This window comes from Leishmania infantum, chromosome 23 (assembly GCF_000002875.2).
Source record: "Leishmania infantum JPCM5 genome chromosome 23".
Taxonomy (NCBI): domain Eukaryota; phylum Euglenozoa; class Kinetoplastea; order Trypanosomatida; family Trypanosomatidae; genus Leishmania; species Leishmania infantum.
The window spans coordinates 100,001-222,500 of record NC_009407.2 but is presented as its reverse complement, the minus strand read 5'-3'; the positions used below and the strand labels follow the sequence as shown (position 1 = coordinate 222,500).

General features: G+C 60.4%; 35 protein-coding genes across 35 annotated transcripts in view; all 35 read right to left on the bottom strand.

Moving 5' to 3' along the window:
• LINJ_23_0640 (conserved hypothetical protein) overlaps positions 1-1,323 on the bottom strand; it is a gene marked incomplete at both ends in the record, with an annotated part of 1,377 nt that extends 54 nt beyond the window's left edge. Inside the window, one exon of the mRNA XM_001465702.1 lies at positions 1-1,323. This exon is cut by the window's left edge and continues 54 nt beyond it. Coding sequence (XP_001465739.1) covers positions 1-1,323 — 1,323 coding nt within the window.
• A 948-nt stretch (positions 1,324-2,271) lies between these two features.
• LINJ_23_0630 (oxidoreductase-like protein) lies at positions 2,272-3,567 on the bottom strand (the record flags this gene model as incomplete). The annotated part of the gene is made up of 1 exon (XM_003392465.1): positions 2,272-3,567. The coding sequence occupies one exon, from the start codon at positions 3,565-3,567 to the stop codon at positions 2,272-2,274; it is 1,296 nt and encodes a 431-aa protein (XP_003392513.1).
• A 1,589-nt stretch (positions 3,568-5,156) lies between these two features.
• On the bottom strand, positions 5,157-6,554 carry LINJ_23_0620 (oxidoreductase-like protein; the record flags this gene model as incomplete). The annotated part of the gene is made up of 1 exon (XM_001465701.1): positions 5,157-6,554. One exon carries the CDS (start codon positions 6,552-6,554, stop codon positions 5,157-5,159), a length of 1,398 nt encoding a protein of 465 aa, XP_001465738.1.
• A 2,043-nt stretch (positions 6,555-8,597) lies between these two features.
• LINJ_23_0610 (conserved hypothetical protein) lies at positions 8,598-11,246 on the bottom strand (the record flags this gene model as incomplete). Its single annotated transcript, XM_001465700.1, has 1 exon — positions 8,598-11,246. One exon carries the CDS (start codon positions 11,244-11,246, stop codon positions 8,598-8,600), a length of 2,649 nt encoding a protein of 882 aa, XP_001465737.1.
• Positions 11,247-14,286: 3,040 nt separating this feature from the next.
• On the bottom strand, positions 14,287-17,493 carry LINJ_23_0600 (putative 5'-3' exonuclease XRNC; the record flags this gene model as incomplete). Its single annotated transcript, XM_003392464.1, has 1 exon — positions 14,287-17,493. The coding sequence occupies one exon, from the start codon at positions 17,491-17,493 to the stop codon at positions 14,287-14,289; it is 3,207 nt and encodes a 1,068-aa protein (XP_003392512.1).
• A 902-nt stretch (positions 17,494-18,395) lies between these two features.
• Positions 18,396-19,319, bottom strand: LINJ_23_0590 (hypothetical protein; the record flags this gene model as incomplete). The annotated part of the gene is made up of 1 exon (XM_001465698.1): positions 18,396-19,319. One exon carries the CDS (start codon positions 19,317-19,319, stop codon positions 18,396-18,398), a length of 924 nt encoding a protein of 307 aa, XP_001465735.1.
• Positions 19,320-20,858: 1,539 nt separating this feature from the next.
• On the bottom strand, positions 20,859-22,976 carry LINJ_23_0580 (putative acetyl-CoA synthetase; the record flags this gene model as incomplete). Its single annotated transcript, XM_001465697.1, has 1 exon — positions 20,859-22,976. One exon carries the CDS (start codon positions 22,974-22,976, stop codon positions 20,859-20,861), a length of 2,118 nt encoding a protein of 705 aa, XP_001465734.1.
• Positions 22,977-24,708: 1,732 nt separating this feature from the next.
• Positions 24,709-25,566, bottom strand: LINJ_23_0570 (ribosomal RNA methyltransferase-like protein; the record flags this gene model as incomplete). Its single annotated transcript, XM_001465696.1, has 1 exon — positions 24,709-25,566. One exon carries the CDS (start codon positions 25,564-25,566, stop codon positions 24,709-24,711), a length of 858 nt encoding a protein of 285 aa, XP_001465733.1.
• A 1,659-nt stretch (positions 25,567-27,225) lies between these two features.
• On the bottom strand, positions 27,226-28,290 carry LINJ_23_0560 (conserved hypothetical protein; the record flags this gene model as incomplete). The annotated part of the gene is made up of 1 exon (XM_001465695.1): positions 27,226-28,290. The coding sequence occupies one exon, from the start codon at positions 28,288-28,290 to the stop codon at positions 27,226-27,228; it is 1,065 nt and encodes a 354-aa protein (XP_001465732.1).
• A 1,648-nt stretch (positions 28,291-29,938) lies between these two features.
• On the bottom strand, positions 29,939-30,235 carry LINJ_23_0550 (conserved hypothetical protein; the record flags this gene model as incomplete). Its single annotated transcript, XM_001465694.1, has 1 exon — positions 29,939-30,235. One exon carries the CDS (start codon positions 30,233-30,235, stop codon positions 29,939-29,941), a length of 297 nt encoding a protein of 98 aa, XP_001465731.1.
• Positions 30,236-30,919: 684 nt separating this feature from the next.
• LINJ_23_0540 (conserved hypothetical protein) lies at positions 30,920-31,774 on the bottom strand (the record flags this gene model as incomplete). Its single annotated transcript, XM_001465693.1, has 1 exon — positions 30,920-31,774. One exon carries the CDS (start codon positions 31,772-31,774, stop codon positions 30,920-30,922), a length of 855 nt encoding a protein of 284 aa, XP_001465730.1.
• Positions 31,775-32,763: 989 nt separating this feature from the next.
• LINJ_23_0530 (conserved hypothetical protein) lies at positions 32,764-33,780 on the bottom strand (the record flags this gene model as incomplete). Its single annotated transcript, XM_001465692.1, has 1 exon — positions 32,764-33,780. One exon carries the CDS (start codon positions 33,778-33,780, stop codon positions 32,764-32,766), a length of 1,017 nt encoding a protein of 338 aa, XP_001465729.1.
• Positions 33,781-36,620: 2,840 nt separating this feature from the next.
• Positions 36,621-40,874, bottom strand: LINJ_23_0520 (conserved hypothetical protein; the record flags this gene model as incomplete). The annotated part of the gene is made up of 1 exon (XM_001465691.1): positions 36,621-40,874. One exon carries the CDS (start codon positions 40,872-40,874, stop codon positions 36,621-36,623), a length of 4,254 nt encoding a protein of 1,417 aa, XP_001465728.1.
• Positions 40,875-41,822: 948 nt separating this feature from the next.
• LINJ_23_0510 (conserved hypothetical protein) lies at positions 41,823-42,872 on the bottom strand (the record flags this gene model as incomplete). Its single annotated transcript, XM_001465690.1, has 1 exon — positions 41,823-42,872. The coding sequence occupies one exon, from the start codon at positions 42,870-42,872 to the stop codon at positions 41,823-41,825; it is 1,050 nt and encodes a 349-aa protein (XP_001465727.1).
• Positions 42,873-43,564: 692 nt separating this feature from the next.
• On the bottom strand, positions 43,565-44,542 carry LINJ_23_0500 (putative trypanothione synthetase; the record flags this gene model as incomplete). The annotated part of the gene is made up of 1 exon (XM_001465689.1): positions 43,565-44,542. The coding sequence occupies one exon, from the start codon at positions 44,540-44,542 to the stop codon at positions 43,565-43,567; it is 978 nt and encodes a 325-aa protein (XP_001465726.1).
• Positions 44,543-48,971: 4,429 nt separating this feature from the next.
• LINJ_23_0490 (permease-like protein) lies at positions 48,972-52,286 on the bottom strand (the record flags this gene model as incomplete). Its single annotated transcript, XM_001465688.1, has 1 exon — positions 48,972-52,286. The coding sequence occupies one exon, from the start codon at positions 52,284-52,286 to the stop codon at positions 48,972-48,974; it is 3,315 nt and encodes a 1,104-aa protein (XP_001465725.1).
• A 2,934-nt stretch (positions 52,287-55,220) lies between these two features.
• Positions 55,221-56,174, bottom strand: LINJ_23_0480 (conserved hypothetical protein; the record flags this gene model as incomplete). Its single annotated transcript, XM_001465687.1, has 1 exon — positions 55,221-56,174. One exon carries the CDS (start codon positions 56,172-56,174, stop codon positions 55,221-55,223), a length of 954 nt encoding a protein of 317 aa, XP_001465724.1.
• A 2,264-nt stretch (positions 56,175-58,438) lies between these two features.
• LINJ_23_0470 (aldose 1-epimerase-like protein) lies at positions 58,439-59,665 on the bottom strand (the record flags this gene model as incomplete). Its single annotated transcript, XM_001465686.1, has 1 exon — positions 58,439-59,665. One exon carries the CDS (start codon positions 59,663-59,665, stop codon positions 58,439-58,441), a length of 1,227 nt encoding a protein of 408 aa, XP_001465723.1.
• A 1,621-nt stretch (positions 59,666-61,286) lies between these two features.
• Positions 61,287-61,751, bottom strand: LINJ_23_0460 (hypothetical protein, unknown function; the record flags this gene model as incomplete). Its single annotated transcript, XM_001465685.1, has 1 exon — positions 61,287-61,751. The coding sequence occupies one exon, from the start codon at positions 61,749-61,751 to the stop codon at positions 61,287-61,289; it is 465 nt and encodes a 154-aa protein (XP_001465722.1).
• Positions 61,752-62,143: 392 nt separating this feature from the next.
• LINJ_23_0450 (hypothetical protein, unknown function) lies at positions 62,144-66,463 on the bottom strand (the record flags this gene model as incomplete). Its single annotated transcript, XM_001465684.1, has 1 exon — positions 62,144-66,463. One exon carries the CDS (start codon positions 66,461-66,463, stop codon positions 62,144-62,146), a length of 4,320 nt encoding a protein of 1,439 aa, XP_001465721.1.
• A 1,832-nt stretch (positions 66,464-68,295) lies between these two features.
• On the bottom strand, positions 68,296-74,247 carry LINJ_23_0440 (conserved hypothetical protein; the record flags this gene model as incomplete). The annotated part of the gene is made up of 1 exon (XM_001465683.1): positions 68,296-74,247. The coding sequence occupies one exon, from the start codon at positions 74,245-74,247 to the stop codon at positions 68,296-68,298; it is 5,952 nt and encodes a 1,983-aa protein (XP_001465720.1).
• Positions 74,248-75,860: 1,613 nt separating this feature from the next.
• Positions 75,861-79,601, bottom strand: putative ABCG5 (ATP-binding cassette protein subfamily G, member 5; the record flags this gene model as incomplete). Its single annotated transcript, XM_001465682.1, has 1 exon — positions 75,861-79,601. The coding sequence occupies one exon, from the start codon at positions 79,599-79,601 to the stop codon at positions 75,861-75,863; it is 3,741 nt and encodes a 1,246-aa protein (XP_001465719.1).
• Positions 79,602-82,590: 2,989 nt separating this feature from the next.
• LINJ_23_0420 (putative cytochrome c oxidase subunit 10) lies at positions 82,591-82,947 on the bottom strand (the record flags this gene model as incomplete). Its single annotated transcript, XM_001465681.1, has 1 exon — positions 82,591-82,947. One exon carries the CDS (start codon positions 82,945-82,947, stop codon positions 82,591-82,593), a length of 357 nt encoding a protein of 118 aa, XP_001465718.1.
• A 3,409-nt stretch (positions 82,948-86,356) lies between these two features.
• LINJ_23_0410 (putative NADP-dependent alcohol dehydrogenase) lies at positions 86,357-87,415 on the bottom strand (the record flags this gene model as incomplete). The annotated part of the gene is made up of 1 exon (XM_001465680.1): positions 86,357-87,415. The coding sequence occupies one exon, from the start codon at positions 87,413-87,415 to the stop codon at positions 86,357-86,359; it is 1,059 nt and encodes a 352-aa protein (XP_001465717.1).
• A 3,146-nt stretch (positions 87,416-90,561) lies between these two features.
• LINJ_23_0400 (hypothetical protein) lies at positions 90,562-91,662 on the bottom strand (the record flags this gene model as incomplete). Its single annotated transcript, XM_003392463.1, has 1 exon — positions 90,562-91,662. One exon carries the CDS (start codon positions 91,660-91,662, stop codon positions 90,562-90,564), a length of 1,101 nt encoding a protein of 366 aa, XP_003392511.1.
• Positions 91,663-92,654: 992 nt separating this feature from the next.
• Positions 92,655-93,539, bottom strand: LINJ_23_0390 (conserved hypothetical protein; the record flags this gene model as incomplete). The annotated part of the gene is made up of 1 exon (XM_001465679.1): positions 92,655-93,539. One exon carries the CDS (start codon positions 93,537-93,539, stop codon positions 92,655-92,657), a length of 885 nt encoding a protein of 294 aa, XP_001465716.1.
• Positions 93,540-96,654: 3,115 nt separating this feature from the next.
• Positions 96,655-96,981, bottom strand: LINJ_23_0380 (putative (H+)-ATPase G subunit; the record flags this gene model as incomplete). Its single annotated transcript, XM_001465678.1, has 1 exon — positions 96,655-96,981. The coding sequence occupies one exon, from the start codon at positions 96,979-96,981 to the stop codon at positions 96,655-96,657; it is 327 nt and encodes a 108-aa protein (XP_001465715.1).
• An 809-nt stretch (positions 96,982-97,790) lies between these two features.
• On the bottom strand, positions 97,791-98,453 carry LINJ_23_0370 (conserved hypothetical protein; the record flags this gene model as incomplete). Its single annotated transcript, XM_001465677.1, has 1 exon — positions 97,791-98,453. One exon carries the CDS (start codon positions 98,451-98,453, stop codon positions 97,791-97,793), a length of 663 nt encoding a protein of 220 aa, XP_001465714.1.
• A 984-nt stretch (positions 98,454-99,437) lies between these two features.
• On the bottom strand, positions 99,438-100,259 carry LINJ_23_0360 (conserved hypothetical protein; the record flags this gene model as incomplete). The annotated part of the gene is made up of 1 exon (XM_001465676.1): positions 99,438-100,259. The coding sequence occupies one exon, from the start codon at positions 100,257-100,259 to the stop codon at positions 99,438-99,440; it is 822 nt and encodes a 273-aa protein (XP_001465713.1).
• Positions 100,260-101,694: 1,435 nt separating this feature from the next.
• Positions 101,695-105,417, bottom strand: LINJ_23_0350 (conserved hypothetical protein; the record flags this gene model as incomplete). The annotated part of the gene is made up of 1 exon (XM_001465675.1): positions 101,695-105,417. The coding sequence occupies one exon, from the start codon at positions 105,415-105,417 to the stop codon at positions 101,695-101,697; it is 3,723 nt and encodes a 1,240-aa protein (XP_001465712.1).
• A 1,617-nt stretch (positions 105,418-107,034) lies between these two features.
• Positions 107,035-108,273, bottom strand: LINJ_23_0340 (putative tryptophanyl-tRNA synthetase; the record flags this gene model as incomplete). Its single annotated transcript, XM_001465674.1, has 1 exon — positions 107,035-108,273. One exon carries the CDS (start codon positions 108,271-108,273, stop codon positions 107,035-107,037), a length of 1,239 nt encoding a protein of 412 aa, XP_001465711.1.
• Positions 108,274-109,254: 981 nt separating this feature from the next.
• Positions 109,255-110,250, bottom strand: LINJ_23_0330 (conserved hypothetical protein; the record flags this gene model as incomplete). The annotated part of the gene is made up of 1 exon (XM_001465673.1): positions 109,255-110,250. One exon carries the CDS (start codon positions 110,248-110,250, stop codon positions 109,255-109,257), a length of 996 nt encoding a protein of 331 aa, XP_001465710.1.
• A 968-nt stretch (positions 110,251-111,218) lies between these two features.
• On the bottom strand, positions 111,219-114,527 carry LINJ_23_0320 (conserved hypothetical protein; the record flags this gene model as incomplete). The annotated part of the gene is made up of 1 exon (XM_001465672.1): positions 111,219-114,527. One exon carries the CDS (start codon positions 114,525-114,527, stop codon positions 111,219-111,221), a length of 3,309 nt encoding a protein of 1,102 aa, XP_001465709.1.
• A 1,028-nt stretch (positions 114,528-115,555) lies between these two features.
• On the bottom strand, positions 115,556-116,422 carry PTR1 (pteridine reductase 1; the record flags this gene model as incomplete). Its single annotated transcript, XM_001465671.1, has 1 exon — positions 115,556-116,422. One exon carries the CDS (start codon positions 116,420-116,422, stop codon positions 115,556-115,558), a length of 867 nt encoding a protein of 288 aa, XP_001465708.1.
• Positions 116,423-121,495: 5,073 nt separating this feature from the next.
• Positions 121,496-122,500, bottom strand: part of LINJ_23_0300 (putative argininosuccinate synthase) — a gene marked incomplete at both ends in the record, with an annotated part of 1,257 nt that continues 252 nt past the window's right edge. Inside the window, one exon of the mRNA XM_001465670.1 lies at positions 121,496-122,500. This exon is cut by the window's right edge and continues 252 nt beyond it. Coding sequence (XP_001465707.1) covers positions 121,496-122,500 — 1,005 coding nt within the window.

The following is a 122,500-nucleotide window of genomic DNA, read 5'->3' as shown; positions in this document are numbered from 1 at the left end:
TGTGGCGGCGTTGTGCCTCTTCTGGAACTCCTCTTCTTGAGTGGCGGCTTCTTGGCACAGCCTCTGCAGATCCTCAAGCGTGACATATGTCTCACTACCATCGGAAGCTGTCTCTGAGAACGGAATAAACCGCAGCGAACGTTGAGCTGGCTCATCAATTGATATATCTTCCATTGCAGTTTCAGAGCTGCTCTGCACGTTGCTCGATTTCCCTGGCAGCGTTAGAGGCGCACATGCGCCGTTCGTGCAGTCCTGCAAAACACTCTCACTGCCGGGTAGAGTAGCCGAGGAAAGCTGTGGCTCTTCCGTCCGCTGTGCCTGGGAGCGTTGCTGACACCCTTCGCTCGCTGCAGAGCCCTCTGCACTTGTCCTGCTAGCGTCTTCTCTCGGACGCTTACGCTCCGACGATAGCGCTAGAGCTCGCGAGATGCTCGATCTGTCCTCTTCGTTGTAGCCCTGCCGCACACTGGGCTTGTCGGGGAAGGGAGTTGCAGCTGGGGCAGAATAGATCTTGTGTGCGAGGGAGGCGCTCTCTACACCATCACCTGCTATCGTCGGTGTCTCTATGTTCCGGCTTGCAGGCGGGGTCGGATGCTCTAGTTCGTACTCCTTCACGAGAATCTTGCCGCGGAAGGTGACGTAGCTGTTGCCGGCCTCGGCCCGCGCATCTCGCCGAGCGATGTAGTGCCGCCCACTGTGCAAGACGTCCGATGGAGAGTCAAAAGCTACTGCGCGCGGCTGAACGTTTCCGTGCGCGTCGCACTCGAGAACGCTGCTGATGTTGAACTCCTCGGCCAAATCGCGGAGCGTCACGCTCGATTGATGATACACAGGGACAAAGGTGCGGCTGCCTTCCTCGCGAAGAAACAGTGTCGTGCCAGTGGGTGGGACAGGTGTTTGCATAACGCTGCTATTGTTGCCATTGTCTGATGCAGCCGAGTCCATCACCAGCCGCATCGCAGATGCCGTGGGCGCGATCATCACACTTCCACACCGCAAAGGAAGGAGGTCGATTGTGTGGATGGTACGCCAACAGCAAAAAGCGGATGCCTTGACAGAGGCAATGCACAGGGACCGAGAGTGCGCCCTTAGTGCGCAGGGACGCTGCCTTGCACACACAAGAACAAGAAATATGCACAAGGGTAGAGGGAGAGAAAGAGATGAAGGAACGGAGGACCCATGCAGCACGACATCTATGTAGCTACTGTAGGTAAGACCGGGATGAGTGCTATCCACCACTAGCCGCGCATTGAGAAAGAAGCTGCTACTGGCAGTCATGCCTCTATTTTCAAGAAAGATGAGCGAGAGAGTCGAGATTACCATGCTGTTTGATTTTTCGTTTCGTTCGAAGCAGGTAAAAGGCAAATCAGCTCAGACCCTAAGAGGAAAATGCAAGACGCTTTTGCAGCGACGTCATCTGCTCCCTCTTGCAAGGAGTTCTACGTGCTCCGAGTGGATGTTGCGTGCCTCGCTTTGTCCGTTGTCAGCGGCTCCAATAACTTTTGGAACACCGTATGCTTCGTGAAAGTAGAAGATCACAGCGTCACTTTTGATCTGAGGAAGTGCTGGCGCACCAAGTGTGTGCGCAGTTAGACAACGTACTGGAGTACCGGAGGAAGTACCCAAACGTGTGCGCGAGGTCATCATTGAAGCTGTCGAAACGAAAGGAAGGCTGCAAAAAAAAAAAGAGCAAAGCAACGTAGAAGAAATTGTGGCTGAACTGCGAGTTTAGCATCCCCTAAAGCACCAAAATAATAATTGTCTCCATTCTACTCAGTGCACGTGGCAGGGTTGGGTAAAGTCGGATTCGTGAATCAGTGACTGCAGAGAGCATTGCGCACGACGATCCTACTCAGGGAAATACTGGTACAGCTCTTTTCCTTTTCATGTCTTTTTTTTTTTTCTGTAGCACTGAGGTTCTACAATACACGTGATGGGAATAACAGCTGAGAGAGAAAGCAATGAGACAAGGAAAGATTCATAAGGGGTAGTTCAGTAGGTGCTAAACCAAAGTACCGAAGAAGTAAAGAGCAGTAGGCTCGTATACGCTTTTCATGAGCGTTTTTCGTGAAATTCACTCGAGAGACACTTGAGAAACAAACATATACGATACCTTCAGTGCCGATGTGCGCGTGTACAGCGCCGAATATTTTCAACGAGGGGTGAGGAGTGCCCAGAAAGCACCGCTCTGCCTGCTGTAAAACACTGTCAAGCCACGCAGCATGACCACATTTCTCATATTGCCACACAAGGGCAACAGAGCTGATGCAGCTACGAGCGTGCGGACTCCATCAATTTGGCCGCGATGCAGTGCGTCATCCATGACTTGCGGGCCCACTCGCGCACGGCATCCTCTTCGGCAATCAGCCGGCCGCTTTCGTCCTTCTTGAGACAGTCGCGAACATCACGCCACATCTGCGTCTCCTGCATATGTCCTGTTTCCTCGGGAACCTGGACATTTGTCACGGTTTGCTCAACGGTGACGTCCGTACTTGGATCAGGTCCGGAAAACGTGGGCTTCACAATCTTAAAGCACGCCGCTCCGGCATCAGTGAGCGGGCTCGTCAGCTGCTCGGCAACAATGCGTCCTTTCGTCCCCGAAACAATAAAGCTTTGCTGGAGTGAGCTCAAGAAGCTGCAGTAGAAGTATGCGTAGATGCTTGTGTCCGGCTTGGCACCAGGGAAAGTGAGCTCTCCTTTGAAGGAGGTAACAGCACCGTTCGGCAGTTCCTCGAGAATACGACCGGCAACAGTGGTGGGCATGGTAAAGTCGACCATGTGTAGAAAGGAGCGGATGCCATACCAGCCAATGTCACCGAGCGCGCCGAGCGGCTCTAGATTTGGGTTGCAGCGGATATCACTCTGCAGCCTCTCCGGCGAGGCGCGAAAAGAAAAGATAAACGTCATGCGACGAATGTCGCCGATCTCGGGGAGGAGCTCGACCACTTTCTTAACGTACGGTCCGTGAGAGAACATCGTTCCATCCATGTATAGCAGGCCCTTCGCGCTGAGTGCTTCAATCCACGACTGCAGCTGCGCCGGCGTAGAAGCTGGGGGCTTCTCGCCAACAACGTGCTTATTGTTCTCAGCGCACTTCATCACCCACTCGTGCCTGGTGGTGACAGGAATGGACATGTACACAACGTCAACGTTAGAGCTACCGACAACCTCGTCGTAGGTGGCCGCTGCAGCCTTGCGTTCTTCGCTGATATGAAGGCTCTCGGTGCACTCATCAATGAATTTCTGCGCCACCTTCACGGATCGACTGCCTACGAGTGTGACCTGCATGTTTCCAGCCGCTTCGATGGCCGCCCACACCTTGTGCGCGATCGTTGAGGCTCCGAGGAACCCAACTCGGATGGTATCTGAGGACATGATTTCCGGACTGTGTTCGCATGTATGCTTGCATGGAGGAATTTTTTGGTGGTTTACTTGCTCGATGACCGGCACCGAGATGACAGACTCTGCCAGCAGAAGTAGAAAAGGGGACTTTTTTACAGTGCGTTCATCATGTGCCAGACAACATGAGCTCAAAACCACAAGACCCGGGCAGCCACACAGGCACATCCCGCGGTGCGAAGCAGCCCTAGACACAAGCGCCACAGCCAAGCGCCGACTCAGTCACGTGAGAGCACGGCCCATGCCTCAAACTCTGCCCACCCACCTTGCAGATAACCTCGCAGTGGCTGCCATCATGCAAGTCGCCACCTCCTGCGTCCTTAGGGGTGGCACTCAGCCTCCCCACCACACTGATAAGCCGTGTGAGCGACAGGGGTTGGAATACGTTCGAGTCACGCTGAACTTCTGCCTATCACAGGAATGACGCAAGCGTGTTCACTGCTGCAGGTCGCTCCCACGCAACGCCATCCAGGACCGGACCGCCTGCATCGGCAGCGATACATCACTCTGACCTCGCTATGCCATAGGTGCTTGAGCCTGCTGCCGTCAGGAGTTCCTCAGCATCGGCACAATAGGGGAGGGGAGGGCTGCCCGGCTTCCCCACACACTCACAACTGGACGCTGAAGCCGCGCCCTGCGGTGTCCCGTGCCTTCAGAGGGCAGAAAAGGGGAGACAAAAAAGATGCAGTGAATAATGTGGGCGACTTCGGAGAACCGGCAGGCGAAAGTCGCGATGAAAGGTGCTGACGGCACAACGGTGAACTGTGTGCTATGCTCGGGCTTCAGCTATTCAGGAGGTGGCTAGCATTTCTGCGCGTTAAAGATGAGCAAAAGCGGAGCTACGATCAAAAATAGGCTTCTCGGGTCTCGAGAAAACGATTGCCCGACGCCGTGTTGCTGGTGCCGCCTCGCTTCGAGTTGTTGGCTTCGTGGGGCTGTCTTCTGGGTTTTCCGTTGTCCGGTGCTGCGCCGTTGCTGGCTTTTCCTTTCGTGTTCGCCGCTGGCTGCCCGGTGGGCCCCTCCGTGGGGGGGGGGGCCTTCGCGGCCCCCGCCCTTCGCCCCGGGCAGCCGCCGGCAGGCCAGTGCGCGCGCCACACGCCTCCACACCCCACGGGGAGGCGGCCGCCTCCCTTACCACCGCCAAACCGGGCTCTTGCGCCCGGCCCGCCTAGGCAGGGGTTGGGTGTTGGTGGCGGCGCGCCTGCTCTCGGTGGGGGGTGGGGGCCGTGGAGCCCCCGCCACCCCTCCCAATGCCGAGCCACCCCTGGTGGTGACAGGGTCGCGTGCCCACGACACGGCGAGGTCAGTGGGAGTCATCGCTGCTGATGTCGGCGGTGAGGTCCCAGATGGCGGTGAGGTCCCAGATGGCGGTGAGGTCCCAGATGGCGGTGCGTGGGAGAGACCCGCGACAGCGAGCACACGCTTGTGCCATCCACGTTATGTGCAGAGTGCCAGCGCCACCCCTAAAGGTGCACAGGGTGGCGGCCGGCATGATGGAAGGAGCGGCTGTTAGGCGGGTGGTGGGTAGGGTTGGAGGCATGGGTCGTGCTCAACTGACCGGGTCAGCGCGTGGCTGTGGCGCTTGTGTCCAGGGCTGCTTCGCACCACGCGATGTGGTGGTGGGGGGGAGGGCGAGTGGGGCGTTGAACTGATGGTGCTCTATGGCAGAGAAATGGGCACACGGAGTATGAAAGAAAAATAACTTGAGGACAGCGGCGTCGCTGTGTGGAAGATGTGGACTGTTTCGCATGCGGCTCTTATGTGTCTGCAGATGAGGTGGTGACAGCCGGCGCGTGCTGCCCGGCAGCCTCTAGCGCGCGGTCCATTACCACTTGTGTCACATACGCGAAAGTCGACCACTTTTTTGCAAGATCGGGGTCGGCAATGAGCGGCTCGCCCTTGCCGAGGCGCATCAAGCTGTCGCCGACATCGCGCCACAGCTGCTCCATCTGCTGCGCACCGTCCGTCTCCGCCGGTGTGGTCGAGTACACGACATCGTTTATCTCCTCCAACCGCTCATAAACCTGAAACGCCTCGGTGGCGTCCGCTGCGCTACTTTGTTCTGGCGCTGCAGTTGCTGCCGCTGCCGCCACTTTGTGACGCTGCGTCAGAAAGCGCGGCCTATCCTCTGCGGTGGGGTTGATGGCCCCGAGCACAGTCACGGTGCCGTCGCGGCAGAAGATGTCGACCGTTTGGTCGTGGCAGTCGTGAAAGCCGCACCGAAAGGAGGCCGTCACTGTCGCCGCTGCTTCCGCTGCTGCGGCCGGCGCGACATCGCTTGATGTAGGTGCCGGGATGGTAAACTCCAGATCCCCTTCAAATCCTGTGATGGCGGCGGGCACCGGTCTTTTTGGCTGTCTCCGCTCTGACGCCGCCACTACCGTCACCGCTGGTGCGCCGGCTAGGCGCGCGCTGGTAGTCGTGCCAGTGGCAGCCCCGTTGCTGGCTTCCTCCTTATCCCACAGTCCATCGCACTCGGTCACACGGCCCCCTACACCTGTTGGCAACACAAAGTCGACAATATGCAGAATCCAGCGGATGCAGTACCACCCCAAGTCGCCGAGCGCGCCGTACGGCTCCAGCAGTGGCTGAAGGCGGATGTCGCTCACCATGAATGTCGGCGACGCCGGGAAGGACATGTGCGCATTGATGTGCACCGGCCCACCGAGTTGGGCGACTGCGCGGCACACATCTTGCAGCCGCTGGCTGTGGGAGAGCGCGGTCCCGTCCATGAAGAGAAGGCGGTTTGAGGCCATGTCACGCAGACACTCGACGAGCTCTGCGGCGGAGGTGGCGGCTGGCTTCTCGCTTACGACGTGCTTACCGTGCTCCGCACACACTCGAATCCACGCCGGCCGCTTTGACGTAGGCAGTGAGATGTACACGACATCCACGTTGTCTGCTCGCACAACATCCATGTAGGAGCCGATGCTTGGCGCCGCAAACGGCTGCTGCGCGCCGGCATCTGCCGCCTTCTTCGTTTTGTTGTAGACCTCTATGTCCTTTTTCAGGCGCTCAGCGAGCTCCTGCCCTTTGCTAGCATCTCGGCATCCAATGCAGGTCACGCGGTGGCCCGCGCGGTGGATGGCCAACCATGCTTTGTGCGCGACGGTAGACGCGCCGAGAAAACCAACTCGCAGCGGCTCCTTGCGCATCTGCTGCCTTCGCTGTCCTTTGCACGCACCGTGCTCCACAGTATGGTGTGCTTCAATGATCTTGTCGCCGCCGCTGACAATGATGCGCGGCGAGAGGCGATGCAAGTAGTATGATGTGGCAGCCTCTAACGGCACGTGCGAGGGCGAGAGTGTGCGCTGTTGGGGGAAGGGATGTGGTTGTTTGCGTGAGAAAGAGTGCAAGCAGACAATCCGATGTAAAGATGTGTACGCGAGTGTAAGAGCTGAAAACTGGAGCAATGATGACTGGGGCTGAGGATCCACTAGCCCACTTGGTGAAGCATTCTTCGGTGCATCATTGAGTCAAGCTAAAGCGTGCTGGCTGCTGCACACGATCGACTTCGGCGGCGACCACGCACAGGTGAGCCATCGCACCTTACAGAAGTAGTACCCCTTCTTTGCGCCTTGTTTCATGCACCATGCAGCACACACACACACACACACACACACAGCCGTGTCTCTCTCTCTGTACCATCCGGTCGGGAGCAACGTGCGCATTCCTCATAAGCAATCGAGTGGCTGGGAGACGACCAGTGGAAACGGTAAAGGAAACCACGCACTAAAAAGGAAAAGCCCAAGAACACAGCAAGAGACGTTTTCATACTCCGTGTGCCCATTTCTCTGCCATAGAGCACCATCAGTTCAACGCCCCACTCGCCCTCCCCCCCACCACATCGCGTGGTGCGAAGCAGCCCTGGACACAAGCGCCACAGCCACGCGCTGACCCGGTCAGTTGAGCACGACCCATGCCTCCAACCCTACCCACCACCCGCCTAACAGCCGCTCCTTCCATCATGCCGGCCGCCACCCTGTGCACCTTTAGGGGTGGCGCTGGCACTCTGCACATAACGTGGATGGCACAAGCGTGTGCTCGCTGTCGCGGGTCTCTCCCACGCACCGCCATCTGGGACCTCACCGCCGACATCAGCAGCGATGACTCCCACTGACCTCGCCGTGTCGTGGGCACGCGACCCTGTCACCACCAGGGGTGGCTCGGCATTGGGAGGGGTGGCGGGGGCTCCACGGCCCCCACCCCCCACCGAGAGCAGGCGCGCCGGGCCCTGACGCCACGCACGGAGAGGTGTCGCATGTCATCAGGGACCACAGAGAGAGGAAGGGAAGAGCTAAATGCCAGACACAGTCATGTGCTAGCCGCCGTGGTTCTCACTCAGACGCACGCGCTCACGCACTGCACCCCCCGACACGCCGATGAATATCGTTGCACGCGCTCTAACAAGAACGCGAATGACAAGAGGAACCAAACGAAGCGAACACAAACACGGAGGGAGAGGGAGAGTGTGAGGGAGACAGACGAACTTCAACGATTCGAACTCAAAGGAAGAGATGCAGCGCGATAGGAGAGAGAGAGAGGGTGGTGTGTGTGTGTGGGGGGGGGGCCACCGCCAGTGACGGTTTCGTTTCATTAGTGAGCTCCTGCACTATCCACTCCCGCGGACAGTCGCTATAATACGGAGCCCACACCAAGTCACTGACCCGCCCACCCATGCATATGCAAACACGCACGTACGCACGCACCGACTGACGGAGATATGTACACGGAGGCGGCGGCATCAAAGAGAAAAAAGCGAAAGCGGAGACGCCTCAGACAGAGCCACCGTCAAGCAAATACAAAATAAATAAAGTCAATGAAATGGGGCGCCATCGGCTGATAGGCGGGAGCAACTACAACGCTCGATACGAACACATGAACGGCGCAAGGGAAGAGCACACCGAGACTAACACGGACATCCTCCACCCGCTTCGGCCGCCACACCAACCAAAGTAAAGTGCTCGTCAACACGGAAAGAGAAAAGGGCACACCCGCACAAACACCCATCGATGCACACACGCACACACTCACACATACACGCACAGGCATAGAGAGAGAGGAAGGGGCGGCCTGCTGCTTTAGATACCGACACGCATATCTCAGCCTTCATCAATCACCATCGACGTACTCACACGCCCCTTCTTCTTCCCCCAACCGTACTCTCCAGGGAGGGAAGCGGGGCGCGCCCCGGCGCATTAGATGGTGAAGCGCGCTGTGAACGGAGTGTAGTGTCCTTCGTTGAAGACGTACACAATTACGAGCGCCATGATGGACGACCCACGGGGGAAGGACGGGTGAAGGGCGATGGTGCAACTCTGCCGGCTGCCGCCGCCCGGCACCCAGATGTGCTGCGGCCACCGTTGTGTCGGAATCGTCTTGGCGCTATTCGGGTCAGGGGAGAAGATGTCCTCCTGCTTCAGCTCCACACCGCCGATCATGATTTGATAGTCGGCGTTGTTGATGAAGGTCAGCTCCGTGCCACGCGTTGGGTTCTTGCCGTCAAGATAGATGTCGATAGGGCAGCCACGGGCCATGAGTGGAATGCCGTAGAAGCCAGTGTACGGGATCTCCTCCAGTGACGGTGGACGGCGCTCGAAGGGCGGCACTGGTGGCCCCTGCTGCTGCTGCTGCGGTTGCTGCTGGGGTGGGTAGCCTGACCGCTGCCCGGCGTCTTGCCCCTGGTAGGAAGCCGTCCCGGCAATCGTGGCACCGTAGCTTGGCTGCGGGGGCTGCTGTTGCTGAGCTGGGGGTGCGTTTTGCGGCTGTGGTTGCAGAAGCGGCGCCGCTGGCGTTTCAAGGCTGCTCTGAGTGACAGCTAGTGAGTTCGACGGTGGGGTTTGCATTGGCACTTCCAGTGAAGGCGGTGCAACATTCGCTGGTGCCGCCATCGGAGATGCAGTTGCGCTTGTCATGCCAGAGCTTCGGTGGGTCACACGGGTCTCGGGCACTGCTCCCTCTGCGCCCAGAGAGGACGCATTCGGCACCGGCGTGCCGGCGGGGAAGCCCTGGTTGGGCGAGACGTGCGCAGGCAACACATTCGGCTCGGCCACCTCCAACTGAGGCGCCGCAGCCGTGGGGTCGAGCTGAGCAGCTGGCGTGGGCGGTGCTGGCGGTGCGCTCACTGTCGGCGTTGTCAGAGAGTTTGGCGCAGGGTGGGCTTCCGCGGGGCCCGCTGCCGCAACCGGCGGCAGCGAAGCTTCTGGGGCACCGGATGTAGCAGGCAACGACTGCGACGGCTGTGGAGCAGGGGACGAGCTGGGTGCAGAACTGCCAGCTGATGGTGCCCAAACAGGCGTGACTTGCGCCGCCTTGGGAGGCTCGTACGCCGTGCATGAGAGGGACTGGGAAGGAAAAGCGGCCGGTTTTTCCGGCGCGGCAGCTGGCTGCGCCTGCATCGGAGTTGCGCCAAACAAGTCGTCCAGTATGTCTCCCGTCGCGTCGCCTCCAGCGAGTTGGCCGGTCGGTGGGGCCGCCGCCAATGACGTGGGGTTGCTGATCTGGGGCGGCAGGTTGCCTGGCGTGCGCTGGTTTTGCATCACAAACTCCAACTCCTTTGGCACAGTGTGCATAAACCCAGCCTCCACGCCGGCAAGGTAGGGCTCGTACTGCACGCGGTTCAGCGCCATCACCGTCTGCTTGAGTTGCTCCGTCATGCTCTCGGCATCGTAAAGCTTGGCGGCCAGCTTGTCCCAGCGGTCGCCGTTCTCGGCAATGTCGTAATCCTTCGTCTTCAGCGTTGCTGGAGCGGCTCCCTCACTCTTCAGTTCCACCAACATCGTCTGCAAGTGATCGATCTGGTCCAAGAGCCTCATCGCGTCCTCCGTGACGTCGCGGTGACTTTGCTGCGCTTCGAGGCTGCGCATCTCGAGTTGCTTCGCCGCCAGCTGCGCCTCGATTCCAGCAATGTATTCCTGCGAGATGGCCGGCTGCGGCTCCGGCTCTTCGGTCCTCTGCGCAATGCCAGCATCGTGCGCGGACTTGTCGTCGATGTCCTTCACCTTCTCCTTCCAGTAGTTAATCTCGTTCCGTAGCGCGGCGGACGCAGCAGAGCCGGCGACGACCTTGTCCTTCGCGGCGTACTGCGCATCGTACTCTAGCTTCTGGATCTCTCGCGTTAGCGTGCGGATCTGGTCCTCGAGGTCGGTGCGGCTGGGGAAGAGGACGGAGGTGCGCACGGCGATCTCATTCGCCAGGTCAAGGTCCATCTCCACCCCCTCCAGGTCGCTCGAGATGATTCCCTCACGTATGAGGGCCTGCAGCGTATGCTCCGGCAGGCGGGTGAGCCTGGTCGATCCAGCGCCGACGTCGCCGCCGCCACCGGACCCCAGTGAGACCGCCGTCGCACTGCGATGGGAAGCGGCACCCAGCGCATCGGCTGCCACTCCGGGTATGGACTCGTTTGTCTGCGCCGCACGCAACGGCGGGACCGGTGTGCCAACGGGGTGCATGCGAAAGATGATGTCGAGGCGCCCCGACTGGCCGGAAACGCGGAACGAGATACCCTTCTTCTCACACATGGACTCACCAGCAAGCACGCTGCACATGCCCGCCAGCGGGATCTCGAACCCCGTGAGCTTGGCCGCGTTCTTGCGGTTGGTGAAGTCGTAAATGCCAAAGTTCAGTATTCGCCGGTCTTTTGGTGAGTTGAAGGACAGCTCAAACGGCTTCGCGCTGCTGAGGCCGTCGGCGTCGGAGAAGATGACCTCGTTGCTGCTGTTGCACATCGACGGGTTCGTGGCGATCTCAAGCCCTTTGCGCGACATCACCACCACATACACGGAGCCCTGGCGGCAGAAGTATGCAGTGAGCTTCAATGGGCATATCGTGATGCTGTACAGAGGCATGGTGGCGACGATGGCGGCGGTGCCACACCGGCAGCAGCGAGCTGAGCGCAGAGATGAGCGGGCCCGATGCGTGTATAAGATGGAGGCAGGCAAAAGACAAGTATACCGCGGTGTCCGTGCGTGTGGACGTCTATTGGCGCAACCGCCCACCCACAAACGTACCCAAAGAACAGCTAGATGGGGTGCTCTGGTGGTGGTGGTGGTGGGGGGGAGGGGCAGGGTCACGAAGGATGACAACTGAAGCAATGCCACTCACTACCACGCTGAAGAAAAAAACAGTTCGGCCACCACACCGGCTGCGCAATGTAGGGAGTTACACACCGACACGCGCAGAGGAAACAAGCGATCAGGCAAACGACACAAGATGACAGACCAGGATAGCGTGAGCTCACGACAGCGGTAACCGCCACACACTAATGCCGAAACGAGGAAGATGGAGAAATGGGGGGAGGAGGGGAGGGCACGATGAAGCCTTAGGGACACGCCGCATTCTGATCACACGAAGCAATATATATATATATATAGAGGAGTTTGTACAGAAAGTGGTCAATGAGCACAGCAAGAGAAAGCGAGAGGGCGATGAGGGGCGGGGGGGGGGGCTAGGGTTGAGGTAGGAGAGAGGCATTTCTATATACGTGTGTGTATAGCGGGGAGCCGTGGACTTCCGTGGCGGAGGAGTCGATGTCTCCACCTCCCCTTCACAACCGCCAGTGCGCCTCTCGGTCTGGGAGAGGCAGATACAGCGCGTAGCACGTAGGGTGGGGGTGGGGGTGGGGAGAAGCGGCAAACCGCTGCCCCCGCCGTCCCCCTCACCACAGAGAGAGGGAGAACGGAGACAGCGACTATGTCCTCTGTCTCCCTTCCTCTTCTTGCGTCCTTTGCGGCTTATGCGTGGCAGTCCGAGTGGGTGAGAGTTCGACATAACACACACACACATATATATATGGGGAAGGGCGACCCAGGGCAGCGGGGAAGACTGTGAGGCAGAAAGACAGTCAGGCCCTCGCCCCATCTCTTGCCCCACCAGTTTCCCTCCCCCTCCTTCCACACACAACGGTAAGGAATAACACACAGGCACAGCCGCACACAAGCGCCGCCTTCTACGTGCGCTGTCCACTTCGCACAGGGCGTACACAAAGGGGCGCTTCGGTGTCGTGAACGTGAAGTGCTTCGAGTCCGCCATTCCCACGACACACGGCGCCTCGAATAGCCGTCGTACAGCAGCGCACGGCGCCGTCGTCTTGTACGGAAGTGTGGCGCCGAACTGGTAGTAAACGGAGAGCTCGCTAAGCGGCGGAAACCCTCCTGCGACACGGCGAGGGACTCAACCTGCCGCAGAGCCGTCTGCACGGCCTCGCCGCTTTGGCGCTATGATATGTTGTCCACGCCGTGAATGATCTAGCGCAGCCCCAACTCTCCACGCTGGTGGGGCATCCTTGGGAGAGATCAAGCTACTCACCTTGTACCGCAAGAGTCGTACGTTCGCCTGCGTGCAAATGCCCGTGGGTCCATTCTGCAGCAGCCACGCCTCCACCCCGCCGCGCGTCCGTATCCCCCTTCAGCGGAATGCTGCTCAGGCTTTCGATGAGGCACCACGCTTCTTGGAAAGGGGACGGACACCCGGCCGGGGCCGTGCCAGTGAGCACCGTGCCTAGCAAGCGGTAGGCTCAATTAGCGAAGGGCAAGCAACCACCGCTGGTGCTGGTGGCAGCGACGGGGGAGAGGCGAAGCGCCCCTTCGCCGCAGCGCAGCACCTTGTCGCGCCACAATTCCCCATGCGTACTCCACATCCAGTGAATCAGCGTCAGCGCCTCCTCCCTCCCTTCTCCACGAGGACGTTGCCGCTACCAGCGAGCACCCGCAGCACCACAGCCGGTGGATACAAGCGGACAGCCCAAAGCGCTGCATTGCCGGCGTCGACCGAGCTACAAGGAAGAAGGCGCAACGACATAAACACGCAAGCCGACGGAGGCAGGCACGACGCGAGAGCGGTCGGGGCAAACGGGGCGGAACGAAAGGGAGGCGGGGGAGCGGCAAAGAGCAGCGGATACAACGTTTCGTGTGCATCTGCGTCTTCTGTTTTTCCCCCAGCGCGACAACGAGAGAGAGAGAGAGAAAGAGTGAGTCGGGGAGGGCGGCCGCAGACGAGATGCGTAGGTGAACGTGATTAGAGATGACAAGGGGAGGCAAAGGGCAACAACGGAAACCGCCACACAACCGGCGCGGTGATGAGGCCCAGACGCAATCAAAGAGCGACGCACGCACGCGCGTACACCCACACACAGAAAGAAGAGATTAATGAGAAACGCGTGCGTACGTCTCTGTGCTTGTGCTTTCGTATGCCTTCACGGTGATGGCACATATCGCAGTTGAGACGCTCACGCACGTACAGGGAGAGGTAGGCAGGCAGGCAGGGGCGAGGAGGAGAGCAGAAACGGATGCCAAGTGGCATGGGAAGGGAGGAGGAGGGCAAGCGAGCAAACGTACGGGTAGGGGTGGGGGTGCAGGTGAGGCGAGTGCACGACTGTGCCTGCGCAGAGTGCCGACGGTGCGCCCGCCTTCGACAGTTTTTTGCTTTCATGCTTGAGTGGTGCGCCACCGTTGTTTCGGCTCCCATGCGAGTCGAACGAACGGTCCCATTGGCTCACCCAGCACACGCCCTGGCTGCCTCCTGTGTGACGCACAGCAACAGTTGCACCCTTTCTCCCCGTCATGCTCACGCGTACTTGCCTAGCAGAGGCAACAGTGGATGGTACGCTAGTGCGCGCACCCTTAATCGACTGAAGGCCTTTGATATACTTCAACTAATCCCCCTCTTCTCTCCTGTTTCTGTCGCTGCCCACCCCTCCCGCCACTGTCGCGCTCGTCCACTTGACTGCGTGTACGAGCGTGGCTGCTTTGCTGCTGCTGATTCCGCAGGGACCGGTACACTCACTTGCTGAATAGGATGAGGAAGCGGTAAGTAGAGAGCGAGCAAGCAAGAGTTGATTGTTCGCGTTCGCAATCCAAGGCACGCCTTCCGAGCATGGCGTTAGGTGCATCACTCGTCCTGCTGCGCGGCCTGCCGAGCAGCCTTCAAGGCAGTTAACCGTCGCCGCGCTTCCTCCTTGCGAAGTTTCAGAAGCGCTTCCGCATCGGCCACCTGCACTGTAGAGTCCACAGTGTCGACCGTCACCTGTTGAGGCGGCAGCCGCTCCTGCAGCTCTACCTCCTGCGGCATCTGGCCATCATCGCCGGCGCTCGGCGGTGCAGCGTGCGCAAGGTCGCCGTCTAGCTCCTCTTCACCAGACGCGTGTACGTTCTCGACGTCGCGGGCACGCTTGCGTTCCTGTCGCAGCGTCTGCATCTTGTCCAGCTGCTTCCACGGATCGGCCCGGTCGGCTTCCTCTTTTCTCGCTTCCGCGATCCGCTCGCGCATGCCCACCTCCGCCGGCTCCTCGTACCCCGACAGCAGGCGCGCCCCGTACGTTGTGTCCGTGATCATTGGGGCCACAGTCAGGCGGAACTGCAGCCGCACTTCCTGCCGTGGCCCACCGCTGCGACTGAGTACGGCGTCTTGCTCCACAAGCGGCACGTAGCTGCCCACGCAGAAGCGGTTCCCGTGCACCGTACCCAGCGCCTTGACCATCAGCGCGTCTTGCAGAGCGTCGCATGGGACCACCCAGAGTACGTAGTCGCCTGCTGGGTGCTGCAGCTTTACGGGCTGATGCTGCTGCTGCAGTGCCGGAGTTGCTTCAGTCGACGGGCTTGCAGGCGTCTCTTCGAGTGGCGTCGCAATCTCCGCCGTGGCCGGCGCCGGTGGCGGCGAGGCACGTGCGCTTGTGATGTTGATTGTTGCCAAGAGTGCTGCTGCGCCGCCATTGCTTGAGGTGCCGGAAGTCGGCCGACGACCCATGCTGAAAAAGGAGGCGGCCCTACTCTGCAGTCCCGCCGCCGAAGTGGACGACGTGGCGCCGGCCCTGAAGGTGATGCCAGCGGCAGCACTTATTGCTGCCTTCTTGCTCACCCGCAGCGCTGCCAACTCCGCCTCGACGGCAGGGCCGTTCCAATAGGCGGTAAAGGCGATGTCTCGCGCGGGAAACGGTGCCTCGGCGGTGCCGAGGTCGGCGTCGGAGGCGAAGAACTGGTACGCCGTGAAGCGCGTCCGCTCTTCCTCGCTAAGCGACCGCTTCTTCTCCTCGCACCAGGCACCGATGGACACTAGGTTCAGCTGCTCCACAGGCGCTTGCACAGCCGCCTCGACTTCCTTGTAGTGATGCCGAAAGACAGTGGGCAGCAGCGCCACACTGCGCGGAGGGATAAGGATCAGCAGCTGCACCATCACATCCGTCGGCTTGCCTCGCTCTGCAGCATCGACCACCGCCGTGCCAGCCTCCCCGGCCTGCAGCACTGACGTCGGAAGCCCGTCCATGGCGTCGTCATCGTCCTCCTCCTCGTTGGCGTTTCCGACCTCGCCATCGATGCTACTCGTGGCACGCCCAGCGGCGGCGTTCATCTCCAGTCGCCGTCGCGCAATCTCCCCGAGTGCGCTGTAGGTGAGCACACCGCAGTATGTGGCAAGCTTTGACAAGGGGGGTGCCCTGCCGTACGGGTAGTAGCAGCCCCAGTGCTCCACAATGCCGGCGCTGTACTGCAGTGCCCACTGCAGCATCGTCCAGTAGCAGTAGCACATGCGCTCATGCTGCTTCTCGCGCCGCTGCTGCCGCTCGATAAAGGCGGGGTCGCGCTCCTTCGCTTCTTTTTCGGCTGTGAAGCCCCAGTCCAGCGCGTCGGAGCCGCCGTTGTGCACCTGCAGACGACCTCCACTTCCACCTTTCTTTGCATTGCCTGGCAGCTCCGCCAGGCAACTGAGCAGGTAGCGTGCAGACGCATACTGGATGCGGTTTGTTGCCGGGTCCACCAAGGTGCGCCCACGCGGCACAAAGTCGGTCGCCAGCAGCGAGAGCAGCGCATCCAACGTGCCCTCCTGGATGCTTCCGCCGATGGTGGGCAGGAAGTCGTTGCCGAAGAGCAGCAACACGAAGACAACATCGTGCAGGGCGTGCTCAAAGGTGAGGGCGGCTTCCTCGGCGTCCACCGAGGGCACAGCGGCGCCCGCGAGGGCGGAAGCGGCGTCGCTGCTTGGTGACAAATGAAGGATGCCACGCAGCCGCTGCCGAAAGACGTGAATGCTAAAGAAGGTGGAGAGCCAGCTGTCTTTCGGGGGCGGTGGCTGCGCAGCGGCACCGGCGCCGTGGCGCGGAGAGGGGCGTGGTGCGCCATGATGCGCATGGCCGCTCCGTCCGTCGACCCGACGGGGCCCGTGCGACGAAGGACCACTGCCGCTATGTGGATGAGAGGAGAAACGCACGTGCTGGTGGTGGCTGCGGTGATGATGGTGATGCTGAGGCGGTGGCTGAGACTTCATGGGCAGCTTACCTCCCAGCGAGACTGGCGGCTCGTAGCGCAGGACATGGATGCGTGGCTCGTGCAGGATTAGGCTGGTTACGGTGACGTCCGTGTCGGAGCTGCAGATGACGTGCGACGTGTTCGGGCCGTAGCTCGGATCAGCGCGGATGCGGCGGATGAACTCGGCGATCTTGTTCTCGCCCTCGCCGGGGCGCAGCACATCGTCGACAATGATGCTGAGGAAGGGGAACACGTACGGCGCGCCGGCGGAGTCGCCGGCGGCAGAGTCCACTGACGCGTCGGCCTTGTCAATGCGGACCCGCTCTTCGCGAAGTCGCTTCGCGTTGATTCGTTCTGTCCTGCTCACGGCGTAAAAGTGTAGCGCCTCCGTCACCTTGGCCATGAAGCGCGTCCCGACGCTGATGCAGTTGCTGTCCCACAGGTCGTTGATGTTGCCCGCCGGCTCGTGATGGCGAGAAGGCGAAGACGACGAGGCGGACGGCTGCCGGCGCGCTCCACGACGCCGCCGCGCACGCTGCTGCGACATCTTGCCCAGTGGCGATACGCCATCTACCGCGATGTACACCAGCGCCTTGGGCTGAACGAGGTTCATGACGAGGTCGTCGAGGAGGTCAAACAGCTTGCGCAGCACTACATCCTCCACTTCATCAACCGAGTTGAAGCGGAGCGAGCGGTGCGTCGCCGTAATGATGGTGGCGGCCTGGTACAAGAAGGAGTTGAGATCAATAAAAAGGTTGTCTGTGCTTTCGCGGATGTAGTCGGTGACCGCGCTGTCGGCTGGCATGAAGCAGTCAGCAAAACGCTTCCGCAGCCAGGTCAAGAGCAGCGGCACACCCATGGTGATCCAGCGGCGCGTGCGCGTGTGCTTTGCCTTGTCTACGCCGATGGCCTTGTGACGGGGATGCAACACCTGTACCTTAATGCCAAGCCCGTTCGCCTTGGAGTGGGGCTATCTTGCACTTAACTGTTCGACCCTCTTCCAAAACTCTTCTTCACAGATCCACACACATACACGCACCGCTTATCCAGCCACGCGCTTGGTCGTTCCGTTGGCGCGTCTTGTGCCGCACAACAACACCGACAAGAACAAAAAGACTGAGGGGCGTACGTGTATATATGTACGCGAACGCATGCACACGTGTATATGTATACGTGTGCATGCGTATGCTCGTATGACAAGGAAAGGCAGCAGGAAAGAGACTCGATCGTGTGCATGCTGGCGGGGCTGTGATGGACATGGAGGTGCGCGTGCAGCAACAGGCGTCTACTGCCTTGGAATGTGCACTATTTCCCACCTAAAGACTGCGACGGCGTGCGTGTGGGCCGTGGCAGACATCCCCCCGCACTGAGAGAGAGGGCGGAGCACCGTAAGGCGGCGGTAGCGTAGCCACGCAAAGTCCCGGAGGCCCTTGCAGACAGCACCGCTGGCGTAGAGGTACACAGCAGCGTACACACACGCACACACATAACACAAACAAACAAAAACGTGCGCACCTTTCTCTTTGCCTGCATCTGATTCTTCTGCATGTCGGAGAGGAGTGATAGTGGAAGGATAGAGGTATACGTGCATGTGTGTGTGTAGGGAGGCAGGCCCGTAGGGGGGGGGAGCAAAAAATGAGCCGCGCCACCATCGCAATCCTCCCCACCTTCCTGCTTCCCCCCACACACATACGCACACACAAGACTTGAGCACCGCTGCCATGAGGCGCAGCGGTTCCACCGCTCTGGTCCTGCTCGTGTTCAGTAATACAGTGCCTGCCGTACATCGTCTAAAGTCACAACGCCGTCCCCATCAACGTCCAGCTCGTGAAGGGCGACCGCGAGCTCCGCCGGGTGCATTTCTGCCAAGTGGCACAGATCGGGGTCTTCCTGAAGGAGCCCATCATCTTCCCTTACGCACACCTCGGCAGCGTGGCGTAGGTCGTGCACGCTCCATACCCCATCTGCGTCAGCGTCGATCGTCGCAAAGAGCTCTGGAATACTGACATGGAGACCGCTCCGTGTGGCGGCGTTGGTCGTTGATGCGGTTGCCGCCATCCCCGAGGGTCGCTGAGACAGTTCAGGGTACACCAAAAGAAAGTACACAAAAGCGGAAAAATTCATGCCCTCCGCTGTGACCGCGGAGGGAGGTGCCGCGACATGTAGCGGCGCCGCCAACGGCGATGAGTTTGCAGATTCAGTGCCACTACTGGCTCCACAGCCTGCGCTGTGGTCTGCGCCAAGCTTCGTCGAGGATTCAAAGGCATCTTTGGCGCCAGTCTTCTGCGCCGTTGCACCGCTTTTCTTTTTTCTCTGGCGTGATGAAGGCTGCTGACTTGCAGGTGCCGTCGCCGCTACGGGAGAACGAGCCCCCTTTACCGCTGGAGACTGTTGGCCGTTGGCAGGACCGTCCGACAGTTCAACTTCCTTGACAGCGACAGCAGCGGCGCTGCCAAAGAAGCGGAGTAGCTCTACCACGCCATGCTGCGAGATGGGGGTGCCCATCTTCACCATAAGCCGCTGCAGCCCAGGCACCGTGATAAAGGGCTCCTCGTTACTGTTCGCCGGCGGCGCATCTCCGCTTCCAGCGTAAGTATCAAAGAGACGCCCCGCTTCCTCCACAAGCGCTGTCGTAAGGTAGTAGCGCCGCGCTAGCTCCTCCACGGTCTCCGCGGTGCGCGACATTGCTTCTGGCAGCCCAGAGCCAACGCTCGTCTGTGAGTACTGCTTGTGTGCACGCGCAGGTGCGAGCCTATACTTGTACGCTGGTCGAAGCCACCCACCGAGCGGGAGAGGCGAGGGTGGGGTGAGGGAAGTTAAAAGGACAGTGATGCTGATGAGGGAAGGTGACAGAGACCATTTTCATGTGCTGAGCGGCAACAAGGACGCGGCGAAGCCGCCCCTTTGCAGGGATGTGTGTGAGAGCATTGCATTGGCAGCCCTCTCATGACATGCGACACCTCTCCGTGCGTGGCGTCAGGGCCCGGCGCGCCTGCTCTCGGTGGGGGGTGGGGGCCGTGGAGCCCCCGCCACCCCTCCCAATGCCGAGCCACCCCTGGTGGTGACAGGGTCGCGTGCCCACGACACGGCGAGGTCAGTGGGAGTCATCGCTGCTGATGTCGGCGGTGAGGTCCCAGATGGCGGTGAGGTCCCAGATGGCGGTGCGTGGGAGAGACCCGCGACAGCGAGCACACGCTTGTGCCATCCACGTTATGTGCAGAGTGCCAGCGCCACCCCTAAAGGTGCACAGGGTGGCGGCCGGCATGATGGAAGGAGCGGCTGTTAGGCGGGTGGTGGGTAGGGTTGGAGGCATGGGTCGTGCTCAACTGACCGGGTCAGCGCGTGGCTGTGGCGCTTGTGTCCAGGGCTGCTTCGCACCACGCGATGTGGTGGGGGGGAGGGCGAGTGGGGCGTTGAACTGATGGTGCTCTATGGCAGAGAAATGGGCACGCTGGAGACAAGGAATCTCGTCGGCCGAGGGATTCGCACACGCACATACACGGTACGCGAACCTTCTTTACGGCAGAGATATTCGTGTTTTGACCGACGTGGCACCGGTCAAGCAGGCAAGGAAGAATGCCAGAAATAGAGAGGTGGAGAGGGAGGGCTGGGGAGACACACACACACACACGCACACACAAACACGCAGACACAGACACACACGCAGAGGAGTCGAAGACGGGCGGGGAGGGGTTGCCAAGGGCGGCGAGGCAGGGGTGGGGGCGAGGAGCACTGCATATGATTAACGTTCTTGTACGCTGGCAAACTTGAAGCCATCCGATCACGGAGAGGGAAGAGGGAAGAGGAAAATAAGAACGAAGTGGAAGGGAAGAGAAAGAGATGGAGATTGGGCGTGCCGATGATGGCACATCTCCGTGCTTTTCGTCTTTATATGTCTTCGGCTTTGGGCTGACCGTCGCGTCTGCGTTTTCGTACACGATGAGGCGCGAGAGGCGTATGCGCATCTGTGCCGGTAAGCGGATGGACTGGCGTCTGTCTCTCTGTAACTGAGGGGGAGGCGCAAGGGAGTGCACGTTGTGTTACAAGGTGAGAGGCAGCCCGCCAAGGGGTGGTGGCGAGGAGAAGTAATAGGCGAAGCGAGGCTAGGCGAACGGACGTCAGCCCCTTGACTTTCTTGCACATCCGTGCGGCTTGACTTTCCTTTTTCTTCAGCCACGCGTGCGTGCCCCTGCGCGTGCGCTCTCCGATGTTCTAATACCGCCTCTAGTTCTGAGAGCACAGCCTCTGGTGCTCGGCGATGAGGTCCTCAACAACGTCGGGGTTCGCCAGCGTCGAGGTGTCGCCCAGCTCCGTGTACTGCCCAGCCGATACCTTGCGCAGGATGCGGCGCACAATCTTGCCGGAGCGCGTTTTGGGCAGCCCTACGCGAGCCACCTGCATCACGTCCGGCGTGGCCAGCGGGCCAATCACCTTGCGCACAGTCGCCTTCACCGCCGCCAGCAGCTCGGGCGTCACCTCCGTCCCCTGGCGGAACGTAAGGAAGACGTAGATGCCCTCACCCTTGATGTTGTGAGGGAAGCCGACGACGGCGCTCTCCACCACGGCCGGGTGGGTGTTGACGGCGTCTTCGATCTCGCTGGTGCCGATGCGGTGCCCGCTCACGTTCAGCACGTCATCGACGCGGCCCGTGATCCAGTAATAGCCGTCCGAGTCGCGGCGAGCACCGTCGCCTGTCATGTAGTACCCGTCCACGCCAAAGTAGGTTTTCTCAAAGCGTGCGTGGTCACCGTAGATGGTGCGGGCCATACCAGGCCACGGCGCGCGAATGGCGAGCAGGCCCTCCGCGGGGCCCTGCTTCTCATGCAGCTTCATGGGGTCGAGAATAACCGGCTGGACACCGAAGAACGGCAGCGTTGCACTACCGGGTTTCATGGGGGTGCAGCCCGGCATCGGTGTAATCATGTGGCCGCCCGTCTCGGTCTGCCACCACGTGTCCGACACATCGCAGTGGCCCTCGCCGCCGACATCGCGCAGCCACTTCCACGCCTCCACGTTGATCGGCTCGCCGACAGAGCCCAGCACACGCAGGGTGCTGCGGTTGCCCACCTTGACGTAGTCGTCGCCGGCCTGCATGAGGGAGCGGATCGCGGTGGGCGCGGTGTAGAGGATGGACACCTTGTACTTCTCGACGAGCTGCCACCAGCGCGAGTAGTCGGGGTAGTTCGGCACACCCTCGAACAGCACCGACGTGGCGCAGTGGATCATCGGACCATACACGACGTAGCTGTGGCCTGTGATCCAGCCAATATCAGCCGTGCAGAAGTACACGTCGTCCATGTGGTAGTCGAAGCTGTACATGAAGGTGGTGGAGGCGTACACCATGTAGCCCGCCGTCGTGTGCACGATGGCTTTGGGTTTCCCTGTGCTGCCGGAGGTGTAGAGCAGGAACAGCACATCCTCCGCGTCCATCCACTCCACCGGGCACTCCTCGTGCTGCTCCGGCGTCAGTCGGGCTAAGGCATCGCCGTACCAGGTATCTCGGCCTTCCTTCATCTTGCAGGATTGACGGTTCATGTTTTCAGCGACGAGGCACGCGATGGACATGCCTTCCTCCTCGCACTCCTTCAGCGCCTCGTCTGCCACGTCCTTGAGAGGAATCGGCTTTGTGCCCCGCGCCGACGCGTCGGCCGTGATAAGCAGCTTTGTCTGGGCGTCCTTCAGGCGTGAGCTGAGCGCCTGAGCCGAGAAGCCGCCGAAGATCACGGTGATGACAGCACCGATGCGGGCGCAGGCGAGCATGGCCACCGCAGCGAACGGGATCATGGGTAGATACAGGCCAACGCGGTCGCCCTTTGCAATACCGTACTGGTACTTCAGCACGTTCGCCAGCTCCACCACCCTCGTGTACATGCTGCCGTACGTGACTGCTTCCGTCACACTCGGGTCGTTGCCTTCAAAGTAAAAGCACACGCGATCCTTGTGCGCCGGCAGGTGGCGGTCCAACGCGTTGTAGCAGACGTTCGTCACGGCGCCCTCGAACCACTTCACAAAGATGGGGCCCTTGGATTTGTCGAAGTTGTACGACTTGACGTGCTGGTCATCCGGCCAGGTCGTCTTCCAGTAGAAGTCGCGCCGTGCAATTTCGGCCCAGAAGGCGTCATTGTGCTCGATGGAGTACTCGTAGATGCGCATGCGAGAGCCGAGGTGGGGGCCGACGTGCGACTTTTTCCCGTTCGCCTCTGTCGGCTCCACAACGTTCGAGTCCCGCACACTGTGAAACTCGCCTTCGTGCGGGGTGGCAGGGGGCTTCGTCGAGGAGTGCAATGCTTGACTTGTCGAGTCCGACGACAGCGGATGCAGCGAGTGAGGATTGTCGCTCATGACTGAAGCGGAGGTGCCGAGGCCACCAATGCTACAGCTGGTCGAAGTTAGAATGGAGCTCTGCGAAGGAGCGGGTGTTCACGGAAGACAGTGGCCACACGAAAGCACGTGGGCACGCACGAACGCCGTATGTATAGGCACTGGGCGTCTGGTTAGTACTGCGCGGACGTGTGCGGAACCGGACACACACACGCACGCACACACAGCCACGGTAATCCAAGGGAAAATAAAGAGAAAAGCGGAGCAAAGACGTGGCAGAGTAAAGGGGAGGGAAGCAAGCGGGAGAAAAGCAACGCGCTGAAGCGTGTAGTTTTAAGCACACACACACACGTACACACACACACACACACACACACACAAGTAGATACGCACATACACAGACCCTCCTCCAACAAAACACACACACACACACACGCACAGAGACGTGCGCTGGAACGAGAAACAAACAAAAAAAAAGGGCAGAGGGGATGAGGAGGTGAAGAAAACGTGAAACGACAAGAGTACGGGGAAAGAGAATGGAAGGAGCCGAGGGGTACGTGCGGCAGGTGAAGGGTGGCGAAGAGACGGAGACTGATATACCCTTTGAGTGTGCGAGAGAGAGATCGAAAGACAACGACAACGCACGATATCACTCGTAATACGGAACTTTATATTCCAGAAAAGGGCCCGACGAAAGACAGAAGAAAAAGAAAACACTGACGGACTTCAGTCACGTGATTCACACACTATGAGTCGCGCCTTTTCCCGGTATATTTGTTCGTCGTGGTGCTTTACCCCCTCCCCTCCGCACGAGAGTCCGTTCACGCTTGCGGTGTCTCTGTACCTCACGATACAGTGAAGTCCGATGGTGGTGGCGGTGGTGGGGAAAAGCGAAGAGGAGATGAGAGAGAGGGAGAGGAAGGTCACTTGCGTGGGCAACGGGAAAATAAAAGGTAACGAGGAAGAAGCAAGGGGAACTGTGGAGACGAGAGATGAAAAGTTGTTCGAGTGTATGTGATCGTTTGCGTAGGGGTAAGCGTGAAGAGAAGAAACAAGCAAAGCACGTGGAAGACGAGCACACGAGGGGAGAAAAGAGGAGCGGCCACAATGTCGAAGAGAAGGGAGATGGTGGGGACACGGAGAGTGAGCGATGGGGTGGCAGGGGAAAGCGAAGAATAAGCAGAGGAGAGGGAGTTTTGCGCTGGTTGTTCGTTTTATGTTTTTCTTTTTTTTCGGTCCTCTTTTTTTTTCGAGAGGTAACTGCGCAAAGATGATAAACAAGGATGACAGATAGGGAGGCGGGAGAGGAGGGGGGGGCGAGTTCGTGCGTGCATGCTCGAGTGCGAATTTGCCTGCATCTGTGCATGTGCCCGATCGCTTCTCGTCAAGGAAGAGGCGCACGCCACGCAAGCAGCCGTAGCGCTGCATGCTGCGCCTACACACGAAGTACGTAGACTTCATGATCTGTGCCCGTGACGTGTGGAGCCGTTCTGCTTGCCAGTGTATGTGCGTGTGGGACATGCAACGGGTGCTCACACGCGGAAACAGATCTTCGATTGCTCCTTCGTTTTTTTTTTCATGTCGTGTTCACCCACGGATCATGTTGTTTTCAACACTGCATGCGAAGAGACAGATGATGAGGCGAGGCGGTCCTTCAGCAGGGCTACAACTACATGCACACACGCGCTGCCATTGCGCGGGCTCTCTTGTAGCAGTCCTTCTTCCATCCTCTTTCCCTCTCCGCTGTAGAGCCTCATCCCCGCCGCTGGCGCCGTTCCGGGCGCCCGAAACCCGGCCAGTCGTCCAGGCCGAAACGACCCCCACCGCTGCTGTCTCCACTAGCTGTGCCCATGATCGCTCTCGAGGAGCAGCTTCGGGTGGCGGACGAGGCCGGACGCGGCGTTGCAAGCTTGTCCAGCGCCACCAAGAAAGCCTCATCACTGTGCATGCGGCTCGCCGGCGGCTTACACGCGTGCACAGTAAGGAAGAGTCGGGACAGGCGGCACCACAGCTCCTCGTAGGCGGCGCGGCTCCCGAGGACTTTGCATACAAAGTGCCCGCCAATGCGTAGCAGCGGTGCACACACGTTGATGGCTTGCAGGTTCAGCTGCGCGATGCGCTGCCGATCTTGGGAGCCGCCCATTCGGTTAGGGCACATGTCCGACGTGACGACATCCACTTTGGTAAAGCAAGAGGAGGACGGCGACGCCACCGCCGTCGTTGCATCTCCTCTGCCGAGAGTAGCGCTGTGATGGGCAAGGCACTTCACAAGCTTCTCTTGGGTGGTAACGTCTGTAAAGTCTCCCTGCACAATCACGGCATTCGGGATCTGCGCCTTGATGGGCAGAAGATCGATACCAAGGAGGAAGCAGCGGTCGCCGGCCCTCTCACGTATCACCTGACACCACCCGCCCGGACTGCAGCCGAGGTCTATCGCGATGCGTGTGTGCTGGCGGTCGAAGAGGTGAAAGCGGTCGTCTATGTGTGTCAGTTTGTACGCGCTGCGCGCGACGTAGCCGTCCTGGCGCGCCTTGGCTACAAACGGATCCTGTGACTGCCGCTGCATCCACTGTCGGCTGGCGCCCTGCCGGCAGACGAGTGTGGCACGCATCTCCTGCGCATGCAGCTGCATTTCGCGGCGGCAAAATCATGATAAAGGGAAGAAAAGAATGAGAATTGACTGAAGGTGGTGGAGGGGAGGAGACACCACGTGGTGCTGTGGCACCCCTTCCGCACGCGTGAGGCCCACTCCCTCTCTGTATCGTCTCATCACATCATGGCCGCTGCAAGTAAGCACGCCAGGACACACATAGGCACACATATACACGTGCACGTCGGCGTGACATACGCGTCTCACTCACTCTCTATCGCCCTCTGTGTCGTCATGGATGAAGACCTCTTCGACGCGCGGCTCCGTTTCGTCCTTGCTTTCTGCGTTCCAGTCCTGAGGATGCTGGCCACCTCACGGTGAAAGCAAGGGCCTGGCATTGACCTTTGTGAGGAAGCCGAACAACCTGCAACCTGCCCTCGGGTACGGTTGTGGATACTTCTGGTGACGGCGGGAGAGGTCTGGGCCGGCGCAGGTCCGAAGAGACTTGCGGCCATGATGATGTTTGTACCAGTTCACTAAGCATCAAGAACTAAACACACATTGGCACACCCACCTCTGTCAAAGGCGTGCGGACGCAGAGAAGGGCGGAAGCCCCCCCCCACTTCCTGCGGCCACAGACCCATGGCAGCGTCCCGCCTGTCGCGGCACATGCGGGCAAGCCGTTCAGAGACGCCTCTCCCCGACAACACGATCTTCATGAAGCAGGCCCCGTGATCCGTAAAGGCGAGCACTGCGCGCAGGCGCCGCCATGCACAGCCAGCATGGTTTATCGCATCCGAGCAAGGCATCGAGATACCAGCAGAGCGCGAGTGATAAAGAAGCAAAGAGACGCACACCAATCAGCCGCAGAGTGCATGCTTGCGCGGCATGCAGCATCGCCTGCATACGACCGGGTGGGCTGAGGAGGCACAGATACCGAAAGCATGGCGAGCGCACTCCCAATTATACCACAGGTTCCTCCAGATGCCACTGTGGAGAGTCTCCACGCCACGCTATGTGGTGCCGCGGCTTGAAGTGACTGAGGGAGAGGCATGGCACACAGGCGGCAGAGTGCAGCATCTCAGTGGGCCCTGACCGGAGACTGGCCAGTTTCCGCCCCGGGCTCATCCGGCGCGTGCCTGAATCACCCTCTACTTTCCGTCCGACAGACGCCGCCGCTTTCGCCCTCGAGCAGGACCGTGGACGCGGCCCGCCCGAATCAAGGAGTGCAGTCTCTACTCAAGACCGTCTGGCGCCAATCGCGCAGCACGCATGCGTATGAGGGACGAAGAAGGGGGAGAAGAGCCCGCCAGACGCGTGGCCCCGGCTCGACGGCAGGACAGTTCGTCCTAGAGGACGAGGATGTAGCTGTGATGCGGCAAAGGCGATGAGCTGTAGTTGTGTTCTGTGTGCGCATCTGCTGACTTCCTCGTGGCCAAATGGACAAGCTGAAAAAAAAAGCAGAAAACAAGTAACGGCCCTCGAGTTTGCACGTTAACAGAGGAGTAGACGACGGAGAAGGGGGGGGCAAGGCGCATCGACCCTTCGCCTTCACCACCGCAGCACCCTTGGCCCGCCCCACCCCCACACTCAACACGGACGGCGACAGTGTGCCCGCTCCCTTACACATACGGCCGCTCTTACGCCCTCCCTCCCCTCACCCTCTTAGCCACTAGGTGGCTACGGGAGAATTTCCTGCATTCCCCATATGAGCTTGAGTTCGTGAGGGGCGGCACCGTACGTCATGGTGAGCTCCTCCCCCTTCGCAATCGGGCGGAGGGTGCGCAAGCAAATGACCGGCCCTGTCACGGACGCCGTCTCGCGATCGGGTACCATGACGGCGACGTTTTCGTGGTCGCTGTGGTTGCACATGTCAATCACGGGGCACAGGAAAGAGATGGGGTCTCGCACAAGAGAGGCGTTCGCAACGCCGCTGCGGACGCTGCCGTCGCCAACACTCCCTGAGGATGACGGTGGTGGGAGCGCGGCGGGGGCGGCTGTGGCCTCCATGTCGTCCCAAGCGCGGGCCAACGGCGTCGACTGGAGGGCGTACTGCAAGCACGCTCGGTGGTCCACGGGGACCATGCGACTGTAGATCATGCACAGGGCGTAAATGATCACAGGGCGCACCTCGGCCTGGGTCAACTGGAAGTATGAAGCGAGCGAGGCCTGGGCGCTGCGGCATATCTCCGGTGCGTCTAGCCACCCTGCGAGGTGCGCGGCGAATTGCTCAAAGTTTCCCTCATTTCGCGGCATGAAGTTGATGTACTCGATAGCGTCGCCGCCTGGCGTTGCCGACAAGCGTGCTGCGTTGCAGTTCCGCAGCAGCACGAGGTACGCCATGTAGAGAGCGAGGAGAAGTTGGTTGTGCCGGATGAGGGAGCGGTCGGCGATGCGGCTGTTGTACGCACACGTCAGGCTACTCAGAGCTGATTGCACCTCCGGCGCGAGCAAATTCCAGAACGGTTCGCAGCGGAAAGCGGCGCCTGGATGCAGGCATGCTGTGACGGGCATCATGACTACGTTTTCATCCTTGGCGATGTCCCTGTTCGCGATGAGGCCGCGCAGGAGGTAGTTGCCTGGGCGGGAGTGTGTACGTTGCGGAGGGGAGCGATGCACGTAGCCTATACGGCACCACCCGCGGGTCGTCACGCGATGACGCTTGCAGTAGCCAATGAAGGACTTGGCCAGCACCTCCGGCGAGTCGAGCACTCGCAGCATGTGCCGGCTCTCGTACGAGGGCATCGGCTGGCCTGGTGTGTGCGTGGTCCTCCGCACCGTCGCACTTGCTCGCTTTAGCGATGAAGTGGGACCAATCGGCAGCTGTGTGCGCCAGTGTGCCTTCACAGGAACTCACGAGCTCTGGCGAGCTTCTCGAAAGGAGCAAGGAACACCAAAAAGTCGCCGACACACGCGCACTCCCTCACAGATCAACGTGCGACGAGTGTCTTCCCTCGTTTCGTGCGTTCACCTCCCCACTGCACTCTCCAGTGGCCGCCAACCCCCTCCCTAAAGCGTCGCACCTCGTTTTCTTCTTATTTCGGTGGCGGCTGCCGTTTCACGCATCGGGTGAAGGGAAGTGGCGGGCGGGCGGGCAGGTGGCGATAATGAAGAAGAATAGCTTAAGCGTCAGTGAGCCGCGCGGGTGCGTCAGAAGCGATGGTGGTGAGGAGGGCGGGAGAGCAGGCGGTCGAGGAATAGGATGACAGGAATAGCCGTCTTCAGGCGTTGCATCGGAAAAACAAACAAAATGAGGCCATGGGTGCCGCACTTAGAACACACACACACACACGCACACACACACACATGCGCACGCATACGCACGCGTGGACGCCTCTCTGCAGATGCGGTATTCAAGCTTATGTTCCGCCCTTTGGCTTGCGGATTCGTTGCCTCGATCGCGCCCATTCCGACCTTTTGCTTGCGCCTTCTCTGTTTTCTCGCTCAAACACGCACATGCGGGTGCGCTCTTTTACTTTGCCGCCCCAGCCTCGGCGACACAGCGCACCACTCACGGCTGCAGCGAAGCACCGCAAAGAACGGACATCCGCACATGCGCCGACAGAAAAGGAAAGAAGAAAAAAAACACAGTTTGTGAAGACCCACAGTAGGAGCGTGAAGAGGTGACTCGCACCTCCACGGACCACCACACACACACACACACACACACACACACGTTTGTCAATGTGCGATCCGCCACAGGCGTATCATACCTTTTCTCTTTCTACCCTTTCGTGGCCCCGCCCCGACCACGCTGACGGACTCCTGACGCGGATGCTGACGAGCCACCCGTAGCCCGTACATAGAATACAGGAATATATATATATAGCGTGCCACCACCGAGAAGCGCGCGAAGAGACGTCGGTTAGACACGAAGCAGCGGTGGACGGGGTCGAGTGCCATCAACATGGATGACTTCGTTCTCGTTCTTCCTGCCTCTTCACCATTAGGCACAGCGTACACACGCGCGGCATCACACGCTGGGTGCAGAAGGCGAGGAACGGGGATGAAAGGAAGCCACGGCGAGAGACGAGAGGGGCATGTTTGTCGAGGCTTTTGTGGCTCTTGCGCCCCGCGGTAATGGCCGACGTGGAGGAAGGAAAGGACGCTGGAGGGCGCCTGCGGTGTGTGCGTCGCAGTGGTGGTTGTGGTTGTGGTTGTGAGGGGAGGGGTGAGAAGTGACGTGGACCTACAGCGCACTGCATCCACGTTCGACTCCATCTTTGTGACGTGCGCACCTCTCACACACACGATACGCGCAGCATACCAGACCTTCCATCTCTTGCGCATGCTCGTCCGCTCCCGATATCCCATTCGACCCACAAGGGACACCTGTGCCACAGCTCCCGATAGCACCGTCCCTTGCGCCTTGTTTTTGTGTGCTATATCCATTTTATAGGAAGGGGAAGCGCGACTTGCAGCCGTGGTCCTTGGACGGTAGCGAGGTGGTTTTGATGTAAGCCTCGTTGTACTCCTTCACCTTCTGGTTCTTCAAACTCCTGCTGTAGCCCTCCATGGCGTTCTGGAACAGGAACATCAGCTTATCGTGGGACACACAGAGAAGCTGCAGGTCGCGCTTCTCGCGGTCGGCCGTTGGCATACTCTCGCGTAGCAGCCCTTCGTCGTAGTTCGCCTGCAGTCGCTCCACGCGGGCTTCATTTGTGGTGAAGGCGGGCTTGTTCATGGGCATAATAGTGTAGGTAGGAGGTAGGGGTGATGGTGTGTCCGTGCTTGCACGGCTGCGAACGGAGCAGGACAAGAAGGGATGTCTGTGGAGCTGAGGCGTGGGGGTAGGGTGTATATGGTTTGTCGATATGCCAGGGCGCCGAGTGATGATGCGCTGCGTTCCTTTTCTGAGAGGTTGCGTGTGTGTAGGTGCCAGCTGAAGAAACGGGAAGGTGTGTACACAAAGAGGGGAGAGACTGATGAGCACGGATGAGATACCGCAGGCCGGCCTAGTGACACGGAGCGGATTGCCAGCAAGGCACATGCGCAAGTGCTGCCTCCTCCACCGAGGCCTACCGACGTACGCGCAGGCTAGAGAGGGAGGGGAGGCAGTGCTCACTTCCACCCAAGCGAGAGCCCTTTTTTTCTCACCCACAGACGGAGGACAGCGCCACGGAACAGAAAAGGATACGATTTGCTACTGAAGCGCGCACCTCGCGGGGCTTGCGGGTTGTGGGCCGAAAGTAGCGGAAAAGTGCATTTCCCACGAATGCACCCACACGCAGCCGCGCTCTCCAACTCACAGAGACACAGACGCCGCGGTGGTTTGTGGTAATGCGCATACGCGAAGACATACCCACCCATTTCTGTGAGCGTGCGCGCAACCCATGCGAGGGCGTGTGCTACATCTCTCCAACTCTCTGTTCCCCTATTCAGCGTAGTAGTCGTCGCCATCACTCTCCGGCTCCTGTGGCGACAACGGCAGCGCAGCACCAGCGCCGCGGCGGGCGGACACGGAGAACGCAAAGGCACCCATTACCACTAGGGCCAAGATGAGCTCTGTCCATGCTTCTCGAACCTGCGTGGCAGAGAGACCGTCCGTGAAGCTGTCAGCCCAGTAAGCCAGAAAAGCTGTGTAAGCGGCCGAGAGAGGTGGCAGCGCCGGCACGAGGGCTGCCAGATAGACGCTCAGCAGTTGCCCGCAGACTACCGCCGGCATGTAAACCTGGCTCGACAGCTTAAAGTAGAAGACGCACATGAGACTCGTGTCCATCAGGTCATTCGGAAGAGCGGTGAGCAGCACGAGGAGGAAGAAGCCCGCCGCTGTGGCGAAGAAGCTGTTGACACGGTTTTTGCGCTGGTTGCGATAAGGCTCACGGTAGACCAGCTTGAGTAGCGCGAGCTCCGCGACGATAGCGCCAGCGGCGTAGACGAACTTCGCCGTCGTGTGCTGCAGCACCTCGTCGCCCTTCGCGCCGCTGACTGCCGGTGGCGGCGTGCGCACACCACGGCCGACCATAACGAGCGACGCTGCGCCATGAGCGAAAATCGGCACCAGCTCGAGCACTGGAGGTGGGACGCAGGGAAGCACTTTGGCCGCGATAGGGGCTAGCGCGTGCTCAGCGGTGTGACGTGCCCGGGCCGCGAGGGCGGAGAAGGGCCGCGCGGCAGCAGGGATGCTGATGCTACTGCTTGCGTCGCTGGAGGCGGCGACGAGGCCAGAAAGACAGCACGACAGCACCGCTCCTGCTGCCACAATGACAAGCATGAGCTGTGCCTTCATTTGCTGTTCCTTCTTTCGTTATGAGGGTGCTGCACGTGCGTACGGGAGCAAAGGTCTGTGCTCGCGTGTGTGTCTGCCAGCGAAAAAGAAACACTTCCTGCCGTTGCACGAGTGCACCGATGTGGAAGAGGAGCGGGAGGTGGGGGACAGGTGAAAAGAAGGCAAGCAGAGCCGCCACAGGGCGAGGGAGGAGCAGCAAGCGGCGAAGGGCAGTGGTGATGGATCCAAAGCATTGAGAAGCATTCACGAAAGATTCGTGTGTGTTGTGTGTTTCTTTTTTTTTGCTCACCTAACTGTCTCTATCCGTCCATCGGTTAACCAATGCAAAACTGCTGTCGAGCTCTCCAGCACCGTCCATGCTTGCACCGCGTTCACCGAGCACCCGGCAGGGAGAGCTGGCACACCGAAGGCGGGGGGAGCGCGTCGTCCCGTAAATCTCGTGCGCCCGCTTCACGCCTCCTAGACAGCGCACCCCTCCTAACTGTGCGGTGCCTCCGTATCCACCGCCTTTTTTACCGGCACCACCGTGTATTTGTGTGGACTGTGGGCTGTGCTGTTTCCGGTGCCGGCTGCCTTCTCGTGCTTGTACATGCGTGTGTGCGCGTTAGTAAGCATCGCCCCTCCTTCTGTTCCCAATCTAACAACGGGGCTTTGGAGAGTGGCGTGGAGTAAGGGGGAGGGAGGGAGAGAGGCTGTTCGCTCACCCCTTCCCCACCTCCTCGCCCCTCACGTAAGTCATAACGGACACATAACGATGAAGACGAGAAAAAGACAAAAAAAAAATAAAACACCGACGAGCTGAGTCTGCACGGCTGCGGAGGCCAGCTGACAAGGCAACAGGAGAACAACAGCAACCATATAAAAGCACGCACAGGGCGAGAGGGGTCTCCGGATGTGGGACGCGCCCCCCTCACCCGCCCGTCCACTGATTCATACCCGGGCATCGGCTCCCCACCCTTCTCTTTATCCTCTTTGATGAGCTTCACCAGCTACGCCTGCAGTGACTCCAAGGGGTCGACCGGGTTCGCTGGCAGGTGCGAGTAGTACACCACCGTTGTGTATTTGTTGCAGTAGCGCGTTGTTACGCCCATGACGGCGTGGTCCTCGCGGCGCTGGAAGTACACGTGGTTGATCGTGACGCTAAGCGGCAGAGGCAGGTGCTCCGGCGGCACGCGGGAGCTGTGCTCTGCGCCAGCGTCCATAACCGCCATGCGACCGTCGCGGGAGCAGCGCACGAGCGTGGGTGGGGTATTGAGAGGGGTGTACCGCAGGTGCAGTGGCACAATCGGTGGGTACTTGCGAGACTCCTCGAACATGATCGGTTCCTGACCCCAACCCTCCCCATTGTCCATGATGTCGTCGTCTTCCTTTGTCGTCAGCAGCACGTCGTTCAGGAAGATAGTGTTCGCCGGCTTGCCGTCACGCGCCGGAACTGGCTTCGGCAGCGGCTGCGTCACCGCCAAACCGACGGGCTTCTGCGGTGTCTGCAGGGGGACAGGCGCGTCTGACGAGGCCGTCCCCGGTGCCAGCGGCTGCGTGCTATCCACTACCTCCATCCCATTGACAAGGAAGCGGTAGTTGTGGTTGCCGGGCGGGAGCTCAAGCAGCGCGTAGAAGGAGTCCGCGCTCGGTGTCATGGGCAGCGGCTGCCAGTTCATTGCCTCCACAGCAACGTACACAGGCTTCCTCGACTCGATTAGCGTACCCACATCCTGGTCCTGGTAGCGCAGCACAATAGGAAAGGTGGCGGCAGGCACGTTGCCGGTCATGCTGCCAGTGGCGCCGACGGATCCCGAGTGCAGGCGCGGCAGCGAGCTTCGGCTCGTGCTGTGCGCGCTGCTCGGGTCGGAGTGGCGCGTGGCTCCGGACGTTGCGCCTGCCTGCTGTAGCACGCTGTCGCTCACCGCCGTCGGCCGGACGCAGGTGGGCCGGTTGGCGCCGCTGACGCTCCTGCTGGGCAGACCTACGCGGCGCCGCTTTGAGTCTTTCGTGTTCGGCTGGCCCATTGTTCTGTGAAGCGGGTATTGCTGATGAGTTGCTACGGTGGATGAAGTCTCCGGATCGGGCTGTCACGTGCGCACACCCACACACAGAAAGCGCAAGGAATACGGTATTCAGGTCCCTGGCAATGGCGACGGAACAAGGGCGCGAACCCAAAAACCTCTACGAGTGCACGCGCAGGATACGCACCCGAAAACAAAAGGAGGTGAGGAAGATGAACGCGAAAGGAAAAAAAAAAGCAAACCGACAGCAACGGAAGAAGGGAGCGACGTGTAAACAAAGGGCACGCAGTCACGCGCTACTGTGAACGCGATCGAGTGACGTCGGGGTGGCAGCCAAGAGACGAGAGCAGAGGAACCGAAGTACGGGCAGGGTGGGGAAAAAATGGAAAACAGTCGTTGCGTGAGCGGGCAGCAGAGAGCAAAGCGAGTCGAAGGAGAGGAACGAAAGGAAGAAGCGCAAAAAAAAATCGGCAGGAGAAGGGCTGGCGATGTGAGAGCAACGCGCGCAAGACGTCCGCCTGCGTTCCCGTCTCTGTACTGCTGCTGCTGCTGTTGATTTTACAAGAACACACGTGTAGGTGTATGTACGTGCTTGAAGGTGTATGCCTAATTACCTATGGGCCAAGGTGCTGTCGTCCCCTAACGAACCAACTTCAGTGTGGCTGACGAAGATATACGTACGAGGGGTGAGGGTGTGTGCATCGCGGGTGTGGTGGTAGTGGAGCAAGAGGATTGAGAGAAAAAAGATGTGACGGCTACACAAGGCGAGGGAATAGTGGCAGTATGCAGACATGCCACACACACACGCACGTGTAGGGCAGCAGCGATGGGACGCCTCGTCGCCCTCTCGACAACCGTGTACGCCCTGTGGAAGTGCGCACGGCAACAGTGGAGAGACGGTTCTGTTATTTTAGATTTTGTTTTCTTCTTTCCTTTGGCCCTTGACCCAGTTCTCGCAAAAAAAAAGTGAGAAACGAAGGCACGTACGTACACAGTCACCCCCCCCCATTGGCACTAGGAAAGGACGTTACTGAGCAGGTCGGTATAGGTATCCACCGCACGTCCTGTCTGTCGCTGCAAAAGCAACCATATCGTTGCTCCCATCTTGTTAGTGCCAAAAAAAGGGGTGCCACGAACGCCCCCCCCCTGCACCCATCCACCCTCATTTCCAAGGGCGGGAAGACGGAGGGAATGAGAGGTGGTTTTGCAGGCAGGCGGCGCCGGGTACAACCCCCCCTCCTCCTACCACTCCACCCTTCCTCCGAAAAAAAAAAAGAAGACCACAGTAATAGCACTAAAGAACATCGCGTTCCAACTAAGATTCATCCGTGCCTCCAACACCGATACACCGCATGCACACCAACGCCGTGCGACAGGAATGCGTGAAGAGAGGAGGAGATGATGCTGAAGAGAAGCGGAACAACAAAAAAAAAGGAGTGCGTGCCACGAGCAACGCTTCCAGGGGCAGCAACCAGAAGGGGACGAGAGGAGGTGGCGCACACCATCGCCGGGGCAAGGCGAAACACAAACAAAAAACAACGCAGCAGTCTTCTCAGTCGCACACCATCTTTGGTGCTGTCATGCCGCGAGCTCGGAAGGTGCCTCTTCCCTCTCTTCCACTGCTTCTCGTTCTTCTTCCTTGTTCTCAGACTCACTCTGATTCTCACAAGCCTCGGCAGCGCACTCGTCGCAAGCAGCGACATCATCAGCGGAGGTGGCAGCGGCAGGGGCAAGTTTCGAAGGAGCCGATTCGGAAAGGGGCGGTGGTGCGCTACCCGCCGCAATCTGTGACAGCAACTTCATCCGCTCCTCCGCGGTAAAGGGCTTGGCTGCGACTTCTTCACGTGCTCCACCAGCGGCGGTTGCATTATCCACGGAAGGTGCCACGGCTGCATCGTACTCAGCGGACTTTCCTGCTGTCGCGGCGGTGCGAGCGGCTAGCAGGCGAATGCTCTCATCCTGCGCTTTGCGCAGTCGCCGCATGATCATCGCCTCGGGCGGCGGCTGGCTCTCCGCTAGCAACTGCACCCTCTCCGAGGCGTTCGTCGGCATCCCGACCCCGTACGCGCGACCGGCGCGCAGACAGAGAAGCTGCTGATAAAGGTATGCGGGCGTGGAAGAGGGCGCTGGCGCAGGGTCATCACCGGCGGCGGCGGCGGCGCGGCAACCGAGCTGCTCGTTGATCTGCTCTTCGTACCTCTTGATAAGCTGTCGCTTCAGCTGCTCTAGCTCGACGGAGGACGCCGTCATCTTCGTGAACCCGTGTCTTCGATGAAGGAGTAGAGCGGAATGTACAGGGCGCAGTAGGGTTGTCGGCAGCGTCCTTCAGTGCCAGAGATGACAATGACTTGCGTGCGTAGATGCTGCGCAGAATCAGGGCCTTTGTGGGTGTAAAGCAACCGGCGGTGCTATTTGAAAGGAGGAGAATCAAGATGGAGGGCACCGAGAAGGTCGAGGGGGGGGGGTCGGAAGGATGTGGAATAAGCGACGTTTCTCTAGTCGGCATCGACGTGGTCACGGATAGGTGCCCTCGTGCGCAAGCGTGTCCGAGGGGTCCAGGCAACGGTGCCGCTACAGGACTTTGCAGTGCTGGGAGACAGAGAGAAGTTACGAAAGGGAGATAAGGATTTATGGCGACTGTCTTTCCAAGCGAAACACATGCCCACGAACATATATACAACCCAAGCACACGAGGGAGATCACATCGGTGAAGAACTAGCGATCCAGGAAAGCGAACCGAGTGGGAGGAAAGATCAAGGCATTGGCACGCATTGCATCGTCTCCGCGCCACCAGCTACCCCACCCTCCCTCCCGCTCTCTTCGCTCTAAACGTGTCCAGGTGGTCACCCTCGGACCCACTCACACTTCTCAGACGCACTGCTGCCGCTACTGCTGCTGCTGCGCGAGGGCGGGAACAGCGAGACATGGTGATGGTGGCGATGCTGCGGCTGCGCCGAGACAGCGCGGACGGCAGCAGCGTCCACACCGAGCCGCTCCGCGAGTGGCAGAAGGGTGGCGGCCATCACATCGACAGTGTGCTGGAGCATTGGTAGCGGCGCGACACTCTCCTCATGCTGTTCGAGTATCTCCAGCGTATCCACCGTGTTCGACTGCAGCTGCCGCAGCGCGTGCTGAAATTGGTGGAGTTGGTGAAGAAGGAATAAGAGAACGTCCTCAAGGCTGTGGATGGGCGGCTGTGTGGAGCAAGAAACACCCTTCGTGGCCGCCACCGCCGCCTCCGTCGCTGCGGCATCACCATTCTCTGCCTCGTTCGCTTCGTTGCCCTCTGCATTTCCGGTGAACTGCGCGGCGGCTGCCGCAAAGCGGCCAACGACATGTTGGAGTTGATCGCGAAACGCCCCCAGCATCTCTGCCGTCACAGACACCGAGCTGTGCGCCTGCTCCTCCAGTTGGGCAAGCCGTTCATCGATGTCCTCCATGTACAGGCGCAGCTCCGCCACAGCATCGGGTACCACGAGCGCTTCGTCCGTTTTCGCTGCGGCGGTTTCGTTGGCTTTGGCGGATGACGCGACGACTTGCAGGTCTGTCGCGTGCTCCCTCACCTGCTCTGCGGCAGCCATGCGCTGCGCCAGAGAGTCGACGTCCGCTCGTGTGGCCGCCACGTTGTCGCGCAAACCTGCCAGCTGCTCCTCAACAGCTTTGTGCACCTTCTGCTGCTGGCCCAACGTCCTGTGCAGATCTTGCACCTTCTGCGCCGCATCCGCCTCGTGGGTTGCGCTGACCTCCTCCACTCGCGCCTGCAGATGCTTGTGACGATCCTCGACGGCGCGCAGCCGCAGCTGGATCGGGCCCATCTGCGCCGACTGGTTCGACTCGACCACATCGACGACATCCTGCACGTACTTCTGCAGCGTCGGCAGCTGCTGCCGCTGCACCGATTGGAGGGCGCTGCACTGTTCGGCAAGCTTGGCGAGCTCAAGCGGGACGCTGTCTGTTACCCGCTTGAGCTCAGCCAGCTCCGTGGTGATGGTGGTGAGCTGCTCCGTCGTGACGTGACGCAGGCCTTTTTCGAGGTCCTCCTGACGCTCACGCTGTTCCTCAAGCGCTACCTGTAGGCTCCGAACGACATTCGGCATCTCCTCTCGTGCAGCCGCCGCCTCTGCAGCTGCGGCAGACTCCATCTCTGAGCTTGAAGAGGGAACGGCGGCAGACGTTTGATCTGCAAGGCGCATCTCGCTGAGCCCGGTGAGCCTCTGCTGCGTGTCTTGCACCGATGCCTGCAACACCTCCAGCGTTTTTGCCTGTACCACGAGGTGAGCACGCACATCAGCCAAAGCAGCTGTGTTCTCGGGCGCCAGCTCCAGGTGGTCTCGCAGGCGACGCGCGAGGTGCTGAAGACACGAATCGTTGGCTGCAAGGTGCGTGACAAGTTGCAGCGGGGAAAGGAGCTCTTCCACTTGACGCGCCGTGCGTGCCGACTGAGTGTCGATGGACGCTGCCGTTTCTGAGCACTTCCTCGGCACCGCACCCAGCTGCAGTTCCATGTCGCGCTTTAGCGCATCGTGCCGCTTTCTCCCGTCGTCGGCCTCGGCGTGCACGCGGTTCTGCAGCCCTTCCAGACGCTTTGCGACCGAGGCTGTCGCGTCAGCGACGGTGAAGGGCACCTTAGCGCACGCCTCCTCGACTGCCTCGAGGCGGTTATCGAGAACCTGAAGGCGGCTGGCTAGCAGTTGCAGGCTGTGCTGACCTTCCTCCGGCCCTGACGTGCTGGCCATGGTGGTCGGCGCCGCTGTCGCCAGCGCAGGAGTGCTCTCCCCCTCTGCAGGCGGCTCGCGCACAGGCGTCAGCGCCACCACGCTCGACGCCCCATACTGTTGCTGCTGTTGAACTTGGCGGACACGGTCCATGAGTTGCTGATGCTGCTCCTCCGCGGCACGCCGCTGAAGGGTCTGTTGTGTCCTGAGTTCCTCATAGAGCTCTTTGTGGTGAGCGAGGCGCTGTTCGAGCACCTCCCGGGTGTGCCGGGCGCGTTCTTCGTGGTACTGCCTCGCTTCTGCCAGCTGCTGCGTCCAGCTGCTGTTCAGCCGTATCCGGTCTTCCTCCGCCGCCTGCAGCTTGCGCTGCGCTTCCTCGATGTCCTGCTGCACCCGGGTCACCGGAAGTACGCACGTCTGCTGAATGAGTCCCTGCAGCGCCTCGCACCTGGCCCGAACGCCTTCCACCGCGCGTGGCAGGGTTGCCTCAACCGCAGCAAGTGCCGCCTCCGTCCGCCGTAGACGCTCATCCGAGGACTCCCCTGCCACACGAGCTCGCTGCAGCGCCTCCTGCTGTTCCGCCAGTGTCTGCTGCAGCTGGCGGAGCTGTGCGTCGGTCTGCTGCTGACGTTCTCGGTGCATCTGCTGCGTGCGCTCCTCCAGTAGCCTCACCTTGGCATCCCAGACATCCGCCAGCTCCGCCCTGGCTTGCCTCACTGCCTCTGCGGCGCAGGACTGGACGCTGCTCATGTCTGTCCGCAACTGCTGTATGTCACGTGCGCAGCTTTGCCATTGCTGATCCTGCAGCGTTTCCGCGGAGTACGCCTTCATGCTGGCTTCGACTGCCGCCAAGCGCATCGCAGCTTGCTGTCGCCACGCATCGGCGCCACCAAGGTTCTCTTGCGCCATGGCCTGTGTCTTGCGCACCTCATCGTGGAGGGGCTGCAGCTGCGCCCGCAGCAGAGCGGTCACCTGATCACGCGACATCCACTCGCTGCTGCCATCTCTCTGCTGCTCCTCTACATGCTCGCGCACCGCTAGCAATTCACCAGCATCAGCCTTTCTTTGCACCACGCTGGAGAGAGCTTTGTGCTGCTGTGCCAGCCGGTCCACTTGCGCCTCGACGTCGGCACGGTACTCCTGTAGCTGCCTTTGCACGCCGCGCAGCTGCTCAGCAATGCGGCGGTCCACCGTGGCAATACGCTCCTGCTCCTGCTGGCTTGACACCAACGCAGCGGCGGCGGCGCTGCCCGACGCATCGCTGCTATGCGTGCGTTGCCACTCCGACAACTGTGCCTGCAGCTTGTGCATGTGGGAGTATAGTCGTTGCTCTGCTTCGCGGCACTGCTGCTGTGCGTGCTGGGCCACGGTTTCGCTCGCCGATGCGATGTGCAGCGCCTTCTGGAGATCCGCTTGGGTGCTTGACTGCAGGGCAGAGAGCCGCAGCTTCAGCAAGTTTTCCGCGCTATCGCGGGCTGCTTCCCGTGCCAACGCGCGCACCTGCGACACCTCGGAGCCTACCTCCGCCTTTACCAGCTCGTGCAGCACGCTTGCCACGCGTGTCTGCCGGTCCTCTGCCTGCTGCTGCTGCCGCGCGAGCCCTGCCTCGAGTGCTTCCACGCGGGCCGCGAGCGACGCCGCGGCACCGGCAGGCATCGTTGCGTCGTGCGCAGGGCCAAATCCATTGTTGACGGTCGAAGAAGACAACATGCCTGCATGCGTTGGCCGGGCGAATGCACCAGACAGGGATATCGAGGTCGCGCCATCCGCGGTCGTGGCTGCACTGTTTTCTACGCTCTTGTGCTGACTGTCACACTTGCCCCCATACCCGAGTCGCCCCTCCAGCGCGCGCACAGACTTTTTCAGCGCCTCGTTCTCCGTCTGGAGCTGCGTGATGAGACTGCGCATTTCAGAGAGCTCGGCAGTGGTGCGGTGAGCCAGCTCACGGACGCTGTCGGCCCGCTTCGCCTTCTCGAGCTCCAGTTCCAACAGCGCGCCTCGCACCTGTGCATTTACGAGCTGTAGCGGTGACGACGACGGGCCAGGTGGCCGCGGATCCGCACAACCGCCTGCCGACGACAGTAAGCGTGACCGCCGCGCGGGGGCCGATGGATCCAGTGAGGTCGGCGCTGGCGGAGACGGGCCTGCCATGCGCGCGGCACGGTAGCGGAGGTGCTGTGGCAAGGGTGGTGGTAGACTCAAATCATGATCGAACACATCTAGAGCGGGCGGGCCGTCGTGGCGGTTCGGTGTCGCACCAAGGTAGTCGTCGACGCGGCGCTTCGCGCGATCGTAGTTGTCGCGACGATGCGACAGCTGCTCAAGCGTCGCCTCCGTGGAGCGCAGCGTCCGGTCGATAGAGGATTGCCATGTGGCGTCCATGGAGTGGAGGGGGGACGGAGAGGGGGTGGCGGAGAGATGACTGAAAAAAGAAGCCTGACTTCTCGGACAACGACGATGTCTCTATCTCTCTCTGTGAAGGTGAAGCGAAGACGGAAAAATAGAAGGTGAGCCGTAGAGGCGCGCGCTGCGGATGGGGTGTGCGCGCCGGTCTTGACACGCACACAGATAGACGGAGAGATATGGGTGCACTCTTTATCTGCTGGTGTAATGGAGAGAAAGCAATGAAGAGAGCTGGAGGTGGAAGCAGGTCAGATGTGTCTATGCGCGTGTGTCTGCACATGTGGAAGGGTTGGTGAGTCTATGCGTGAAAAGCGCTACCGCTGCGGATGCTGCTTCACCGCTTGTGTGTATATATATGTGGGTGTTTCAACACGGCTGCGGATGGGGGATGGGGTGCGCTGCCAGCGACTGCGTGCATGTGTGCGCACGTGGGGCAGAGGGTTGTGTGGGCGAAGTTGGGCGGGGGCGTGCCAAAAAGAGCGTAGGAGCGACTTTGTAACTTCGATATATGCGTGTGCGGCACGGTGACACACACACACACACACACGCACATGAAGAGAGACCACGCAAAGCCGCGCAGTACGGCAAAGGCAGCGAAAGGGTCATGTGCTCGGCGCATGGAAGATCCGGAAGCAACGTGATACGCTTCTCCGCCCATGCTTAGGCAGCGCCAGGTCATGTAATGCCGTCTGACCAACGCGCGTGCGCCTCTGTAGCGAGACAGCGAGGGCGGTAGTTTCTCTGTCTGCGTGTCTGTGCTTGCTCTTCATTATGAGCGGCTGTTGGGGTAGCAGAGAGGTGTATCATGTCGCACACGCACGTACACACACACACACACAACACCGTTTCCGTGACGCGTTAAGGCCAGTGTGTGGAAGTGCGTGAACATCACCCGTGTATGTCTCTTGTGAGGGTGGGCAGTCCTTGTCAGAGCATGAAGATGTCTGCCTCGCTGTCGGCAGCGTCAGCGGTGCCTTGTGAGTGTGCAGCACCGCCGCCACCGCCATTGCCCTCCTTCGGCTCTGCGGATGGTCTCGAAGGGAGCCTTTGCGCGACTTCTGCCGGCCGGGCGACATCTCGACAGACTACCGCGTCCTGCACGACTGCAGGCGTAGAGGTGGTGCTCTCTCCTAGCAAACGAACCACGTGCACTGACATGTTCCGCTGCGAGGTTGCGGCGCTGGCAGTCGGCACTGCTGCTGCAGATTTGGTCACTGTTGCAGCTTTGAAACTGTCGTGGCCTTCCGAGCGGGAGCGCTTGCGTGGATCTGCTGCGCTCGCGATGACCGCCTCCGTCGTGGAGTGCTTGCCAAGTCCGTGCTTCAGGACTTCGCGCACATACTGCAACTCTTCCTGCAGCCGCCCAACGTGGTGAGTCATCAGCTGCTGGGCTTCTATAAGTTGCTGCCAGCAGAGCAGCTGACGCTCTTGAAGCGCAACGAGGGCCTGACACCACTCAGTCGGTGGCGGAGGGATTGGATGGAGTGACGGCCGTAGTGGCGGAAGGGGGTGAAAGGTGGTATCCCCATTGACCGCCGAACGCGGCGTGGGCCCCGCGCCTGCAGGCGTTCGGCGCTGTGCGGAATCAGACTGCAACGGCAGAGACCACGTTGCAGGCTGCGTGAGGGCGCGACGACCCTCGTCGATGTGCTTTGTTCCGCCAAGCGCGCCGCTGGTGCCCGCCGTGGGGCCCAGATGGAGGCGACTACGGCGCAAGGCAGGTGGAGGGACATACGGGCAACGCGCGTACCGAGCTTTCTGCTGCGCCACAGCCGCCATGGCTGGGTTGATCGATGCGCCAGAGGCGACCGTGTTACGAGCTTTCGGCAGATGCTGCGACTCCGGCTGCAGTTCCTGTGTGGCACCGAGCGCGTGCAGGTACGACGACTGTGTCACCGCTGCCGCTGAGCTCAGCATCCGCGGGTCGGCGGTAAGACTCCATTGACTGCGGTGCTTTTTGTCAGGCTCCCACGACATGGCGGCGAGGAAAGTGGCGCAAGCTTGGGGAGCTTGTGCGTGTCGACCCAAGGCGAGCGCGTGCGGCACACCATGGTCGCTTTGCCTCCACACACAAGAGGGGAGGGGGCGGAAAGGGCACCTCGAGCGACGGCAGTGGCTAAGTGCGCTTGCGTGATTCTGTACGGGGCTGCGTTGGCCACTACACGCGAGTGGGCGCGTGTGTACTGGGGTTTGGTGAAGGGGAGAAGAGATGGCGGATGAAGGGAAAGCCGCCAAGGGGTAAAGGCGGTGACCATGAACGCTGAGCAGCGTGTCTCGCATACTTGTCGATCTTCCGCGTGCATGTTTCCTTGCGCGCATGTCCAGTGCTCTTTGCCATAGACATGGCGTACACACACACACGCACACGCACACGCATTGTACGCCGCGCGGCGGGCTGGGCTCGGCCTGAACTACTCTTTGCCCCTTCAAAGCGTTGGCAGGTGGACAGGCCGAGACGTGAGGGAGGGGAGGGGGGGGGGCTAAAGCATGCGCATAGACAGCGGAAGAGCAATCCAAAGCAGTGATGCGACCAAGAAGGCGCTTGCAGGGAGTGGGGGCGGAGGGGGGGGGGCAGACGCCACGAGACGCACACTATGTGTGCACTGGGAGGAGGGAAGGGAGGGGTGGTGTGTGCGTGTGTGTGTGTGTGTGGGCGCTTCATTTCGCTTTTAAGCCCCCGCTTCTTGCTGTCGCTTGCATGCCTTCCGTGGCGCCTGGTCACCTGCACACCACACGTCGTGCCCCTCCACCGCGGTTGGAAATGTCAGCCACCCCATGCACTCGCCCTCGTGGTCGCGTATGTAGAATCGACCCTTGTCGCAGTCCAGCCGAAAGACGGCGCTGTACGACTTGCCGTTCCAGTCGTGAAAGTAGCGGTTTTGATCAGCAGCGTAGACACAGTTTCGATCCAGGTCAACGGCGGTGATGACACCGATGTGTCCCCACGGGCTGCCCCAGCTCATCGGGTAGACAATCAAGCTGTCCGCCACCGGAGGCACCAGTGAGCCTTGCTTCACGAACTTGGCGGGCACCTTTTCCCAGGCGTCTCTGTTCGTGTACGGTCCAAGGAGCTTCACCTCTGTCGCGGCATTCACTTCCTTGAAGGACGATGGCGAGCCGGCACCGGTCTCTGCCGCAGTCCCGTGCATGGCCGCACGTGCCCGCTGCGAGGTGGGTGATGGGTCCTTCTTGAGTCGGTATGCGTACGTGCAGCTAGAAAAGCAGTAAGCGCAGCTACGCTCTGGCAGCAACAGTCGGTGCGTCACCCAGAGCCACCGCCTGGCAAACTCGACACACTGCCACTGGTACCCCATAAAGATACCTTCGCGGAAGTTCTTCGTGCTTGTCCATGTGTTCGAGGTGCCATTGCTGTACGCAGGCACGCCGTTTTGGGTGTAGCCACAGACACCATGCAGGGTAACGGCACCAACCCGGCTGCTGCTGCGGGCCGTGACGACGGACGGGCGGAGGCGCTCTGCACCGGCGGCGTTTTCAGGGTTGAAGTCGACTTCTTCACGCGCGGCCGGACGCAGACGGCGCGCCGTGCCCATCCGATCGGGAGGCCTCGTCACGCGGCTTCGAGATAGACGAGCTGAGGACGAATGCGCTTCGTTGGCTTTCGCTTCTGTGGATGATGTGCATCCCATTGAGCGCAAGATACTGGCCTGAGACGTGTGCACGACTCGAGAGAAGAATGTGCTTGTGTGTGGCACCGGCACTAGATGAGCAGCAGGTGAGCATCCGCTCACAGAGGCAGCACAGCGAGAAGGCCGAAGAGAACGTGAGAGCGATGCAGCACTGCTTCCACACAATCGAATGGGAATGGGGGGAGGGGAAATGTGCGGATGCGCGTGCGTGGGTATGTGATGGCACAAGGCAGTGATGGTCAGCAATGCTGGCGGAGAGAAGTCATTCTAGGAGAGGACGGCGCCACGGAAGCACACGTGCAAGGATGCGTTGAAATTGCACGTTTGTAAGTGTGCGTGTGTGTGCCGGTGCGTATTATAGAGAGAGGGAAGTCGGCGAAGGCGGAGATGTGCAGACGGAGAGGGGCGTCGACCCACTTTTCTATGCGGTGCTGCGTGGCCTCCGTCTGCAGGTGAGGTCGACGCAAAGAGGCCAGAACCCTCACCCCCATACACACACACAAACACGACGACGCAGAACTAAAAAAAAAGCATAAAAACGCAACGCGTGGGGACAGCGAACGCTCTCGTGGCAGGCATCGAGAACGCCCACACACATGTGCGCGGCTGTGTCGTATACAAGGGACAGGATGCCATCATTTTCTCTCCGATTCACCCCCTTCCTCCTACCTAAAACTGCCGGGAATGCAACAACGAGAGAGAAGGGGGCTAGCCTGCACATCTGTGGGCACGTGGCCACGCGCGCCTCCGCAGGTGGTCAGAGGGGGGAACGACAGATAGCATGGAGAGAGCGCGAGCGTCCATGCCGATTCGCACCATGATCGTTTTCTGTATTTTCTTTCTTCGTCCTCTATATGTGCATCATGGGAGAGTGAAAAGATTGGCGACACCCACCGAAGTAGTGTGGAGACGTGAGATGGACTGCACGGTGAGGAACACGCACACAGACACACAGAGAGAAAGAGAGCTCCAAGAGCCTGGGCGAAGACGCTAGTGCGGAGCTCAGCACCGGCAAGATAAGACACAGAAAGACAGAGAGATTGCCACGAGCGAAAAGCACAAAACGGAAAGCAGAAAGCGACAGCGGAAGATAATGTGCCGACATCCGATGAAACGCAGGTGCGCAAAGACACCCACGCACACGGTGAGCGCAGAGGAGCGCACCGTCACACAGCTCCGCAAAAGACGGAAGCCTACCGTAGCGAAGCCAGCAAACCTGCATTTTGAGGTAGACGAGCGCGGCGTAGACTCCGGCAGACAGGCCGTGGGTAGCGACGTGATCACGGTGGTGGTGGTTGTGGTGCGGGGGGGGCTACTTCCCCCTGTATGCACTACCCCGCTGTCACACGTGGTCACGCGCGGCGCCATCACCCACTCGCGCGTTCTGCGCACGGACGCCTCTTTTGCGGTGACGTGAGATGTGGAGCGTGTAGCACTCGCGGTGCACCTCAACGGCACCGACGGCGTTCGTGAGCCTGTCAAAGCCGCACTGTGGATGCGCAACCACCGCTGCCAAGAGACCCCTGAGCATTTGTTGTGTTGCCCGGGCTTGAAAGAACAAAGTCGTCACGGAATTGCCGACGCCAGCGCTGCAACGGTCGCCTTCGCCGTCCCCCACTCCCAGTTTCTCTGCGAGCCGTTTGGGCTGCCCGAACCGTTCCTGCCCCCGCCCGAGGGGGCACCCGGCCCCTCTCTCCGCCGTCGGTGCAAACCGTCCAAAGTGCCTCACCCCCATCGTTTCGAGATTACGCGTTGCCTCGGCTTCGCGCTCCGACCAGCGAGATGGGGAGCGGCTGTCGGCGGAAAGAGCGCGTGAGCCATCGGAGAGAAGACTACGCGCACAGGACGCTGTGCTGCCAAAAGGAGGCGGGACCCTCGAATTGCGTTTCTGCGCGGACGCGCACGAGGAGAAGAGCTCGCTCATGGAGCACCGAAAGGTCGCAGATGGCGCCTCATTACCGTAGCGCTCGACGTGACCCCTCCTGAAGAAGACAGTGGCCTAAAACAAAGGCGTGTTTGCTTTTCCTCAGCAGGCCCATCTGCTGAATATTCAATACGAGTCGACCTCCACTTCACTCCCCAGTCGCTCCTTGGCCCTGCCGCAGGCCGCCACATTGTGGTGCCGAAGTAGCCCTAGACACACGCGTTACAGCAGTGCGCCGGCTCAGTCACCGGAGCACGTCCCCTGCCTCAAACTCAGCCCACCCACCAGTAAGCCGTCTGAGGGCCGGGGGGTGGGTTGGGATACGCTCGAGTCAGGTCGACACTCTGCCTAATCGTATGAATGGCTGCCTGGCCTCCCCACCGAGAGTCAGTGCACTGGGACCTGACGCCACGCACTGCAGTGTCCCACGTCACCGAGGACCACACAGAGCTAAAAGAATAAAGCGGGGGAGGGGTGAAGTGGGGGAGAGGGCGCGATGACTCGTGCACTGTCGCAATCAAACTTGCGCAGCATACACCACAAAGTTCGTAGGTGTCGGGCTAGGGAAAGGGTGGTGTGGCATGGGGGAAGGTGGGGGCTGAAGATAAAAATATGTGCGTGTGTGTGTGTGTTTGTTGACGCGCCGCAGAGAGAGGAGGGTGGAGGCTCGCCAAACAGTGGCGGAGGAGAAGACGAACGAGATTACTAGACGCGCCGACTCAAATCTCATATAAAGCCGAAAGCAGTAAGATACCGTTTTCTCGGACCTGTCAACAACAACGACACAGGGAAACACATCAACATACACGCGCGTAAAAGATCGGAAGGGACCCCGCTGAGTCCGTCAGGAGCATTCAAAATGGAGAAGGTGCCCGGTGGAGCAGGAAGAGAACAAAACAAAGACATTGCTGAGGAGGTGCAACACATCCATAGAAACGAAACGATCCAAAGGCATTTCTCACCCCCAACGCTCCGCACATGCTCATAGGTGTGCGAAAGCACGCAAGCCATCTACGCTGGCGCACCCGCTCTCATCTCCCCTTCCCCCGGCCTTTCCCAGTAGCGGAGTGACACCGTCGCCCCCCCCCCCATCTCCTCAAATCGCTCGTTTCGCTGGTCTTTTTGTTTTTGTGTTGCTTTTTCCTGCAGCTGCCAAATGCGAAAGACGCGGGTAGACGGGGCGAGAGATCAAAACACGGCAAGAAAAGAGGCACATGAGGTTCCGTCATACCCGGGGATCGAACGCGCACGAATACGACACGGATATTTCGTGTCGTAATGCGCACGAAGCGTTCCCTCTCTCTCTGACTTTCGAACTCCAGTAGCAACGCCTTCCCCCGCCTCCGTGAGAGCTGCAGAGGACATGGCCGCACGAGCCCTTCGGCTGCAGCTTGAATGCGTTGATCTACACAGAGGTTGAAGTAGGTGCAGGGGAAGGCGGCGGCGGCGGTGGTGGCGGCACGGGAAAGGATGAGTGGTGAGGGGCGGAGCGTGGGAGTAGAGCTAGAGAGATATGGAGGAAAGGCAAGGCGGAGCCGTGGATGTCGTGGGGGGTTACCGCAGCGGCGCCGGACCGTCAACGAGAGAACGGAAACACCAAGGGAAGAAAGCCCCCGATCTCCCAAGAAAATAAAAACAAACGAAACAGCCGCCGCAGCAGGAGTGCGCTGCACTACGGCGCAAGAGCGTGCAGACGCACAGGTAAATGGAAGTGGCAGCAGAGCGCAGGAGGCGAGAGGTGTACTCCCTGCGTCTATTCGCGCATGCGTAAGACAGCGCACGAGAGGAGGCGAGAAACACACGAGGGAGGAAGAATGAAAGGCGGCACGACTCTCAACGCACCGGAGGAGAAGGTAGCGGGAGAGATGCAGACCCACACACACAGGCACAAAGAGCGCCCTTCAAACGGTTGGGGAGGGCTGCCAGTGTACGTGTCAGCAACAGCTCCCGCTCCCTCTTCCACCATCACCGCCTTCCGCCCTCACTTCGCCGCGCTTCTGCTTGCTCTGGCCTCTCTAGGTCACCAGTTTCTTCTGCACGCGCGAGCATGTGCATGTGCCCAACCATGCTTTCACGAACATCACTCTCCATCGCTCTGGGCTCTCGCTGTCTGCCTGCCCCCCACTTCTCGAGATCCGCAACGCTTGCACAACTTCTCTTCCTCGCCCTCGCTGCTCCAGAGGTTTTGCATTGCACGAAAAGAGCAAAGGCATCAGGAGAAGAGCCAGAGAGTCAAAGGGGAATTCGGGGGATGAGGACAGCAGCCACAGTAGCGGCGGACCATGTCGTATGCACGCTGAGGGAGACGTACTCGTACACTCGCACGCACAAAGACTCGATCCCGTACTCCAAGGTGGATCCTTGAAGAGGAGCGCAGTGCCGACAACGAAGAAGGAAGGACGCCCTTTGTTGGGAGGCAGGGAGTGTAGAGTCGCAGGCTCCTCGATTGCATGAAAGAGGGCCACACATAGCGCGGGCACACGCACACACATATATACATCCATCCTAGATGCCGCGCAGGACAAAGGAGATCGGCTTTTTGCGCAGACTCAGAAGTGGTGCGATGGAGCCAACAACGGCGGCCGCGAGCGCCATGCCGAACACAACGATCACTAGCGCGTAAGGGAAGCTAAAATGGAACGGAATGACCATGATCTGGCACAGTTCAATGGCCATCGTCACGCCAACCGCAACGCCCACCACCAGCCCCAATGCAAATGCGGAGATGACAATACAGAGGGACTCGTAGACGGCGCAGCGCATCAGCTGCGCGGTGCGGAAACCGAGCGCGCGCAACACACCAAAGGTCCACGCATTGAGCTGCACGTTAGAGATGAACGTGGTCCACATCATGAAAGCGCAAAGCGTGATGCAGATGACCGAGGTGAAGTAAAAGAAGCCCATGATCAGGTTCTGCACCGAGCGGAGCTGCTCCACGGTGGCCTCGGTGTCAACGATGGCGTGGTAGAGAGTATCGGTGTGCGTCTGGAGCGCGTTCACAAAGATCTCACGCTCGCGCTTCGTGACATTGCTGCGGAGCTGCACATACAGCACTGCCTGCCGCACCTCCAGGACGGAGTGGTTGGTGATCGAGATCATCTGCTCCGCGTCGAAGTCGAGTACCGCCGGGTTGAGCAGGCTCTGGAAGTACTTGGTCGGCACCAGAATGGTGCCTTGAGTGAAGAGGATGGGCAGCGAGGAGACCGCGAGGAAGCCGGAGATGCGGTCCATGAGGGCCCGCGGCTCGAGGAAGAAGACGGTGGACATGGTTTGGGCACTGTCGTTCAGAAAGTAGTCGAAGCGCAGCTGAGCCGCGGAGTTCACGTCCAGCCCAATCTCGTCCTGGGCGGCAGAGGAGATGATCATTGGAATCACCTGCGACTCCTTCGCCGTCACGTTCGGAATCTTGACACCGTAGGGGAACCCATTGACGATGATGCCCTGCTTCTTGCTCACGTTGCGATGCGGCGGGTGCTCGTACATGCTGCGGATAACGTCGCGCTGGTGGAAGGTGTTCATCGGGTACTTGTAGCCGCTGCGGTAGCTATCCACCATGTTGAATTCCGGGTAGGTGGCGTCCATGAAGAACTCCGTCACCGCCCGCACGCCGATGGTGCGGAAGTTGCCGATGAGGTTGCCGACCTGTGTCCTGCTGGCGATCTGCGGGTACTCGCGGAGCGCGAAGGAGGTGTAGGCCCACTGCGTGGCGTAGAGGCTTCCTTCACCACGCATGAACGCGTCGAGGCTTGCCTGGTCGAGGGGGTTCCAGAACGATTTCGAAGTCACTGTCACCGGCGCACCGGTCGTCAGCTCCGCCAACTGAGAGGAGATGGTGGACATCATGCTGAACATCATGCCGGATGCAACGAGGCACGCCACGCTTAGTAAGAACATCACGTACGCCTTGGAGTTGCGGTCGCGGTGACTTCGCAAGTTCTTGCGGATAAGCGTCCATAGTCGTGTCTCGCGGCCCCACAGAAGCAGATACAGCACAAACACCTCCGCCGGCCCCTGGACGACGTACGTCATCATGCACAGCCCGGCAATCATGCAGATAAGCACAAAGTCGAGCAGGATGAAGAACATCATCATGTTGGAAAAGATGAAGCTCAGCGGCATGAGGTAGTACACCAGGAAGCCCGCGAAGACCAGGAAGATGCCGAGGAAGATCTGCCACATGCGCAGGCCCATCTCCTCTAGCCGAATCGCCTTCACGTGCGCCTCGTTGTACACCTGGCGGTAGATGTCCAACGCGTCACGCAGGCTGCTGCTCAGCGCCCTCTTAACCGGGCTGTAAGTGGCCACCAGCGGCAGCAGCAGACCCATCAGAATGCCAATCGTTATCGCAACGATCGGCACGTCGCCCAAGCGGGTGGGCGCCTTGGTGAAGTTCGCCAGCATCCGCTCGAGTATCGCATTCGTCGCACACGCGAGTAGCACGCCGAACGCTGTGCCAGGCACGGTGAAGGCGAGTGTCTGCATAACCAGAATACCGATAATCTGCGTGCGCGACATACCCTGCGCGCGAATCATGGCCAGCTCGAACTGCCGCTCCTCAGCGTTGATCTGAAGCAGTGTGAACATAAGGATGGACCCGAGTACAACGATGCCGACGACCACCGTCACGCAGGCCGCCGTCATCAACGTGCGGAACGTATCAAGTGTCTGGATTGTTGTGTCCACCGGAAACTGCAAGGTGCCTTCGAAGCTGAGGCCGACGGCTTCCATCAGTTTGTTGCTCTTCTCCGTCAACATTGCCCCGCGCAGCTTTGTGTCGGCATAGTACATGTCGTATCGCCCCTCCAGCATCACCACCACCATCATCGCATAGTCCTGGATGTCTAAGGAGTTCGTTGACGGGAGTGTGATGTTGAACAGCTCAGCAGTGGTCGGGAAGTAGTAGCCCTCTGACGGGCTGATACTCTGCGGCCCAAGCAGGCAGCTCTGATCCACCAGCACGTTCAAGAATTGCCGGCAGTCCATGATGACGGCGTTGCCTAGCGCGCTCGCGTACTTGCCAGCCGTCGTCTCCACCGCGTCCGCCATGGTCGCTGCCATGCTCAGCGATACGACGTCGAACAACGGTATCGAGTCCTCGGTGATGTTGTTGAGCATGAAGAAGGCCGCTAGGTAGAAGGAGATGGGGTCCGTCACCTTTTTGGGGCGTGTGATGTTGAAGGACAGGGTGTCGATGCCAATGGCGTTGCTGAGAGACGACGCGTTGATGCTAAGATGAACGCGCTCGCCCTTGTTGCCGGAGACGCCGATGTAGTTTGCAGCTGAGAAGAAGATTTGGGCCTCGTCAAAGCCGATCTCTCGGTACGGCCACCCGCGTCCAATGCCGGCCAGTTGCTCCAGCTCGGAGTTGATGAGCAGGATGTTGGCCGCCGTGACGCGGTCCCTAGTACGTGTACCAGCGGCGTGGTGCATGCTTGCGCGATAGGTCGCCTCGGAGGTGAGGCTGGCTCGAGCGATCCAGCGCGGCGCAGCGCCAGCGACGACCGGCGATTTGACGAAGCTCTGGTTCAGCTTCGTGTAGTTGAGCAGCAGCGTCGCGCCGCCGCCGTAGAGAATGACGTCCATTTCACCCACTGTTAGTTCCGCCAGGCGTAGCAAGATATATGGGGTCTTCCAGATGCCAATGAGGACAACAGCAGAGAAGAAGACGAGCAGCATCACTGCGGCGATGCCGATGATGATATTACGCGGTCGGCGCCGGACATCGGCGACTGTGTAGATCCAGCTCAGCTTCAGTGTTTCGAAGAAGCCGGTGCGGTCATCCGAATCCTCGGATTTCTTCACGGGTACTTCGATGCTCATCTTGCTGATGGCGCGGCGGGAGAAGAGGAAGAAGGTGGTGGTGGTGGGGAAGCGTTATGTTTCCTTGACTCTTCTGTGCCCGTTGCTTCTTGCTTGAATGCGCTGAGCGGAACGTGGCAATCCGATGAGGCAGGCGCGCACGCGCGTTGAGCGAAAAACAACGCAACACGGCAATAGAAGCCTGGGACACACGCGTTAATGAGATTCGTGTGCGCTCTCTCTGCTACGACGTTGGCAATCTCCGTGTGAATAGAGCAAAGAAATCAGAAAAAAAAAGCATAAAATACAACAGTGAACCGAACAAGACAGAGAGCGAGAAAGAGAGAGAGGAGAGGCGGACCGGAATGCGAGCGGTTACAGCGGTGCAGCGGGACGATGATGTGCGTATGTGTGTGTGTGTGAGGTGATGGCGAGAAGGACTCCACGACCTCAAACCAACAGTAACGAAATGAAACGGGGAGTATCGCGGCGGCACACACACACACACACAGAAAAGAAAAGAATGCTGTTGCGTAGATTCGAAAAGCGTTGCCAAAGCAATGAAAAGAGAGAAAGGGACAAGGGGGCAGAGGACGGCGACAACAAGTGCGGGGCACCAGCGCCACGCATATCCACGACCAGCACACAGGGTGAGAACGACGAGAAACACGTACCACTTCTCCGAAGAGCAGCGTGAGGTGGGAGGCTGTCAAGCGAGAAATGGAGGGAGAAGTCGTTGAGGAAAGGCAACAGCACACAAAAGGAAAACCGACGCGCGCGCACACATGCAGGCACAGGCACAAAGACGACTTCACCTCTGGCCAAACGAAATAGTAGAGGAAGGGGGTGGGGAGAGAAGGGAGGGAGGAGGGGGGGCGAAAGAAAACGCAGCACAAACAACAAACTAAAAAGAGATACAAACAGTGCACGAGAGGAAGAGAAGACAGACAGGAGAGATCAGCAAGGATGTCGAGCACGATGTATAGTGAACCGACACACAGATAGAGAAAAGGAGGCGGGTGGCGATGGTGGGGGTAACTTCTGAGCAGCGTAAGTACACAGGGACTCACTCTCTCTTACACACACACACACATACACAGATAGAAAGAGACACTGATGAGCAGATGAATGCCTGAGAGACAGAAGAAGATCAACAACGAGGAGAGAGAAAAGGTCCACTTCCGTTGAGGAGGAAAAGCAATGGCGGAACCGAGGAAATGGCTACTAGCACATGTAAGCAAGCAAACAAAAAGCCGAAGACGCGCGCACGCGCACACAGGAGATCGAGGGAGGGAGGGGGTGGCCAAAGCTGCTCTACGTCGGCCTTCGTTCCTTTCCTGTTTCTTGATTCGAGACGTGTGCGCTTCTATACCGTAGAGCGGCGCTGTGTGCTGATTAGCTTTCCTGCCTCGCCCCTTTCTCTTCCTTCGTTTCGCTTGCGGCTTCGTGGATATCGATTCTTCGTCAACTCACACCGCTACACGCACACACACCCACGTGCAGCGGTGCAGCAGAAGGCTTTGAGAGAGAAGGTAGATGGTGAGGGCGTACGCAGCAAAACGGTGCCCGAATGAGAGACACAGCCGCCGGATCACACGAGATGTCGAGAGAAGATTGGGGTGGGTGGGTGGGGGGAGGGAAGGAAAGGAAAGAGGCAGAATGCAACGGTGCTCACTCGTAGTTTCTCGCGCGTGCTGTGCTTTCTATTCAGCACGCACGTGATTCCAGGTTTGCGCGTGCTCGTGTCTGTGTGTGGCAAGAGGGTGAAAGAAGGGTTGGGTGGGGATGGCGTGTACGTTGAGAAGGATGTGTTACGTTGACAACAGAAGCACACACACTGACACACACACGCAGGCGCACACACCTACACAGAGAGACACAGACAGACGCCGGCGCACTTACGGGCGCGAGCAGCACAAACACAAAAGATGCGGTGATATATAGAGAGAGCACGAGGGCCAACGAACAATCACGCCTGCTTCCTTCGCCGGAGTGGATGGCTGCTTCAATGAGAGAGCCAGTGCGAGGGAGAGGGAGCGATGCAAGCAGGGAAGGCGTGGCCTTGTGAGCAAAGACAGAAGGGCCGAGTGGGTAGGAGACAAGGGCGTGTGGGTGTAGGAGAGAGGGGGAGGAGAGGATGAGGCGGGCGGGTCAGCCAGCGAGATACCTCTCGGCGTGAGGTTGCAAAATCAACCGGAAAATTTGAAAACGGAAGCAAAGCAGCCGCAACAAAAAGATAACGTGGAGAAGTTATTCAAATTATGGAAAGGGAAAGCGAATAAGCGAAGTTGCTACGACACACACGCACTGCCTATATGCATATATGAGTGCGCGTGTGCATGCGTGTGCGCATATGAAGGCGCCAACAAAGACAGAGACAAGAGGCATAGGGAGGGAGAGAGAAAGAGGGAGATGGCGAGGCCGATAACAAGTGGAAGAGCAGGGGCGGAAGAAGAGAACAGGGCATAGGTGTGCACAGAAACGCATCGACAACGACGGCGCCTTTCGGCAAGACTGTATGCACCAGTTTCCATCACTGATGACATCTCGCGCACACGCTAGAGGCGCGAGACGGTGTCGGCCGAACCAGCGTGCGGTTCTCACGGCCTTGATGAACACAAGCGTGCGGCGAGGAAGTTGGATTGGGGCATGGAGGCGGCGATGGGGGAGGGACAAGGATGTTCACGCGACTATCGGGGGCAATGCCTATTGTTTTTTCATCATGTCAGAACACGCACCGGCAAAGAGGCACCAACGACAATGCAGAGAGAGAGAGAGACAGCGAGCGAGCAGTGCTGCTTGGCGCGTTGAACGCAGACTGAGTATCTGCGCCGAACTGCATACGCGGAGCCGACAGGGAAAACAAGTCGCAAGAGAGGCCGTTGAGGACACGCCACGCGCACAGGCGACACATAGTATATATAACGAGAGAGAGCATGTAGAGAAGACCAGCCCTTACACAGACGGCGGCAGCGATCGCACGCGTGCTTCTTCACGGATGCGCGATGCCGCCTGTGCCAAGGTGCTCGGCTGTGCGCGGCCGTACCGTGACTCGTCCACCGGCGGAAACCACTGCCGGAGATCGGTGGCGTGGAGGTGAACAAGGCGCACGCCATCCCCCAAGGTCGGGTTCAATGTCAGGTACCCACTTTGCTGAAGCTCGTGCAAGACGATGTTTTCTGCCTTGTAGCAGTTCTGCGGATGGGCGACACTGCGCACAAACGACGGCGGCACCGGCGGCACCAACACAAAGGCGTCGTGAGAGCCACGATAGTCGTACAAGAATGGGGCGTCGAGAGGGCTGTCGCTCTCGTAGCGGGTGAGCGCCAGTGCCAAGGGGTTCGCTCGCTTTGGCGCAGACTTGGGCCGCATCGCCTCCCCCTCCGCTATGCCCGTAGTCGACGTCTGGCACGCTCCGCAAGGCGCTGCGTGGGGAGGAGGAAGAGTGCTGGATTGGCGAAAGAGGTCCTCCACCGCTGACAGCGAAAAGTGCTCGGGGGAGAGATACACATCCGCGTTGCACACCATCGTGAGGCGGTGCGAGAGGAGCTGGTTGGCGTAGGCGAAGAAGTCGGCGTACAAGGGCATGCCGCTGGCAAAGCGTGCCACAGGCACGATAGGAGCGGCATGGCGTCTGCGGTGTCGTGCGTCTGCCGGCGCCGTGGACGTTGTCAACGTCGATGCATTTTGGAAGTGAGGGTTGCAGAGAACGTGCTTCAGCAGATGATCGTAGGCGTCGACCCCTTCGACGATGAGGTGGATGGACGCGACGCCGGGGTGTTGCTGATTGAGCCGAAGGCACTCCATGTACTCGCGCTGGCGGGCGTTCTGATGCTCCCGAACGTCTCCGCCCATGGCAAGGGCGCCTGGAAGCTTGCGAACGAGAAAGTAGGAGGTGACGATGTTCATGGCGGATGTCGGGTAGGATAAAGAGTGCGGCACGCGCACGTGTGTGTGCGTGGGGGGGGGGTGGCAGGGGTCAGGGTGGAAAGCGAAGAAAAGGGAGGACGAGCGAGGTCTGCCGCTGCTGCTTCTGCTTCTTGTACCCCGGCGCCCTTCCCACGGACCCTTCGCTTCTTTCACTCGTTCCCCCTACACGCGTTCACCGGGAGCAGGCCTGAAAGCCGAGGAGGAGTTCGTGGCATCTGCCGAGTGCACCGATTCCAACACCAGCGAAAGAGAGGAGCTGCACTCAGCTGAGTCAGGTGTACAGGATTCCTTTTTTAGCCCTTCACGCGACCCTCGCTTTCGGCTCCACGCGCCCAATCAGCCCTCACTGTGTGCATGGATGCGCGTATGTGCGCGGGTTTGTGCGTGCAAGTGCGCACGTGGCAGAGAGGAGGCGAGAGGAGGGAGGATGCTCGGAGGCTTTTCCCCCACGAGGGGAGAGCATGCGTACAGCCTGACGGTGCGCAACCTCATCCGTCGTGCACTCGCCTGTACGTGCCTTGGTGTATGTGTTGCGCACGAGTACAGGCAGCGAGAGAGGGATACGTAGACAGCGGCATCAAAGCGGTTGCAGACGGCGCATGGACGACACTACCCGCCCCTCCCCTCAGGGCGGTGCCTCCCACGTCGGTACCTCGCCAACGCACATGGCACTCGCAGGGCCCGACTTCCCCGTTTGGTTCTTTGCCCTTGTTGAGCACACAAGGTCGAATCGCAGCCGCAGTCGTGCACACACACACACGCGAATACATACACGCAGAGACACTCAACTTGGAAACGCCTGAACACACGAGAGGGAAGATACGCAGACAACACGTCTCTTCTTCAGGCAAAGGTTTCCATTCTGCCATACAACACGGCTCCAGCAGTGCGCCACCCCTGGATGGTCGCAAGCCCCCCCCCACCACCACCACATCGCGTGGTGCGAAGCAGCCCTGGACACAAGCGCCACAGCCACGCGCTGACCCGGTCAGTTGAGCACGACCCATGCCTCCAACCCTACCCACCACCCGCCTAACAGCCGCTCCTTCCATCATGCCGGCCGCCACCCTGTGCACCTTTAGGGGTGGCGCTGGCACTCTGCACATAACGTGGATGGCACAAGCGTGTGCTCGCTGTCGCGGGTCTCTCCCACGCACCGCCATCTGGGACCTCACCGCCGACATCAGCAGCGATGACTCCCACTGACCTCGCCGTGTCGTGGGCACGCGACCCTGTCACCATCAGGGGTGGTTCGGCATTGGGAGGGGTGGCGGGGGCTCCACGGCCCCCACCCCCCACCGAGAGCAGGCGCACTGGTCCTTGAAGCCACGCACGGAGAGGTGTCGCATGTCATGAGAGGACACACAAGAAGGCAGAAGAAAGCAGCGAAGAGCCAGGGAAAGCAAACAACAGCAAGGCGAAAGAGAGGTGGGCGGGGAAATAAAAAAAATGCCCGCAGACACTCTGCAGCACCGTTGCGCTCCCGTCCGTGCACTCCCTCGGGGAGGGGGAGGCCGCGCGGATGACGGGCAGCGACTAATCCGTAAAAAAGGGGGAGGGGGTAGGTAGGAGAAGACACGGCAGCGGGAGGGAAAAGAACAACCAACGGGGCGAGAGGGAGGGAGGCAGCTAAAGGGGGCACGCTGCCGACCACAGAGCTGCGCTCCCTCTCCCCATCATGCCGCCGTCACCGCTTAGCCATCTCGCACTCTCTTGCGCTCGCTCGTGCGCTCGTGATTTCTTCTCTGCGGCGTTCTCTTCCTGGCTTCCACCTTCCCTGCCCGCTTCCTCAAGTATACGCGTATGTGCGCCTGTGGCGGTGCCACAGATCGTTTTTGCCCCTTATTTCTTGTGCTGTGTTAAGGGAGGAGAGGATTCAATGCACGCACATACACAAACACATAGATAAGGCGCATGCCACGCAAGCGACCGAGCTCGTACAACGTGTATCATAGCAAAACAATGAAACAAGACGAGAGATGTAGAAAGTGGATCAACGGACAGTGCGTGCTGCTGCGTTTTCGAGAGCCACGGAGAGGTGCGGGGAGGTGAAACTACACAGGTGAGGGCACACGGACCGCAAGCGCGAGGCTTTTCGCGAGGGAGGGGCGGATGGGGCATCCGCGTGCCCAGCAGCACGTGAAGGTAGGCAGCTGAGGCTCGCCCTCCTCTTTCTAACCGCTGTTTATTTTTCACCTCGGAGCTCCAGACCATACACGCACTTCCACGCATGACGGCACGGGTTACTGACGGCGCAGCAGCTTTTCCTCTGGAGTGATGTCAGCGTTCATGAACTGGAACGCGTGAGTCGTAGTCTCGTTGTACGCTTCGCCTTTCTTCAACACTGTCGATGGGAAGGCTCGCACGTTGGGGCTGTTCGGGAAGTACTGACACTCCAGGCAGATCGCACTGTGCTGCTGGAAGCGCTGCCCTTTTGCGCCGGAGGCATTGGCAGGCAGGTGGTTCGCTGTGTAGACAACAATGGCTGGGTTCGTGGTGCACACCTGCATGCGCAGCTTGGTAGCGGGACTGTACACCAGCGCTGCCTCCCGCAGGGTCGAGTCCCACGTCTCAAGGGCGACCAGGTCATCGTAGCCGCCGCCGTCGCGACCTTCCTCCTTCGTCGCCTCCATTCCCTCGGCAACGCAGCGCAGCGCCGAGTAGTCGTGTGGGGTACCTTCGACGGGACGCATATCACCATGTGGGATACTCAGTTCATCGGTGACGGCAAAGTACTTGGACTGCAACTGCAGGTAGTGGTTCGCGATGTTTCGCGGCAGCGGCGCCACCGCATCCGTCGCTGCTGGTCGCGGAACACCGTTCAGGTTCCAGTACGCATGGTTCGTCAGGTTGATCACCGTCATGTCCACTGGCGTGTGGTCCGACAGCGAGGCTTGAAGCACGTACTTGAGGGTGGGCACTGGAGCTGACTTAATGATGCTGTAGGTAGCCGTCACGAAGAGTTCACCGGGGAAGCCCTGATCCATGTGCGGTGAGACGAGGTGGAACGCCACACCAGTCTCATCCCTGCCGTCCGACAACAGGTACTTCCATTCCTGGTGTTGAAACCCGACCGGGCCGCCGTGGAGGTTGTGCGGGCCAAAGTTTTTGGCGAGCGTATACGTCGTGTTCGCCATCTCGAACTCGCCATTGGCGATGCGCCCGGCGTATCGTCCAATAGTATGACCGATCACCGCATCGGCGCTGAGTGCCTCCTCCGGGTTCGTGTAGCCGAGGCACACTTCCAACCATTCATCGTCCTGCTCTGCAGTCGCCGACGCCGCAGTGGTGGCCGATGCTGCGGCGTGCGGTTTGCGCACCTTCACGGAGTTTAGCGCCGCACCATGCGACAGCAGCTGCACGCGCAGGTTTTCAGAGCTCAGTGTCACGATGAAAGACTCGCCAAACGCCTCAGCATGGGCGCCGTGCGCGGACGTCACCGTCGCCGGGACAGGCTGCGTGTCGGCCATGCTCGACTGCTGCACACGTTGCGGCGCTCTGTGTGCGCGTATGCGTGATCGAAGGCGTGTCCTCTCCGCCGTTGCAGGGACGTCGGTGTCACGTCGTACCGTGGCCCCCAACAGGGAGGGAGGGGCCGCACAGGATGTCCACGTAAGAGAGGAGGTGGATGCAAACAGTAAAGTGGGAGAAGCAGCAGAGCAGCGACAGCACGAAGAAGTGATGGTGATGGGAGGAAGGCGCTAGCACGACTAGCGCAGCGTCTTCCTGAGACCTGTGGGAAGGGTATAGTGAGAAGCTTGAGGCTTGGCTTCGGGCGTGGGTTGTGCGGATGGCGAAGGAGGGGGCTCGGAGGAGCGGGCAGGAGATGGATTGGAAGACAAGAAAGCCACACGAAGATCGAAAAGCCCCCAAAGCTGCCGAAAGCCAAGGCGGGTCGCTCTCTCTGTGCGTGTTTTTTGATGAAGGGGAGGAGGAGGAGGGGCTGGGGACGGCGGAAGAGGGCAGCGGTGCCTCTCCTACTCTTAGCGTTCCCTTCGCTTCGTTGCACTCCGCGATGCGCCGATTGAGCTGTGGGCGGTCTTGAGGTGTTAGGTGGTGGGTGGCGAACGGCACGGTACAACCCAACAACAAGATGTCGGAGGGGGAGGGGGGATGCCGAACGGCGACAAGGGACGTTGGCGCTGTCGATGCGGCCGTTTTGGCTGGTGGTATGTGATGTAGCTTTTGGCGCAGCTGCGGCGATGCGAGAGGGTGTCGGTGGCTTCGAGCAGCCAACGAGGCGGTACAAGCAAGGAAAGGCGATGGCAGGAGTACACAGAGAAGCGAGCGATATACGACGCGCACGCAGACACGCTGACAGAGAAGCCCTGTAGCGGCGCCACGAGCGCGCGTGGTTTGCTGTGCTCATGCGTAGCGGAGCAGCCGAAGGGCGGATGGGTAGGGAGGGGCAAAGACCAGGGTGAGGTACGAAATAAGAAGAGTCAGGCACCTTGCATGTGCCGCGCCCTGTGTGTTGGCGGTGAGACAGTCGAGATCGAAGAGGAGCGGCTGGTGAGAGGAGGGGTGTTATGGCGAGAACACTGTGACAGGTACACACACTGGACCGTCCGTATACACACCCAATCACCCATGCGGGAAGCGGTGCCTTCCGTCGGTTTCGCTTCACCGCTTGAGCACTCCCCCGCCTCCCCCCTCGTCCGTGCAATTCGATTTCCGTGCATGTCTCTCCCTCCCATGCACGCGCGGCTACGGCATCGCGCGTGCATGGCGCCTTTCCTGCGGCACATGAAGATAGCCGCACTCGCTCTGGTGGCTCTGTGCACCAGGTAGCGAACTCCTTGACGGAGAAACAAGTGCATCCACGCATGCAGCGGTGTCGAGAAGAAGAGCCGGCAGTCAGTAGCAACAACAGAAGTGAATAGAACAGCAGTGGTTAGCAGGAGCGTAAGAACAGACACAAGTTACTCATGTGTGTCGGTGTGGCGGAGGTAGGGCGAGGGTGCGAGGACGAACTGTCCAACAGAGGCCCAGCACGATTGGGGAGGGGACGGGGGAGGATGCTGCGGAGGACGGTGCTGGGTGTGGCGGCCACGTTCCTCATTGAGCGATCGACGGTGCAGTACGCCAATGTCAGCCGTCCTCTTGCGACGGGCACGCCTCCTCCATCCCGACGGTAGCGTTCAGCGTACGCTCAATAAGATACAGGCGTACCACCTGCAGGTTTGCCATGGCCTCCGTTGCGACACACTGAACGTGGTACACTTCATACTCGGTGGCGCGCAGCAGGGCCAGTAGCGCCCCGGCCAACCCGCCGATGCCGGCGAAGGACAGAGCACAGCTCGTCTCCTGCTCCAAGCCGCGTGGCTCAGGCACAAAAAAACGCTGCAGTGGCGGCGGCGGCGGCGCGCCGTGGCCTCGCCGGTGCGCAGAGGCCGAGAGGGAGGACGACGGCGACAAGGATGACACGCAGCAGGATGATGGGCCGGACAAGGCGGAGTCGCTGGACACGGATATATCCCTTTCAGTGTACATGGATGCCAAGATGGAAGCGTGAATCACCGCGCACTCGCTCTTTGTGCGTGTTTGTGCGTGCATGAGAGCGTGGCGCACACGTCGCACAGCGTACTGTGGCGCGCCGCTGCGCGTGCGAGAGTGAGAGGACGCGGAGGGGGGAGGAGACGAGATGCCGCGCGTGGAGCGAGAGACATTAGAGAGGCGCAGTCGCGTTGAACGAGCCCGTCACGCTCCTCGGCAACCTAAAGAGACCGGCCAACAGACAAGACTGCACCCCTAACACGCCATCCGACAGTGCACTTGCTTCCCTTGAGCAGTTTTACGTGGCTTTTGCTTTCTTTGATGTGGCAGTGCACAGCACATATAGTGCGCACGCACACACACACACATACATACACATGCATCAAGGAGCGTCACGGTATTCCCGACTCTGCCACCCGCTGTGTTTCACCTGCGACACAGGCCACACATCGTTAGCGGAAGAGTTCGTGAAGCAGCGAGGGCAGCACCGGTGCGTACGCGCGGCCTGCAGGAGCGTCTTGAACGCTGCGCTGCTGAGCCGACAGCGCCACTTGCTGGAGGAGCTGCAGGGCAGCTCGCGTGCGCTTTGCCGCCCGACGCCACCGCGCCGCCGAGACGCCCTCGGAGCCCTTTCTGCACCGCAGGGACGGCTCCACGCACATTTGAGCCTGGACGAGGTGCGTCAGAAGTACGGGCGTCGACTCTCCGGTGCAGGCGGAGAAGGGAGCTGGACAGCTGCGAACTGCCTTACCCATCGCGCGTGGAGTCGCTCTCAGCGAGGCGAACACGAAGGCGGCGCACACGACGAGGCGGCCCTGAAGCTGCGAAAGGTACGGCAGCCGTCGCAGCGCCACATCGAGAGGGTGCAGAGAAGAGGAGTCTCCATCGGGTGTCGCGAGGGCGACGCCGCTGGCGTCCCCGGCCGCTGCAGCGGCAAAGGGTGCAAACACTTCGCCTACCTGGTAGTCGTGACACCCCTCTAGTGCGCCGGTCGGCGGTGGCGGTGCCGCCTTGTAGTCCAGTGCCCAGGGTAGCACGTAGGCCACCGCCTCCGCTATGGCCAAAGGAGCTGCACCGCGCTGCCTCTGCTTGGCTTCGAGTGAGCGTCGGCATGCCCGCATCGTAGTCTCCACGACAGCCACAGAGGACGTGCCGTTTGCGTACGTCGGAGCGGCGCGACCGCACAGCTGCTCCCAGAACCACTGGATTGGCAGCGCCGAGAGGTTCGCAGGACCGGTAGCATCGGATTCGTGATGTATTGGCAACAAGCGCCCTTCACTCCACTCCACCAGGCAGGCGACCTTTGCCAGCTCTTCCAACACTGGCAGCGGTATCGTGCATAGCGTGTGGACAGCCGCACGATTGGTTGGCAGAGGCCGTCGCGCAACTGATCCACCTTGCTCTTCAGCGTCTGCCCCGTTCGACAGCGCTTCGCTACACCGGTCGCCCGCTGTACGCAGAACGTCTTCCGCGAAGTTCTCCGCGGTGGTCGCTTGACAGTGGAGCCACCATGCCAGTGCGCGTCGTCGCTGCTGGCGGGTTTCACAGACAAGTACCACATTCGCCCCACACGCAACCATCACGACAACGGCAAGCTCTACGCACCGGCTGGGATGCAGTGACGCCTTCATTGTGCAAGTAAGGAAAGCAACAATGAAGACTCCGAGCCAATACCGCGACGCCATGCCGCGCGTGAGCGCGTGCCGCCCACCGAGCGGGGTGACCTCCATGCCGTCGACTGCGCTGCCTACCAGTCGAAGACGTTGTATGCAGCGTTGCACCGCCTGCGCTGCGACGGCGCTGCTGGATTGCAAGGCCCACGCCTTCTGCAGCCATCCGTCCGACTCGCTCGCGACCGCTGCACTCTGGGCAGTCACTATGGCGTGTGTCATCTCGATCGATGCGACCACTTCTCCGGCATGGTGGGCCACTCGTGCAGCGCAGGCGAACAGCAGCGTAGTCCAGCAGTGCTCCACTAGGTTGTGCATCCAGGTGCGACACACCACGTGGAGGTGATGCGCAGTGTCGCCGCTGGCACTGTATTCCAGAGAGACTGTCCAGCACGACGTCCAGACAACTTGAGCTACAGAGATGAAGAGGCAGCTGCTTAGCAGCACCAAAGCAAGCGCGAAACCAAGTGCACGCGAGGCAGCCAGATCGAGCGTCGTCAAGTCTTTCCGCGATGCCGTACCCGGTAGCGTCACGGCGCTCCAGCGCGGCAGCGGAAACAAAAGAAGCAGCCGGGCAGGCAGGCGTGAGCTTGTGCTGCTTTCCAGTGTAGAAACGCCGGAGGAGATGGACGAAGAGGAGAAGGATGGGGCCGCCACTGCATCCGGCGCGCTTGGTAGTCCTTCAGTGGCGCGCAGCACCACCTGTGTGGCGCCGGCATGTTGCAGAACGAGTAGCGTTTTAAGAGAGTTGGCGGAAGCGAGGGTGGGCGCGGCATGGAGTGCGGCGCCCAGCACCGCTTGCGAAAGTGTGTCACGAAGCTGCCCCCACCTGCCACCAGCACTGAGGCTTGTCTCCGAGATGGCGGTCATCTTCGCGTTCCTGGTCAGGGGCGCGTCGCAACTGGCAAAATTCGCCGTGTCACGCAGACGCGAGGAGATGATGGATTCCACGATGTAGGACTCCCACTGCCACGGCCGCCTCTCGTGCGCGCGCAGGCATGCGCAGAGCTCACGCACAAACGCGTGCAGGCGGAGGTAGAAGCACACGCGACGGTGCACCGCATGAATATCGGGCGGGAGCGTCTCGGCAAGGCAATCTGCACTGTGCTCGAGGTTGTCGTTCGCGCCGTTGCCAGTCCAAGCAGCAGTGCACAGCGCATGCAATATGGTCGCCATGGGACCACTTTTCATGTGTGCAAGCTGCCCCTCGCGGTTTGCCAAGAGGGTTTGTAGGACCTTGTAGCCGCGCACGAACGCCACCTCTTGCACCAGCGGTGGTGCTTCGACAACGGCACGAAACTCCACAGACATGAGCGTCGAGGTGGTGACAACGTCCAAGGTCGAGCGTTCCAGCTGATCGGTGTGATACAGCACGGTGCTCTTTGGGCCGCCTTCGTCATCGTCAGCGCCCTCGTGGTCCACCATGCGCGAGAGCTGGTGCTGCTTCGGCCCTTCCGTGAGGGCGACGACACCCAGCGTCGATGAAGACGCGCATGAGGAGTTTCGGAGCGATCGACGCGGTATGGGGGAGAAGCACTGCTTCTCGGGAGTAGCTGGGTGGACAGAGGGGCTACTGCTTCGTGTCACGGGTGATTGTGGCGCTGAGGTGCTGCCCGTGCTGTAGGCGCTCCGCGCCGGTGACCTGCGAGCTGGAGCTAGGATGCCTCCGAGTGGTATCAGCAAGGTGTCCCAGCGCATTTCTTCGCCGCACCCGAGGACGCCGACGTAAACGAACCAGTAGCAAAGCTGCGAAGCGAAGCGGCTCATCTCCTCAGTCGTCCACGGCCCGCCGAAGAAGCCCTGCTCGCCTTGGGGGGCACCGGCGCGGCCGGGGACCCCCTTTTCATGCACGCCTCCGTCACGGTGGTCGGTGAACCCAAAGAACGCGGCCACCTGCGACGGCGCGGCCGGCATGATGCAGTGCTGGCGGGCCGTCAGGAAGGGCAGAATGTGTTGGTGCACCGACCACGTCGCGTCGCCGGTGCGCACGAAGAGCGTTGCGAAGAGGTTTCGCAGTTGGGCATCAGTGCAGTACGGCAGCATCAGGGCTGATGTCGGCGGAATCTCGTGGGGCATGGAGGCAGTCACGGTAGAGCTGTAGGCGGGCAGTGAGTGAGTCAGCCCAGGCTGCGACCTGCCACGATGCGCCGGATGCACACGCAGTGGTGCGGACGTGCGCCGGGCAGCGCCGTGGCCGCTCCGTGGCACTGCTGCGGAGATGGTTGGCGGTGACGGCGCCATGCCAGGCAGCGCGGTGACGGTGGTGGGGGGACGACGCAGTGCCGTCGACATGGTCGTGCTGCCGTGAGACGGCGCTGCGACGTACGGACAAATGGCAAACGAGGACATGGGCGTAGAGCTGAAGGGCTCGACGTGCGCACGTGGCGCCGGCGAGGTGGACGACCGCGCGTACTCGGCAAACGGCTCGTTGGCGTTCCCCACAACACCTGCGTCGACCCTCGCAGGCGGTGGCCGTGGGATGCCGTTGCCGACGATGGCAACGGAGGGAGCATGATTGGTGTGGCGCGACGCAGAGGATCGATGCTGTCGCCTAACGGTTGCCAGTCTGTTGCCAAAGCATGCGTTAGACGGCACCTGCATGGGGCCTGCAGCGAAAAGAAGAAGAGAACAAGGCATGGTCTGGCGCAGCGACGACGACTTCTTCGACAAGGGCATCTCAGCGCGTGGGCACCGATGTGGGTGCGCTGTCGCTGTCGTCTGTGTCGTTCCGGTGAGGGAAGACATGTGTCGGCGTGCCACGGATGCTGCAGCGTTTACAATCGCACGCACGCGAGGCGTGTCGCTGCCGCGTGAGGTGGAAGCTGGGGATGCACTCGTCCCTCGGGCCGCGGTGGCATGGGTGCTGCCGTCGTCCAACACTCCTTGCTTGGGCGGTGTCCTTTCTCGATCTCTCCCCACCTTTGTCACCGCGCATCGATGCGAGATCGGGATGGCGACTGGCGGCGCGTGCGGCCGCGGTGACAGCCTTGACGATCGAGGATGTTGCGACGCGGCTGCCACGGTAGTGCGCGTGCGGCTAGTTGGGCGGGCTACCATGGTGTCGGCATTCGCGTCGGACTGCGAGAGGCTATGCGGGCGCATGAGTCGTTTTTTTTTTTTGCAACACACAGGCCGATAGCAGGGCCCCCAAAACGGAAGGTCGTGAGGCACGACGTGCGAGGTCGTCACATGTGAAACTGTGAATCCACCAGCAGGCAGGCACGCTGCTGAGCAATGTCTCTGCGATGAAAGGCAAGAAAAAGCAAAGGAAAAGGCGAAGTCAGCGGCCGGGTCGCAGCTTACAAGAAGAGACGAGGGACACTGCGTGTGTGCGTGTGTATATGTGTCTGTGCCAGGCAGGTAATGGGCCTGCTCCGCCGGAGGAGTTTCTTTCTCTCTCACGCACACGCGCACACACGCGTCAAGCTACTGTAGGTGCAGAGAAGTCCAAGAGCGAAAAAGACGGCAGTCCGATTACAGAGCGGTGACTCACCGGGTCACTGTGTGGGTGTGCGTCCGTCCGTCCGTCCGTCCGTACACGTACGCCGGTGTGTGCCGCAACGCTGGGAGCTGCCGACGCACTGCTCAGACAAACGCTGCGGATGCGGCAAAGAAACTTGAAAAGAGGCCTGCAATACACACGCACACGCACACGCAGGAAGAGAGCAAAACATGAAAGAATTCACGCCACACGCAACTGCATCAGGGAACGAGAATGCACACAGGCATACACACGCGCGCGTGCACGATGCGTTCGCCCTCCTTGCGTGAATGCCACGTGTGCGTGGGTGAAGGGGGAGAGATGGTTGCAGGTGTGGTGCGCGTTTACCTAAGCCGCATGCAATGGACTGTATCAAAGCTGTGCGCATGTGCATACACATACGCCGGCGAGGGATGGGGCACCCAGCGAGGTGGGCATGCCACACGACCTGAGCAGCTGCCACACCGCAGAGGTGCAGAGATGAAAGGGTGCGGTATGATGAGGGTGCTGCGAGACACACAAGCACTCGTGCACGGATGCATGCGTGAATATGTGTATGTGTAGGAGGCATGCCGGCGGGAGGGCCGAGCACAGTAACGACAATAGAAGAAGAGGAAGAGAAGGGGGCAAGTTTAGATTCAAGCTCGAGTTTTCGCGTACAGGCTCTCATGGCAGTGCCTTTCAAGGGTTACAACTGCGCTGTTCTGTGGAGCAACGGATGCCTTCACTACTCCACGTAAAGCTGGGGGGGGGCACAGACGGAAGAGGAAGAGCTCTGCGATCGCGGTGCGGGTATGGAGAGAGGGGCCTCAGCAGCAGCAGCAGGTGTGTGTGTGCGTGTGCACCGACACAGACAGGCGCATGTCACGTGAGGCGAGCACTCCGGCGGCAGTGCACTTCCATTTCTTTTTTTTGTGCGTACACGTGCGGTCGCGCGGCACTTCCGTGAAACACGGCTTCAACGCGCACAGGCGGAGCGGCATGCAACAGAGTAAGCGCGCGCACACACACACACAAAGCACAGATGCAACGGAAGAGGAAGACACCGCTCTCTGCGTGCCCGCTCCGCTGGCACACATGCAGCCCATCCCCCGCCCCCCTTCTATCCTACTTCCTCACTTGTGCACCTTCACTGAAAGCCGCACAGGAGGAAGGGGGTGCAGACACCCACATACGGATGCCTCATCGTTGGGCGGCCAACACATGAGAGGAAGTCAAGTTGAATGAGGGCACACACGCAGTCCGTGATAGGTTGCGCGTGCGTGCGTGTACGTTCCACTGCAGCAGGGTGGCTATTTCTTCTATTTTACACCAGAAGTGAGCGACACGAAGGGGAAGAGGGAGCGCTAGAGAGTGGCCCCTCGCTCCCCTTGCCCACGGTAGCTGTGGCAATGCCCGCACATGGAACGGTGGGCGGCGGCTTCGCGTCGCGCTGCCGTTTCTCCTCTTTCCCTCACGCTGCAGCGGCGGCGGCTTTCCGTCCCTTCTTCTTTGCCTTCCTGTCAGTGGACGCTGGCTTTCTGCCACCGCTTGCCGTAACTCCTCTTGCCTTGGGCCTTCGCTTGTGTTTCCGACCTGGCCAGGCGGGCAAGTCGCCGACACAGCTGCCGCGACCGGATAGGGAGGTCTGCCTTTGCTGTGACCCACTCATCATCGCCACAGCGTCCTTCTCGCACGTCTCGCGGCCTTTCGTGTTGACGAAGTGGGCTGTGGTGTACCGGTTCAGACGCTTAGACTCCTCGGCCTGCGCGTGGCACATATCCTGGAACAACACCGGCTGATTGCCGCTGCACTCGGCGAACACGTTAGACGCCTTCACGCACAGCGCCACTACCATTGCGCGCCACCACGGGTCGAACACCATCGGCGTCATACCACCAGTGTCCTCCGCGATGCGGGCTGCGCCGGCGCGAAGCATGTGGATCGGGTGAGGTGGTCCCACTGGCCGGCGAAGCCCCGGCGCGAGCGGCAGCGGCGGCCCGCTGTCTGAGTTGCCCGTAGTGAGGAAGACCAACTCGCGCAGCAGCCGGCGCGACTCGCGTTCCCAGCGGTGAGATACGGCTGCGCTCGAGGTCGCGCTGGTGTTCGGCGCGCCAACGGCTGGCAGTATCGTGCCGCTGTTCGCAGCGTCCGTCCTTGCGTGCACTCGTCTACCTCCACCTCGAGAAGAGTCGCGGTCGGGCACCATGGAGTGGATCAGCGGCACAACGGCGTTCACGTCCACCATAGGCACGTCACGTGAGTGGGTGGCGAGGCGGCCAAGCAGATCCAGCGCTGTCGAGTCCGCCACCGGCTTGAGTAGCGTGTGAGAGAAGGGTGGATTGTTGTCCATGACATTCTTGAGCACATGCGCGGCGGTGCGGGGATGCAGCAGTACTCCGTTCATGCACGCCGTGTACAATGACGTCAGCCCAGACGATACGCTGCCACTGTCGTTGTAGGCGAAGTGAAAGGCTCCCTTCTGCAGCGCGTGGAGAACCATAGGATGCATATCGGTGGCGAGCTCGTAGATCCTCTCGAGACACCCGGCCGCCATCGACGGCAGAACCTCGAATTCGGACACGACGACGTAGCTGCTGTCGTCCGTGCACGCAGCGTACGTGAAGGCGTTCAGCATCTCCAACGCCGGCACATCAAAGAGAGCGAGGTCCACAAATGTGCCGCAGTCCCTCGGAGCCCCACTTGTTCGCTGACCCGCCGCGCCACGCGCTGTGGTCGCACCAGTGCGAGAGTCTGCATGCCCGCTGCACGCGTTCATCGAGGGCAGCCGCGATATGGGTGCCACAGTCCCGCTGTCGCCGGCGAACGCCTCACCGGTGCCGCGGTCGCAGAACGTCAGCCCGATGCAGTCGTTCAGGTTTTGCAGCGCCGGGGACATGTCCAGCCACACGGCGTCGTCCATCAACACGTACGGATGCGTCATCGCAGCAGCGGCATCGGTCGCGCGCTGGTCGGGACTGCTGAAAATGCTCTGAATGCAGTCCAGTGGCGGCGGCGGCGCGTGCGGCGGGGTGAAAGCTGGTGTGATGCTACTAAGAAGCGTGTCGGAGATCTTGCGCCTCGACCCCATCGGCAGGCCGCCCTGAACGTCCTTGGGTGAGCCTGCAAAGCTGCCGGTGTCGCGATGCGTGCCGGGTGACGACATGTCTGCGGCTGCCTCCACAGAGTCCCCGGCAATGGAAAACAAACGGGAGGAGCTCGCAGACTGTGGTGTCACCGTCGACTTGTTTGCCGCCGCGGCAGACGCCGGATGCTGAGCGGCTTGCTGCACTTTGAAGTGCCGCTGCGGAGACGCACGAGACGCCGTCTCGTGCGTCGCGGAGGCACTAGGCGGGAGGGCCGTGGCCTCCAGCGTCCACTTCGACTGCCCCTCCTGCGTTGGAGACTCCACCGCCGACACGTCCTCGCCGCTGTTCTCGGTGCGCCGAGGCGACGGTGCCTCGCCGTTCACGGGTTCGCCCTGAGCCACCGTGCTCATCGCCGAACTCAGCAGCGTTGACGACGACGCGCTGAGTGAGGTCGGATGCTCTGCCGCGGGCGCAGCACTCGACATCCTTTTGCACCGGTCGACTCCGGCTGTGGCGGTCATGGGCATCGAGGTCTGCACTCTCACCAGCGAGCCGGTGGCGACGTCGTAGATGCCGGTGAGGTACGGCGGCAGCGTCAGCACTGTGGGTCGCCCGGCGCCTCGGCCATCGCCTTGAGAGGGAGGTCGGCCGCTCCTTAGCTGCTTGTCGGCGCCGCAGCCGCCCTTACCGTCACGAACGTCGTGGGAGCGCGGGTAGCCGGTGCTGCGTCGCCTGGAGTTCCTCGGGACGTCTGGGAAGAGGCTGGCGAAATTCTTCTTGTCCTGCTCAACAAAGGGCGCGTGCACAAGGATCTTGAGATACCGTGCGAGCGCGTCGACGTTCCAGCGGAGGTGCATCGGTGAGTCGGAAGCCAGGTAGCCGAGCGATATGGCGTTGTTGAGGGCTGGCAGAATCCAGCAGTCGAATAAAATGAATTTTGCGAGGCGGTGCTGCTCAATCGTGTGCAGGAGGCGTGGCAGCGAGGCAGTCGATGCCGTTGCCTCCGCCGCAGCACCACCGCTGACGCTCTTCAAGGGGCCGTCAAGATCGCGAAAGGCAGACACATAGGCCTCTCCCGCCTCATTGGCGCTGCCGTGCCGGCGCAAGCCAGCGTAGTAGCGCTGCTTGCACACACGCAGGCAGTCCTCCACGATGCGACTCGGGGCGTCAGCCGCCGTGACCCCTCCTGAAGCGCTTGGGCTAGGGTGAGAGCCGGGACGCATCGAGCGATTACGATTGCCGTTACCGGGCGCCGCCGCCGCTGCGGCGCGAGTGGCGCCGACGCTCTCGAGCATGTATAGGTGCACGGTGGACACAAATTGGGTGAGCAGGATGGAGATCCCTTGCGGCAATCGCGCGGCAGCGGCTCGCTTTCCGTACAGGAAACCGAAGAAGTTGTTGAGGGCGCACAAGATGTCTTGGCAAATGAGGTCTTCCAGGCAGCCGAGGCCGTAAAGAAAGTCGCTGCGCGCCGCCTCTGCGCTGACAGCGGTGTTCGGGGCTAGCGGCGTAGCTGAAATGGACCGGCTTAGTAGGCGTTGGCGCCCTCGCGTCGCCGCCGCGACACTCAGTTTCGTGGTCTCTTGTGATGACAGTGAGGACGGTGGCTGCAGGGACGCCCACGCGGCGTCGAGCTCGAGTGTGTTGACGTAAAGCAAGACATTCGGCCTGCGCAGAGACTCGAAGACGCGGCGGCAGAGATGCTTTAGCCATGTGCCGCCGTGTAGGCGGAGGTAGGTAGTGAGAACCACCAACGGACTGATAAAGCTTGTAAAGGAGTCGGAGACGGGGATCGGTGTGAGACTCGGCAATGTGGGCCCCTTCGCTCCGGCGCCGCCACTGCGGGCCCTCGGGTCAACCGAAACACTGTGACGCTTCCTGCGGCCGGCACGGCCGGGCCGATCGTCGCGCAGTTGTTGTGGCTTGCGGTACGCCTCCAGCAACGCCACCGCCTCCGCAAGGGACTCGACGGGGCTGTACACCTGTACGCGCCCAGGCAGGTACTGCTGCGACCGCGACGTCAACGACGACAGCGACGAGTCATCCGCTCCCGTCAGGGAGACGGCATTGCTGTTTTGCGGCGAGGAGAGCTGCGATCCCTCAACGCTGAGGACTTTATACATCGGTAAGGGCGCACCGCGACCTCCAGCGGCCGCGGCTGCGCTGTGGTTGGTGCGGGCGCGGTCCGTCGGTGTGTCTAACGGTAGTGTGCTAGCAGGAGAGCTTCGGTTCATTTTCTTTAAAGCCTCTAGTGAAGTGTTTGGCGGCATCACTCGCGCCGCGGATTGCCCTGCCGTCATGCCTGCGGGCAGAGCTGGGTCCAGTGGCACCGAGGCGTTTGCTGTGGTCACATCTGCGAACCAGTAGGCGATTTCAAAGAGCGCGTTGATGTCGCTCTCCGTGACGCGCTGCGGCTCAACGCCGCTGATGGGGATGCCGCTGCCGTCGATGCCGGAGAGCTCGTCCTTCGTGGGCGCGCCGTCCTCCTCCTTGGAGACGCCAAGGCTCCGGCTAATTAGTCGCCTATCCTCTGCAACGTCCGCTGACCCATCCTCCTCTGTGGCCTGTGACACGTCGAAAGCCGTCGCCGCCGCCGCCGAGGCCACTGTCGCGATTTGCAAAGGACGCACGGTGGTCATGCCTGGCAGCTGAAACTGGTGCTGCCGTAGGACCGCCTCACGGCTGATAAAGCGGTTCGCCGTCACCACGTCCAGCGCGGCATCCGTCAGAAAATCGAGTACGCGGCGCAGCATCGGCAGCGTTGTGCGGGCGGCGCTTTGCTCGTAGGCCAGGACAACGTTCTCCGTCATCTCCTGCATGAGCACGAGCGGGCACACGTGGCGCCGCTCCTCCGGGGCGCGACTAGCGGTGCTCAAGGTGGTAAATTGACGACTGGCGTTCTTCAGAGGCACCGACTCCCGCTTGGCCGCCGCACAGCGCCGCGAGTGAGAATGGGAGTGCTTGTAGAGCAGCTGCAGCTGCACAAACAAGGCCGTGACTTGCGCGTAGTTGTAGCTGACGTCATGGATGAAAAAGAAAGAGAAGGGCACCTTGTCCCAGCGGTGCCGGTGCTCGTAGGCCTCCCGCCAGGAGCCGTACTGACTCAGGAGCGGGAGACCGATGAGGTCGGCGACGGCAGCGGCGGCGGCCTGTTGACCGTTGCCGCTGCGGAGCTGTCCCCGTTGCGCCGCCCGGAACTGATCCTTCGCCCGCTGCACCGCCGGCGGCGGCGCAACAACGACAAAGAAGGGCGAGAAGCTCTCCAAGGTGCGCTGCAGCGCGTCTTCCTCCGGCAACACGAGTGAGGTGCTGACCTGGTTGGACGAGGCGAACGTGGCGTCGCCGGTGATGTCAGCGGAACAAGGGCCGCGCGCAATTAATTCCAGTAAGCGCTGACGCAGCTGCGTGGCCCGCTGGCAGTGATCGGTGGCCGCGCGGTGCACCCAGGCTATGAGGCGGTTGTCCATCAGCAGGATCCATGTCTGGTGGTGCAGTCGCAGCACCGCCTCCGGCACTTCTTGCGGATTCGTGTTGAAGGCGTGACTTGTCACCGTCGAGAAGCCGGGTCGTGACAGCGTGAGACGACCGGGGTTCTTTCTGCTTCGCAGGCTGCTCTTCATGCCTCGCCCGTTGTCCGGGTCGCGCGCTCCCCAGCGCCGAGCCTGGTGGTCGACCGTGCGCGTGTCGCTGGCGTATTCCTCGTCGTCGCCGTCGTTGTCCGACTCTGTCCACAGAAAACTGAAGAACTTTGTCGAGAAGACGTCGTTGGTGTCGAAGAAGTCGTCTTTGCGCAGGACAGCGCCTTGGCCGCACCGTCGCCCACCGCTGCGGTGGCTGGGGTGACGGAAGGTGTGCGTGCTGGCCCCATCCTCGCCAACAGACATGGACAAGTCGAGACTGAAAAACTGATCTGCCGTGCTACGGTCGCGACGCGAGCAGCTCGTGCTGGGGGGCTCTGCATCTGCCAGGTCGCCGTTGTGGGATTGGTGCCTTCGCGAATGGCATCCATGACTGTCACCGCCGCTGAAGGAGAATTGGAAGAGGCCTGAGCTAAAGTTCGCTGGGTAGCTGTCGTCCCCATCGGTATCGTCCGTGGACTCTTCATAGTGGTCGTCCTCCTCCACTTCGTTATCAGCATCATCGCTGCTGCTGCTTTCCTGTTGGAGGAGCTTGGCTTGCTGTCGCATCGGATAGACACCAACGGCGGTGGTGCTGGGGTCCTTCGGGATCGGCGGTGGATAGGTGCAGCAGCCGAACTCCTTCAGGTACAAATTGCGCCACTGAAACTCATTGGCGAGCGCAGCCCCAAAGGTGCCTTCATTGGGTTCGCGGGACATTGCACACCGGTGGAGCGCAAGCGCGCGCGTGTGTGTGTCTGGGCCACAACGGAGGGGAGGGAGGCGAGCCCCGAGCAAGGGCAGCCACGCTTAGGCTGCGGCCAACGTCGAATGGGAAAGAGAGAGGGCTTCCGGCGGATGCTCTTCGCACGCACGCTGCCACGTGTCAGGCTAAGAGGCCGCCAGCTGCGCCAGTATGTACCTCTCTGTCTGTCTTTGTGCGACAGCGATGGGGATGGCACCGTCACCTGGTGGCTCACAGTCGCCCCGAGGATACAAGAGAACGAAGGAGAGGGAGAGGAGAGTGTAGAAGACGGGGCCGTTGCCTTCATCTGTGATAAGGTAGGAAGGCCGCTGATGGTTCGACACGCGAGCCAGGACGCGATGGGGTAAGAAAGGTATATGTGTGGTGTGGCGGATGTTGCTACTTTCATCCTCCGCAGTTCAAACGTTGCAGTGGCAGTGGCGGTAGGGGGGGGGGCGAGGGAGATGAAGGTGATGCTGGGATACCGTACAAGCGCGTGGTCTGGGCGTCCACCACCTCTCACCCCCCGCGCTGACGCGCACTGATGTGCAGACACATGTCGTCTTAGAAACGACAAACGCCACGGAGCTCCTCAGGGTCTGTATGCTGCCTTGGCTCGAAGATACTCGCGATACTCTTTTACGTTCTCTTTGGGGGAGTGGGGGTGGGAGTTGAGGCGGTGACACTGGATGAGGGCATGGCACAAGAGAGAGAGGGTCACCGAAAACGGAAACAGCGACTATCAGCACAGAGAGAGGAGAACGCTGTGACGCTCGAAACGCACAACAGCCAACGGGGAAAATCATCCACGACGCACACCGACGCTTGCACGCAGCCAGGCAAGCACCCGCGAGAGAACCAACGAGGGAAGAAGAGACCTGAAAGCGGCCAACTCACGGTGACGGAGAGATGCATGCGACGCACAACGCCAAAGCCAACGGATGAGCAATCGAAGACGAAAAGGCAATCCCCGCAGAAGAAAATCAATACATGCGTGCGTGCGCGCAAAGGCGGGCGAGGAGGGGATGGAGGGAGGAGAGACACAAATACCTCAGCGCACAAGCGCAGGACAGACGCGGATGTCCACGCGATTTGTTGAAGGAAAAGAGAGGGAAGGTGAGTGCGTAGCAGCAGCACTCAAACGCAGCAACAAACGAGACAGCCAGCACGTCCCTGGGCAGTGGGAAGGCGATACACACACGTACACCACAAACGCGGCGAAGGGAGAGCTCTCTCGCTTTCAAAGCCATATATATATATATATATAGGTATGCATAAAGCATAAAAATGGAAGGAGTCCTTTGTCGAAGGGAGCGGGGGAGGGGGGCGGGGGGGGGGTCAACGGTGGACGACGGGGCGGCCGCCATCTATACGAGAGGAGGAGAGAACACAATTCACGCAACAAAGCACACGGCACCCAACACCTATTCCCGCATCCTCGCATCCTTGCCGCCGCCCCCTCCCGCCCGCAGCCCGCACCCGCACCCGCTCGCTTCGCATATCATCCCTCACTTCTACTTTTTCTGCCTTCCCCCACCACCACACGTCAGGAGCGTTTCGCCCTCGCACATCCACCGTGCATCGCCGACTAGCGAACGAGCTTCGAGCAGCTTGAGAGCAGCATCCAGGAGAGGCCCACGAAAAGGAGGCAGTACACAGCCAGCTGCATTACATCGGCGTTGAACCGCTCCGGCTTCAGCCCGATGTTTGCCAGGTACTGTACACACATAATTGGGATGCTCGCCGACGACTTCTTCCCCGTCTCGTCTGTCGGGGAGAAGACGCAGTGCTGTCCGTCGAGCTCGTTCACCATGAGCGACTCAAAAGCGAGGAAGAAGGGCGAAATGGACTTGAAGGCGCGCAGCGAGGGCGGGATCGTCTCGGCCTGCACCAGCGCGCCGCCAAAGACGAAGTTCCACAAGATAAAGACGCTGCTGAGCAGCGCCGCGGCGCCGAAGGAGCCGCTGACGATGCCGATGCAGAGAATCACCATCGTCATGCAGATGGAGAAGAGCACGATGATGAGGATAAAGTAGAAGAAGTGCAGTCCTGCGTCGACGCGGAAGCCCATGGGGAAGTAGATGACCGAGGCGAGCACCATGGCTGGAATAATGCGAAGCGGGATGATGTCGACGACGATCTTGGAGATCAGATACGGACATGTGGTGTAGAAGCCGTTCTCCCGCTCCACGTTGAACAGCTTCCGCTCGACGATGAGCTGCTCAAGGCAGCTAAGAGACAAAAAGGAGGTGACGAGCAGCAGGAAAGAGACCGAGCCGGCGCGGTTGAGCGACCCCGGAAGATCAAGGGCCTGCTCGCGGTAGAGGACACACATGAGCGTCGCAAGGCACGCCACCACGGCCGAGTGGCATATCACTAGGTGGAAGGAGCCGAACAGGCACGTGATGGAGCGAGAGACGAGTAGCTGCAGCTGTTCATACACGTTCGCGTAGTACATACGGAAGCCAAACGTGGTGCTCAGGATGTCGGCCCCGCTTACCTGCTCACCGTCGTCGAAGTCGTGGCAGCCGCCGGACTGCGACGGCGCGCGCGGGGGCGGTGACCCGGGACTGCGGCACGGCGGCACTTGCGTGCGAGCCGCGGCCAGTGGAGACCCATCGGCCGAGGCGCTGCCGTAAGGCGCACCTGCAGTACTGGTGTTCTCGAGTGCGTCCTCTTCCTGCAACTCCGCGCGCACGGCGTCATCGAGAATCTCTTCGACCTTCATAAGGTACTCCGCCTGATTGTTGTGCGCCTCCCTCCTCGGTACCTCTCGCGTGTGGCCGAAGGCGGCCGTGACCCGCCGCTCGATCGTCGCCGCGGCGGACGCGGCAGAGCCGCAGTAGATGCTCATTCCCCGCGATAGCAGCAGGACCTTGTCGAAAAGCTCGTAGATCTCTTGTGAGGGCTGATGGATACTGAAGATGACGATGGGCTGGAACGCAAAGTAGTGCATGGCATATATGCGCATCGTCGAGTCCTTCGCCAGAGCCACCACCGCCTCCACCACGCGCTTCGCGCTCACCGCGTCCAAGCCGCTCGTTGGCTCGTCAAGGTACAGGATACGCGGGTTCGCCAACAATTCCACAGCGATAGACACGCGGCGCTTCTCGCCGCCGCTGATGCCGCGTGTCGTCTCGCCACCAATGAGCGTCTGTGCGCAGTGCTGCAGCTTCAGCGTCTCGATGACGCGCGCCACAATGCGACGCACAGTGCTGTGCGAAAGCGCCTTCGGCAGCTTTAGCCGTGCGGCGTAGAGGATTGTCTGCTCGACAGTCAGGGACGGCAGCAACGTGTCCTCCTGCGAGACGTAGCCGATGATGTTGCGGTATTGCGCCGCGCGGAAACCGGTCGTCGTGATGGGCGTACCGTTCAGGGCAATGGTGCCGCTGACTTCCCCTGACTTAGCGCGAGCCGAGAGCAAATCCAGCAGCGTGGTTTTACCGGCACCGGAGGGTCCCATGATAGCCAGCACGTCCCCCGAGTGCACTGTGAAGTTGATGCGGTGAAGCAGCGTGCGCTGCGAACCCTCGTCCGCAGCCCCCAGCAGAGGCGTATTCAAGGTATACCGCAACTCTGACACCTGCAACTCCAGCGGTGCGGCGGTGAGCCGGCGCAGCTCCTCAATGCGCGCGCACGCCGCCGGCGTCAAGGCGCGCGCCTGCTCATACACGCTCGCGCGAACAGAGACGTTGCCCTCAGAGTGACGACTGCTGGAAACACCCCGTGAAAGAAAGCCCCGCCGCTCGGCTCGCGGTACCGGCGAATTGTACAGCAGAGGCTCCTGCTCGTGCTCAACAGCGCTGCCGTCCGCGCTGCCGTTCAGGTGCACGTGGCGCTCATCGAGGACATCTGGGTCGCCGGTCTCGTGGCTGCCGCCGTCGTCGCCGTACGGCGTGCTCACGTGGAAGGTGATGAGGAAATCCCTGTCACGCTCGCAGGAGATGCTGCGAGTGTAGTAATAGTGAGTTCCAATCCCGCTCACCACGAGTAGCACCAGCAGCACGAGAAGGATGCCGAGATTCAGCTTCGCCAGGACGGCCGCACCGCCGCCGCCGCCGCTGTCGTCGTTGCTGTCGTCCGACGAGTCATCAGGGAAGCGGACGGTGTCGACGCACTCGGAGGCGCGGCAGTCCGCCTGGAACACCAGCGAGAGATCCGCCAGCGTCAGCTCGCAGAGCGAGGTGTTCTGTCCGCAGGCAAACCGGATGCTGTTCTTAATGGACGGCAGGATTTGGTTATTCAGCTCCTCTTTTTGTGAGCATATCGGGTCGTACTGCGGCGGCGGGTCCTCGGCGCAGGCGCAATGCGTCTTCTTGCACTCGTAGACGACGGTCTGCTCCGGGGCGGAGATGGACTGCATACTGAGCATCATCAAGGAGATGTACACCAGCACCGTGACGGTGATCACGGAGGCGAGAGCCACAGTGATGGACTTGGTGCGTCTGGGCCCCAGCAGTGCAGTGAAGCCACCAAGAAGCGCGAGTAAAGCGCACTCGACGATGAGCGCCACCTGTCCAGAGGTGCGAGCGGCGCGGAAAAAGCGCTGGCGCAGCGTGTTGTTGTTCGCGTCGTTCGGGTCAGGGTCTTTCTGGCCATACTTGAGCGAGCACTCCTGCGCGTCGCAGCGGAAAAAGGGATCCACATAGCTGTGATTCGGTTCTATGCGATAGATGGCCATGTTGCACACACCCTGCTCACCCTTCCTGAAGGCGGTGCCGTCTGATGTGGAACAGTTGAACAGAACCTCAACGGTGATGTTGCGGTTGCCGCTCATGAGTCGAACGAAGAACTCGTTCTTTAGCGTGCACTGGAATTGCTTGCTGTCACCGCGGACGGACGTGCTGTTGTCGCACTCAGCAGCGCTGCCGGCGTACTGCATGCAAGCCGCGTTGCTCTGGCATATCTGACAGCTGAGGCCGGTGAATTCCTTTTCGTCGCAGTGATCACAGAACTTGTTCGTCGAGTTCACAGGCATCACGCGATGCGGCCCTTCGCCTCCAATGGAGTTGGGGCACTGCCGCTGCGAGCAGTTCGCCGAGGTGTAGTAGAGGGGGCAGGTGCAGTGGTCGCCGGCAGGGATGCCGCCGTTGAGGCACGTGATCGAGTCTGAGTGCGAACCAGAGGACGCGAACACATCCATGCGGCTCCACATCGCTGCCTCTGCGGACGCCGGGCTCACATGCAGCGCTTGAGTGACAGATGCGCAAGCGGCAAGGAGGAGGAACACAAGGAACACAGCCACCAGAGTAGTGGCTGCGCTGAGTGATGAGGCGTGGTGGCTGCGCGGCATGGCGCTGCGTGCTTCTTTCCGCTGCGGCGCCATCATGAAGTTACCCCGAAGTACGAGCCTCTGCAGCTCACCCGGTGCAAGGCTTTCGAAGGTGTGAAGCGACGGCCACTGGTCGCCAATGAATGAGGACACACAGAGGTGAGGCAGGAAAGGCAGAAGAGAAAAGCACTGCTCTGATGGAGATGTCAGCAACTCGTCACCCGCGAGGCGCCTTAGGCTGTTGCTTTACCGGTGTGAATAAAAAAAAAACCTGCCGAGTGTGAGCGTGCGCGTATCGATAGGGCGCGTATTTGTCTTGTGTGCACTGAGGATGCAGGGGAGGGGCGCACGAGGACGCACACACACGCAACCACGAAGAAAGAAGTAAAAGGTGCACCTCTATATATACACGGCCCAGGCACAAGATGCAGCGGCAAACAACCAAGCAACAATCGTGGCAGTGACCAGGCACAGTGAGAGCAGCAGCAGCAACAGCAGAAAGAGAAGGCGCGGGAGGAGGGGGGCAGGGAGAGGTGGCCGGCCACAAGCACAGGTTATTGCAAAACACACCGAGGGGGAAGGAGACCGTACAAGTAGCATATATATATATATATGTACAGGGCGAGAGAGAGAGACTGAGCGAGGGAGGAGGGCCAAGCGCAACACAGAGCGAAACGATCCACAAAAAGGAATGAGGAAGAAGCGGGATACGAGACAAGAGAGGGAAAAGAAGGTAAAGAGAACTGGAATCCGGAGCGCACGAAAAACAATACAAGCTGCGAGCGTGTGTGCGTGCGTCTGTCAGCGTGAGAGTGGAGGAACGAGGAGAGAGGGAGAGGGAGAGGGAGAAAGGGTCCCTCACACAGCTACGAGTATGCGTGGATTTAGTTGTATAGAAGAGCCGGACGCCGGCAGCGTTGCCTCTCTCTGTGTGTGTGCGCGTGCGTGCGCGCAATGACGCCCGTGAGTGGATCGTTGGCCTTGTGCTCGAGCCAGTGGCTGGGAAGCGGCAAGAAAGAAGCGGCGTGTGCGAGGGGGGGGTGCACCAAAGGCAGAGAACCGTACGCAGGCACAGAAAATGTAGAAGGGGAGAGGATCTCGTACACGAAATCGGATGCGCACGTCCTTTGATTGCTCTCTTTTTTAGCTTGTCCTGTTTCCTCTGTGTTATGGGTATTGGTGAGTGTGGTGTTGTTCGTGGAGAGTCAGAGATGTGACGGCTTTTGCATGTGCGTGCACGCGTGCGTACCGGGGCGAGGAATTCGATGCATCGGTGTTCGAGTAAGAATCGTAAAGGTGAGAAGGTTCGCAAAGGCAACGTCGTTGATCGTGGGGATGTTGCGAGTGGGAAAGAGAGAGGAGCGACAGAAAACGTGAGAATGACTTGCGTACGAAGGCGCGTAGACAAAAAACGGGATGCATGAAGGTGATGCGGCCTGGCCGGGTTACATGATGCGCGGTTGGCACCGCAGTCGATCCTCCGACGGCATTCACCTCGCACTCTTCCCTCCCCTCTCCATTAGGGATGCGTTCCGCCTTTCCCTCGCCGCCCCCCCTCCCTCCCTCCCCATTCGTCTCTCCGAGATGGAATGCTCTTCGGCCCTGGAAAGGGGGCCAGCTGAGGTTGCAGCGCACCCGTTGGCGTGAAAGGAAAGGGTGGAGGGGAGGGGAGAGGCGAAGGATGAAAGGCACCCTTGCTGGTGCATCTCCCGCCCTTCTGCCCACGCAGCTTTCTCATGGTGTGCGTTTTCTTTTTGTTCTCCTTATTTGTGCATTGGTCTTCCACAGACACCCGCACGCGCGCATGTCATGCTCACTTCTCTCGTGCCCTCGCACCTCACGTCTTACCTGCGTCCCACCCCTTCGGCTCTTGGCTTCACCTTGACCACTGCGCCATCGCCGTAGTCCTCTTAAACGTGTCTCCTCTTCCTCATCACACACACGCGCGCACGCAGCCGCTTCTCCACTCTCACGTACACAGACGAATGCGCGTCTCTGCACGCCGCGCGAGACCGAGCTGTGCCACCGAGAGGGAGGGAGGGAGGGAGGCGCACGAGGAAAGAATCTGGGACAACTGGACGAACAGAGAGAGGGTAAGTCGGTGAGCTGGGCAGGGAGACGGGGAAAAGGTCAGACGAGCACGCCACAAACACAAGCATGTGGGAGTTTCTCTTGTCATTAAACAGACGAAGCGGGTGATGGATGGGAGGGTGGTGGTGGCGGGGAGTAGAAGCGTCTGTCACACCTTTACGGCGTCATCACGCGTACACACCCCCACACGGCAAGCAGAGGACTAGTGCACAGTTCCGTCGGGACAACACCCCATCCCTTGTGATGCACACACCAGTCTCCGGCATCTGGTCACTTGACTTGTTCTTTCTACTAGCGTACACCATACAACGCCGCCGTTGTGCTCGCAATGCGCGCATGTGCATGGGCATGCGGGTCTTTGCGTGTCGGTGGTGGCGCGCCGCTCCGTCGGCAGGCACGCGCACGCGGCCACCTGCAGCAACAGACTTACAAAACAGAGCCGCACAGACACCCAACACGAACACAGGCGCATACGCGGATTCGATTCCTATACTACAGGTCCTTCTCATCCCATCCGTCTTGCGTGACTGCTAGGCGATGCTGCTGGTGTAGTTGAGACCATCGCGAGCCCGGCGCAGTCCACCACCCTTTGTCTGCCGTGCGCGTGTTGCGCTGTAGAAAGAAAAGACCGTCTCGAAGCTGCACAGGCACACGCGCGCACTTGTGCGATGACAAGGAGAGGCGGTGGTGGTGGTGGTAGTCGAGGAGAGGGGAGGGGGGCGACACATGGGTAGTTCGACGGGGAAAAGTAAGAAAAAAAAAACAGGGCAGGAGAGGAAGGCGGGCAGCTTGCTACACGAAACATATGTAAAAGGAGAAGGAGGGCCATCACCCACGCCAGCCTTTCACCCCCCCCCTCTCTTCAAGCGCCACAAGAGCGTATAGGGGTGGATGAGAAGGGGGGAACGTAAAAAGCAAGGCACTTCGGAGTGCACACACACACACACCTAATTCCTTACCAGCCGCGGTGATAGAGGTGCTCGGGGTGGCCCGTCAGCTTTAAGGTGATGTAGCGAAAGAAGTCCTGACGGTCGCTACCCCAGAAGAGGTCGCGGCGTTCCTCTGGTGTCATGTTGCGGAAGTCGCCGATCGACGGGTTATTCTTGATGCGTACAAACGCGAGCTCACGCATGTACTGCAAGTCATCAAAGCCCCACCTGCGCGCCTCCGTGCGCACGGCGAACTCAAGCGGGTCGCTATCAAGGTAGTCGATCTCAATCGGTGGGGGCGAAATGGGGAAGTGAAGCTGGCGGGTCTGCTCAGCCGCCGGCACGGCCGCGAAGGCCGCAATGCGGGACGTGAAACGACGCATCCTTGTCGTGATACCTTATCTCTATCGGGGATACTCGGCCGATTGTATCAGAGACGATTGAGAGAGTGGGGGAGGGGGAATCAGTGCGTTAGACTTAGAGCACACTGCAGCAGCGCGGAGTATTGTGAGAGAACGAGGTAGGGGTAGGTGGTTGTTTAGGTGAGTGGGACGTAGATCACACGTCAGCCAAAACAGCCACAAAACATGGCGACACACCAAGCAGTGAGTAGCGGCAGCAGGTGAGGTGCGGGGAAGGAACCCCGCAAACAAAAAACACGTAGAAGAGGGCGACAGAGAGACAGAGAGTAGCCTTGCGATTTCGTTCTGGTAAAGGAGAGGCAGCTGTGTCCTCTATTAGAAAGTGGTAATACTGTGTGTGCGCAACACATGCCTAAGCGACGACGCACTTGCCATCCTTGCCGCGTCACGGCCGATACGGGAGGGAGAGGGTAGCGAGGAGCGCAGGACTTTTTCCGAGAAATGGAAGAGACGCGATTCTGAGTGGGTTGCCGCCGCCGCCGCCGCCGCCGCGGCGGCAGCAGCAGCCTCCGTGCCTGCTCCTCCCTCCCACATTCTTCTTGAATAATGAAAGCTGTTGACATTATGCTGTTGTTGTGTTTCACTTTTCCGTTTCGATGTCCTCACGGTCCACCGCTCAAAATGGCGTTCTTTTCCTCCACCCACCCCCTCTTCGTCTCCCGACGTGTGCGGAGAGGCCACGCAACGCCGCTGGCACCAGCTGCATCGTGCAGCCTCTAAACTTCTGCACACAGACACAGGCACGCAACCGCTTCTCTGCGCATCCCCGAACTCTGCATTGCCTCTTTCCTCCACAGTCCTTCCGCTTTCTATCTCTCAAGTGCGCCCCTGGCCCCGCACCCAAGCGTGGGTGTGTGCGTAGTAGTTGGGAACCAGCTGGCGTGGAAGGAGAGAGCATGTCGGACGGTAGACGACGAAAGACGGGAGCGTGGAGGTTGCATGTGGTCATGGAGTGCGACGAGAAGGGGGAGCAAGAAGCCGTGGGCACGCGCATTGTGCGCGCGCGCGTGTGTGTGACTGTGCTAGGTGAGTATTAAAACGCAACGGTGCCGTCGGCTGAGTCGCACAGAGAAAAGAGCCATTGAAGGGAGGAGAGGGAAGGAGCTAACACAAGTATCTGGAGAGGAGGCGCTGCGCAACCCACATCCCCTCTCCCCAACGTGATTATAAGGGGTGTTATGGAAAGCGCGTGTCTTCGGCGACCTGCTAAAACAACGAGCAAAGAAAGCAAAGAAAACAAAGGAAAATAGAAAAAAGGGAAGCTTTTTATTGAAACACCGAGGCATTGGCTCGCGACGCTGCACGCGAGCGCACGGTTCAAGTCGTTGGCAATACGGAAACAAAAGGGAGCACAGGCGAAACAGAGAAAGATGGTCAAGCAAATACCTTCTCCCTCCCTTCTCTTTAGAGGTGCAGAGGGGGGGGGCGGGGGGGGGTGTACAGAAGGAAGGGAAAAAGGTCAGTTGAACACGGAGAAACACTCACAACTCATGCGCAATACTAAGGAATAAAAATTTTCATGTATCCAGTGGAGAGGAGGAATGAATTCGAACACGCATGGGACGAGTATGGGGAGAGGGAGTAGGGGAGGGGGAGGGGCTGAGAGCCGGAAGAGTGAGAAGATGTGGCGTGCCGAGCAGGTTACTTGCGGGCCACACGCACGCACATAGAAAAAATGCTGCGATCGGTGCTTCGTGGATATTGCGGAGAGGGAGGCGGAGCACTTCCCCGTCCGGAACGAAAAGGCACACAACAAGCGAGACGCACCCGCAAAGACAAGTCTCGGAGCCCAAAGCCGATGACACGAGCGCGCATGTCGACAAGACGCAAACGCAGAGACAGAGGAGGGAGAGAGGCCGGCACGTCCAAGTGCACAGCCGTTTAGTGAGAACAAGCAGCCGTCTGCATCTGAGAAACCGTTTCCTTTTGTCGACGGGGCAAGCCCAAAAGAGATACGCCTCTCCCCCAAAAAATCAGGGTGAAACATAACAATAAGAGGGGGGCGGCGGGGAGAGGGGGAGGGAGGGAACCAAAATGCAATAGCATGTTCCGGCTTCTGAATTCATTGAGACGGGTAGAGTTCAGCCGTGTGAAGAGAAGGAGAGGGAAAGGGAGGGGCAGAGGAGCAGGGGGGAGGAGGAAGTACAACAGGAGACGGAGTCGGAAGAAGCAGCCACGAAAAGAAACAGTGCTACAACTTATATGGGTTGTCCCTTTTTGTGTTTGCTTGCTCGCGGTCAATCTGCGTGGCTCTCGCGCACGCTACTCGCTGATTCCCTCCTCCCGCTTCTCTTGTTCGAGACTCTTTCCTCTCCTTGCCATGCACTCCTCGCCCACCCGCCCGCCATGTACGTCATCGGTGTGTGATTGTGCGCCGATATGTGCTCATGGGCTTCTCATCGCTCCTTCGCCACCGGCTCTCTCCCCCTCCGTCGCTGTTGTCAGTTGGTTCTTCGCCTTTCTTGTCCTCATGCTGAGAAAGTTCAGTTTTTCATGCTGTTTTCGAACCCACTGCTCCTCGGTGTTAGCGCGCACCGGCAGTAGCAGCCCACCCCGACACACACCCGAACACACTCGCTCATTCCTTCACCGTTGATACGAGTGCGTGCCATCAGTAGCGACCGCGTCACCAATCAATGAAGTAGAAAGAGGAAAACAAATAATGGAAAAGAAAGATAAAAAAAACCGCCGTCGCTATATATATATATATCAGCCCTCGTCTCTCTGGTCGGCTTACGAGCACCACTTTGGTTTACTCGCGTCGATGGCAGAGTTTGTGATGATCGACCATTTGCCGCTGCCCCGCCGTCTTCTCCCTTTCTCCTCCACTTGCCCACTGACCACCCAGTCCGTCACTTTCCTCTTCGCCCTTGCAGGTATTGCCGTCACAGCTCACGCACACATACACAAAACGCCGCAAGATGCACGTGAAGAGGCGTCCAAACATGGAAAGGAGACAGATGGATAATGAGGGGCGGGTAGTGTGGAGGGGGAAGGAAGAGGAGGGGGAGGGGGGCAGTCCACATGCACGAGTGTCCTCAACAGAGTTCGAAGACGTAAAACATACCCAAACACACGTACACGCACCACACAAAAAAGGCGCGGGCCACGTCACTGGTCATCCTGCTCTCCCGTAACCGCAGAGGCAGACTCCGTAAAGTCCTGTCCGGCGTTTATATGGAAGCCAAAACATGATAGGAGGAGTACGGGTTTGCTAGTTGCGTAGAGGGACACCGTGGAGCGGCAGTGCCATCCGCAGCTGCCTGATCGAGCCCACATGGGGAAGATGAAGTTCTCCCCGAGAGTGCTTTTTTACCAGGTGGGCTGCGGAGCACCATTGCCTCCAGTGACGCCGTTGTGAGGGCCGCGTCTACTCCCTTTTCAGAGATGCCATGTCAATCACGAAGCGGTAGCGCACGTCGCTCGCCAACATGCGCTCGTAGGCCTCGTTGATGCATTCGATGCTGATCTTCTCCACCGTCGCGGTGATGTTGTGCTCACCGCAGAAGTTGAGCAGCTCTTGTGTCTCAGGCATGCCAGCAATATTCGACCCGCCAACACACTGGCGCGAAGCGATAATGCGCCGGGGGTCCAGCGGCGGGTGCGCGTGCTCCGGCATTCCCACCAGGGCAAGCTTGCCGTCGATGTCCAGCGTCATCATGTAGGGGCGCAGGTCGTGGCTCATGCCCACCGTGTCCACAATCACGTCGAGTGTTCCCTGAATCGAATTCATCTCCTGCTCGTTGTTCGTGTTGACGACGTGGTGCGCGCCGAGGTTTTTCGCCTCCTCGACTTTGTTCGAGGAGCGAGTGAACACCGTCACTTCCGCCCCCATCGCGTTCGCCAGCTTCACGGCCATGTGGCCCAGACCGCCCAGCCCAACCACACCCACGCGCGTGCCCTTCTTCACTCCCCAGTACCGCAGCGGCGAGAACGTCGTGACACCAGCGCAGAGAAGCGGTGCCGCGGCGCACAGGTCGAGGTTATCCGGGATGCTCACAACGAAATGCTCGCGCACCACCACGTGGTCGGAGTAGCCGCCGAAGGTCGGCGTCTTCTTGTCCTGCTGCGTGCTGTTGTAGGTGAACGACGCGCCATTCACGCAATACTGCTCCAGGCCGCGCTCGCACTGGCGGCACTTCATGCACGAGTCCACCATGCAGCCCACGCCAACCCTGTCGCCAGCCTTGTACTTGGTCACTTCTGAGCCCACCTTCGTCACGTGGCCAACAATCTCGTGGCCGGGCACCATCGGGAACGTGGAGCCGTCCCACTCATCGCGGGCCTGATGCACGTCGCTGTGGCACACACCGCAGTACGCTATGTTGATCACCACATCGTCAGGGCCAACGTCACGGCGCTGGAAGGTGAAGGGCTCCAGCTTCGACTTGGCGGAGAGGGCAGCCCATCCGTGCGCTTCAGTCGGCATGGCGGTGATGGTAAAGCTAGTGTTTGAGTGGGAAGAGGGAGGTGGGGGAGGGGGCGTGATTGAATGGTGGGCCGAGGGAATGCAGAAAAGATGTGCAAATGAATAGAGGATGCTTGAGAGGGAGCTGGGATGGGCGGATATGGCGGTGGGGCGTTGTGTTACGTGGTGCGGTGTCGGTGGTCGATCGCGACACCGACAGACACGATAAGATCAAGGGCAAGGAGAAGAGGAGAGAAGAGGATAGTGCAGGTCTTGCTACATCAGGATGCATGAGCGAGGATTGCTGGGGGACGTGTGCGGGTTCCGTTGCTGCGCGCGCGGGTGTGCGTGCGTGTGTGTGTGTGTGTGTGTTTCCGTTCGTGACCACGGTGGATAAATGCGTTTAGCAAGACCAGGAAGCGAGGGAGAGGCGATGAGTGTCACTTTACCGAGCTCGCCGGCCCATAGTCACCGCTTCCTGTCGCATATACTTGGGCTGCATCGCCTGCTCTCCACCTCGCGTTCTTCGCTGCTCTTTAACCTGAAGACGTCGGTGCGCCACCACATACTGTGACGCGCCGGGTGGGTGGATGGGTGGGGGAATGAGCGTGACTGCCAGCACAACCGCTGCTGCCCCTGCTGCTGTGCATGTCTGATACCATCAAGCGGCACGGAAGCCAAGCGAAAGGGCAACAACGGCGAAAAAAAAACGAGATGAGCGGGGGCAGGTGCTTGCGCGCGCGTTTTGTGGACGCGCTTCCTTGGTGCGATTGCGACGGTCATCTGTTGTTCAGCTTTTCGAAGGCTATGGGGTGGGGTGGGGTGGCATGTAAAAGGCATACAAAGAGAAGCAGGCGCAGCAGACAGAACACGTGCGACGAGGCAGACGCGCGTCCACACAGAGTTACGGTGCGCCCCCTCCCCTTCCTCACCCCCTCACTACGTCTCTGAAGGGAACGTGAGCAGAGAGAGGTGACGAGAGGAGGGGCGCGTGCGCATGCGCACGTGGAGTGAGACGCACTGATGCAGCAGTGAGAGCAAAGCCGCTGCCAACAGACACACACACACACGCGCAGACTCAGCGCGTGCAAGGCGCAGCATCCGCGCAGGAAGAGGCTCTCCGGCTCTAAGCTGTGCAATACATAAGAATACTCTGGCACCAATGCGGCCACCAGCATTGAAAGAGTCGAAAGTGAACCCCGTGCCCGGTGTTCACCCCGTTTCGACGCCTTCTCGTGGCGATGCCCCCACCCCTCTCTCGCCAAAAAAGAAACGACCACGAGCAGATGTTTTTTGCTTTTGGTGTAAGCGTGCCCCACATCGATTGGCGCGCGATGTCGTCCCCATCGATTTCGTTATGGGTGGTTGCAATCTGTGTGTATCAGTAGAGGGCTCAGCGGTCACGGGTGGTGTGCGTGACTAGCAGGAGAGCGAGAGAAGATGGGTGGGGCTTGGGCTAGCGAAAGAAAAGGAGCCATAGAGGTTGAGTGAAAGATACACGCTAGCAGGTGGCTTTTAAATTCCTCCATTCCCGCCTCTTCTCGTGCGTGTGCTGGGGCGCTTCCGAAACTCACCCTCCCGCTGATCCGCCACGGTGCACGAGGAAAAGAGCCCCTTCACTCCGTGTAGAGATCGTACAAAAGCGGGGCGATGGGGGCGGCCACGCTCCACGTCACACGCATCTTACAGCGACCAGTGTTGCCGCCGTCAGCCGGTGTGTCACGAGATCGCTTGCTATGCGCCGCCGCTCGCTCTGCGTCTTTCTTCGCGGCGTAGTAAGCTCGCCCAGCCTCATAGAAGTGACGAACAAGCTCACATAGCAACGTGCGCACGGCTCTCTCCAGATCAGTTTCGCAACTTGCTATGGAGAAGCCGCCGCCTGCGTTGCCGTCTCCTTTCAGCGTGCTCCAGCCGCTTGTCGGACTCTGAGCGGAGCTTGTGCCGCGTGGTTCCTCAAGGAAGGCGAGGAGTGTCTCCAGCGCTTCCTCCCATCGATCCCAGCAGACGTTCTCGCGGGCAGTGCTGCGGGTCGCAGAAGATAACGGCACGGCTGCTGTGGAGGTTGGTGCTGACGACGCCTTTGCGTGTCTTGAGGCTCGAGATGGAGCAGACAGGAGTGCGGTAGTCATGCCACTCACGGCAGCCTTGATGTCTTCCACCCCCGCCTCTGTGACTTCCTCCAGCTGCCTGGAGTGCGTCCTGAGCAGTGCCAGAGTGGACAAGCGCAGTTGCTCAGCGCTGGCACCGGTCGGCCCAGCATCGCCGCTGTCACCGAGGGCGCACACACGCCACATCTCGTGGTCCATGAGAAACATGCAGCGGCGCCGTAACGACAGGTTTTGTGTGACGCGCATGTCGCGTTGACTTCGAGCAGCAGCACGCGCCTCCATGGCAAGGATTCCCGGTCACACTACAATGCCAGCAACGCCGTAAGCGGGTGTCGAAAGGGGGAGAGAGGTGGCGGAGGTTGTGTACGGCTATGTCTGCGCGCCAAAAAGAGGGAGATGACACGCTGGTGAGCGCTGTACACGCACAGCCCCGATCGATGGTGAACGGCGCCACAACCCACGTGCCTTGTGAAGAAGGAGGGGCGGAGCCTCCCGATATGAAGGGATGCGAAGGAGAGAACGAGGAGGAGGATGGCGCGGACTTGTTGGCCCGCTCGCTGTCTGCCACAGCCCCGCTTTGCCGCCGTGGTGCTGGCAGGGAACTCGCCCCAAGTGAGTTGTGGGCGAGCGTGGAAAGAGAGGGGGCGCACGCACGCACGCACGGAGAGCGCAGCAGACATGCGACATCATCCAGCGATGCAGCGCGGTCACGAAGAACGATCCATGTATGTTTTGCACTGGCGCCGCGCCTTGCGCACGCCGGGCCTGTACATGGAGAGGCCGGCTGAAGAGGCGAGGTGCGTGCATGCTGACACACGTGCGCGAGATTGGCCGGGACAAGGGAGGGACAGCGTAGCTTGTCCAGTGCGGCTCAGCAACAGCGCCCTGCGGCACCTGTCCGACATGCGTACCGCCATCTCCGCTCAGCTCCGCGACTAAAGAACGCAGTCTAACGTCGCTGCAACAACGGTGCCAACACGCGATATGCAAACTTGAGCAGAGCAGTGGCGTCGCGGGTACACCTGCGTGCGCTGACACACGCAGACACCTGCGGCATGCTTAGCTTGCAAGCCATGCCCAGAAGTCTGAGACAGCAGCAACGTCCTCCGTCACTGCCGCCGTGTTATGGTCTTTAGTTGCGCGTGTGGCAGCAGCATCGACTTTTCCAGCACTTTTTTTCGCTGGTGGCGTACTCCCTTCGGCATCTGCGTACAACTGTTGATGCAGAGCACCGTTGTTTTCCCGTAGAGCACGTTGCAACCAGGCCGCGAAGGACACCGGCGATACGTTAGGCGCCATCCGGCCATGCGCGGGGGTGGCAAACTGCTGAAAGAGACGCTGTCCCAGCGAGTAGAGCGTTGGCGAGTGTGCGGCGTCCAACACACCCCATATGTGCCACACGCCAGCCAAGAGTGTCGCCACAGCGGACCTCGAGCACGGTGGCACGGTTGACCCGTCACTGGAAGTGATGCGACTATCGACGACGTCATCCGCGATCTGAGCTGTCAACCGCACTGCCTGCACTCGATCCAGTGTCGGGACGAGAGAAGCGGCAAGGGCGGCCAGCGACACCACCGAGATTGCTCCAGATGACGAGGGGCGCTGTAGGCGTTGATCGGCCACGTACGCCAAGTCCATCATTCCCGCAAAGCCTGAGCGAAGAATAGAAAAGACGGAGGTGCGACGCGCTTCGCTCCTCGCTGTGCACGGCGATGACGGCGTAGCGGCGGCAGACGGCGCACGCGCAACGGAATTCGCATCGACAACAGGGGCGCCGCGCTGCAGAGCCTCAAGCGGCAGAGACGGTGCGCCGCGGACAAAGTCGTCGAGCGACTGGGCAGGCGCTTGGGCGTGCGACAGTGCACTCGACGAGGGGGCGGCGTTCGTGTCATACGTCGCGCACGAGAACGCTAGCGCCTCCAAGCAGAAGGCCCATACTCGCCGCACATCCGCCGCTTCAAGTGCCACGTCTTTCGCCCGTCGCGACTGCTCGAGTTGCGACTCGAAAAACTCCGCCAGTATCGCATAGATGGCACGCGGCTCCTGTAGGGCTGCGTACAGGCGAGGACTGGCCTCGGCAGTTCGCGTCATGCGTAGTTGCAGTTCCTGCATCAGCAACTCTACCTCATTCAAGGGTTGCTGCGTTGGGATGCAAGACATCCGGCTCGGTAGCTGTCGGCGGTTGCGTGGGGGTCACTGTGTCCTTCGCGCTGAGCTGTATGTCGCTTTTACTTCCGCGCCTGCTGGCACCACAGCAGGCTTGCGAAGAAGAAGGTGGTGGTGGTGGGGAGATAAAGGAAGCCAACAGCACGACACGGACACGCGTGTACTGCGGAGAGCAAGCTGTAAAGGGATGGTGTAGGGCATGCGCCATCGAGGGCGCGTGAGAGGACGTAGATGAGGCCGCGCGCTCATGACTCGATCACTTCACGTCACCTTCCGCCGCCCTTCACGAAAACGCAAGCGCGTAACAACACAGCAAACGGAAAGGGCCAGCTGCAACACGGGACGGCCGCCATTGAACCAGGGCTCGATGTGCGGCATCCCTTCCCTGCAAGCGTCTGCGTGGGTGAGCGGCGTGTGCCGGTGCACAAGAGAAGAGGCTCGTTCGTTTTTTTTCTTTTTGTCGTTTGTGTTACCTTGTGCGCACGTGTGCGCCTTTTCGTCTGTTCTTCCAGAAGTTGCACAGCCCACTGCTTCGTCTCGTGATAGTCGTACGCCATATCCGGCGGTACTCCGTAAGCGGGCGATGGTGTTGCGGTGCGTAAATACATATATACGTATATGTATATATATGGAGGAGGAGAGGCGGGCGGGCCACGGTGCGCATCACACAGATAAACAAGCGCGCAGAGGGATGTGGGCAAGTGAAGACAGGCAAGATTATGATGTACGCTGTGCTGCTTGGCGTCTATGCAAGCCGTATTCCTTCGTCTTCATGGCGTGCATGTTTGCTGTGCGATTGGTGAGCCGCCGTCGGATGGCGAGCAAGGACGGAGGGCGATTGATGGAGAGGGGTTGGGGAAGCCACTGCGCCGCACCCCATCCCTGTCCTCTTCACCCCTTCTTGCTCCTCCCCATCCCGTGCTCATTGTCCGCGTGCCTGCAGAGAAGAAAAGACACTGATGCTCACGCATCCACACCACCGCGTTTCAGTAGTTGTAGTCGCCGAAGTCGTCGAACTTCGACCAACGTCCGGTGCCACCTTTCTTGTGCTTACCTTTGCGGTCACCTGTTCTGTAGTCCTCCTTATAGTCGCTGCGGGTGTAGGTCTCGTGTGGCGCCTTCTTCACCGCTCGTGGGCGGCCCTTCTCATGCCTCTCACGCTCTCCCTTTGCCGGATAACTGCCGTGATGGCAGCCAAGCGAGGATGGGCTGGGCGCTGTGTCTGGTGTATCTTCGAATTCCACGTCAACGCCGCGCTTCTTCTGCTCTTTCACGCGCGCCTCTTCCACGGTCAGCTCCATTTGCTCCAGCTCAGCCGCCGTCTTGGCAGCGTTCAACACTTGGCGATTGAACAGTACTTTGGCTGCATTCACAGCGTTGTTGCACACCCCCTTGCCCTGGTACACGCGCTTCAGGTAGAGCGGATACTCCTGAACAAACACATTCTTCCACTTGCGCTTGCCTTCGCTGCGCGTCAACATGGTCGGCGCCAGGTACTTCTTTTCATCTGACAGCTCCTCCTCCTTCCACACGATGCGGCTCCACTGTGCGTTCCAGTAGCGCTGCATGGGATGGGTCCCGGTGTTGGAGTCCTTGAGGAGCCGCGCCACATCGCGGCTAACTCGCTCGAGCTCCGCCACCTGTGCCGGCATGCTGAAAACGGCGACCTGCTCCCACATGAAGAGAGAGCTCGTCAGCACTCGAGGTTTGGGGTGCTTGTATTGGTACTCGTCGCCACCCTTTTCGGTGGTTTGAGAGCTGCCGGAGTCGAACTGAGCACCCGCTGCTTCACGGTCGGCACGTCGCCCTCCACGGCGACCCTTCTTGCCGGGCCGCGACTCGTGAGCCGCGCCGTTGCCGTTGGACGTCATAGCGGCTCCTTTCGAGCTCATTAAAAACAACTAAGACACGGTTTACGGGACTGGCACAAGTGCATGCAAACAACAGCGAAAGACGTCCTACACGCACACGCACACACACCAAAAAAAATAAGAAAACGGCCAGCAGACCGGCTAAGTAAGAGTGAGGGCGTCGAAACGGCCGGCTGTTGGTTTAGGGTGTGCTTGCCCATCCCGCACACAGAGAGCGAGAGAGGGTGCGAAGAAACAGGTGAGCGACGGGGGAGAGGGAGAAGGTAGGGTTAACTGTGCATTCCGTTAATGCGTCCATTTCTCTGTCGTAGAACACCATGAGTTCAGCTTCCCTTCCACTCTGCTCTGCGGCCCTGCCGCAGGCCCCACACCGCGCGGTGCGAAGCAGCCGTCGACACAAGCGTTGCAGCAGTGCGCCGGCCCAGCCAACTGAGAGCATGAGCTCCTCATCAAACTCTACCCACCAAAACACCGCGTTGCAGCCGCTCCTTCCATCATGCCGGTCTCCACCCCTGGTACATCCCCCTCGGGGTGACACGCAGGCTCCCCTCCACACCAGCAAGCCGTGTGAGGGCCGGGAGGGGGATACGCTGGAGTCACGCGGACACTCTGCCTATCACATGGATGGCACAAGCGTGCTCTCTGCCGCGTGTCGCTCTCCGACGCACCCCCATCCGGGACCTCACCGCCGACATCAGCAGCGATGGCTCCCACGGACCTCGCCATGTCGTAGGCACGCGACCCTCTGACCAACAGAGATGTGGTTCAGCATGAGCCGGGAATAGGATGGCCGCCTGGAATCTCCCCACCGAGAGCAGGCGCACTGGTCCTTGAAGCCATGCACTGAGAGGTGTCCTGCGTCATCAAGGGATGAAATGAAGCTGGAAAGCGGAGGAGATGAGCAGACAGAGACACACGACGGCACGCACTCACGCAAGCCAGCACACGGACTAGATCAAAAGCAGAACGATGGCGCCGAGGAAAGACAGCGATGATTTCGCAAAGTCCGTTGTCGGCATGCGAAATAAAAAAGACGGTGCCAAATCACATACGATAAATCAGAAGTGTAGACGGACTGCAATCTTATACACGTAAACCTACATATATATACAGAGGTGTACTTTTATACTTGCAGACGTGTCCGCGTCTCTGCCCGTGTCTAGCAGCTGACGGGAAGGGGTCCCACAGAGAGAGAGAAGGGCATACAGCACAGGATAAAGAGAAAGAGAGGGTGCCCAGAGATGGACAGCAGGCCCCTCAAGGTGTGCGGAGCTGAGGATGTAAAAGAAACGACAAAACAGCGGAACATGAACGATGCAAGTAACAGAGGAGCAGCGCACAGAGAGCAAGCATGCGCAAGCGTGCGCTGAAGCTCACAGATGCGGTGGGAGAGAGAGACAGGGGAAGGGTGTGGATGGGGCGGGAAGAAGCCATTGTCGGCAGCGTGGACGCGGCGTTGTGCGAGTGCGTGTGTTTCTGTGACGGTGTGTGGTTCATAGGAGATAGGTGGGCACGGGTGCGTTGTTGCCTGCTCGGCCCCGTATTAAAAACAACACAAAAACAGACATGGATGTCGGGACGGTAGCCATGAAACGCGGGCGAGACGGAGGGGGGGGGGGGCTAATCGGAAGGAAGAAGGGGAAGTGGATGGCGTGGGGCTCCAAAGCAGCAGTTCGTGTGATTCTGTTCAAGGAGACCAACATGATGGGCAAAAAGATGGAAGAGTTGGATGGAAAGCTGAACGGCGCAGAGGGACAAGAACGCGTATGCGGCCCAATAAACACGCTGCACGTTGTCGTCGTTGTGTCCGTGTGCGCGTCTACTTTGGGCCTCCCCCTCGATGCGTTGCCAGCACTTCCAATGCCGTCAGCAGAGGTCGAGCCACATATCTCAGACCTGTGCCACAGGCCTCGCTTATGCGTGTCGCCATCACCGTCGCATGCCAGACGCACGCAAAAGAGCAGGGAAGCGCGTGAGGCGGCGCAGGATCCGTCACCGCTTCAGCTTGCTCAACCGCACCCATGCACGCGCAGCCGCTGTTGGCTTTCCGTTTCCTCGCCCTCTTTCGCGTCTCTTTTTCATTTTCACTTATGAATCCATAAAGACAAACAGAGAAGCACACACAAGACACGCGTGCACGCACCGTCATCACGCACGAAAGGGGCGCTGGAGGTGACCCGGCGACGGTAGTGTACACGCATACCTGTGCAGCAGACTGCAGGCATTGGCGCGGCAGCGTAAACCAGAAACAGATGCGAGGAGCCGTCTCTCCGGTAAAGCCTAATCCTCCTACGCTCGTTCAGCATCCGATCTTGTCCACCTGTGCGTGCTCGTCTCTCTCTCTCTCCATGCCCACATGTCCACACCGGCGGAAACCGTGTGCATGCGGTGTGCGGTTCTGCTCGGCACTGCAGAGTCTGTTGTGTGCTGCTGTTTGGTCCATCCTCCGCATCCGCTCTCTGCTGCCTATCGTGTGCGCCGTTGCACACACGCGTGCACCACGAGGCCGGCATGCCCCGCACGCAAGTGCAGGCGCACGCGTGTGTGCAACTTTCCAAGTCGGAAGAGCACGGAGGGAGGGTCCGTGCGTCGACACCCGCGCTAGACACACGAGCACACACGCATATAGATGATGGCAGACGCGATGTGGAGAACGGCAGCACGGCATCAGCACCATTCTCACAGTCAGAACAGCAATGCATCATGGAAGAAAGGGTCCTGGCAAGCAAGCGCGTTGCACGTTCTTTGAAGACGGCTACAACCATAAAGCGTACACACACGCGCGCAAAACGAAAAAAGAGAGAGGCGACCACAACGATGTCGTCATCACCGTCGTCCCTGTCATGGCTCCCCGACGTGGCTGTGCCCCGTAGCACATGAGACCCAACGTACAATGTGGAGGGGAAGAGGTGAAGCACCAGCGTAAAGTCCGCTGTGTCTTATAAGAGCTGCCGATGGCACCTGCCACACCCTTCATTAGTACGCCCGGCGATCGTGCTCGCCCACCGGCCCCTTTGTTTTCTGCACCGTCTCTTCATCTCAAATACGGAGACGTGGCGAGGGACGGTTGTGCATGTGTGTGTGTGGGGGCGTGTCTCCCTTAGCGCCCTACGCTTTATTCCTTCACCGTCACTATCAGCCTGACCATCATGTTCGCTACGGCGTCCATGCGCTGCGCCGTCAGCCTCTTGAGCTCCTCTAACTCCCTGTCCGTCTCACGAGCGAGTTCCGCGTTTTCGGCATCAGCGCCGCCGTTCTGCTGCGCGCGGTACCTGTCGTACTCTCGGTCCTTGTCAGCGCGAAATGAGGCAACCTCGCGCTCGGCGTCGGCCTTAGCCTGCTTTACCTTCTGCTGCTTGCGCGCCTTGGCGTCGGAGATGAGCTTGTTGCGCTTCTCCTCCGCAGCGAGAAGCTTCTGCACGTTGTCCTGCTTCGGCGGCATGATAATGATGACGGCGACCTCGGAACAGGAGGATGGGGGATTCCGGTTTGGAGGGAGACACGAAAAGAAGGCGAGGTGGGCACGTCCGACAACGCGCCCACGAATCCAGTCCACGGCAGTGTTTTTCTTTTTTATATGCTTTTCCTGTGGCAGCGGGAGGGGGGGGGGAATGCGGCTGCAACAACGACAGAGGCGGCAGCCAAAGAGAGGAAACCAAAAACGGGCGCTTGATGCGACTCGCCCAGGGAACTCGCGAGAAGGCGAAAGGGGGTGCTGGCGCTGGTGATGCTGTTGGTGGACACTGCCCGGCAATGATAAGATAACGTGGCGTCGATTTCTTCTCTTCGCTGTCGTGCGTGTGCGTGTGTAGGCAAACAATAGAAAAGGCTGATGACGCGCGCATGTAAGAGCCGGGAAAACGAAAAAGCAAACCCCAGTGAGCACAGAGAGACCAAAAGAGGGGAAGGGGGAGGCGTGATATGAGAGAGGAGAACGTGCCCAGCGCCGACGTACTGGCCTCACCTCTCCCTTCCGTTCTCTTCCTCGTAATGAGCCCGTCGGAGTGAGGCAGCCGTGAGCGCGCACACACACACACGTGGTATGTATGCGAACGGCACGCTCAGCGTGCAGGGCAGCAGAGGTCGTCGGTGGACGCGTAGTCTCATGATTTCCGGTTCCGCGTACATCCAATGGGATTCTTTGTCCTGGGGCAATAAAGACCTGGCAAAACCGCTATCGCATCATCGTACACACGCACAGCCACACACATGTGTGTGTGGGGGACAGGGGGGGCGCCTCAGCCGCTGCAACTAGCCGAACAAGATGCGGAAAACAACAAACGAAATGGCGAAGACCATGACACCGGAAAGAAAGAAGAAGCCCATCACTTGGTGGAAGCCAAACGCAACAACCTCCTCCGACGGCAGCGCCTTGTACCCCTCTTTCTCCAGGCGGTAGCGGAAGTAGGGCATGTGATAGACACCCCAGGGGACAACGACACGCGTGCTCTCCGGGTATGTGTCGATCCGCTCCATCGCGCGACGGGCGCGCGGATCCACCGGCGGGTCGTAGCCTTCCAGCACCATCTGATACGCCATGCGAGACTCTAGCGCGTCGCGAACGATGATGCCATCGAATTTTTCGCCGTCTGCTACGACAGGGCGAATGCTGAAAAAGGGAAGCAGGCGGCGCAGCCATTGCTGTCGTGCGGCGCTCGCCGAACCGGCCTGGAAGGGCAACCGGCCGTCCTCGCAGAGGATCTTGTCAAAGTTGCGCTGCAGCGCGTCGCCATTCAAAACGCGCTGGAAGTACGCAGGGGCGGCAATGTTCGGGATCGGGTAGAGTGTCACCTCCTTCTTCGTGTCCGGGTGCTTGTACCGCAAGATGGTGCAGATGAGTCGTGGCGGGTCGCTGCGCATGTCCATGATGCCCTTGGTCATGAGCATCGCGCTCTTCGACTTCATGGAGTCCATGCTGATGTAGGACAGGAAAGGAAAAGAAGCTGATGCGTCTCTGGATGTGTGCGCGCGTGCGTGCATGCTGATGGCCGTTGATATCAACAGCCTCTCGCGCCTTCTGTGGGCACGGAGATGAGCGCTACGGAGCGAGCGAGAGAGCGTGGATGCTCCGGAGAACGTCAAAGCAGGCGATGTTCAGCCAGCAACGGGGTCAATCGGAGAGCGTGTGTGTGATGACGTTGAGTTGTGCGCCTGTGCGTGTTCAAAGGTGTGTGGTGGTGGGGGGGGGGCGGATGTACGTGTGCCGCGTGAGGCAGCATGCAGGGCAGAGCACCGGAGGATAGGTGTTTCTCTGTGTCCGCGGCCGATTGTGTTTCTGAGCGAGCCGAAGGGGAGTGTTAGCCCCCCGCCCCCCTTTTGACTCTTCAGAACCTCCGTATTCGACTGGGACCGAGCTCTGAGCAGTCAACGCTTGTGTCAGCCACGGCCGCACTAGCACACGGCTTCGCCTGACTTGCTTCCACTTGCACAACCAATACAGACAGAGAAAAAGAACAAAACTGCGTTGATCACATTATTGGGCACAAGTAAAAAAACAGGCATTGTGGCCGCCCCTCTGTCCCGCGCTGAGCATCAGATGCGTGATGGGCGTCTGGGTCTTTGCGTGATTGGTTGCTTGTAGTCGTGCGCTGTTACACGTCCACACCTGCACACCAAGCATGAGATCGTCCTCCACGGCCGTGAAAGGTGTTCTACATCACAGGCGCACTCCCCCCTCCGTTGACGTATTTTACCGTCCTCGCCCGTTCACGCAGAGAAGCGGGTCGGCTATTGGCATACGTGCACACACACACACACCGAGACAGAACGGCAAACCAAGCCCCCTACGCGCCGTGAAGCCACAGCAGCAGCATACGTGGCGACGACTGCCTTTTTACAGCATCGACAGCCCCGCTCCATGTGAGGCAGCAGCTCTTTTTATCATCACCGTTCGCCTAGTCACCGGGTGCGGGTGCAAGTCACAAAGACCGGGTCGCCGAGGTTGTAGGGCAGCTCATACAGGGCTGTGTTGTAGTCCACACAGTCGCCCCTGCGCACGGGCAGCAACGCCGAATGGCCATAGACGACTTGGCGACAGTTAACCATGCAGAGCGGCAAGACCGATGCCCGACCTTCAGGGCTCACTGTGCCGGTCAGCAGCTCCACCTGGTAACGCGGGAGAGGAGTCGAATACGGCGCCTCTTCCTCACCGTCTTCGCTGTCGTTGTCATCCTCCTCGGCTCCCTGTTGCCGTCGACTCGGCGTGGCCGACGCGGGCGAGGTGATGTGGCCATTCGCCTGCCGCGCCGCACGCTTCCTGTCGGACTTGTACGCAGCATCCACCTTCGATCGAACCGCCCGGAGAGCCGTCGAGGCGACCTCCCACACGGTGGTGTCCGCCCAGGCGAGCTGCACCGCGATAGGCCGCTCCGCGGCAGAAGCGCCGGCAGTCGACGCCAGCGACGGCCCTGCACCCGCCGCAGCCACCGCTTGGCCGCCGGGTGGCGGTGACGGTGCTCCCGGTTGCACCCCTTGGGAGATGCCCACAGAAGGGGCTCCCAAGACAACGCTGCAGTACTCGCTGCGAGCAGCGATGTCTTGGCCCGTCATGTGGTACAGTCGCACCGCACAGGGGCACTCCGCGGTGCGACGGATGCCCCGGTTAAGCGGGGCCCGATGCGGGCGTAAGACGCCGCTAGCATGGCCGAAACGCGCCTCACGGTACGGTGCGGCAGAGCTGCGGTACGACGGCGTCAGCGGTGTCGACAATACTCCCGACATTGCCACAGGCACGTTGGGGGTATCTGTGTATGCGTGGCCGATGAGCTTGTGTGTGCGGAGATCCGCGACTGCGTGAAGCACAAGAGAAGGGAGATGGAGAAGGAGCCGATAAACGTTTTATTGAGGAAGAGCCTGCAAAGGGTGTGCAGCCGTCGATAGGGACCTACATACGGCGCAGCCTTTGTGATGTCCCTGGCACGTGGAAGCACCTTCCAACGACTGGCGAGCACCAGCGTCTTCTGATGCCTCCTCGGTAGTGCGGTGAGAGACAGGTGCGGGCTATGGTTGCCCGTCTGGCACACATCGCGCAGCTACCATCGCTTGCCGCAGCACAGCGGCGCACACGTTGCAGGAGGTCAACGAAAAAGAGAAGCCGCAGAAGTGCCTGCGTGGCCCCTTATGCTGCTGGCCTCGCCCTCCTTGATGACGCAGGACACCTCTCAGTGCATGGCTTCAAGGACCAGTGCGCCTGCTCTCGGTGGGGAGATTCCAGGCGGCCATCCTATTCCCGGCTCATGCTGAACCACATCTCTGTTGGTCAGAGGGTCGCGTGCCTACGACATGGCGAGGTCCGTGGGAGCCATCGCTGCTGATGTCGGCGGTGAGGTCCCGGATGGGGGTGCGTCGGAGAGCGACACGCGGCAGAGAGCACGCTTGTGCCATCCATGTAATAGGCAGAGTGTCCGCGTGACTCCAGCGTATCCCCCTCCCGGCCCTCACACGGCTTGCTGGTGTGGAGGGGAGCCTGCGTGTCACCCCGAGGGGGATGTACCAGGGGTGGAGACCGGCATGATGGAAGGAGCGGCTGCAACGCGGTGTTTTGGTGGGTAGAGTTTGATGAGGAGCTCATGCTCTCAGTTGGCTGGGCCGGCGCACTGCTGCAACGCTTGTGTCGACGGCTGCTTCGCACCGCGCGGTGTGGGGCCTGCGGCAGGGCTGCAGAGCAGAGTGGAAGGGAAGCTGAACTCATGGTGTTCGACAGAGAAATGGGCGCATGAAGTAATTTGAAAAGCTGATGTCCTCGATGCTAAGCTTAGCGAAACAATGTTGGCAGCCCTCTATTCACTGACCCAGGCACGTGTACAGGCAAAGGGTGGGGGTGGGGGGGTCAGGAGAGGGCATCGAGGCGGGAGTGGGCGGCGTCGGGGTGACGGCAGTTGCTATAACGTTGGCAGTGGGAGGAAACAAGCATGCGAGTATGCTTGCGCGTACCATTTCAGATCTCCCTCCCTTCCACCCCACTCCCGCAACAACGCGTCTCCTTCCATGGACACACGTACAGGCGCATCGACTGAGGAGAAAACGCAGCGAGGGCGGGATTGCGGAGTTAGCGACTCATCCACATCAGCCTGCTCCATGCATCGCGTCGACGCACTCGCATGCTCTCCACCCACCCACCCCTTCACCGCTCCATCCTACAAGCGCATCTTTCTCCCTACGGCAAGAGGAGCGTGACGGCAAAGTCCATTTCGAGCGGTGGTGACAACCACCGCACCGCGCAGTACGGATCCCCGTTAGGGTCATCGCGCACGCGCTGCGCGAGCTCTTCGCAGTAGTCGGGGGTAACCTTGGCTTTTGCAAGGACCGCAAAATGTTCCTGCATGGGGTGTGTCTCGGTGCAGCTCGGATCGTCTGCTGATGAGGCGGCAGAGACGCCCGTGGCACCTTCCCCAATTGTCACCGCCTCTCCGCTGTCATTGTTCAGTAAAGACGCAGCATACAGAGCCGGCTGCGTCGCGCCCGCATGCAGAGGCACCACCGCCGCCTCGCTGTCCAAAAGCGTTGCAGTGCGCGCGGCCGAGTCCGCGGCGGCGGTTTCGGTGGGCCCCAGGATCAAAAGCAGCGCCACCTTCGAGTTTGACACCACCGCCTGCACGGTCATGCGACGTGTGCGCCCCACCTGACCAGCGTACCGCACCAATGCCGTCGGACTCGGATGCAGGCAGAAGTTGTGAAGGAGTATCTCAATATGCGGCTGTAGCCGTTGCGTCTTGGGAATGATGAGTGGGGTGTGGACAAGACTCAGCTGCTGTAGCACGACGCCGCTCGCAGGGCCTCGCAGAACCGCGCTCACCACGCGGGACGGATACGCCTCCAGCAGCTGTTCGTACGCATAGGCGGTGTGCATAGCGGCCATCACGTTTAGCTCGGCCAGTGGCGGCAGGACGCACGTGCCCCTGTCTCGGAGTGCCCTCCACACGGCCGCCACCATCTTTTCGCAGCTCCACGTCACGTCGAGCTCGACCAACGGTACGTTGGCCGGCACCTGATACCGTTTCGCACTAGCCTGTACAATGCCGTGCAGCCGCGACGATGGTGGCGGCGACTGACGCTCAGTGAGGAATGGCAAGTTGGGCGAACATCCATAGTGGCCCACGCTGGCCATGGAGAAGGACGCGCTGACTGACGGCGCCGCTGTGGTGTCGGCGCTTCCACTGAGGGAGGTGACGCCGCTCTGCAGCAGCGGCAAGACCGCCGGGCCCAGCTCCGGCGAGCGCGAGGATATGGACGACGGCAAGGGGCGCAGCGGCGTCACATCCTCGGTGGAGAAGGTGCGATGGCGCACGCCGCGTTTCACCACCCTCTCGTAGCACGCCTCCACCATCGCCTCCACACCTTCACTGTGTGTCCAGGCAACGACAAGAACTGGTTTAAGGCCCGCGGCGGCGTAGTCGGAACGCGACTTGTCGTCCAGGTGCATCTTGTCAAGCAACAGATGGCTGTAGCTGCCCTGCTTCACGGCGCGCCGTATCGCGGCCAGGTACGCGGACCGGTTTCCAACCTCGTCCTGGTTGAGCCAGCGCGGTGCCGCGCCTGCCTCCTCCAAGAGAGCGTACAAGATGCGAGCCATAGTGGACTTGCCGCAGCCTTGTGGACCGACCAGCATGATGGGGTCGAGACTCTCCGCGTCTTGCGACGGCGCCTCGTCCTGCTGCTTGTGCAGCAGAAGATCGCGATCGGCATTCTGCACTTCTGTATCTTCGTCGTCAGACCTCGCGCTGCAACCCGTGCCGTCGGCAGTGTCGGCGCGGGCTCCACGGTTGCTGCACACCGCCTCCGGCGCAAACGCGGTCGTCCCTTGGCGACTAGAGCCGCGATGTCGTAGCCGCAGCTGCGCATCCAGCATCTTCTGGAACCGCTCTTGGTATGACAGCCAGTGGCCCCGTATGGCCTTGAGCGTGACGAGGTCAGTCGACGGGGTGATGTACTTTTCCCGGTGCAGCCACAGCGCGAAGTCGAGCAGGAAGGGGAGTCGATGCAGCTCCCACTGCTTGATGCACAGCCGGGTTTCGCGGGAGAGGTTGCTCACCTTCTTTTTCACCTTGCACCGCAGCGGCTCGCCACAGAGACGATGGGTGACGACGTACTCCTGCACGACTCGCTCGAGGGAGTGCGGGTACGCGCGGCACTTCCACACCTGCACCACCACGGCCGCTTTGGCGCCCGCTGCCTCGTCTCTGTTAGACCCGTACATGACAGCGCCCGCTGTATCGCAGCGCGAGAGCACCGACTGACGCAGCGCCTCGTACTCGGGTGAGCCAACCTGGACCTCAGCCGACTTCGTCACCGTCGGCAGCCGGAAGCGCCCAAAGAAGGCAAACGCTTCCTCGACGCCCATGCACCACCCGCGCTCGTCGAGCGAGGCGTCCCACGTGATGGCGTAGAACCACAGGGGAATGGCAACCGGCGCCGCCGCAACCGTGGAGCGGGTGGCGCCGCTGCCGTCTGCCACGGGTGTCGATGCCATCATGAAGGCAGTGGAGCTGGTGCGATAAGTGCGGATAGACGTGCAGGACACGGACGTGGAGGCGGCCGACATGGACTCGTCACCCGCGACGTCACGGGTAACGAAGAAGCTCTGCAAACGCTCCCAGCCAGACATGATGGCATCAAAGCATAGGCTGCGGTTGTCGGCCGCCACACACGCGTGCAACTCGACTAGCGCTTCCGCGTGGGCGGGGGCGACAGCGGCGTCACTAGCGGATGCCGTATCGAGTGCGTTTGCTGCGTCCTCTGCAGTGATGCGCAGCGACTCCAAAACGCGTCGCCAGAGACGCGCCATGCGAACAGCCAGGTCCAGGTACGCGGCATCCGACGATGCCCCAGCGCCGGCCAGCGCAGCGGCGCCGCCTGCGACGGTGTAGCTATGCGCGCTGCCTCGCTCAACGTAGTCCTGGGGGATTTGTGTCGGCGAGTTCATGCGGGACGACGAAGACGGCTTCCCTGCGGAAGGCACCTTCGCCGACACGGCGGCGTCGTCAGAGACAGATGACGATGACGATGCGGAAGTCGAGCTGCTGCTGGAGGCCACGTATTGCATCAGGTCCGCCTCCGGCACGTTGAGCCGTGCCACAATGTGCTGGTAGCGACACCCAATGATCCAGTAGCGCTCCCCCATCCACGAAAAGGCAGCGATGCGGCCGGGCTCGCCGTCCACCTTCTCTAGAGCAGTCGCTCTCTTTGACACCTCCTTGTGGATCGAAAAGACACTCGTCGCCTCGCGCCAGTGGCCCATCTTGCGAAGTCCGACGGCAGTCGCCACCCGCGTCCACTCATTGTGAAAGGAATGCTGCTGTGGCGAAGAATACTCCCATCCATTCGGCTGGACGCTCGAACCGAGTGCGCTCGTCGTCGGCAATGGTCCGAATGGAGGCGATCGAGGTGGAGAGCTCGCAGCGATGCTGGTGGGCGAGCCGGACCTTCGGGGGCACTTCACCGACGCCGTCGTCGCGTTGCCTGCGCCGCTGCCTTCGTATTTCACCTGTGCCGACTCGGCCAGCTCGGCCACCGAGATGGTCGGCGCTGCTGCAGGCGTACGGGCAAACACGCGAGCCTGTCCTATGGGGATATGCTCCCACATCTTCTTGTTCTTCTCGTAGACGCCGTCGCAATTGCCGCTGACGAAGCGGTCGACAATGAGGAAGTGCGCCCCGTTAGGCAGCGCCACCGCTGTCGGCTTCAGCTTCACGCGCGTGTCTCCGTGAAAACTAATGTGGTATGCCGCATTCACGCAGCGGCGCTGCTCCTCGTCCAGTACGGACACCAGCGATTTGCCGGTGCTGTGCTCGTTGGAGCTGCCGGCCGCCGTGACGCTCAATGTAGCCTGCGCCGCCGTCTGAGATGGGCACGACGACGACGCAGCAGCAGCCGTCGCCATCACGCCTGCGGCGGGGTTGTCCTTGGCGCGGTGGCTCGGGTTCGCTTCGATGCGTACAGGCAACAAGAGCGCCGGGGGAGGTTTCAAGTTACCGTAGGTGTCTGCGGCGGTGAGGTCGGAAAACGACCCATCTGCCGGCGACGAGCCAACGCTCCCATGTGACGCTGCCACCACCGCACCTATATGGAAAGGCGTTTGAGGAGACGACGACATTGCGCGGAGAACTGCGCGTTACGCACCCCTCCACCCTCTCAGCAGCTTGGCGATACGTTTGATCGGCGCGCACTCTCACCAACACCCAACCAGGCGACAAGGGATTTCCTGGACTAGAGAGAGAAAGCTTACAGGATATGTGACACTGATGCGGATGCAGACCCCACTCACGCCGCGTATGGTCTGCAAACGCAACTGCACACAAATCAACGACGTGTGGGCGCGCAGGGTGGAATCGGCGTGTGTGCGGGATGTTCGAAGCAGTCGGCCCGATGAAAAGGGGCACAGAAATAGGGACGGAGAGGATAGCAGAGCAATGAGAGGCCTGGCAGGTGTGATGAAGGCACGGCACCCATACACGGCGTTATGGGTAGGCGGTGAACAGCGGCAGCTGGTGGAAGAGGTAGAGAAACAGGAGCGAGAGCTCCTTTCCTTGTCTTTACAGCCCCTCGATTGCACTGCGAGTCACTCGCAGTGCCCACCCCTCCTGTGCGCAGTGCCCCTTGGCGCGGGTGAGCGAGTGTGTGTGGAGTAACGACGCGTTGTTGGTGCGGGGAGGAAGGCAGTGGCTGGCCTGACCCGCACGTACGCACACAACGCACGACCGCTAATGCAGCGCGAACGATAAAACAACAAGCCGCGGCAAGACGTGATGAAAGTGACCTCTGACGCTCTTCCCCCTTTTCACCAAACCTTCCACACCCCACTCGAGATGGGCAAGGTGGTGGCGGTGGTGGTGGCGCACTTCAAATCCTCAGCTGAGCCGCAGAACACATGTTTTCATCGTTTTGCTTAGTTCTCAGTGCGTTGCCTCAGCGACGTGTCCGCTTGCGCAACACGTCTGTGTCCGAAAGAGCAGCGCAGAGCAGAGTTCTGCCGCTGCCGTGCTCTCGCGTTGCGCGTCGTCTTGCTGTCTTTTCGCCCTGCGCTTCCTCTACGATTCTGCGATTCCTTCGCGCTTCTGTCTTTGGAGGCGGTGCGCAGCTCTACCGCCTTCCGACGCACCTGTGGCTCTCTCGCGCTCTTGCCCCTTCCCCACCGATATCTGCTCGCTTCGCCGCCGCCAATGCGCGCATATGTGTGTGCTCGCGTAGAAGCGCATGCACCGACCAGCGCACTGGTGGGGCTGCCGCCGCGGAACGAGGCACAGGGGGGAGAACAACACCCACGGAAGCTGACAGACTTCACAACCATCACCAGCACCGTCACCCACGCATATCCACGCACGCGCAGAGATACAACTCTACAGAAGTCTCCGTTCATCATTCGCCTGCAGCGGCGACCCAGGCAGTGTGCGCTGCCGCATGCCTTGCAAAAAGAAGGCGTGCAGCTTCCCTGCACGTTTACAAGCCTTACACAGACTTCACTGCCACGCCCTCCGCCTCAGCATCCGCGGGACACGGCTCAGAGAAGAATGTTACGGATACTGCAGAACTCCACCACGTCATCGTCCGTCACCGTTGCGCGCCGCTTCCGCCAATCGTGCAGCACCTCACGGATGATGCAATCCGCCGCCAGGTCTTTCACCTCTCCGCTATTCAGGGCACCGCTGCGGTAGCGCTGCGTCACGTCGGCGAAGAGTGTGTCATCAGGGCAGAAGAACCGCAGGTACTGGTACGCCACATCCACCTCCAGGTTGGCGCCCGCCTCTTGCATCTGCTCTAGGGTGGCGCAGCCGCCCGAGAAGGCGCGGCGCAGCTTCTTGCGCACCTGTTTATCTGTGTCATGTAGGGTAATGACGCCCTTCTCCTCTGCGCTGCTGCTCATCTTGTGCTCCAGGCCTTTGAGAGCCGGCAGGAACTTCGTGTGAAGCAGGGCCGGTGGTAGCTGCTTCAGCCGCAGCGCGGCGGCGCGCGTGAGAACGAAGAAGGGATCCTGATCAATGGCGCAGGGAATCAGGCACCGCATCGGCCTGTCGCCGTTCTGCAGAACACGACGGAAAGCGGTGCTGAAGCACGGAGCAGCCTGGGTGGCAGGAAAGGCGAGTTTGCCGACATTATCGCTGTCCGTGATGCCGAGCGTGTGCTTCACAGCGTTGCCTGTCATGCAACGCTGCAGCCGGAGCACCGTCGGGTACATATCGCCCATGTAGTGCGTGTTTCGGAATATGAAGGTGTGGCGCGGGTTGAAGTCGAAGGCGATGATATCCTTGATGTTGCTGCGAATAAGCTCGTCCGCCTTGGCGCCCTCGAAGGGGACGTCGCGAAAGAGAAACTTTTCGTCATCTGTGATTTGTATAACGAGCGGAAGGTTGAAGACGTCTTGGAGGTACTTGGTGAGCATGAAGGGCAGCACATGGCCCAAGTGCATGGTGCCAGTGCTAGGGCCACGGCCAGTGTAGAGGAAGACAGAGCAGTCTCCCGTTTTGATGGAAGCCTCGATATCCACAAGCGCCTTGTGCAAATCGCGGTGCGAGAAGGCAATGTCGCGGTTGAAGAAGTGGTGAAGCGCCAGTGCTGGTGGCTGCTGCCGCTGCTGCATGTCAGGGGACGCGGCGGCCTGCGGTGTCGCATCTCCAGATGGCACCACAGTCAAATCCGGGGTCGCGACGCCCTCGGCGTTAGCGGATGGGGTGGTGGTCATGGCCCGCTTGCGGCGCTTGGCCATGACATCGTGCATGTGCTGACGCGCACCGTCGTCCATACGCTCCGCTTTAAATGTGGTCAGCACACGATCGTAGTTGATACCCTGTGGACCCTTGGCGGTCACCACCCATGGGGTGATCACGTCCTCCGCACCGGCATCACCGTCTCTGGGGTGTTGGACAGGCTCGCTAGGATCACTAGCGCGGCCAGAGTACGCGATCGCGTTGCGCAGTGCTGCGGACGCATACGAACCGGCGCGCAAACTCCGTGGCCAGCAGATGAAGCGATGCATGGAACACAGTGCAGAGAGGCGCTGCGCTGCGAATTTGGAGGGAGTGTCTGGGACGAGGGAAGAAGGCGTTCGATGGATGCGAGAAGCTGGCTGCGCTGTGACCCGGACAAGTCCACAAAGACACGGTCCCACCTCTTTACAGAGGGGGTGGGGGCGCAGAGAAAAGAGGGGAGGGTGGGAAAGAGAAGGAGGATGCGGAGGCGAGGAGAGGGCCCATACAGATGCATCAGCTACCTCGCCCTAGACGTCGGGGCTGCAAGGGCACATACGCACACATCTGGCTGGCCGCTCGAGGTTTGAGGGCGCGGGCAGTGGTGCGTGCGTGTGTGTGTGTGCGCGCCCAACCTCTGCAACAAGGGCGGAAGAGGCGTAAGATGGATGGATTAGCAGACGCAACTCTGAAGGGACTGGTGTCTGTGTGTCTTCATGTGGAGAACTCGCCCCGATAAGTGAAGGCTGCAATCGTGTGGAAGAAGGGGCGTCGACTGACGTGCGTGTCCTTTGCGGTGTACCTTCGCGCAGGATGTCACCATCAGCGCGACTGCACCACTGCGTCTCCATCTCACCTCGACATGCTCGTTGCGGACGTTGGCTGCCATTCAGTTTCTCGACGTGCGCAGAGGAGGCGAGGATACAATAGAAGCAGCAGCAGTGAGGCGCTGCCACGCTGTCTGGATCGCGCCTTGATGGTAAGCACGCGCGCAGGCGCATGTGCGCTCTCCTCCAGCTTCCTGCATCTAGAGCCCGCTACACCCTTGCGGGGATATAGGCCACCATCGCGGTGTTCCCAACTGCGAACACGCTAAGCACGAGTGCTCGACGGTCCACCAAGTACATGCTCATCTTCATCGGATCCAGCTCCTTCACAGCCGAAAAGAAGCGTGCGAACTTCCGCGTCTCGACCATGACAGTAGCGATGCGAACGTCATTCACGGCATCGCCGTCATCATCGTCACCTTCATCATCGTCCTCCCTCTCCGGATGCTCCACCAGTTCGACCGCCTCGTACTTGAGAGAGAAGCGCGCCATGAAGTGCTCGGCGTAGATGAGAAGGCTCGCCAGCGGTAGCGTGTCCTTGACGCGCGGCCGCTTCACCCCCCGACGCACCTCCGCACCACCATCGGCGTCCTCGGCCTCGCCGTCCTCTGCGCCGCGCCGCGGCGTCGGCGGCATCAGCACGCGCGCCGAGAAGGTGACGCTATCGGCTGCCGTGTTCTTCAGTTTGTCAATGAAGGTGGTGAGTTCTAGCATGTCTGGCACCAGAATCTGCAGGTGCTGCTTCTCTAGCGGCGGCGGGGACAGACTCTGGATTTCACGGTCCCCGAGGATGCGCAACGGCACGTCAAAACTGACGTCTGGCTGACCAGAGAGCCCCTGCATGGCTACCCGCCACAATGGATACCGTCCGTTGCGCGCCAGCCGCATCTGCACACGTGAGGTGGTCCCCTGGTGGGATCGCTCGCGCGCCTCTGCTTGCTTTACAATGTGGATGAGCTGTGCGAGGTCGAGTACTTCGCACGTGATGGAGTGCTCATCATAGCCGGAGTCGCAGACCATATCGGAGAAGAGAAACGACGACTGGCATCGCATCCACACCTGCACCCCATCTGCGGCGTTCGTGTTCGAGAAGAAGCGGATGCGCTCCGACTGCAGGCGCACGATGCAGTCACGTTGAATACTGCGGCACACCTGCAAAACACCAAGCAGGCCCTTAGCGTCCCTGAGGGTCGCCTTGAAGCGCATACGTGGGCACGTAAAAAGGAGCGTGGAAGAACACGGAGCGAGAGAACGGTGGAGGCGCGCCGCCGCGGCCCCGAGTACGGTGTGGTGTGGAAGACGGAACCAGCACCAATAGCGAAACGAAGAGGAAAAAATAGAAGGCAATGACGACTGAGCTCCACGGCGGTTGTGAGGCGGAGAGGAGCGGGAGGACAGAAGGGTGGAGTGTGAGGTGGTGGTAATGGTAGTAGCAGTGCTAGTGGTAGGGGTAGTGAGGGGTGGGGGCGGGGCCGCTCTCACGAATGCCACGCATAAGAGCACACAGAAAAGCGCCGCGTCAACGCCTTAATGCCTACCATGCAATCGTGGGTGGGTGGGTGTGGGGGGGGGGGAGGAGGGTAGACGCCGCTGTTGCTGTCGATGCCGATCCGCGCATGCCTCTCGCCGTGTGGGAAGGGAGAGGGGGAATCCTTCTATTGTGACGTCTCTGCGTGATTGAAGGTGTGCTTGCATGCACCAGTGGTATGCTGCTGTTGGGCATCATGGGGGAGGGGAGAAGAAAAGGATACGAGAGAAGTGGGCAGAGGCCCCGGAGGGACGGGAAGACTACTTACGAAGACGAGCGCGACTGGATTATGTGACCGCTGCAACGACGGCGGCAACAACGCGAGGCGAACCTCAGCGATGAAGGCACTTCTGTGGCGGAAAGAGGGAGCGCGAGGCACTGCGTCTTATCGTCTTGCTTGCGTTTCCTTAACCCGTATGCTAGTCGCGCCCTCACAGCAGATGGCGCAGAGCAGGCATCAAGCGCGACAGCACAACACGAGAGAGAGGAGACGAGAGGGCACCGCATGAAGGTACCGAGACGCACCGGGGGCTAAAATCCGTGTCGTTGCGCGTCTCGGTCCGTAATAGTTTACATCGAACGCACAACAGACTGCGCGCTTCTCACGTGAAGCTATATACACATAGGTGCGCGCACGAGGCCTCCCTCATGCGCCAACACCCATCCTCAGCGGGGAGTGTTCAGAGGGCATGGCGGTCCAGCTGCTCTGGGCCGAGAGCAGGCCGTTCAGCAAACTGCGCAGAACACCCTCAACCGTCTGTGTCTTGCACTCCTTGTTTAGAGAGCTATCAGGCTCGGAGTCTTCGTTGGATTCGCTGCGCTTGCACAGTGTCTGGTAGTTGGCGACGAGCTCCACTGAAATGTTGGGGGTGTACCCGACCTCACAGACGGACCCGCACTCGGAGCAGATGAGCTCTCCGCGACGGTTGTACATGTTGGAGAGACAGGGGAGGCAGAAGGTGTGCCCGCACGGCCAGAGCGTCCGCGGCTTGTCGAAGACGAAGAAGCACTCGTGGCACGTCGACTCCATCTCCAGCGAGGCATGAAAAGTCATGATGTTGGCCACTGCCACCGTGGCGAGTCGCACAGCGTTCACCAGCGCCTTCTCATGCATGAACAAGTCCTCTAGTTGTTCCTCAGTCGAGCGCACAGCGGCGTCGACGTAGCATAGGTCGGCGTCACTCACTTGACAGCCCACGTCCGCTGTCGCAGTTCGCTCCTTCCCGAAGCGGTCGAGAAAGCCGTACGCAGCGCGCTCAATAGTGGTCCATGCCTCGCCATCCTTCTGCTGCTGCTCAGACATCTCTTCCAGAATGCGGTTCAGGCGAAGCTGATTCGACTTGGCGTAGCGGCTTACCTCGCTGGTGAGCATAATGGCGTACTGCTCCGCCGTCATGCCGGTGCGCGCATGTCCAACGGAGAGGTAGTGTGCATCCGCGCCCATGTTGTCCAGAAGCTGGCGTTGAGCCTCGATTTCCGCCAGCAGCGCGTCACGCTGAGCCACAAGGTCGCCGCACTCCTCCTCCGCTTCAATACGAAACTTCTCGTTCAGCTCCGCCTCGTTGACGCCAAAGCCGGTGAGCGACTCGTGCTCGTCATCTGTTGAGCCCTCGTCGTGCCCGCCGTCATCATCGAGTCCATCGGAGCCGCCGATGACATCGTCAAGCCCCGGAAACTGGAAATTCAGGTTGAGGAATTTTGGCAACAGGAAGGCGCTGCGGCTGCTGTCGTCCTCGTCCCACATATCCTCCACGCCGTCAAGGATGTTCTTGGCGGCTCGGCGCAGGCGGACATGGTTCTCCTCCTCAGGGAAGTGTGTGAGGAACTCGTCGAGGTTACCGCTGTCGCCGTTGTCCTTGAGGGGGCCCATCAAGTCGTCTTCTGAGGTGACGGTGGCAGAGATGGAGGCCTCCGAGAGAGATGCCACGATGCGCTGCTGCGTCTCCTCTGCTGTGAGCCCTTCGTCCGTGCCCTGCCCTGTCGCCGAGGAAATTCCTTCACCAGCTCTTCTTGCGGTGTGGCGGCCGCCGCCGCCAAGGCCACCTGCTGCACCGCTGCCACCCCTTGCGCCAGGGGCAACCGACAATGTGTCCTTTGCGCCGCCCTGTGGCCCTCCTGCAGCGGCCGATAGTCGTTTGTCAACGACGACCATCTCTTCATCTGCGTAGAGGCAGGCAGTGTGGCTCAGCTGCCGGTGCTGCTCGCCAGAGCTTGGCAGCGACAGAGATCCGTATGCGCCGCGGCCGCCGATGGTGCCAGAACCACTGCGCTTAACCTCGATAAGCCCTGAAGGCCCGTCACCGCCCCCGGGCCTACTCCCTGTGCTTAAGTTTTCGAAGCCGACGTGGAAGTGACGCTTGCGTCGGTGCGCCTCGGCCTCATCGGCGGTCATGGTGTGGCCCAGGGAGGAAAAAGAGAGTGCGGCGAGGAGCGTGGCGTTCAGGTGGTCACCATCACCACTGTGTCGCAGACTGCCTCCGTCGGCGCTTGCCGCGTAGCGATGGCCAGAAGCTGCAAAGGTGAGAAGAGGGTCGTTGCGGTTGTGCGACGTGGCACCAGCAGAGAGCATTGGCGTGTCCACCACCGGGAGCATGTTGTGATCACACACGAATTCGACCGGCGACAGGTCCTGCACGAAGATAACGCCGCGCTTCGAGTTTAGGGAGGCGGCCCCACTGCGGGAGCCTTTGTCTCCTGGAACCCGTCGCTGCTGTCCAGTCCTGCTGGCATCGGATGAACCGTCTTTCAGGCTGAGCAAGAAGGAGTCGTCGCCGTCCGTCATGGCGTCTCCACCGGCGGACGAGTTCGGGCTCTCATCACTGCCCTTGCCCCTCCGCACACGGTATCTACCACTCGTGCCCTGCTGGCCCTCACGGCGCTCCCGCAGCCGCCGCGCCGCTTCTGCCCGTTGCTCCGCTGTCATCCTCTTTCCATACGTGTGCTCCAGCATCCTTTTGAGAGCGTGCCCGAGAGGAGCGTCGTCCATGTCGGAGGCGTTGGAAAACACCGTCCCGTCATCGCGCTGACCACTGAATTCGTCATCGTCCTGCACGCCGTACGAAGAGTCGCCCTCCGTCCACTGAAATAGGATTCGGTCATCTACAAAGAGGGACCGCATTGTGAGCCGCGGCGGGGGGCCAGAGGCAGCGCCGGAGTGGCGTTGCGCTTTCCACATAAACCCAGACACACCCGACCGCACGCGACGGTTTCCCTCGCTGTCTCGGCCAACCGTGTAGTGCCCGCTGCGAGTCGTAAAGTAGCGCCTTGACAAGCCGGCGAAGAGGCCACGGTTGTGGTTCGGCACACCCTTGAGGCGATGCACGCGCACCAGCTCCACCGCCGAGTAAGGGTTCACGTCAATTACGGACATCTCCGCCGGGGAATGCACCGCAGATGCAGCGGCGGCCGCGCCCGGACGCGTGGTAGCCCCACCGGCAGCGCCTCCATCTGTTGACATCTCCGTGGTAAAGAGTGGCGAGGCTTCCTCAGAGAGTGACTCCACCTTAGCAGGGGTAGGTGCAGCGCAAGCCCCGTCAGCGGCTTCAGAAGAGGCACTATTCGGCCAGGCACTGGTCATGTGGGTGTCGAAAGGAGACACAGGTAACGGCGCGGGTGAGGTTGGGGGGCTGCGTGTCGCGTTTCGTTGTGCATGCGCGACGCGGGCCTGCTGCAAGCGTTCTTGGAGTCGCGCCAGCAGCAAGCTGCGTGCCTGCGCCGTTAGCACCTGTTGCGCACGACGTTGCACCTCCTGCGGGCTTAGGCGATATGCAGCCTCTGTCACTGGCTCCTCTGGGGGAGATGACAGCGTGGATGGGGAGGCTCCAGCGGCGGCAGCAGCAGCAACAGCACCTGGTGTTCTGCCATGCACCGCGGGAGTACGAGCACAGTCGAAACTGCAGCCCGACCCCCGCGCATGCGCAGGCTGCCGCTGAGAGGTGCGACGGCCACATGGCATTGCCGACATACCTGCGTTTGCTCGGGGGTGCACTGTGATGCCATGCGGCTTGTACGGGGGCGCGACGGGGTACACATCGAGGGTGCGCACGAAGCGCGACACGGACTGATCCGCCGGTGAGGGTGGCTCGAGGCCGTCAGAGGTGGGCATGTACTGCTCTCTGTCTTTGTGTGTTTGTTCGCGAGGCAGCGATGAAAGCCTCAGCTCCACAGGTCTACGGACCTGAGCACGATGCCTGAGGGGGGAGGGTTGGGAGACGTTGCCCGAGAGCGCTGGTCCCGCCCTGTGTCGACTTGGATAGCCCACGCGGAGGTGAGAGGGTGCGTGTTATTCAGGTTCAAAGAGAGAGAAAGTAGGCGGAGGCAAGTGAAGGTCGAAGCCGTAAACGGCACGGCACATCACAGCGAAGAGGGGCGAAGTCTGATGCTGTTACGACAGCGATACATATGCGGTGACACACATACACACACGCAGAGAGAGAGAGGAACGCCCGTACCACCCGGTGCGGTGTGGGCGCAAGACAGACAGGGGTGATAGAAACCAGAAAAGCCAGCAAGAGACGAAGAGCGTACTTGCCCCATCTTAATACCCGCAGAAGTGAATCGTCCTTGACCGCTGTCGGCCGTAGCCGCACCAGACGCCAATAACGGAGAAGGAAGAAATAGGGGTGCCGAGGAAGTCGCGCGCAGCCTCGGCCTCACCGGACCGCCTCACGCATACACGTGGCTGCGCTCACTCCGTTCGGCACCTTTTTTCCTTAGTTTGTTTCCGTCTCTCTCTCTCTGTCATTGTCTTTCCCCGGCGCTTTAGCTGTAACCTGTGCGCCCCCTCTCTCCTTTCTCCTAGGCTGCGTTCGCGCGGCGCGATGCGGAAGAGGCTGCGGGGTGGGGGGGGGGCGGGCGCGAGGGATCCTGATTGTGCGCGCCGTTGTCCCCACACAAAAAAAAAAAACGCGCACGCACGAGAGAGGTTGAGGGTGCTTCCGTCGACACGAGAGTCGCTGGGGTTGTGGCTGTAATGCGCCGCGCTCAGGCCCGGGTAAGGCTGTAGCCGCCATCCACTTTGACACAGGTGCCGGTGACGTACTTGGCCTTGGAGGAGCACAGAAAGATAACAACGTCGCTCACCTCTGCGGCGGAGGAATCACGCTGGTACAGAGGCACCTTGCTGCGGTAGTCCTCCCGCACAGCAGGGGGCATGTCATCGGCGAGCACCGACAAGCCCGGGCCGACGCCGTTCACTCGAATCTGCAGCGGCGCAAGCTCCAGCGCGGCAGACCGTGTCAGCCCCTCCAACGCCCCTTTGGCCATGGTATATATGGTGTACCCGAGAAGAGGCTGGCTTGTCATGGCGTCCACCATGTTGACGATGGAGTAGTTGGTGCCGCGCTGCTCGGCTGGGGTGTCCGCGACGCGGTGTGCGAACGCCTTAATCAAGAAGTAGGGCGCCATCGCGTTGGAGCCGAAGAGGTCAGCGGCGGCCGCCTCCATCGCCTCCCTATCTCCGACACAGGGCACGTGGCCATCCTCGTCTTTCCTCAGCAGCGGCGTGGGGTAGAAGGAAGAGGCGTTGTTCACGAGCACGTCGCAGCGTCCCCAGTGGGTGTAGCACGCAGCCACCAAGTCAGCACAGCGCTTGAAGAGGGTAACAGGTGCAGCGCCATCAGCGCCGCCGGCCGGGGCTTTGGCAACGTTGCTCAGGTCCGCCTGCACCGTGATGGCGCTGTTCGGTCGCCTTGCGTTCAGCGTCGCGGCCAGTGTGTTTGCTTCTGCAGCAGAGCGATGATAGTGCAAACAGACAGCGTACCCCTCCGCGTGGAGTCCCTCAGCGATGCCGCTACCAAGACGCTTCGCGGCGCCTGTTACCAACGCCACTGGCACGGTCGGAGCAGCCATCACGGCACGGCGAATTCAGCTCCTCGGCGATTAAGCAGTGCACAGATGGAAAACAGAAACCCCTTGAGCAGCAAGAGGGAATCCTCAAGAGCGGAGCGTCTCGATGCAGTTAAAAAAGTCGACCAGCTACTTAGTGCGGCGCTACGGAAATGAAGGCGATGGGAGAGGTGGGGGCGAGATGTGAAACAACGGCGGAGCTTCGCGTCAGCGAGTTGTGCGTGGCTTTGGCGACGATGATGGCATGATCAAAGCCGACAAGGAAGCCGCAGACAGCGGGTTCGACCTCACAGACAACACAACGGTGTGGTGAAGGTGCGCGTGGCTCACCGGGTGACTGCAGCGAAAACAGGCAATGAGAGAGACAGGGTGCGGGGCGGCGGCCGTGAGAGAAGCACGAGTGGGCGGAAAGGGTATTTCGTCGGTGAAGGACACCGCTTCCGCGGCACGCGTAAGAGAGAGCAAAAAGCGCTCGTCTGCAACAAGCATCGCAGTTTTGCGGCACTGCACTACCGGCATACAACACGATCGCGTACACTGCCTCGAGGATCCCCAGCACAGCAGTGGCACCGCCACAATACCAACACATGGAGGAGCGCTGAGCGGCTCGACTTGCCGGCACTCTTTCCCCAATCAAAAGGAGGAGGAAGACCACCGGTGGCATACACACACACAGAGGTGACGTGAAAAGCGACGGGACACAACCCGCGGCGACGTGAACATTAACGACATGAATGCAACGTAAGGGCTGGGGCGGGGGGTGAGGGTGCACAGCCGACATGCGAAAGAGTAGACCCTTCACAAAATCCCTCCAGCTTCGCAGCAGCACTTCCTCTCTGTCCCTCAACTACACGCACATCAAACGCGAGGATGCACACAGCCCACATCCACGACTGCGACTTGCCAAGGGAAGATCGAGAGGGATGGGCTCTCCACGGATGCCGCAAGAAGGCTACGGCATGGACAGCGCCGGGGATGCTCTCCGGTTTTCGAAAGCCTTGCCAACTCTCTCGCTAAGGAAGACAATCAAAACCTGCAGCACTTTCACTGAGCGGACGAGAGACGCCGCAGCTGGAGGTCTCCTTCCACCCGAACGCACGCACGTAGCACATTGACCCTCCCTTGCACAGCTATCTACGCCACTCTAAATGCGATGCTCAGCAGCGGCTCTGCTCATCGCGCTGGGGCATCACTCCTCCACAGGAACCAATCCTGAGTCTCGCCGGCACTCCACATACACGAGAGAATACGAAGAAAAGGACCTCTCTACGCCACATGATATATCATCCATCGCGACAGCCCTCATCTACATGGCAAAGCATAATGACCCGCTTGTGTGCCCCCGCCCTATCCTATTTTACTGCTTCCATTCTGCCATAGGTCCAGCAATCCACTCTGTCACATCCGGAGGCCGCAGACCCCGCATCACCTGGAGCGAGGCAGCCGTAGGCACGCCGGCACAGTAGTGCGCCAGCTCAGTCAGCTGAGCACGGTCATTGTTTCACACTCTACCCACCACCCCGCACCTCCGCAGGCCGCCTCGCAGGCACTCCCTCCATCATGCCGGTCGCCACCCTGTGCATCTTCAGCGTTGGCGTAGTCTCCTCACCATCAGCAGGCAGTGTGCGGGCCGGGAGTGGAATACGCTCGAGTCACGCGGACACTTCGCCCATCACACGGATGGCCCAAGCGTGTGGTCGCTGTCGCAGGTCGCTCCGAAGCACCACCAACATCAGCAGCGATGAATCCCACTGACCTCCCTCCGTCATAGGCACTCGACCTTCTGACCACCAGAGGCGGGCCGGCATGGGTAGGGATGGCGGGGGCACCACGGCACCCTCCCTCAGCGAGTGGGTGAGCGGGACCCTGCGAAACGACGCACTGAGGTGTCCTACGTCATCACGGGTGCTGACAGTAAAGCAAGTCAGCTGCTGGTACCCTGCCGTCGGGCACGGATGTGGACTCTTGCTGCCGGCACACCGGTCTGGGCTGGCGCTGTGCCGAAGAGACTCGCGACCGCGATCACGCGTGTACCGGCTCACGGCAAATCGCGTCAGTTACACGGTGGCAGCCGTCCCGCGCCAAGCAACGACGGCGCCGAGCTCACGAGACGACAGGAGACCGTCATCGCCCAGCTCCGCACGCACACCTGTCCGCCCTTTGCATTCCTGCAGCGACGGGTGACTGGCAGTGACAAGATGGAGTGCACGTGGTGCGCTGCCTGCTACTCCGCTCGCACGGTGGCGTCCCCACCCCCGCCAGGGCCTCCGCCGCCGTGTCGGGCCCGCAGTGCCACGCGCGAGTTCGCGAATCGCGCGACGCATGGACCCCCGCCCCCAGTCGCGTGTCCGCCGCCGCCCCCCCTGCACCCCCCCCCTCAGGACGGCAAGCTGCGACTTCGTCGCGCGCAGGCACATGCCTATCCGCCAGCCCCCTCCGCTGGACACACCCACTCCCTGCCAGGACCGTGCGGGTTCAGGGGAAGGCGGGATGCCCCTTGCTGCCACAGACTCATGGCAGCGTCCCACCTGTCGCGGCGCATGCGGGCACGCCATCCAGGCACGCCACCCACCCCATGGCATCGACGATAGCGGGGAATGGGGGCGACGGCGAGCCACCAAGACAGCAGCGCTGCCCCGAAACACGTATCCGTATCCACCAGCGCGAGCACTGTGCGCACGCGCGGCCGACCACAGCTGGCACGGCGTGCCGCATCCAAGCAAAGCATGCAGAGGTCAGAAGAGCAAGAGCGATGGACGGGAGAGGCTGAGAAGAGGCGCGCACCGGGCAGCCCAACAGTGCACGTGTGCGGCATGTGCGGCATCGCCTGCATCCCCCACCCGCTGGGCTGATGTGGCGCAGATGCCGGAGGCATGACCAGAGTAGCCCGAGTGGCACCACCGAGCTCTGCGCACTCCCACGCGGCGAGCCCACACACCGCGTTACTGCATGCCGCGGCTTGAGCTGGCTAAGGAAGAAGCATGGCGTACAGACCGAGTGCCGGGTCTCACAGGGCCCTCACCGGGACGTGGCCAGCGTCCTCCCTGCGCTCATCCGTCACGCACCCAGACCACCGCCTGTTGCCCGCACGAGGCGCCACCGCCGCCGCCCTCGAGCAGAACCACAAGCGCGGCCCACCCGCATCAAGGCATGCAGAGCTCACCCATCTCTGTTTGGCGCCGACCGCGCAGCGCGTCGGCGAAGGAGGGTCGAGTAGGGTCGAGGAAGGACGGGACGAGACGGTGAGGCGCATGGCCCGATTCGACCACAGACAGCTCGCCCTACACAGCGGGGATGTAGCGGTGTTGTCGCAGGGGCAGGTGAGCTGTGGCGGTGCATGTGCGCATATCTGCTGGCTTGATGGATGCCGAATGGGCACACTGGAAAAAAAAAGCTGAAAACGGAAGGCACTCCTCTCCTTTGGCATACTAAAGTGCACTCAGAGAGCTCTCACGTAGTACCGCTGCACAGATGATGGCGAGAGGACGCAAAGGCGGGCGATGACAGGACAGTGCCACGAATTCGAAGTCGTAAGAAAAAGAGAGCGCACTTATAATAAATGCGCGAAGATAAAGAAGACACGAAAAAAGAAACACGGAGGACACGAAAACGACGCTGCGCCTGCGTGAGTGCACGTGTTTGTGTGCTCTACCTCTTCACCACTTGTACTCACGTTGGCGGCTTCGGCTGCCTCGGTGAACGCCCCTGTCGGAAAGGCCGGTCGGCCTGCCGCCACGGCGCAGGGGAGCGCACACCATTCATGCGCTCGCTCCCCCACGCGCACCGGCGGAGAGGCCACAGGGTGGCCAGAGAGAGAGAGAGCGAGGGAGACACTCGGATAGAGCCACAGAGGCGCCACGCGCAGGCACACTCACACTTGACGCAGTACGAGGATAGCGTCTTGCGTGTGTGTGTGCCCACGCGCTTCGCAAGGTAGAGTCGAGGAAGGACGGGACGAGACGGTGAGGCGCATGGCCCGATTCGACCACAGACAGCTCGCCCTACACAGCGGGGATGTAGCGGTGTTGTCGCAGGGGCAGGTGAGCTGTGGCGGTGCATGTGCGCATATCTGCTGGCTTGATGGATGCCGAATGGGCACACTGGAAAAAAAAAGCTGAAAACGGAAGGCACTCCTCTCCTTTGGCATACTAAAGTGCACTCAGAGAGCTCTCACGTAGTACCGCTGCACAGATGATGGCGAGAGGACGCAAAGGCGGGCGATGACAGGACAGTGCCACGAATTCGAAGTCGTAAGAAAAAGAGAGCGCACTTATAATAAATGCGCGAAGATAAAGAAGACACGAAAAAAGAAACACGGAGGACACGAAAACGACGCTGCGCCTGCGTGAGTGCACGTGTTTGTGTGCTCTACCTCTTCACCACTTGTACTCACGTTGGCGGCTTCGGCTGCCTCGGTGAACGCCCCTGTCGGAAAGGCCGGTCGGCCTGCCGCCACGGCGCAGGGGAGCGCACACCATTCATGCGCTCGCTCCCCCACGCGCACCGGCGGAGAGGCCACAGGGTGGCCAGAGAGAGAGAGAGCGAGGGAGACACTCGGATAGAGCCACAGAGGCGCCACGCGCAGGCACACTCACACTTGACGCAGGACGAGAGGAGCGGAAGAAAGGCAGAGGCGGCAGTGGAAATTCGGCCGCCGGACGGGGCACAGACGCGCACCGTTCACGCACGGAAGGACAGCATAGATGACTGTGCGCGCAGTCGTCCGTGGGCAAGTGACCGGCGCAGTCCCGTACCCACCCCGGCCCTTCTGCTGCGCAGTACCGAAAAGCGTTCTCCTCGTGGTTTCCGCGGGCGAAAAGCGCGTGTGGGGACAAGGAAGAAGGCGAGGGAGTTACAGCCGACGATTCGCACTGCGCGGGCGTCACAGCGCGAATACTCCTGTGATCAAGCACATAAGGAAGCGAGAGAGACTTCACGTAGCAGAAAGTACACGGCAGTGCGTGAGCAACACGGAGCAGGCGATGCAACGATTTGAAAAAAAAATGCAGGCGTTGTAAGTAGTGTGGTGGTGGTGGCGCGCACTGCGGTACACAAGCCCACGCGCAAGCATGCACTTCACAAGCTGCTCGGCATCTCCTTCGCCTTCATCATCGAGCGCACACGGAGCGGCAGCCCGAACAGCCGGATGAAGCCCTCCGCGTCGTGGTGATTGTATAGGTGTTGGCTGTCGCCGAACGACGCGATGTTCTTGTTGTACAGCGAGTACGGCGACTGTGCACCAGCAGGCACTAGGTTACCTTTGTACAGCTTCAGTGTCGCCTCGCCTGTCACTGTCTCCGCCATCTGGTCGAACATGGCGGACATCGACTCGCGCAGCGGCGTAAACCACTTGCCGTCGTAAACAAGCTCGGAGAAGCGCACTGCCGACTGGCGCTTGAAGGACTGCGTGTCACGGTCAAGGCACAGCGACTCCAGCATGTCCAGCGCCTTGTACAGGATCGTCCCCGCGGGTGTCTCATACACGCCGCGCGACTTCATCCCTACCAGGCGGTCCTCCACGATGTCCTCGATCCCGATCGCATGCTTGCCGCCAAGCGCGTTCAGCTCCTCAACAAGCTCCACACTCGACATTTTTCTGCCGTTCACGGCGACGGGGATGCCCTTCTCGAACTGGACCGTCACGTACTCCGCCTCGTCCGGCGCCTTCTCCACCGTGTTGCACAGCCTCAGAAGCCTCGCGTACGCCGGCTCGTTTGCTGGGTCCTCCAGGTCCATGCCCTCGTGGCTGATGTGCCACAGGTTGCGGTCGCGCGAGTACAGGTCAGACTTCGTGCACGGTACAGGGACGCCATGGGCCTCCGCGTAGTCGATCGCGTCCTCGCGCGACTTGATGTTCCATTCGCGCCACGGCGCCACGCACTTCAGGCTTGGGTCCAGCGCCATGACCGCCAGCTCGAACCGCACTTGGTCGTTGCCCTTCCCCGTGGCGCCGTGGCAGATCGCGACAGCGCCCTCCTTGTGCGCAACTTCAACAAGGTGCTTCGCGATCAGGGGTCGCGCGTGCGACGTCCCCAGCATATACTTCCCCTCGTACGTCGCGCCAGCTTTCAACGTTGGGAA